This window comes from Musca domestica, unplaced genomic scaffold (assembly GCF_030504385.1).
Source record: "Musca domestica strain aabys unplaced genomic scaffold, Musca_domestica.polishedcontigs.V.1.1 8, whole genome shotgun sequence".
Taxonomy (NCBI): Eukaryota; Metazoa; Arthropoda; class Insecta; order Diptera; family Muscidae; genus Musca; species Musca domestica.
In genome coordinates, this window is record NW_026712409.1 from 20,789,059 (window position 1) to 20,909,810 (window position 120,752).

At 33.9% G+C, this 120,752-nt stretch overlaps 5 protein-coding genes and 2 long non-coding RNA genes across 9 annotated transcripts; 4 read left to right on the top strand and 3 right to left on the bottom strand.

The window, feature by feature from the left end:
- Positions 1–7,584: 7,584 nt before the first annotated feature.
- Positions 7,585–23,794, bottom strand: LOC101900012 (mitochondrial folate transporter/carrier). Its single transcript, XM_059130777.1, has 6 exons — positions 22,281–23,794; positions 13,688–13,841; positions 13,375–13,621; positions 13,190–13,303; positions 10,614–10,759; positions 7,585–8,073 (listed from the first exon to the last, which is right to left on the bottom strand). Exons 1-6 carry the CDS (start codon positions 22,468–22,470, stop codon positions 7,932–7,934), a joined length of 993 nt encoding a protein of 330 aa, XP_058986760.1. The 5' UTR covers positions 22,471–23,794; the 3' UTR covers positions 7,585–7,931.
- Positions 23,795–30,075: 6,281 nt separating this feature from the next.
- LOC131806605 (uncharacterized) lies at positions 30,076–34,931 on the bottom strand. Its single transcript, XR_009344106.1, has 2 exons — positions 33,047–34,931; positions 30,076–32,980 (listed from the first exon to the last, which is right to left on the bottom strand). It is a non-coding gene; the product is annotated as an uncharacterized LOC131806605 (long non-coding RNA).
- Positions 34,932–35,929: 998 nt separating this feature from the next.
- LOC101898796 (uncharacterized) lies at positions 35,930–43,873 on the top strand. The gene is made up of 3 exons (XM_005187875.4): positions 35,930–36,238; positions 36,292–36,463; positions 41,156–43,873. The coding sequence occupies exons 1-3, from the start codon at positions 36,095–36,097 to the stop codon at positions 41,722–41,724; spliced, it is 885 nt and encodes a 294-aa protein (XP_005187932.2). The 5' UTR covers positions 35,930–36,094; the 3' UTR covers positions 41,725–43,873.
- Positions 37,406–40,805, top strand: LOC131806632 (uncharacterized). The gene is made up of 2 exons (XM_059131097.1): positions 37,406–37,545; positions 37,691–40,805. Exon 2 carries the CDS (start codon positions 37,749–37,751, stop codon positions 40,575–40,577), a length of 2,829 nt encoding a protein of 942 aa, XP_058987080.1. The 5' UTR covers positions 37,406–37,545; positions 37,691–37,748; the 3' UTR covers positions 40,578–40,805.
- A 5,275-nt stretch (positions 43,874–49,148) lies between the features above and the next one.
- LOC101898511 (coronin-6) lies at positions 49,149–102,814 on the bottom strand. 3 transcript variants are annotated; one of them, XM_005187874.3, is made up of 7 exons: positions 102,641–102,814; positions 64,972–65,414; positions 57,125–57,391; positions 56,642–57,055; positions 56,286–56,579; positions 50,321–50,503; positions 49,149–50,249 (listed from the first exon to the last, which is right to left on the bottom strand). In XM_005187874.3, the coding sequence occupies exons 2-7, from the start codon at positions 65,167–65,169 to the stop codon at positions 49,989–49,991; spliced, it is 1,617 nt and encodes a 538-aa protein (XP_005187931.1). In that variant the 5' UTR covers positions 65,170–65,414; positions 102,641–102,814; the 3' UTR covers positions 49,149–49,988. The 3 variants fall into 3 exon arrangements, with proteins under 3 accessions (XP_005187931.1, XP_005187930.1, XP_058987081.1); XM_005187873.3 differs by having other exon boundaries at positions 50,321–50,524; XM_059131098.1 differs by lacking the exon at positions 102,641–102,814 and adding an exon at positions 102,465–102,603 and having other exon boundaries at positions 50,321–50,524.
- Positions 102,815–105,355: 2,541 nt separating this feature from the next.
- On the top strand, positions 105,356–105,909 carry LOC109613471 (uncharacterized). The gene is made up of 2 exons (XR_002194999.1): positions 105,356–105,445; positions 105,542–105,909. It is a non-coding gene; the product is annotated as an uncharacterized LOC109613471 (long non-coding RNA).
- A 4,505-nt stretch (positions 105,910–110,414) lies between these two features.
- On the top strand, positions 110,415–111,228 carry LOC101898334 (uncharacterized). The gene is made up of 3 exons (XM_005187872.4): positions 110,415–110,513; positions 110,586–110,654; positions 110,714–111,228. The coding sequence occupies exons 1-3, from the start codon at positions 110,496–110,498 to the stop codon at positions 111,119–111,121; spliced, it is 495 nt and encodes a 164-aa protein (XP_005187929.1). The 5' UTR covers positions 110,415–110,495; the 3' UTR covers positions 111,122–111,228.
- Positions 111,229–120,752: the final 9,524 nt, after the last annotated feature.

The window sequence follows — 120,752 nt, forward strand, 5'->3', positions numbered from 1 at the left end:
AAAGGACTACATTACAAATCGCAGAGAGAACAGAATAAAGAGAGAGCGTAGTGTATTGCAACTCAAGTGCATTTACAGCTGAGATGGAAATTGTGAATTTCTAAAAATTAGAAAAACGAAGAAAATGCCTAGTATCTGTTCTATGTTTACATAAAATCTGGGGAAAGACTTCTAAATATAGAAGGCTATTTTTATTAAAAACCTGTGGAAACTATGGAAAGTCTTCTATCTAAAGTTTATATGTTAAAGTCTAGTTATACCCTCCACCTTGGAAAGGAGGGAATTTTAAAATTGTCATTCCGTTTGTAATACCTCTAAATAGTCATCAAAGACCCCATAAAGTAAAATATATATTCATGATCAAAATAAAATTCTAAGTCGATTTAAAGATTTCCGTCCGTCTGTCTGTTGAAATCACGATACAGCAGTCATTATTTGACTTAGAGCTTTAAAATTTGACACCGTTGTTTGCTTTGTGTCTAGGATGGTTGGTATTGAAAATGAGATATGTCGGTCCACGTTTTGGGATGGATCCCATAAAACGGTACCTCCCGATATTCGGTATTTTTGTAGTTTTACCCACAATTTTCCACCAATTTGAAAATATGTGGGTATTTGTAGTTCGTTATGGGTTCTAGCTACTGTAGCGGAACATTGTACACATAGGGTCACGTTTTCTTATAGCCCCCGTATAACGGTACCTCCCGATATTCGGTATTTTGATGGTTTTTTTCTACGGAATTGATATTGATATTTGTAGATCGTAATGGGTGCAGTAGCAGAACATTGAATGTCTAGGTCCACGACTTCCTATAGCGCACATATAACGGTTCCATCGGATATTCCGCATTTTGACGGTTTAAACCACATTTTTTCACTGATTTGTCTAAAAATTGGTATTTGTGGGTCATAATGGTAATTTGTTTGAATTTTGGTATTTGTACTTCATTATTGGTTCTACAGTCGGCGTCAAAACATGGTCCACATTAGTCCTAGTCATCTTAGTTACATTTACCCACGAAGTTATGTAAAATTTAATATTAAAGACTCGTAATAGATAATAATTGTTTATATAGGCTCCCGTTTTAGTATGGCCCCATATAACAGCTCCAACCATTCTCTTACCGATCTTACTAGAGTTTGTATTTTGGAGCACGTTTGAATCCATATACCTTTGCTTAAACGTTTTTTCTATACCCAACGGTGCAGGCCGAACTTAATGTCTTTTTACTTGTTTTCACATTTGAGGCTCCTATGACAGAAAATTGCCCCAATTACCTCTCGACTGTGATTTAACTTTTGGTATGATGTATGTGTAGATGTACCCCTCGATATTGGTTCTCCTGATTTTCGTTATATTGACATTTTCGGGGCAATGGTACCTCCATGGTAAAATTAAGAAGGTAAAGTCATTTTAAGTAAGTATATCCATCTCTGGATTTTTTGTAATTTACTTTGTCAAATTTTACTGCATAGAAGGAGGTTTCCATCTCTGGTATTTAAAGACTTCGTCCAAATTTCCAGAGAAATCAGCTGTAATTTTACTTTTCGTATTATATTTCATTATATTTCGTATTATATTTTTCGCGATTTTAAGCTCATTTTAAAAATGAAGAAAAATATGACATAAATGAGAAACTCTTTTCCTTTAGTATGGGAGTAAGGATTTTCTTAATAAATAAACATATCTCCAAAATTAACATTTTAAAACTTTTTCTTATACGAGGCCATTCAGAGGTTGGTATGATATGGGATTTTCAAAAAATTTCACTAATTTAAATAATTTTCATTGAAAATTTAGAATTCCAAAAATGTTTTGAAGCTCATTGTACTGGCAACTGTTTTGATGCGCGTACCTATGTATATCATTTTATCATGATCGATATTCATCTTGGTAATTAAACTCCAATTGCAATGTAATATTATTGAGAATATTGTTTCTAATTATTTCAAATATGCCTTATTGAAAATAAAATCATTACATTAACAAATATTTTACATAACAAACATATATTTCCCTCTTTAAATCTAACCACACTTCCCCCCATTGAAACATAAACATTTACGATTTCTTCTGTTTCTTCATAGCAAAGACCTTGAATGTAATACCAAACCGCAATGCTTTGCAACGACAACAACAACCAGCAGCAGAAAGTAAAAGTACGGGGAAACAAGTTTCAAATTTGCATTGCTCCATGTCACGAATTTGTCAGTCAGTCTGATCAGACTAAACTAGACTTATTTGAGAGTCGAGATTTGTGTGGACAACAAACGGATGCTACATTTAAACCAAATGCCAAACTGCACAAAATAATTGTTTCAGAGTTGAGATTCCACCGACCCCTAACCGCCTTAGCAGCAATGGAATAATAGAAAAATTGGAAGGGAAAAGAGATCAAAGACAGTGGCTCAAAGATGTGATAATCGGCCATTGGAAACACTTTCGGTCTAACACATAGATGGCGCTACGAACCTACAGGACTTTTGGGTTATCGAACTTAATTATGAACATTTTTGTTCTATTCCAGAGCCTATATGAATGTTGTTTCAAAGGAATGATCGTTGGATAAATGTTCCTCGATTGAAGTGGTACTTTGTCATATTTCGTACTGGAAGATCCTAATGAGTAGCAGCCTATGGCAAAAATTTTGATATGCAGGTCCAAGTCCTCGTATAGCCCCCATATAACAGTACCTCCCTATATTCGGTATTTTGATGATTTCTGCAACTTTATTCACCGGAACCATTTCAAATTTCATACTGGAAGGTCCTAATGGGTACTATATCCTAAGACAGAAAATTGTATCTGCAGGTCCACGTCTTCGACAAAAATTTTCGTATACTCCTCATATAAAGGTTTTCATTTAAGTGGTAGTTTTCGGATTTTTTTTATAAGTTCGGCCCGGCCGAATTTACCTTTTTTTATACCCTCCACCATACTATGGAGGGTATATTAATTTTGTCATTCCGTTTGTAACTTATCGAAATAATGATCTTAAACCCAATAAAGTATATATAGTCTTGATCAGCGTAAAATTCTATGACGATTTAGACATGTCCGTCTGCCTGTCCGTTGTAATCACTTTATCTTTCGAACGAATTGAGATAGAAGGCTAAAATTTTGCACACATGTCTATATATTTCCAGTAGGCAGGTTCGTAAATGGGCCATGTAGGTTAACATTTTCATATAGCCCCCATATAAAGGTACCTCCCGATATTCGGTATTTTGATGATTTTAGCGACATTATTCACCGGAATTGTTTCAAATTAGGTATTTGAAGTTCGTAATGGATACTACAGCCTGAGACAGACAATTGTCTGTGCAAGTCCAGGACTTCCTATAGCCCCCATATAAAGGTACCTCCCTATATTCGGTATTTTGATGATTTTAGCGACATTATTTACCGGAATTGTTTCAAATTTGGTGTTTGAAGTTCGAAATGGATACTACAGGTCTTCGTATAGCTTCTATATAACGGCATCTCCCTATGTACGGTATTTTGATGATTTTGGCTACATTATTCAAAATTTATTTCAAGTTTCGAATTTGAATATGGTAATGGTTTGTGTCAAACAATGCCTTTGCACGTCGTACAGGCTCTAATATAACGGCTATATTCGGTATTTTTGAAATGTTAACAGAATTTGTGGCGAATGTTATCTTTATCGAAAATTTTCAAATTCGTTCTAAATGGTGGAGGGTATTCAAAGTTCTTACTGCTTTTTTACTTGTTAATGCCATTATCTGTCATAACTTGCGAAACAAGTCGGCGTTTCTTTACAACTTGGTATATCTGAATATTTCTTTTAACCAGAAATCTGATATGAGTATGTGATTTATCGAAATTTATGATTTCACATAAAATTGGATATAAATGTTTGATTTCCTTCAAAAATCTTGAAGATCTTAATCTTGAAATATTGAAAATCTTATCTTTGCCCACTGTAAAAACAATAAACAGCAACATTTTATTTGTATTATTCACAAGAAATAAAAACAACAACAATCTCTTGTATTGCACTTACCCTCATAGTTGTTATGTAGTGATCTTTGTATTTATGTAGTAAAACTATTTATTTATTTTTTTTTTTTTGCAGTAATTTCAAGCTTAGAAAATGGGCCAGTCGATTGTCTCTCTGACCATTGTTTACTGCAGCAATGTAAAGCAGCGATCATTTCAAAGATTTAATCGTTTATTTTTATGGGCTCTTATTTTTTCAAACATACATACATACTTACTTATATTTATAACAGCAGTTAGCAACTAGTTCCTCGGTTTGAATACAAAATTTTTAGTTTGTAAACAAGTTGGTCGAAGTTTTATTCGGAATGGGAGGAGTTATATGCCAACCCAATAAATTTTCATTTTTTGGGGTTAGATTTGTTTGAATTTAAAATAATTATTTATTTTGTTTGAAAATTACTACCTACCTATATAATTTTCGCAATGAAATTTAATTTCAGCTACCATTTTTCAGAAAATTCTTAACCTCATTAGCAAGGACAAAGTTATCTTCCTAATGAGAATAACAATTCCAAAGAAACTCGAATGCAATCTCAAGAAATGCCACAGTTTTTTTATTTTTTTGTATATTTAAAAAACGAAGCTCATATTGGCGTCTTAAATTCAAATCTTCTAACATTGAATGACCCACATATTCTGGCTTTTGCAAATGACAAGCATAATCTCCCTTTCTCTTCTTCTTGCTCTTCGTCCATTTCGAAAGCATTAAAAATTGCAAATTTATTTTGTAAAAAAAATAAAAACCAAACACAATTATTTGGAGTAAATCGAGAATGCTCGAAGAACACCAATAGATGAAGAATTTCTTATCTCGGAACAAAGAACATTAAATAAAAGAGATCACGCGAAAACAAACGTCAACAACTGGGCGACAGCGGTAACAGAGGCCAACAATAAAAAATACACTTCAATTGTTATTCTTGGTGTTGTTGTTATTGTTGTTTTCTTAAATATAGGCAAAATATACAACCGAATTCATTGACTTTTTATATTCTTATCACATGGCCAGGTATGTTTTTTTTCGGGAGAGTACGCAAATTGGGTCGCATTTCTTTAATTGTACCATCAAAAGGCGATTCCTCTCATAGGAGGCGGTTCGTTTTTAATTTAATTAATCCTAAGTATTTGTTGCGAATTTTGTTAAAATAACTTTTGGATATATGGTTAAGTTATTTTGGAGAAACATCTTAAGGGGGATAGGGCCGCCAAACGTTTGACACAATTCATCATGAGGATAAAGAAAATTCTTGAAAATAAACCTACAGAATTTTAGAAATATAACGAATTGTATTAAAATGTATGTTAAAGTTTGGGATATCTAGAGGAAAATGTCGGACGAATCATTTATGGAAGAAGTTTTACTGAAAACCGGCACTATACTGGCAACCATATATACATATACCGGAAAGTTACACAGACAATAAATCATGAAATGTGTTAAGTAATGGACGTTTTGTCAAAAAATTCGATTAAAACCTTAAAAATACAAAAAATCGGGCGGTGGTATTTATGGAGGCATACTAAAGAGTTAACATACACTGAATATTTCTTGCAAGGTGGCTACTTTCTCTCTTGGGTGGAAAAAGTATTTAACGCCTATATAATATATTTAATTGGATTGTGCGATTACAAGATTTATTTATATTTTGCGCAGTTATATCCCAAATATGTTATTTAAAAATCAACGAGTTTATCCCATTTATGAGGATGCATTAAAATCCAGTGTTACTAATTATTAATTAAACAAGTTAAAAAGTATCAGTCGGTTTTGCCGACAGATGTATATCCTCAGCCAATGTTCGATTATTTAAATATCGAACATTGGCTGAGGGTATATATAAATTGTAACCCTTTGTGGGTGTGGTACCAGAAGGAGTTCGCAGACCTTACGTTAGCAAAGATATTTGAATGTGTGAAATTTGAAGAGAGTTGGATGCCTATTTCGCCTTCATTGATCGTTTTGTTTTTCAAAATTTTGACCCCTATGTGGGGGAGTTACCAGAAGAAATGGTCCGATCTTTACCATCTTTATAACAGATCTTCTGTTGATGAAGGAACTAAATTTAGATTTCGCGTTATATCAGCTTCGTGGACACTAAAAATTTTGACCCTTTGTGGGGGAGGTACCAGAAGGAGTGGGCTGATATATTCCATCTTCACACCAGATCTTGTATTTGTAGAATTACTAGTTGTTCAAAATTTCGACCCTTTGTGTCAAGGAATGGTCCGATCTCTACCATCTTTATAACAGATCTTGTGTTGATGGAAATATTAAGTTCGAATGGAATCGGATGTTAATTTCGCGTTTTATGAGTTTTCATGGATATTCAAAATTTGCTCTGTTCCAGAACCTACAAGAATCTACTAGTTTTGAATATTCCTCATTAAGGGAAAATCGGTTATCGTAGTAAAAACTTTTACATACTTGCTTGAACAGACCATTTGTGGGGGAGGTACTTGATGGGGTAGCCGTTATTGTCCATTTTCGCACCTGACCTAACACTGATGCAAATCTAAGGATTTGCCAAGTTAGAGCAAAATCGGATTATTCTTTCTCTTTCTGTGCAATAAATTATATATTTTTTTATTTCAACCTTTTGTGGCGAAGGAGTGGACCGATATTATCCATCTCCGAACTCGGTCTAAGTTTGATAAAAATATTACCATGTACCAAGTTTGGATTCAAATCGTGCTCATCAGCCTGTCAGACGGACGGACATCTCTAGATCGACTCCAAATGTCCTAAAACAGATTTGGTCCAAAGAGACCTAGGATCTAAAACGTTTTGGCCGCTTGTGGTATCAAATTATATATATACCCTCTCTAACCATATTGCTGAGAGTATTAAAAAATACCAATTACGTCCCTGACAGTGCTTTGAAAAATATTCTATGAAAATCTACCACTATATTCGCTATAGCTCTTTGAAAAATATTCTTTTAAACTCTCTCGATTGCACTTCGTTATTTTGTGGAAAATATTTTTGAAAAATCTACGTTTCTATCACTAATTTTATTTTTTAAAAATTCTTTAAAACTCTTTCGATTGCACTTCGTTATACTGTGGAAAATATTTTTTAAAACAAAGATTTTAAACCTGAAAGTTTCCTAAAAATATTTATTTTTTAAATATTCTTAAAAAACTTCCAATAGTTCTGTTTTTTTGTTAACATATATAAATTATTTATCATTTTATTCCCATTTAATATCAATATTTTCTGGAAATACAAATTATCTGTAACGGTTTTGGAATACAATTGGCGGGGAATCCATTCCCCATGATCTTGTGACGGTGTTGAACTAAGTTTTCGATAACTTGCGGATGATATCGATAATATTTAAACAAAAATGAAGCATGCTTTTAGCCGCAAAGAAATGGAGAATGAAATAACCGAAATTGTAACATTTTTTGAGGAGGTTTATTTTAATCGCCAAAAAGTATGCAACAGTTTACATGAATTATTTACTAAATAACGCAACATGCTTACCTACCGGTCATCTTAAGAGAATTTTGCTAGACGAGTGAGTTGTTGCTGCCAATGAAATAAAACACAAGTATTTAAGCGTTTGCGATTTGATCGTTTTTAGCTGCGAATAAAACAACAATTATTTATTTCATTACATTTTGTGTGGGGGTGGGTTAGTACGGGTTAATATGGGACATATCAGCAAAAATGATATGATAATAAATATAATAAGTCACACCTTCTGCGCTTTGACCTGATGATAATCACACAACAATAACAATCTTAATTTAATATAAAAGCTTAGCTATCTATGGTTTAAGGGGTAAAGCTAATTGGTTGACAAGACGACAAATTAAAACACACTGGTAAAATATTCTTTTAAAACTAAAAATAGAGGAACGCTGTTGCCATTTTTCTTGCTTTCTTTCTTTTTGCAATTTAGGCCAGTTTCTTCTCTTTGGAACGTTGCAATAAATAATAGGAAACATTTTCATAAACCACAAAGGTGATCATTGTGGCCGGTACAACTCTGTATAGGCTCGCCTGCAAACCCTTATAAAAGCCCCGGGCACCTTCGAAACTGTAATGAAACAATAAAAAGTGAAATTTGTACATTAGCAAAATTTTGGAACAAACGGCTTACCTTGCGCTACTTGACATTTTCTTTTATTGCTATTTTTTGTTTGGCTTACTTTACTTATACGGGGAGGACAGACAACAACAAATGACAACGCTGTTTGTTACTACGTTTTCTTTTGTACTTGTTTTGTTTGCAAAAAAAAATTAATTAAAAAAGTCATTTTAGCAAAAAGAGAGCGAAAAGAAAGATTAACTTAAGCTAGAACCACGAAAAAAATATTGAAAAAAAAAAAACCCTAAAAGGAACAGAAAAAATCCACAACACTTACTCTTTAAGGCCCTTTCGTAAGCCATGACAAAAGAAAAACAAGTTAACCCTCGTCGTACAGAAATGTTTCTTTATACATACAATGTATATACAACATACATATATATAAGTAATTGAATTACACAAAAAATAGGCTCATTACGCTTATAAGAATGTTGTGTTCTATAGTTGATGTTAATAAAATTAATATTGTGGTAAAAATACTATAATTGTTGTTTGCGATATTCGTCATTACATTCTTATATTGCCATTATGTAGTAGTTGTTTTGCATCTTCTTTTACATTGTCTTTTTGCCAAAAGAGTTTTAATTAATTTTTTTATATATTTTTTCTTTTTCGTAAACTACTCTTATAGCCTATGAAAAAAGAATGCTATTGAAAGTTTACTCGGTTGAAGAGAAAAGCCATACAAATGCTTAAAAATTAAATAGTATTTTTTGTTTTTCTCTTGTGCTTATAGTCTATAGATTGTATAGAATTTTGCGTATTTTATAATTTATTTTTTGTTTTGTTTTCTCATTCATTCATTTAAAAATAAATTGATCAAGTTTTTCTTTTAACTAAACTATAAACTAAAACTTATCGACTAGTAGTAATTATAGAAATCGTAGAAAAATAAGAAATAATATCTTCAATTTTTACTTTAGAAATTTTACAAAAATTAAAAAAGAGACTATTACTGAAATTTTTAAGTGATACAGATTTCGTTTCCAAGAAACGTAGGGAGTAATATTGCCTTTGCTTTTAGAACAATTCGTACAAGTCATAGAGATGTAATTTCATTACAATTGACAATATTTCAATGGGAAGAAAATTATTCAATTTATTATTTTGGGGATGTTTTAAACTACCTATGCTCGTTTATTTTTTCCTTTCGCATCAGCATAATGTTCTATGAATTTTTCTTTTTCGTACAGTACTCCACATTTGGTCAAATGATCTAATCATCCATACACAATAATATTCCAATAAGAAAAATAAACAATTAAATTAAACGCTCAAGACGGCAAATGCCGGCTCTTATTTGACCTACAACAAAAGCTTGGGTTGGGGGAGATCTCATGGTTTAAAAAAACTAATGAAACCTGAAGATTTCACTTAAAAATTCCATTATTGCATTATCTATTAATTTTGGTGGACACTTTTCCAGTTAATGTTATAATAATTGCTTTACTCTGTTGAGTAAAAATATACCACGGTCTGGAAAGTTTGGATGCCTGAAACTATTCAGGGCCAAAAAATTTAAAAAACGGACGGATTAAAGATGTTCCATAAAAAAATATTCACAATACATTGATTTTCACCTGCGAAATTTTGTAGGTCAAGTGTTCAAGTTCTATCACAAATATTGGGGGGTGAGTGAAATCATTGTTGCTTCACATAAATTCAAATAAAGTGAAAATAACGAAACAATCTTTGACAATTCTTTCATTTCGACGTTAAAAAAAAAAATAATTCTCCACACTTTTCACTTACAAACTAGAACAATGGGAGGCTAAAAAAATTAAGTATTTGTGGTTATGATAGAGACGCTTAGCGTCTTTGTGGAATATTTAAAAAAATATATATCGACTAATTTTAAATTACAATACAAAATCTAAATCTTACATATAGGAAAAATAAACGAGATTAAAAAAACCGAAAGTAATTGAATTAGAAGAATACGTTTTGTTTAACATAAAAAAATAATAAAAATAAAAAATAAAACTATTTTTAATACATTCAACGAATTGTTGTTTTGTTTTCTTTTTCTTCATCTTCTTCGTAGTAATTTATCATTTCTAAATTTGTGGTTACATTTTAGTAAAAGAATTAAAAAAAGAAGCTGAGAGAGAGATTAAAATATAACACACTGAGCATTTTTGTTCTGTCATTTTTTGTGCTTATTTTTTCTTTGCTTGTGTTTACTTGCTAGGTCTACAAACTGTTTTCTTTTTCTTTAATTATCATTTGTTTTTTTTTTTTTTTTTTTTTTTTGTTATCAAGAAGAAAATGTTTGCTTAGATTCATGGGGATTTTTGTAATAGGTTTTTTTTTTTGTTTTGGGGTTTTATATAGGTTCTTTTGATACTCTAATATTGGAAATTGCCATGGTGTTTTGTGTGTTTTAATTGGTCAATTTCTCCCATATTAGCATAACCATACATATATTTGGTGTAACATGCACTAAATATGGCACTAGACCTTTATAAAAACCACGCATACGTTCGTACCTCCATGTTTGTTTAATACAATCCCATGTTCCCTGATAACTGTGATGATGATCCTGAAGACGGGCACGCACAACTTGATAGGGATATGTGGCGGCAGCTGCAATTAGTTTTGATATAGCTGCAAATGCTAAATATTCCGATGTTGCCTGAAATTAGAAGAAGAGGAGAAACAAAATATATGAATATTAGGTATCAATAAAAAATTGAATTTTATAGGTAGAACTCCAAATGCATTTAAATTCCCTAAAAAGATGGTCTACAGTATATTTTAAATTAAATTCCCTCAAAAGGTTTTCCTTAAATATAACTTCTTTCCTCCATACATTTAAGTCTTTATTTCATTTATCAAATAAAAGGATTCCATATTACAAAGAAGGTTTTCTATTTAAAGAAGTTCGTTAAAGATCTTCCTCATTATCAGAAGGCCTTTACAAAGATCATCAGTCGAGGAAGACTTTCAAAGGCTACTCTACTTACAGAATACAATTGGAAAGATTGCAAAATGTTTGAATAGTTAAAAATCTACATAATGTATTTTGAAGGTCTTCTATAGGCAGATAATATATATTTACAGTGTATGTGTATATTTCTGAGAGTCTAAAGCAAATATTTCAAGCGGAGTAGATTTTAACCCAAAATATCATTTGAAAACAGCAACATTTCTTTTAATTATTTTGCCTTCTTTGTTTTTATTTAAAAAATAATGCCAGAGTATTTTTAAAATAAAATCAAAAATTTCTCATTTGCCTCTAACCAATTTTTAAAATAACACAAATCGGCAAGTCATTTACAATTAATCACTATGCCGTGCGGTATTATAAAATAAACTTAAATATTATCTAAAAAAAAACATTTTGCCATCACTCAATTTATATATTATCACATACAAACTGTTGTTGTCAGAGAAAAAAACACCTAATAATCAAGAAACTTGGGCCGCGTGTGACAGCAATAAAAAAAGCAAAACAAAACATTTATTGAATTCAATTGGAGACGATAGTACTGGACTCACACATTACCTCACACTTAGGCTGTGGTAATGGTGCAATATTTGTAAATTTCCACTGACAAACAGAGCTGGTGGTAAAGGTTTATTGCACTTGTCGTCAGGGAGATGGATTACACGTGCCCATCAAATGCGAAATAACAACTAGAAGATTTGATATATAAGTTAATATTAATTGGCAATATCACTACTGATCTGCAGAGGGGGTGAGGTGAGTGGTGGTTGGTTGTGGGTGTATAATATTAAGTTGACTAAACGGAAAATGCCGCTGTTTAGTCTGTGTGTATCGCGAAAAAAACGAAATAATATTTTGCATGCCTACAATACTGTTGGATAAGTGCCAATTTGAAAATCGTGGGAAAAAATGTATGCCTCCTCAAAAGAAATATAATAGCTGGAGGATGAGAAATTTCAATTATTTCATAATGAAAATCACGAGCAATGGAGAAACAGAGATCATATGATGAAATGTAAGAAAACATTGCGTCGCAAAAATTTTTTTTTGTTTATGGGTGAAAATATGGTTGGTCATTTAAATGGTCCATATTTAACAAGTCAAAGAACGATGCCTGGAAATATGAACACCTTTTTGTTTTTGGTCCAAAATTCTACTAAAAAATTTATACGTGAAAGGAAAAAAATCAGTCCTATGATATGACCAGCGGGTATAAGAGAAGTGATGGAACTATTAGATGTATAATCGTAACGAACTTCTGAAGAATCATAGGACATATTCTCTTCTCTAAAATTGCCTAGAAACAACCATAATCATACCCTACAACATTATATGTTGGGGGTATTATAAGTTTGATTTATCCAAAAAATTTTGTAAGACCTCGAAATATTGGTCCTTGGCCCACGATGTTATTTATAGATTTTCCAATCTCGCCTAGCTGAGTCGTTCTACTAATCTTTCTATCCATACGTCTGTTCATGTCAATTTTTAGTCACAATACAGGTCGCAATTATGGCCCGATTTTAGGAAATTTAGCATCGAGTTAGGGTCAGTATATAAGCCAATTGTTGAGGGAGATTAATAAACATTTAGGGGTTGAAATGGACCATAAACAGAATAATATTTCTGATTTTCCAGTTATTCTATTTTGCATGGCAAAAGAAGCTTGGCAGGGCAATTTGCACGGTAATCAATAATTTTGGGGGTGTGAAATTGATCATAACTTTTGAATGAAATAATTGTCGGCCCGAACGACTCTAGCCTTTGCTTACTTGTTTCAAAATATTTTTAGGCGTAAAACGTGGATTTATTAGGAATAGGTTTAATAGATTCTAATGGCTATTGTCGGGTATTCGGATAAATCCGTTTTGTTACTAAATAATTCTAGAGTGTTTTTTAAAAGTATTAAAAGAGAAAATTGTAAATTTAAAAATTTAAATAATATGTTATATAGGTTATCTAAATTGAAATGTTTGCTCTGTTCCAGAACTGCAGGAAAGTAATGGCTTTTACAACGACAACCGATTTTTACTTTATGATAGAAAAAATTTCAAAACTAGTATATTCTTGAAGCAGAACAATTTTTTAATGATAACTTTCCAATTTTTCACTTACCAGTTTCGTATCGATTGGTAATTTTCGATATTCATTGTAGCAGTTTTTCATTTCTTCATATGTCATAAATTGAATGGCACCATGAGAAACGCCCAGCATGCCAGGAACAAAACCCTAAGAGAAAAAATAAAACAATTAATATATACAGTTCACATGGCAAACGTTCCTCCTCTTCCGCCCCTTACCTTATATAAGCCTCTAATGCCCTCTTCTTTGTAAATTTGCGCCAGCGCATGTACCATACCACGGTATTCTGCAGATTTGCCATCAGCTCCACCATATTGTAGACATAGGCGGGTCTTAACCACCCAAATGGGATTCGTCAGGACTAAGGTTAGTGCACCCGATTGGGCGGCAGCCAACATATGCATAGATGGACCCAATGGGAGGGTGGCATTGCCACCCTGGATGAATGTTTTGATTGTATTGTAACTAAAATAGAAAACAATTGTTGTTAATTGTTGTTTTCAAAAAAAAAAAATCCAAATGTTTACTTACAACATAAAGTACAGACCCCATGATGAACCGGAACCCCAAACATTTGGTGTTACACCCTTGTAGAGACCTCGAAAACCTTCTTGACGGAAAATGGTTGCAAACGCACTACCCAAACCACGATATTGTGGTACAGCTGCAGTACGTCCATCATTTACTGCAATGAAAAAAGAAAAGAAGAAAGAAATTAAATAATTTCCAAATAAAATGTTGACATTAGCCGGATAATAAAAGTGACGTCAGAGAACGTGTTGTCATGCGTTGGTGAAAGGTGATAAAATTTTAAAATCCAAAGAAAAAAATTCAATGTGAAATGAATGTGAATGCTTGCACAGCAAATTCTGGTTGCTAGGTAACCAGAATGCATTAATCATATCATGGAAAAATATCGAAATTTTGCGAATACTAGGAAAAAATTAAATTTTTCAAAGATTTGAAATTTGTGATCCTTGGAACCCAAGAAATTCGTTACCTTAGTTAATGGGTTTTCTAAATTTTCCATGGCCTCATATCTTCTCGTGGAATATTTTATACGAAAAGTAGTTTTTAAAAATACCTCTTGCGGAAAATCGTATCTAAAAACATATTAACACAAATGTTGATCCAAAAAATATTCCAATACCAATACATTGAAAAAAAAATAAAGAGGGCGTGTTGAGTTAATCGCTGTGCGTGAACAAATTAACATTTTTCGAAATAGTGATGTTGGCCACAGCTAAAGCAAATGTCACCGTATTTGCAAAGTTTGTTGTTTTGATAAAAACAACAAGAAAACGTGAAATGACGTGTATGGGCGATAATGAATACACGCGCCACCTTCACTCCCCCTGCCTGCCTCACTCCTCACTCAAAAACATACTCACACACACAAGCTGAAAGGCAAAATACCCGTTTCGTTTTTTGAATGGTTCGTAAAAAATTCAGAAGAAAACAAAATTCAGCCATTTGGCAAAGTAAAAAACAAGCAACACACTTTTTGGGGGCTCGTCTTACGGATCATGTGATGTTGTTTTGGACGTTGATCCACCACCAGGCCAGATAGCGCGGGACGAATTTGCATTGGTTGTCGCCGCTAACGTTAATGATGTTGTTCTAAAATAAAATAACCTTAACACAAAAAAACAATAATACTCAGAACTTGTGTGATTTTTAACACAAGTTCTCAAAAGATAGCGAGAGAACATACGAAACTTGTTGGTCATTAAATGATGCGTAAAACATATAAACTGATGGACAATGGTGTCTGTATTGATATTTCTTGTTATACACATTATTCTGGCATATGGACTAGATTATATGCGTTTCAAATGTCAGTTTCAGAATTTTTAAAGGATCGTAATGGATAAAGTTCCATATTCCCAATGGCATATGCTGTAACTTGAATGTGGATAGCCTATGGAATTAAATAATCACATGGTTTTCACTCAAAAGTTACGTTCATATAGTAAGGAAAAGTAAAAAAAAATAGGGCGGGGCCGCGACTATATGATAGTCTACACTACGCATGCATATTTAGTAGAGCTCCCATAAAAAAAAATTTCATTTGAAATAGATCATACCACCCATCAGCATTTTGGCTTTAGAGCAGTTATAGTTTGATTCTAGAGGGAACTAATATATAGGATTCATATCCAATTCTGAATCAAGTTTTACTAAATTTGACAAAGACATTTAAATCTTTAATACCAAATAACATTGCTATATAGTGCATGATATCACTTCGAGAAGAGTTATATTAAAAAATATATATCGAAGCAGAGTTCCACAAAGTGGAAACGTACGTCCCAAAATTCACTCCATTTCGTCGGATATTAGTCATTATTTGCACAATAAACCTGAAATCGGATTAAGAATATATATGGGAGCTATATCCAAATCTTAGCCGTTCTCGATAAAATTTGGCAAAGGTATTTCCGAGCTCTAAAAGCTATCTGGTACCAATATAATTGTTGTCGAATGCATATTACGCATTTGAAAGACTTAAAATCCCAAATTGAAACATAGTATATATTGGAGCTATAGCTATACCTGAACCGATTTTCACCCAATTTACTTGCTTCTAGACTTAATTCGGTGGGATTTACCAAAATTCAAGTCATTTGGACTGATATTGGCCATTCAGTGCAAATAACCCGAAATTGGTTTAAGATATATATGGGAGCTATGTCTAAATCTGATCCGATTATTGCCAATTTCAATAGGGTTCGTCCTTGGGCCAAACAAAATATTTGGAAAACTTCATCTCAATCGGATAATAAAAGCGACCTTCATTTTGTTCACAAGAATACATGGACGGATGGATGGACGGATCCTCAAAAGTAATTATGGGTCTATTTCGCTTCCTTCAGCATGTTACAAAAAAATGCACAAAGACATAATACCCTTACCACTATGTGGTGTAAGGCATAAAAAATCACAAGTCCTACTGGTCTGGAGTTTTGATTAACATCTCTCGATTTTAGGACTCCTAAGAAATAAACGGAAGACACATTATTTCCTCATTGATGATAAAACCAAAACCAAATCAGCCGAAATATGTCCCTAAAACTTGGCATTCCCAAAATTTGTTTCAAAACTGGATCTGGCATTTAACCATCAGTTGCCTAAGATATCAAGTTAATGTGTCATGTCTGTTTATGTTTCTGTCCTTTTTTTCTCTGAAGGAACGTAAAAAGCTTTCTTTTTTGGGTTTGATAAGCATATATCATGCTTGATTTCTAATAGAAGTAAATGTACGATAATGACATGATGATAGGGATGGATGACGCAGGGGAATTTGACGTGCCCTCTTATTGTCCATATCATCTGAAAACCCAAACAAGCGATTTAAATTTGAAATGAAACTGTACTTAAAAATATTATTTTTTGCTTATCTCCTTTCCATTGTTTAATAATTTGGCAAATATTCTAGAAATTTGTCTATGGCTGTACACAAAGCAAGAAGATTATTGCTTTGTACCTCCTAAAATTATTTGCAAACAACAATGTGGAATAAATTGCAGATAACGATGGTACCTATGTGGAATGAAAAATTATTAAAAACACAGCTAAGATTGCTAAATTTCATGAAGTTGTGTATATTGCCATTCGAAAATATTCACGTGAATAGTTAAAAAGACTTTTTACTTTTTAATCGCCAAACTTGTAGATTCTTGTAGGTACTGGAACAGACCACTTATTTTGCTAACACATGGAGCAATAGTTTTCCGAATTTCGATATTTTTCCAACCTTAATATGTTGTTATGCATATCTAAACATATTCGATATGTTCCAAAACGTCAAGAATGTTAAAAACTTTACTATGATTAACGATTTTTCCTTTATGATATTAAAAAGGCCAAGCTTATATTTTCTTGTGGTTATTTCTGAAACATTAACATTAAAATTATAAATTTTTAAACTAAAATAATTTTCAAGTTTAATGAAAAAATCCATATAACACAAAAATGTCTCGCACATACGGTTTATTTCCGTTTTCAGTGTCAAATTTCTACATTCAAAACTTTCAGTATAATGCCATGTTTACGTTAGAATTTTTTGTAGGGTTAACCTACTTTGAGAGGATTTATTTGAAGTAAAAGTAATGGATTTGACAATTTAAATCCAAATCCAGTGGGTTAACCCTCATATATATAAACGTACTATAAGGTATCTTGCCTTTGGTTACTTTTGAACGGCCGTTAATGAAAAAAAAAACTGAAAAAAATAAACCAACAACCTTGATAAATAAATGGAAATACTTTGCCAAGCTGGTTTTATGACACTTGCCAATGAACGAAGGAGTGAGACAAAGTTCAAGTAACTGGAAGGTATACCAGACAAAAGACAATACACTCGAGAGCTTTCAACTTCAAGAATGATTCACCATAAACAAAAAGAAAAAAACAAAACCAATTTGTATTGGACACAAATTATAGTTGAAATACAACTCAAAACAGAAAAAAACACCATATCACGCTTGTAGTACAGTCTAGTCACGTGAAATTTGAACATACCAAACGTGCATATGTTTACCAAAATATGCTGACTTGTCTTTGTTGTGGTTTTGTTTTTATTTACACGACGTTTGGGTTTAAAAAGATATTGTGAAAGGTTACATTCGGATAACAGCCAACAATAATTTGTTGAAACAGCTTTTTTGTTGTAACCGAAAATGTGAATATAACTGACGTCTGTAAAAATAAGAATTTTAATATTTCGTTTGTTTTTAAAATATTAACCCACCTTACAGTTTTGTGCGTAATCACAATTAAGCAAAAAAAAAATAAAGCTTTTTTCAAAACAAATATTTTTATTTCCGTACAGTACAGCAGAATACAAAATTCATGGTCATTTCAGAGGAAACAGTCAACTTTTAGTAATGAGTTCATGTGGTTTTAAAACAATTCTAAGTGGCAAAATGTATGATTGATTACAAATAATAAAATATTATGTCGGAAATCCAATTGATAAGAAAATTCAAATTTTATTCTTTTATTTATTTATATGTTCCAGTACCTGCAAGAATCAACTACTTCTTCGATATCATAAAGGGAAAATCGAATATCGTAGCAAAAACTTTTACATTCTTCAGGTCTGAAACAAACCATTAATCTTCTATAGAAAATATTGACTACAACATTACTTTTAATGTTGCTTCAATGCGAGATTTTGTCGATTATAAAACTTTCGATGAAAATTTTTTACGATATCATAATTTTCTTTGAAATCAAATTGTAGTAAGATCGATTCAACCCATTTCAGGTTAATTGTGGACTAAATGGCCAATATCATTTCAAATGACCTGAATTTTGGCACAGCCGAACGAATTCAGTCTAGAATCAAGTACATTAAAGTTTTAGCTCCCATATATATGTTTTATCCGATTTGGTGTTCAAGTCCCTCACATACGTAATATGCATTCGACAACAATGATATTTGGTACCAGATATCTTATATAGAGCTCGAAAATACCTTTGCCAAAATTTATCGAGATCTGTTAATATTTGGATAAAACTCTCATATATCCTTAATCCGATTTCAGATTTATTATGCAAATAATGACTAATATCAGCCCAGATGGAGTCAATTTCGGGACCTACGTTTCCATTTGGTTGAACTCGGCTTTGATATTTTTTTATATAATTCTTCTTGAAATGATATCATGGACTCTCTAGCAATGTTATTTGGTATAAAAGATTAAAATGTCTCCGTCAAATTTAGTAAAAATCGATTCAGAATTGGATATGCCTGCCATATATAAGTTCCCTCTGGAACCAAACTATAACTGCTCTAAAGCCAAATGTTGATAGGTGGTATGATCTACTTCAAATAAAATCTTTTGTAACGAGTGCTCTACTAAATATGCATAGTGGTATCATATAGTCGGCCCGGCCCCGCCCGACCTTTCCTTACTGGTTTTATTTTTAAAAATTCCAAATAGAAACAACAAAGACCAGAAATTTCTTCCAATAAAAATCTTGACTAGTAACAACAAAGAAAAAAAATAACTTTTTTTTAAACAACACCCAGGTTTTTGTTATTTGTTGTTAAGATGAACGGAAAAAATATCAACAGAATTTACCGTATTCAACGTAAACAAGTTAATAAAAATGGCAAACAGCAACAGAGTAGCAAAAACAAATCGTTTGGCAAAACACATACGTCACACATGTGGTGGTGCGACGATGGTGTTGACATTAACTTAACAATAAGAAATGGAACGTAAACCGATAACACGAAATCAGTTCCTGTTGTAAGATGTTTTTTCGCAACTTTTTGCAAAGCAGAGCTGTTAATTGTTGTTTAACAGGTAAATATTTTTGTTTACCCATAAAGGTTTTTTTCAATCTTTATAAAGTTTAAATACAATAATTGAAAAAACATACAAACTGATATTCTGTATCAGTTCATGGACTTGTGTTTTTTTTTTAAATTCTTGGAATAAAATGGCTTTGGGTTATTTTCCAAACAACTTGTAAAGGAATTTTTTATTCCTCATAGACAACGACAATCTAAAAAATTTTGTTTTCAAATAAGAGACCTTGTAATGTTTTAAAAACAGTCTCCAGTTACAGACAACCAGCCAGTTGTAATGAAACATGTTTTGACTTTGCTTAAGATTTATCTCGTTTTGTTATGGTTTTCTTTAAAATAGTAAAATTTAATATCAAATAGGGGCAAATGAAACCAGTTGTATGTCAACCAGACGAATGGCGTTTGCCGTCTTGATACACACCATAAATAAATAAAGTCGTGTTACACGTGATGGAAGCGTGTTCTTCTATATTGCCAACATTCATATCGCTTTCATTTTAGCGTCTAATAGAAAATGATAACAATCGACGCGACAACACAAGTGTTTATTATCATTTACAACAGACTGGGATCATGAAAGATATTAAACCAATATAGTTGTTATTTGATGGCTTGTAAATTCGTTCATTTTCTGGGGGCGACATAAAATTATCGATACGGTTGAAAAACCACATTTTCAAAGCAATGAACCCATTATGACATATAATACCCATAATATTGCCTATTGGAAATACCTATGCGGCTTCTTTAAAAGATACTTTGATTTTGAATTGATTAGTGTTTATTACAAATTTCAATAAATTTCCGTTGTAAATTTACTTCTGGATGTTAAAATATTGACGAAAACAGTAAAGCGTGTTTCAGAACAAATCGATATGAAGAAACCAGACCAGTATATAGGAATGTCGAGGTTTTCAAAGTTAAATTAGGAACCAAGTAGATTTAGAAGAAATCTAGTTAATCATATTTTGTTTCTGATTATTGAGATAAACTTCAACTGTCAGGATATTAGCGGTAATTTAGATCAATGGACATACTAAAAATATATATTTGCCATTTTTATCCTGTTTATTCTATTTAATTTCTTGTTTTTATCTATAGGTTGGTTTATTCAGAATATTTTCGTTTTTAATCCTTCTCCCACTCTGCTATAAATATATTTGATTCAATACTTCTAGTAGATTAATTAGAAAAGCTGTCATTAATCGGCGAACGAGCTAATTAGTATTGTTTACGTTATGCACTTCACGAGTCCATAATAGGCCTTTCCCAGCTTTACGTAAATATAAAAAAATAATAACTTAATTCTATAATGAAAACGAATTTTATAAAACGACATTATTAACCCCATGTCTGTTATCAATATTCTAAAAAATATAGAAAATCTTTAATCAGTTCTAAGCGTCATAACTTGTACCCCCAAGGGATTTAACAACAACATTGCCATAACAAAATATTTATATTATTTTCTTTTAGGAAAATAGAAATAAATCAAAGGTTATCTTCACTAAATATGTCAAGTTAGTAACAAATATTCAAGAGGAAATACTTTTTGACAGATTATTCTCAGCACAGACAGTATCTAAATTTTTAAAACCACTTGTGGCTAAGTCACACCATGACGTTTAATTTCTTATCGCTTGCAGACGACATTCAAGAAATTGTATGAGGCTAGAAACTAAAAAAATAAAAGTGTACCCTCTCCATGGTACACTTTCCACGAACCTCATCATTTGTATCGCCTTATGTGCGAAAGAAATAAACCATTGAGTTTTAAGCAAAAGGAAAAATCCAATCCTCAACAATGGAAAATACCCACAGACGATTGTAGTGTACAGATGTTTGTTGTGATGCAATTGTCGCGTCACAACAAATAAAAACAACGACGACACAACGAAGTGGGTTGCACACATGCTAGCAAAAATAAAAATAAAAAATTATAGAAGAACATGACGATATAGTACAAGTCTTATGGGGTAGGCTAAATTTGATTGCCACACTTTGCAAATCTGCCAAGGACGTTGATATTAAACAAAATGATCCTATAAAGACTTTTTGATTGGAAAAATTATACCCCATTGACATGTATTATATGTTAGATGAAGCGACTTTAGGTCTTTTAAACTGGAAATTACAATGAGTCTGTATACAAAATATATTGAAATTCTTGAAACTCCATTTTTTTAAGGTGATCAGCAAAAATAAGTATTAATGCTTGTGAAATATTCACCGGAGGTCACATATAGAATATAATTTTGATTCCCATCAACTTCCAAGTCCAACTAGCACTATATATTCTATTCTATATACCATGTATTTAATTTTGATGAGTCCCATAAGTTACAAGTTATATTTCCAACTAATTTTACTTTAAGTTCAGTTACTTTCAATGCAATCCCATATTTGTTAGCATATGTTTTCTACATTAAAGATCTAGTATCTAGAATCTATTGGTTCCTAAACTGAGCCTTCTCAAATTATTTAACAATCTATAATAAAATAAATGAAAAAATACATATTTACTCATAGTTTTACATATATAACTATTATACCCAATTCCCGTGATTTTAACGATAAGACAATCTTCTGCAGTTTAAGTTCCTACTTTGATTTTCGCACACAAATTTCGGCTGTGACTTAAGACGCTTAAAGGATAAAATATTTAATAATATTTTCCAGTTTCATGTCTTGTACCTGTTTTCATAAACTCTTAATAAATGTTAAGAAACTTATCTAAATTAAAAAAATAGAATTATTTTTAAAAGATTCAGACATTAACAACGTCTCTCTTCAACTCACCTGCAAAACGAATTTTGATCAAATCCAAGGGATGCAATATCAACGTTGAGGTCACGCCACCCGAAATTCCAGCTACTAAATGCTCGTATTTAACATGTGTTGCCAGTTTGAATTTGCCATTTGTTGATGAGGCAGTCGCAGCCGCGGCGGCACCATTAGTTGGCTTTGCAGGACTCATGGCAGCAGACATTATAAATTGTACCACTCTGTTATTCGTAGTCGTTGTTGTTATAAAAAATGTATATGTATATAAATTTAGGAACTTTTGAAGATTATTTTTTAGGAAATTTTCCAAAAAATTTTGTGTTAGCAACACTGCCTGTTTATAGCTTTTTTATTATGCTTCTCTCTTTTTTCGTTGTAGTCTCTTCTAGACTTTAGCTATACACGTCTCGTCTGTCTTCTCCTTCTACTTCTTTGTACTGTGATAAATCGTGCTTGTGTATGGATTTGTTGTTGCAGTTCTGGGGGCAAGTTGTTGCTGTGTGGTATTTTTGCTCTTCGTATTTATTATTATTTTGTTACTATGCCTGTCTGCCCGTGCTGCGCCTTTGTATACTGCTTGCACTCTTCTCACTTCTTGTGCTTCGTTTGTGGATTGGCAAATGGAAAAAACTGTATCACGTTTTTTTTATAATTTTGGATAGAAATCAATTGTGCTAAATTTTGCTTTAAACTTTAATCACTCAACTCTGCTTTTCGTCTTTGTTCTAGTAGTAGTATGCGTGTGTGTGGAGATATATTTTTGTTGATTTTTAGGATGGGGTCATTGGATTTATTTGATCTAAGTTGTTGTAACTTTTGTTTTTCTTTGTTTTCTCTAAATTAAATTATATCTTTGGTATTCTTTTTGCGATTTTTTGTTGTCTGTGCAAATCAAAGATTGTCCCTTTTTGTTGTTGTATTTAGTAGACTCAATTGGACAAGTAGAGCGTGACTGAATTTGTTAGATTCAATAGTCCTACAACTGCTTCCTTTATTGTTTCTAACTAAATCTATATTTGTTTGGAAGCTATTGAAGCACATCTTCTTGTGGGAATTTCTTGATTAGTCACTTTTTTCTATTTATTTGAATTCAGCTGATTCGTTGTCTCTACACTCAAACACTGGCTGGCTGTAGTTGCGGCTGGCTTGCAAAATATTCAGATGATGAAATTTCCACAGACAAATGTATCACGTTTTTGCTCCAAATAAAAATTCGTTGCAGTTTTTTCTCTATTTTTGACAGATTCACTTCTCTTTGTTGTGCTCCAAACCAATTGTGTAACTATTATTCTGTTACAGCATATTTTATCATGATTTTCCTTATATAATTTATTCGATTTTGCATTGACGTTGCTTCGCTGTTGTTTCTTTATCCAAAAATCACTTTTACTTTGAATTTTTAACAATTTCTATACACTTTTTCTTTATTTAATTCGAGTGAGGTGAAAAATATGGGGTACGTCGCGAAAAAGCTTCGTTTAACGAGAACACGTCTTTGCCAGTTTGATGAACAATTTTGGAATGAACAGTTTTGATGAATAGGTGTTTATAAGGTCGACTCTTGACTATGCGATTATTGTAATCGATTAAACAAGATTATGTCGATTTTCGCTAACAAGCGTTGGTCCACATTTTACAGTGGTATACGCACTATTGATTTTGATTATATTCCGCTTAAAAAGAGAGACTTTTAGGCCAAATGCCTTTTTAATAAAGAAAAGATAGTAACTTTAAAGGATTCTTTTGCATTTCTCTAATTATCCCTAAATGATATTAAAAGGGAAAGAAAATTTAAAAGAGAGCACGGCAATAACGCGCTATCGATACACCGATTCCATGTAATTGGGATATCATTTATTGGTGATTGTCCAGTGTAGCACGAATTATTTTTATAACTTATTATAGCATATTTATAATTGATACAAAATATATGCTCTATTTCAGAACCTGTAATTTATGATGTAGAAAAAGTAGAACTAAATAGTACCAATATAATAATCTGGAACAAACAGATTACAGTTTTCTGTTCAAATAACTGCAACACTCCAGCTTCATTTAAGAAGCTGTAAGAATGTAAATCTTTACCAAACATGATCGATTTCTACTTTATGAAATTCAATAAAATATTACTAATTTGTAGGTTGTGGAACACAACTTTACTTCAATAAAAGTTTAAAAATTGTTAATATATTTTTTGACTATAGAAATAACGCAAGAATGTAAAAATGCTACAACGGTAACCGATTTATCCTTTAAAATGATGAAAATATATGTATGCTCTTTTCCAGAACTTTGAGAATGTACAAGTTTTTTTTTTATTATTTTACTCACCCTTATCGCGTAACAAATTTTCCAAAAAAAATGCACCATTCCCAAAAATGCAATCATGTACTTTTTTCACAAAAGTTCACAAAAAGAAATTATTATTATACTAATTTTGGGAATGGGGATTCACAATTAACATGCGAACAAATATTCGCAATTTCTACGTGATAAGGGTGATTATAAATTATTTTTACTATGATAAACGATTGAAAAAATGAAATCATTTTTATCTTTTATACCAAATAACATTGCTATAGAGTGTAGGATATCACTTCGAGAAGGATTATATTAAAAAATATATCTAAGCAGAGTTCCACAAAGTGGAAACGTACGTCCCAAAATTCACTACATTTCGTCGGATGTTAGCCATTATTTGCACAATAAACCTGAAATCGGATTATGAATATATATGGGAGCTTTATCCAAATCTTGGCCGTTCTCAATAAAATTTGGCAAAGGTATTTCCAAACTCTATAAGATATCTTGTACCAATATAATTGTTGTCGAATGCATATTACGAATGTGAGGCACTTAAATCCCCAAATCGGATGAAACAAAGTATATATTGGGGCTATAGCTATATTTGAACCGATTTTCACCCTATTTGATTTAGTTGCTTCTAGACTAAATTCCGTGGGATTTACCAAAATTCAAGTCATTTGGACTGATATTGGCCATTTAGTGCAAAATTAGCCCGAAATCGGTTATAGATATATGTGGGAGCTATATCTAAATTTGAACCGATTCTCACCAATTTCGTCCTTGGACCAAACAAATATTGTTTGGATAAATATGATCTCAATCGGATAATAAATGCGACCTGCATTTTGTTCACAAAAATACATGGACAGACGGACGTACAGATGGACTGACATGCATAAAGCGACTCAGTGATTCTATGAAAATCCACAAAATCCTTCTCCATGTAAGAAACAAATGCACAAAGACGTGGTATGTCTGTGGTATGTATGTGGTGTAGGGTATAAAAAATCACAAGTCTACTGGTCTGGGGTTTTGATTTAACATCTCTTGATTTTAGGATTCCTAAGAAGTAAACGAAAGACACATTAATTGCTCATTGATGAAGATAAAACCAAAACCAAGTCAGCGGAAATATGTCCCTGAAACTTGGCATTCCTAAAATTTATTTCAAAACTGGATCTGTCATTTAACCACCAGTTGCCCAAGATATCAAGATGATGCGTCATGTCTGTTTATGTTTTTGTCACTCCATTTTTTCGCCTTTTTCGCTAAAGGAACGTAAAAAGCTTTCTTTTTTTGGGTTTGATAAGCATATATCATGCTTGATTTCTAATAGAAGTAAATGTACGATAATGGCATGATGATAGGGATGGATGACGCAGTGAATTTTGACGTGCCCTCTTATTGTCCATATCATGCGAAAAACCAAACAAGCGATTTGAATTTGAAATGAAACTGTACTTAAAAATATTATTTTTTGCTTATCTCCTTTCCATTGTTTAATAATTTGGCAAATATTCTAGAAATTTGTCTATGGCTGTACACAAAGCAAGAAGATTACTGCTTTGTACCTCCTAAAATTATTTGCAAACAACAATGTGGAATAAATTGCAGATAACGATGGTACCTATGTGGAATGAAAAATTATTAAAAACACAGCTAAGATTGCTAAATTTCATGAAGTTGTGTATATTGCCATTCGAAAATATTCACGTGAATAGTTAAAAAGACTTTTTACTTTTTAATCGCCAAACTTGTAGATTCTTGTAGGTACTGGAACAGACCACTTATTTTGCTAACACATGGAGCAATAGTTTTCCGAATTTCGATATTTTTCCAACCTTAATATGTTGTTATGCATATCTAAACATATTCGATATGTTCCAAAACGTCAAGAATGTTAAAAACTTTACTATGATTAACGATTTTTCCTTTATGATATTAAAAAGGCCAAGCTTATATTTTCTTGTGGTTATTTCTGAAACATTAACATTAAAATTATAAATTTTTAAACTAAAATAATTTTCAAGTTTAATGAAAAAATCCATATAACACAAAAATGTCTCGCACATACGGTTTATTTCCGTTTTCAGTGTCAAATTTCTACATTCAAAACTTTCAGTATAATGCCATGTTTACGTTAGAATTTTTTGTAGGGTTAACCTACTTTGAGAGGATTTATTTGAAGTAAAAGTAATGGATTTGACAATTTAAATCCAAATCCAGTGGGTTAACCCTCATATATATAAACGTACTATAAGGTATCTTGCCTTTGGTTACTTTTGAACGGCCGTTAATGAAAAAAAAAACTGAAAAAAATAAACCAACAACCTTGATAAATAAATGGAAATACTTTGCCAAGCTGGTTTTATGACACTTGCCAATGAACGAAGGAGTGAGACAAAGTTCAAGTAACTGGAAGGTATACCAGACAAAAGACAATACACTCGAGAGCTTTCAACTTCAAGAATGATTCACCATAAACAAAAAGAAAAAAACAAAACCAATTTGTATTGGACACAAATTATAGTTGAAATACAACTCAAAACAGAAAAAAACACCATATCACGCTTGTAGTACAGTCTAGTCACGTGAAATTTGAACATACCAAACGTGCATATGTTTACCAAAATATGCTGACTTGTCTTTGTTGTGGTTTTGTTTTTATTTACACGACGTTTGGGTTTAAAAAGATATTGTGAAAGGTTACATTCGGATAACAGCCAACAATAATTTGTTGAAACAGCTTTTTTGTTGTAACCGAAAATGTGAATATAACTGACGTCTGTAAAAATAAGAATTTTAATATTTCGTTTGTTTTTAAAATATTAACCCACCTTACAGTTTTGTGCGTAATCACAATTAAGCAAAAAAAAAATAAAGCTTTTTTCAAAACAAATATTTTTATTTCCGTACAGTACAGCAGAATACAAAATTCATGGTCATTTCAGAGGAAACAGTCAACTTTTAGTAATGAGTTCATGTGGTTTTAAAACAATTCTAAGTGGCAAAATGTATGATTGATTACAAATAATAAAATATTATGTCGGAAATCCAATTGATAAGAAAATTCAAATTTTATTCTTTTATTTATTTATATGTTCCAGTACCTGCAAGAATCAACTACTTCTTCGATATCATAAAGGGAAAATCGAATATCGTAGCAAAAACTTTTACATTCTTCAGGTCTGAAACAAACCATTAATCTTCTATAGAAAATATTGACTACAACATTACTTTTAATGTTGCTTCAATGCGAGATTTTGTCGATTATAAAACTTTCGATGAAAATTTTTTACGATATCATAATTTTCTTTGAAATCAAATTGTAGTAAGATCGATTCAACCCATTTCAGGTTAATTGTGGACTAAATGGCCAATATCATTTCAAATGACCTGAATTTTGGCACAGCCGAACGAATTCAGTCTAGAATCAAGTACATTAAAGTTTTAGCTCCCATATATATGTTTTATCCGATTTGGTGTTCAAGTCCCTCACATACGTAATATGCATTCGACAACAATGATATTTGGTACCAGATATCTTATATAGAGCTCGAAAATACCTTTGCCAAAATTTATCGAGATCTGTTAATATTTGGATAAAACTCTCATATATATCCTTAATCCGATTTCAGATTTATTATGCAAATAATGACTAATATCAGCCCAGATGGAGTCAATTTCGGGACCTACGTTTCCATTTGGTTGAACTCGGCTTTGATATTTTTTTATATAATTCTTCTTGAAATGATATCATGGACTCTCTAGCAATGTTATTTGGTATAAAAGATTAAAATGTCTCCGTCAAATTTAGTAAAAATCGATTCAGAATTGGATATGCCTGCCATATATAAGTTCCCTCTGGAACCAAACTATAACTGCTCTAAAGCCAAATGTTGATAGGTGGTATGATCTACTTCAAATAAAATCTTTTGTAACGAGTGCTCTACTAAATATGCATAGTGGTATCATATAGTCGGCCCGGCCCCGCCCGACCTTTCCTTACTGGTTTTATTTTTAAAAATTCCAAATAGAAACAACAAAGACCAGAAATTTCTTCCAATAAAAATCTTGACTAGTAACAACAAAGAAAAAAAATAACTTTTTTTTAAACAACACCCAGGTTTTTGTTATTTGTTGTTAAGATGAACGGAAAAAATATCAACAGAATTTACCGTATTCAACGTAAACAAGTTAATAAAAATGGCAAACAGCAACAGAGTAGCAAAAACAAATCGTTTGGCAAAACACATACGTCACACATGTGGTGGTGCGACGATGGTGTTGACATTAACTTAACAATAAGAAATGGAACGTAAACCGATAACACGAAATCAGTTCCTGTTGTAAGATGTTTTTTCGCAACTTTTTGCAAAGCAGAGCTGTTAATTGTTGTTTAACAGGTAAATATTTTTGTTTACCCATAAAGGTTTTTTTCAATCTTTATAAAGTTTAAATACAATAATTGAAAAAACATACAAACTGATATTCTGTATCAGTTCATGGACTTGTGTTTTTTTTTTAAATTCTTGGAATAAAATGGCTTTGGGTTATTTTCCAAACAACTTGTAAAGGAATTTTTTATTCCTCATAGACAACGACAATCTAAAAAATTTTGTTTTCAAATAAGAGACCTTGTAATGTTTTAAAAACAGTCTCCAGTTACAGACAACCAGCCAGTTGTAATGAAACATGTTTTGACTTTGCTTAAGATTTATCTCGTTTTGTTATGGTTTTCTTTAAAATAGTAAAATTTAATATCAAATAGGGGCAAATGAAACCAGTTGTATGTCAACCAGACGAATGGCGTTTGCCGTCTTGATACACACCATAAATAAATAAAGTCGTGTTACACGTGATGGAAGCGTGTTCTTCTATATTGCCAACATTCATATCGCTTTCATTTTAGCGTCTAATAGAAAATGATAACAATCGACGCGACAACACAAGTGTTTATTATCATTTACAACAGACTGGGATCATGAAAGATATTAAACCAATATAGTTGTTATTTGATGGCTTGTAAATTCGTTCATTTTCTGGGGGCGACATAAAATTATCGATACGGTTGAAAAACCACATTTTCAAAGCAATGAACCCATTATGACATATACAGGCATGTCACAGAAGTTTTACGAAATCGATTTATTTCACCTTTTCCAAATCGTTACGATTTGCTTTTGCTTCTTCAGCACTTGTACGTTTTGACTAATCCGGAAAAAAAATCATTTCACATTTTTGAAATAAAAATATGGTAACTCCATGAAAAAAAAAAGTCGTAAACAAATTATTGACAATTAAAAAAGGAGTTTAAATTGTTTTTTATAATATAAACACCAAAAGTAAAAATGCCAGGGGCTTCAATACTTGCTGTAATGGATGAAGAAATAAATCAGCGGTCTACTGAAAAAAATCGTCGCCGGCCATTGAAGAACGCATCAGATCCTTTATCTCACTCAAATTTAGAGTAAGGATCCACCAGTAATGAGTTATTTTCAAATTTATTTTAATAATAATTTATTTCTACAGATTTATAACTTATTATCGGCTAAATAAAGAAGCTTTTGTTTTAGTTTTGGAAAAAATTTCTCCCCACCTCAAACGTTCCAATATACCGGCTATTATCCAGCTTGCAACAACGCTTAGGTTTTTGGCTACGGGTGCATTTCAAGGAGTTATAGGTAGAGATATGGTGCTAAGCCTTGGGAGAAGTACAGTTTCTACAATTATGTGGAGAGTTATTAATGCAATTGAAGCTGAAATTTGTCCACATTGGATCAAATTAAGAATGTCTTCCGAAGAAAAAAGAAAGTCGAAATTGTACTTTTTTGAAAATTATGAAATTCCAGGAATTGTAGGATGCATTGACGGAACTCACGTTAGAATGGTTAAAACTTCCGAAGACGAATCCTTTTTTGACTGAAGCGCTCTGTCTCAAACCAAACAATTAATTGTTTTTTTTTTTTGTTTTTCCCCTTTCTTGCTTTTTGGTCTGTCAGTTGTACATTTCTACACCTTCTTCTTCAACACATATGGCAATAATTCAACAATACAAGTCTGCCGTTCATTTCTGCATATTTTTTTGCGTTTTCATCATGGATTAGAAAAATAATAGATTTTTGGAAAAATAAATTCCAAAAACATGTCCATTCTAAGAGAATTTGGTTAATACAATATTTTCTGTTAAATGTATGTGTCTTCTGTTTATTTTTTACGTTAAAATCACTAAACATTTCAATTTCACCCTGCTTTTTGAAAGTGATATCAAAACGCAAAATTTTTGCGTTTTCCGTTTTTTAGAGAAGCTAAAACCGTTTTCGTTTTCACTCTTGAACGATTTTACATTCTGTGACATGCCTGATAATACCCATAATATTGCCTATTGGAAATACCTATGCGGCTTCTTTAAAAGATACTTTGATTTTGAATTGATTAGTGTTTATTACAAATTTCAATAAATTTCCGTTGTAAATTTACTTCCGGATGTTAAAATATTGACGAAAACAGTAAAGCGTGTTTCAGAACAAATCGATATGAAGAAACCAGACCAGTATATAGGAATGTCGAGGTTTTCAAAGTTAAATTAGGAACCAAGTAGATTTAGAAGAAATCTAGTTAATCATATTTTGTTTCTGATTATTGAGATAAACTTCAACTGTCAGGATATTAGCGGTAATTTAGATCAATGGACATACTAAAAATATATATTTGCCATTTTTATCCTGTTTATTCTATTTAATTTCTTGTTTTTATCTATAGGTTGGTTTATTCAGAATATTTTCGTTTTTAATCCTTCTCCCACTCTGCTATAAATATATTTGATTCAATACTTCTAGTAGATTAATTAGAAAAGTTTAAATTCACTCTCTGTCATTAATCGGCGAACGAGCTAATTAGTATTGTTTACGTTATGCACTTCACGAGTCCATAATAGGCCTTTCCCAGCTTTACGTAAATATAAAAAAATAATAACTTAATTCTATAATGAAAACGAATTTTATAAAACGACATTATTAACCCCATGTCTGTTATCAATATTCTAAAAAATATAGAAAATCTTTAATCAGTTCTAAGCGTCATAACTTGTACCCCCAAGGGATTTAACAACAACATTGCCATAACAAAATATTTATATTATTTTCTTTTAGGAAAATAGAAATAAATCAAAGGTTATCTTCACTAAATATGTCAAGTTAGTAACAAATATTCAAGAGGAAATACTTTTTGACAGATTATTCTCAGCACAGACAGTATCTAAATTTTTAAAACCACTTGTGGCTAAGTCACACCATGACGTTTAATTTCTTATCGCTTGCAGACGACATTCAAGAAATTGTATGAGGCTAGAAACTAAAAAAATAAAAGTGTACCCTCTCCATGGTACACTTTCCACGAACCTCATCATTTGTATCGCCTTATGTGCGAAAGAAATAAACCATTGAGTTTTAAGCAAAAGGAAAAATCCAATCCTCAACAATGGAAAATACCCACAGACGATTGTAGTGTACAGATGTTTGTTGTGATGCAATTGTCGCGTCACAACAAATAAAAACAACGACGACACAACGAAGTGGGTTGCACACATGCTAGCAAAAATAAAAATAAAAAATTATAGAAGAACATGACGATATAGTACAAGTCTTATGGGGTAGGCTAAATTTGATTGCCACACTTTGCAAATCTGCCAAGGACGTTGATATTAAACAAAATGATCCTATAAAGACTTTTTGATTGGAAAAATTATACCCCATTGACATGTATTATATGTTAGATGAAGCGACTTTAGGTCTTTTAAACTGGAAATTACAATGAGTCTGTATACAAAATATATTGAAATTCTTGAAACTCCATTTTTTTAAGGTGATCAGCAAAAATAAGTATTAATGCTTGTGAAATATTCACCGGAGGTCACATATAGAATATAATTTTGATTCCCATCAACTTCCAAGTCCAACTAGCACTATATATTCTATTCTATATACCATGTATTTAATTTTGATGAGTCCCATAAGTTACAAGTTATATTTCCAACTAATTTTACTTTAAGTTCAGTTACTTTCAATGCAATCCCATATTTGTTAGCATATGTTTTCTACATTAAAGATCTAGTATCTAGAATCTATTGGTTCCTAAACTGAGCCTTCTCAAATTATTTAACAATCTATAATAAAATAAATGAAAAAATACATATTTACTCATAGTTTTACATATATAACTATTATACCCAATTCCCGTGATTTTAACGATAAGACAATCTTCTGCAGTTTAAGTTCCTACTTTGATTTTCGCACACAAATTTCGGCTGTGACTTAAGACGCTTAAAGGATAAAATATTTAATAATATTTTCCAGTTTCATGTCTTGTACCTGTTTTCATAAACTCTTAATAAATGTTAAGAAACTTATCTAAATTAAAAAAATAGAATTATTTTTAAAAGATTCAGACATTAACAACGTCTCTCTTCAACTCACCTGCAAAACGAATTTTGATCAAATCCAAGGGATGCAATATCAACGTTGAGGTCACGCCACCCGAAATTCCAGCTACTAAATGCTCGTATTTAACATGTGTTGCCAGTTTGAATTTGCCATTTGTTGATGAGGCAGTCGCAGCCGCGGCGGCACCATTAGTTGGCTTTGCAGGACTCATGGCAGCAGACATTATAAATTGTACCACTCTGTTATTCGTAGTCGTTGTTGTTATAAAAAATGTATATGTATATAAATTTAGGAACTTTTGAAGATTATTTTTTAGGAAATTTTCCAAAAAATTTTGTGTTAGCAACACTGCCTGTTTATAGCTTTTTTATTATGCTTCTCTCTTTTTTCGTTGTAGTCTCTTCTAGACTTTAGCTATACACGTCTCGTCTGTCTTCTCCTTCTACTTCTTTGTACTGTGATAAATCGTGCTTGTGTATGGATTTGTTGTTGCAGTTCTGGGGGCAAGTTGTTGCTGTGTGGTATTTTTGCTCTTCGTATTTATTATTATTTTGTTACTATGCCTGTCTGCCCGTGCTGCGCCTTTGTATACTGCTTGCACTCTTCTCACTTCTTGTGCTTCGTTTGTGGATTGGCAAATGGAAAAAACTGTATCACGTTTTTTTTATAATTTTGGATAGAAATCAATTGTGCTAAATTTTGCTTTAAACTTTAATCACTCAACTCTGCTTTTCGTCTTTGTTCTAGTAGTAGTATGCGTGTGTGTGGAGATATATTTTTGTTGATTTTTAGGATGGGGTCATTGGATTTATTTGATCTAAGTTGTTGTAACTTTTGTTTTTCTTTGTTTTCTCTAAATTAAATTATATCTTTGGTATTCTTTTTGCGATTTTTTGTTGTCTGTGCAAATCAAAGATTGTCCCTTTTTGTTGTTGTATTTAGTAGACTCAATTGGACAAGTAGAGCGTGACTGAATTTGTTAGATTCAATAGTCCTACAACTGCTTCCTTTATTGTTTCTAACTAAATCTATATTTGTTTGGAAGCTATTGAAGCACATCTTCTTGTGGGAATTTCTTGATTAGTCACTTTTTTCTATTTATTTGAATTCAGCTGATTCGTTGTCTCTACACTCAAACACTGGCTGGCTGTAGTTGCGGCTGGCTTGCAAAATATTCAGATGATGAAATTTCCACAGACAAATGTATCACGTTTTTGCTCCAAATAAAAATTCGTTGCAGTTTTTTCTCTATTTTTGACAGATTCACTTCTCTTTGTTGTGCTCCAAACCAATTGTGTAACTATTATTCTGTTACAGCATATTTTATCATGATTTTCCTTATATAATTTATTCGATTTTGCATTGACGTTGCTTCGCTGTTGTTTCTTTATCCAAAAATCACTTTTACTTTGAATTTTTAACAATTTCTATACACTTTTTCTTTATTTAATTCGAGTGAGGTGAAAAATATGGGGTACGTCGCGAAAAAGCTTCGTTTAACGAGAACACGTCTTTGCCAGTTTGATGAACAATTTTGGAATGAACAGTTTTGATGAATAGGTGTTTATAAGGTCGACTCTTGACTATGCGATTATTGTAATCGATTAAACAAGATTATGTCGATTTTCGCTAACAAGCGTTGGTCCACATTTTACAGTGGTATACGCACTATTGATTTTGATTATATTCCGCTTAAAAAGAGAGACTTTTAGGCCAAATGCCTTTTTAATAAAGAAAAGATAGTAACTTTAAAGGATTCTTTTGCATTTCTCTAATTATCCCTAAATGATATTAAAAGGGAAAGAAAATTTAAAAGAGAGCACGGCAATAACGCGCTATCGATACACCGATTCCATGTAATTGGGATATCATTTATTGGTGATTGTCCAGTGTAGCACGAATTATTTTTATAACTTATTATAGCATATTTATAATTGATACAAAATATATGCTCTATTTCAGAACCTGTAATTTATGATGTAGAAAAAGTAGAACTAAATAGTACCAATATAATAATCTGGAACAAACAGATTACAGTTTTCTGTTCAAATAACTGCAACACTCCAGCTTCATTTAAGAAGCTGTAAGAATGTAAATCTTTACCAAACATGATCGATTTCTACTTTATGAAATTCAATAAAATATTACTAATTTGTAGGTTGTGGAACACAACTTTACTTCAATAAAAGTTTAAAAATTGTTAATATATTTTTTGACTATAGAAATAACGCAAGAATGTAAAAATGCTACAACGGTAACCGATTTATCCTTTAAAATGATGAAAATATATGTATGCTCTTTTCCAGAACTTTGAGAATGTACAAGTTTTTTTTTATTATTTTACTCACCCTTATCGCGTAACAAATTTTCCAAAAAAAATGCACCATTCCCAAAAATGCAATCATGTACTTTTTTCACAAAAGTTCACAAAAAGAAATTATTATTATACTAATTTTGGGAATGGGGATTCACAATTAACATGCGAACAAATATTCGCAATTTCTACGTGATAAGGGTGATTATAAATTATTTTTACTATGATAAACGATTGAAAAAATGAAATCAAGTAGATTCTTGCAGTTTCTATAACAAAGGATTAGATAGTTGCAGGTTCTCGAACAGAACTTTTGTTATAAATCATCGATACAAGGAAAGAGCGCGCCAGTTTCAAAATAATCTATATACGAATACCAAGTACCTCAACTATTTAGGGATATCATTCATAAGTGATTGTTCATAGTTCTTCTTCTTATTTTCATAAAAAAATAAATTTTGCAATAGAAAAGATCCTGCGTCTTTTCGTTTATTTAAAAGTTAAGGTACGAATAACAAAGAAAATAATAAATATTACCCAATTGTAGAAATATTTTCTCGTTTTTTATCACTTCCTCAATAGTTACGTTTTAACGGAAACACTCAAAAACGTAGTTGAAATAGGTCGTACTGCCAAAGTAACCATTGACCATTGTATTATCCTATCATTTTACAACACTCATATTGTAAGATGCATTACAACATAAAACGATAGTAGACAACAAACACATAAGCAACAGAAATTCCTGAGCATAAATTAATAAAGATATGGAAAATATTTTAATGTTCAAATCAGATACAATGATGCAAACAAAAACCATACGCAATAGATCAGCTCCCATAAGGAAGTGGCAAAAGTACGAAGAAAGGACTTTGGTTGATTTCTTATTGAATAACACAAAGGATTTCGAGGTAGGTAAATGACAAATTTTAAAATCTTTCATTTTATTGTCATTCAATTATAGAAACCCACAGCCCAGACTTACTATCGGAAATTTATGGCCCAAAGTAAAATGGAAAACATTGAATGGAAACTAATACGAGCAAAAGTGCGAAATATGCGAATGGTATATGCCAAGGCTAAACGATGGAAGGACTCCGCAGAAGCCAGCAGGATGAGTGAAGCAAGCGTTAAAGGTGTGTGGTAAATTTTATTTAGCTGTCTGCATTGTTATACAAGCCTTCCCCTAAACATATATTATGCGACGTGGTATGAGTCCCATTTAAAATAGTATTGATTAATAGGGTGTTAAAGAAACGAACGGCAACAAATGCAAGCGAACAAGTAGGCCAAAATTGTGGGCTGTGATATCTGTTTATACTATATATATACTATCCAATCACCAAAATTCAAATCAGTATAAATCGTCAATTACGACAATGATTTATAGTATGGTAATACAGGGTTCAGAATAAAACCAAATACTGTATAAAAATCCCATAAATGTTATGGCAAAAATATATAAATGGACACGTATATGGCTAGATGTCTGTCTGAATTCCGTGCCAAAACTGATGCTCTGTTTGATCTTTATAATGCACAAATATCTGAGGTAAAGCGTGATGTGGTTGAGCTTAAAAAGGCCATAGTTGAGTTGAAGATGACAGTCTCTGAAGTTAAAAGTACGGCTTTGTTAGCAGAAAAGAAACTTGCTGATAGGATTTCTGAGCTTGAGTCTTTTAACAATGTGCTCCAGCGAAGGCTTAACAGAGCTGATATCATTATAAGAGGTTTGCCGGAAAATATTAAAGACCTCAGGAGCTTTGTTGTTAAAGTTGCTAATTTGTGTGGGTTGCAACTATCTCATGGCGACATGCAGCAGTGCTGTTACATATCTGAACGTAGAGCGGTTTTGGTGAAGTTTAATTCTATTCAGACAAGAGATTCCCTTATCCGCCGATTTGTTAAAAGAGGGAAGGTAACCCTAAAAGAAGTTATGGAGAATTGTCTATTGGAGTCCCGTATCTACTTAAATGATCATCTTGTTAAATCGGCATCTAGTCTTGTCTTTGCCTGCAGAGGCCTGCTCAAGAAGAAGAAGATTAAGAAATTCAGGTTGTTAAATAGTGATGAACCTCAAGTTGAGGTAATACTTGCTGATGGAAGTAAAACAATTTTTGAGCGACAAGAGCTTCTTGAATTTGCTCGTAGTTGTCCTCTGCAACCGGGTGGTGCTCCGTTGGTTGGTGATATGCTGCTGGGAGTGTAGTCATGTAATGTAAATATTAATTTTGTTTTGATCTCATTGGCAATTTAATTGTTTTCTTGATGCAAATTATTGCTTATTTGTTCTAAATAATCTTTCATATTATTATTTATTATTTATTTTTTTTATTTATATATTTATATTTTTCAATTTTTAGTATAAGATGCGAAATCGAATTTACATAATTTTGCTCCCCAGCCCCTTTATTTGGTTTGATGTCACTTGATGATAATCTGGGACCCATAATTAATGACGCTCACTTTTTTAAACCCTTATTTGAGGGTTTGTCTGGTAAACTAACGTATGGCCACTTGAACTGCCAAAGTATTCGCCCATCGAGATTCAATAATAAAATTGATGAGCTTCGATCCTTGCTGGTTGGTAGTGGTATCAGCATTTTTGGTGTCACTGAATCTTGGCTTAATTCTGCAGTCTCATCGAAATCGTTGGTTGTTCCAGGATATAAGCTGGTGCGGAGTGATCGTGTTGGTCGTGTTGGTGGTGGGGTATGTCTCTATATTGGTAGTGGCATTCCTTATAAGGTAGTTTTTCGTTCAAATAATTTTGGTGTTTGTGAGTCGGTGTGTGTTGAGTTGAATATTGGGGCATTGGTTTTGCTTGTGGCGGTAGTATATCTTCCCCATGGCGATGTTCAGTCTTTCTGTGATGTACATGAGAGTTTGTTTGATCGCTTCTCTAATATCATTGTCCTTGGCGATTTTAACTGTAATTTATTTGTGTCTTCGAACTCTGTTTCGATGAGAGGATTATGCAGATCATTGGGGCTAACTATTGTGCATAACATGAAACCTACCCATTATGATTTGGCCCATAACTCTACCTCGTTAATTGATTTTTGCCTTACTAGTGATAATTTGTCCTTGGGTTTCTCGTCTCAGGGTCGATGTCCTGGTATATCACACCATGCCTTTGTTTTTGGTTCGCTTAACCTGCCTGTATTTTCAGAGGAGAGATTTATTGAGTATCGTAACTTTGGCCGAGCGGATTGGTTGGGCATTCTAAATTTCATATCCGATTTTGACTTCAACCCCTTATATTCCACTTCTGATGTGAATTGTCAACTTTCACTATTTGATTTGTTGTTTAACGCGCTATTGTCTTTCGTTCCTGTTTCTGTTCGTAAGGTCAACCCCAGGAATGATGCATGGTTGGAATCTGATGTGGTAAAATCGGCACGGATGTTTAGAGATCTTGCGTACTTTGAGTGGCGCAAGCGACCTATGGAGGGTAATAGAATAATATATTGTATGTATAGGAATCGTTGTAAGGCTGTGATGAGGAATGAGAGGCGTAAGTACTATAATGATTTCTTTGGTCGTATGAATAATAATCAGCTGTGGAAATCTCTAAAGTCGTTTGGTGTTTTGGGTAGTGATAATGAAGCTCCACCAATTGATGTCAATGCTGCTAATCATTATTTTTCCAGTGGGAATCCTGGTTTTGTGGGTGAGCGTGGTCAGTCTCTTTATAGTGAGGGTCATGTGGGAGATGATGTTTTTCGGTTTTATTGCATATTTTATTCTGATGTTGTAAGGTCATTAAATAAAGTTAAGTCGGGAGCTGTGGGGGTTGATGGTGTGCCAGTAAAGTTTTTTAAACTTATATTTCCATACATTTCCTGTCATTTCCTGCATTTTGTTAACTCGATTTTTATGACATCTACTTTTCCTCGGGCGTGGAAGGTTGCACGAATTGTTCCTGTGCCGAAAACTGGCGAATCATTTGATTTGCCGAATCTGCGTCCCATTAGCATTCTACCTGCTATGTCAAAAGTCGTTGAGCATATTATTAAAGAAGCGATTGTTGACTTCCTTGATGATCGTAGGCTATTGAGTAGTTCTCAGTTTGGTTTTCGGCGACGATGTAGTACGACCACGCACTTATTATATCTTACTGACATGATTAGAGATGTATTTAATTCATCTGATGTTGGGTTATTATTGGGCCTTGACTTGTCAAAGGCTTTTGATTCGATAAACCATTCCCTTTTACTTGACAAGCTGAGAGTTAAGTTTGGTTTTTCATCTTCTGCGTGTCGTTTAATGGCTTCATATTTGGAAGGTAGGTCTCAGTTTGTTTTTCATTTGGGTGTTTCGTCTGAAGTTTGTAGTGTCCAATGTGGAGTCCCGCAAGGTTCTGTACTGGGACCGTTGTTATTTATTATGTTCATTAATGACATTGTGCACTCAGTGGTTGATGACAGGTGTTGTCTGTTTTTGTATGCAGATGATATTCATGTTTTCTTCAGAGAGGCTGATATTGCTGGGTTGGAAGGATTGGTTAATTCTATTGTTTTGTCTCTTTCGTCGTGGATTTCGCTAAATGGCCTTATGATTAATTGGAATAAAACTAAAGCTATGCTGTTCAATGATCATGGTAATGGTGGTTCTCTTAATATTACTGTGGGTTCTGTGTTAGTGAAATTTGTTGATGAAATGAAATGTCTTGGTATTATAATTGATCGGAAGTTGGACTTTAAGAGACACATTGATTCCTTGCTTTGTCGCATAAGGTTTCAGCTGCGGAGGCTGTATTGTCTTAATGCTTATTTGCCTTGTCATGTTAGGAAGAGAGTGGTTGTATCCTTGCTGCTATCGCAGGTAAATTATTGTCTAGAGGTAGTCTCCGGTACTACTTCTTCTCAAATGCACCGTATCCGTAGGGCGGTAAATTCGATTGTTCGTTATGTGTATGGCTTGCGTCGTGGTGATCATGTTTCTTGTTTTGTTAATGATCTCCTGGGATTGCCATTTAGCAGCTACGTTGATCTTCGTATTCTTCAATTTCATTACAGTGTTATGTGCAATTTTGACTCGCCTCTTCGTGACAACTTTGTGTTTTGTAGATCATCTCGAAATCCTCAATTGTTGTGTCCAAGGTTTTCGTCCTCCATTGGTGAGAGATCATTTGTGGTTAGGGCGGTGAGATTGTGGAATCAGCTGCCTTTGGCCTTACGTACTTTTGCCCATACCAATTATCTGTTTAGGGTTAAAGTAATTGAATACCTTCGCCTAAATATGTAGGCTATGTTTTTGTAGTGGTTGCGTCGGTTTATTATGGGTTTTTCTTTTTGCTTTTCTTTTTGTTTGGGCTGGGGAGCCACTATATTATCTTCTTAATTTTATTTGTAGGGTATAATGTGAGTTACTATTTATACTCTGTTTTGTGAGTAATAAAATAGTTATCTCTTATTTTTAGCTCGTTTCTGCTACACTTTTTCACTGCTCTACTAGACTATTGTTTAGTTGGTGATGGTGAATCGAGGTGTAGGGTTCGAGCTTCACGTGAATTATTAAGATAAATTATTAGGTTTAATATGTTATTTGTTAAGTTTGAAATAAGGTAAATAAATGAAATGAAAAAAAAAAAAAAAAAAAAAAAAAAAAAAAAAAAAAAAAAAAAAAAAAAAAAAAAAAAAAAAAAAAAAAAAAAAAAAAAAAAAAAAAAAAAAAAAAAAAAAAAAAAAAAAAAAAAAAAAAAAAAAATGACCAGGCCGTGTGTAGTTATCATCCTAGAATAACTTCTCAGGGGATCCAAAAACAAATAATCTCTATTTTTAAATGAAATTAAATTTTCTTTCTTTATCTCCTCTACTTTACAGAAAACCTTTTAAAAATGTTTTACTTTTTCGAAGAATTTGAGGAACTTTTTGATGGTACAAATAAAAGTGAGTCCTCCCTTACGGCCGATGATTCGGTCAACAGTGATTACGTGAAAGAAGAAATTTCCATTGACAATTATCATTGTGACGATGATGATTATGCCAATGAGAACAATATAATGCCTGAAGTTGAAATGACAGCCTATGAAGAAGATTCCAATCCTATAGATCCTGTATGTAACGAAAATCATATCAAACCATCTGAAATCGCAAGATATTCATTTAAGGCTCACAATGAGGATGACAAAAGCACTATGATGAAATTACAGCTGGACTATTCCAATGGACTTCGAGAAAAAGAGCTAAAGTTACAACGTGATCGACTTGAATTTGAAAGAGAAAAACTCAAACAGGAGATGTTGATACGACAAAAAGAAATCGAAAGCCAAGAACGTTTGAAAATTTTAGAATTAGAAATGAAAGAGCGAATTGCAGTGTGTGATGTAAAAATGAGAGAGAACGTAGCCCTAAAGGCTCTGGATAGACGATTTGATTGCAATGAGTTATAAGTAGTATAAATATTAGTCTATTATAATTGCTAATATATGTATATTAGCAATGAAAAAAATGCTGGATAAAAACATATGTTTTGTCGGTAATGGAACTGCAATACGCAGATGAGAAGAAAGAAATCTTAAAGAAGAGTTCCAAGAATTTCATGTTTTCCCATCCTACAAAAAGATCTCTCTAAAATTGACCATAAGAAGACTGTTGGTAAAAATATCATAAGGTCTTCTAAAGACTAAATATTCTCGAAATTTACAGAAAACCCTTTGGAGGAGTTTTCGATTTGTAAAGTATTGCATTTTTATAATTTATTTAAATTTTAATTATCAAAAATTAAGGAATTACATTTGAATGTCTTCTATAGAAGTTTTTTTCGTCTATAAAACACCCTTAGTAGATGGACAGTTCTTGAGATCATTGGATGCTGATTTATTTTATGGGAATCTTTGGAGGGCATTTTATGTCAAGATGAGTCTTACAATACCATGCACTGTTTTGATTACTATTTATTGTTTTTTTTTTATGTTAAAGATGAAACCGGTAACTGACGAAGAATATTTAAAGCGTCCCTTGTATATTATTTTTTGTAAAGAAGAACTTTTTCAATGCTTGTCCATAGAAAAGATTTAAAAAGAGGGGCACGAGTCTTGTCTTTCAACTTTTAAAATATAAACATGCAATTTAATTATATAAACAAGTAAAAAAGCAGCTAAGTTCGGTCGGACCGACCTTTTAATACACTCCACCATTTGGAAGAAACTTGAAAAACTTCGAAAAACTTCCGGAAACTACCACTTATATGAAAACTGTTATATGGAGACTATACGAAGATGTGGACCAGCTTAAAATTTTTTGTCATATGCTGTAGCACCCATTACGAACTTCAAATACGAAATTTGAAATAATTCCGGTAAATAATATCGCTAAAATCATGAAAATACCGAATATCGGAAGGTACCGTTATATAGAAGCCGTAAGAAGACGTGAACCTGCATACGAAATTATTTTCCATAGGTTGTAGTTACCATTAAGATTTCCCAATACGAATTTTGAAACGATTCCGGTGATTAATGTTGCTGAAATCATCAAAATAACGAATATGGGAGCTACCGTTACATGGGGGCTATACGAAGACGTGGACCTGCATACAAAAATATTTGTCATAGACTGTAGTACCCATTACGAACTTTAAATATGGGATTTTAAATAATTCCGGTAAATACTGTCGCTAAAATCATGAAAATACCGAATATCTGGAGGTACCGTTATTTGGGGGCTATACGAAAACGTGGACCGACATGGCCCATTTACCAACTTAACCTGCCTACTGGTAAACTATGCATGTATGCAAAATTTTAGCCTTCTCTATTCGTTCGAAAGATAGCGTGATTACAACAGACAGACGGACATCGGACATCTTAGAATTTTACGCTGATTCAGAATTTATATACTTTGTAGGGTCTATTATAAATATTTCGAGGAGTTACAAAAGGAATGACAAAGTTAATTTACTCTCCATAGAATGGTGGAGGATATAAAAATGTATTTCTATAGAATATGAAAATTAACTTAAGATACAATAAATACTAAACATATTATATTAAAATTGTTAAATGAAAGACATTTGTACACAGATTCTTTTAAGCATAAATAAATTCATTTATTTTATCTCATAACTTTATTGCCCTTAAAAAGTTTTATTACAAAAAATTTAGATATATATTTAAATATGTTATCTTAAGTTAATTATTGTTTTTGAACTATAAAATATAATTGTTGTTCTTTTATAACAGTTATACTGTTGATTTTGACATATCAAAAAATATGGTATTATTGGTAGTATAGTTATAATGCCTGATTTAAATATTTAACGGTAGTCGTAATGCTACACTTGAAGTCGAATATTTAATTGAAATTTCAAATGAACTTTTGAGAATAGTTGAGTCAAATCATTGATTAAGTTTCTCTTCCATGCAATGAAATATTAATTAGAAAAATATCGCATTTTCCGTGTGCAAACATTGAGGTGAAATCTTTTCAGGTTTTAGTAAGATGTGTTTATAATTATTATTATTATTATATTATTATAAAGCATTGTGATAATAATTCCTTGTTTAGTTTTCAGTCAAATAGATTATTAGTATGACCTGAAATTATCTTAATTTTAATTAGTTTATGTTAGTTAAAGTTTCTATAATAATTTTTGTTAGAAATATAAAACACTTATATATTTAATATAGAAAAATATTATAAATTGTTAAAAGCTTAAGACAATACAGCAGCAGCAGATAAAAAAATGGGCGGATTTACAATAGTTTTAATGGTTAATCAGTATTAGAACAAGATAGATAAATGGTTTAGTACATATATAATTACTGATATGAATAGGATAATGGGAGTGAACTTAGGGAAGAAACAAAATAATATATATATGACTTCAATGTATGAAAATAATTTTGGTTTTGAAATTGTTCTAACAATTTAGGGAAAAATACGTGAACTATGAAGATTTTCCAACTAAACATTGACAATATGTACACTCCCGATCGTCTGCATAGCTTGGTTATTTTCAATATTTATTTGCAGAATCTATTTATTTTTCGGCTTCAGAGACCTTGTTACATAAGCCATTAAAAAGTTATACTTTTAGAAGACATTCTTTAAAATTAACTCTTGATTTGCTAAAAAATTGCAGAGGTGAATAGAATAGAAAAGTCCAATATTTCATGTAGTTGGTACTAATTTGTGTGATATTTTCGAAACGATTTGCTAAAAAGGATGCTTTTATTCATATATATTTTAGACTATTAAAGGTCTTGCCAACAACTTCAAATAATTCGATATTTTGGCATTAATTGATAAAATACATCCACACCAAGGATCCAAAATAGGTCCCCTTATAAAAGCAGTACTGGACTTTTGTGGGTTTTTGTATGATTTGGAATCGAAACAAAATTTTTGTTAAACCACTATTAATTTAAATTGTAATCAAAAATAGTATTTTCTTCCGTTTATTTAAATTTAATGAAATTAAATCCCCTCGCTCTGAAGGCAATAATTGTATATTTTAACATAATTTCTGATCTACAGAGCTGTAAACGTGGATTCCTCTACCCTTTCCCATAAAATTGAGTGGTATATGTAATTGTCATTCGTCATCCTCGAAATATTTGTTGGAGACCACATAGTATATATTTATCGCGCCTATACTTCTGTTGAATTCACGATCAAGCTCGCAATATTAAAATGAAAAATGTCAGTTTAACACCTTGCAAAGAATATTTAATTTATTTATTTAAAACACAACTATCCATGACTATTAGCCCCTACTAAAGTGGTACTGTACACATTTATCAATTAATCAGTACATGGCAAAAACTGTGGCATGTTTTTAGGCGCATTTATTCTCACTTGGGATTTATGGAGCGTACAAATGGACAACTCTTGGAACTAAGACTAGTGTGTAACTTAATTGAAAAGTCATTCAGAAAAACATGTGCATTTGAAGACATTCAGGCATGTCACAGAAGTTTTACGAAATCGATTTATTTCACCTTTTCCAAATCGTTACGATTTGCTTTTGCTTCTTCAGCACTCGTACGATTTGACTAATCCGGAAAAAAAATCATTTCACATTTTTGAAATAAAAATATGGTAACTCCATGAAAAAAAAGTCGTAAACAATTTATTGACAATTAAAAAAGGAGTTTAAATTGTTTTTTTATAATATAAACACCAAAAGTAAAAATGCCAGGGGCTTCAATACTTGCGAAGAAGACGAGATACCTGTTACAAATGAGGAAAATTCTGAAAACGACCAAAATATTGTGGACATCTACCCTGAAATAAATATGTACAACGTAGCCAAACGTATTAGAAATAATAGAATTTTACAAATTTTTTCCAAGTTTTGTAAATGAGAATTTTCCTCAACTAAAAGCGCATTTAGATCTTGCTTTGAGGGAGTTCTTGCCCGGGGTCTTTTTACTGCAGGCGTGGGTTTTGCTTTTGTTAGGCTGCCCGACACTTGTCTTATTGGTGTAGATGGCGGAGAACACGATAAGCTTTTATTTCTAAGTCGTTTTTGAATAGGTGTTCGCGAACGGTTTTCTTCCAATGTTGGTGTTCTTGGATCAATTGCCAATGTAGAAACATTTTTAAAAGCAGCTGGAATGCATGATCTTGGTCTATCTTTTTAATTTAAAATCGAAGTGGTCTGCTTTGAAGTTGAGGGTGAAAAATTAAGCTCTTCGTTTTCAGATTCACTTAAAACTAATTGACTTGATTTTCGAGTTCTTGGAATATGTGTAGATGATGACGAATCAAAGTTTTCTTTTTCAGAACAACTGAGGTCTAATTCACTTACAAAATCCGCAAAGCTTACTGCACCACCAACTCCATCGACACTTTTATACAATCCGCAAATTCTGATTAAACTGTTCTCGTGTTCATTGAAAACATATTGATTGATATCACCACCACCAGTTCCTCGCAAGTCCTTTTTATTATGGCACATCTTCGCCTTAACATTTCCTTTCCAATCTGACCAAACTTTCTTCCATTCTTTACAGGTTTTACTTGGTGGACCTGAACTATTCAGCAAAGCTGTCAATTCTGTCCATAGGGAATCAACAACAACCTTATCACCTTTTACATAGCCCCTGGCAATATCGTGATGTTTATCCATAAAATTGATAAAAATGTTGTCCTGTTTAACGTTTCGGTGTTTGCCCCTAAAGTATAAAATAAATTAAATAAACAGTTTTTGACGAAAATTTAGAAATATGTATGTAAATACTTACATTTTTGCCCGATTGACTGAAGCGCTCTGTCTCAAACCAAACAATTAATTGTTTTTTTTTTTTTGTTTTTCCCCTTCTTGCTTTTTGGTCTGTCAGTTGTACATTTCTACACCTTCTTCTTTAACACATATGACAATAATTCAACAATACAAGTCTGCCGTTCATTTCGGCATATTTTTTTGCGTTTTCATCATGGATTAGAAAAATAATAGATTTTTTGTAAAATAAATTCCAAAAACATGCTCATTCTAAGAGAATTTGGTTAATACAATATTTTCTGTTAAATGTATGTGTCTTCTGTTTATTTTTTACGTTAAAATCACTAAACATTTCAATTTCACCCTGCTTTTTGAAAGTGATATCAAAACGCAAAATTTTTGCGTTTTCCGTTTTTTAGAGAAGCTAAAACCGTTTTCGTTTTCACTCTTGAACGATTTTACATTCTGTGACATGCCTGATTGTGTGTGTTATAATATAAATAATAACTGCAAATTTCCGACTGGCTTAAAAAAGAAAACTATTCAAATGCAAGTCTGAATCGATACTTGGTTGCCAATAAACCATCTAAACGGCTCTGTTAAAAAAATTAATTTCTTTTTATACCCTCCACCATAGTATGGAGTGTATATTAAGTCTGTCATTCCATTTGTAACACCTCGAAACATATATTTTTGACCCCACAAAGTATATATTTTCTTGATCAGCATAAAATTCTATGTCGATTTAGCGATGTCCGTCCGTCTGTGGGAATCACTCTAGCTTCCAAACGAAATCAAGTAGATTGATAAAATTTTACTCAAATGTATATTATGTCTGCAGGACTTTTGGTATTGAAAATGGGACATGTAGGTCCACGTCTTTGTATAGCCCCCATACAACGGTATCTCCCGATATTCGATATTTTAGCGACATTATTCACCGGAATTGTTTCAAATTTGGTATTTGAAGTTCTTAATGGATACTACAGCCTAAGACAGAAAATTGTCTGTGCAGGTCTACGTCTTTGTAAAGCCCCCATATAACGACACCTCCCGATATTCGGTATTTTGATATTTTAAGCGAAATTATTCACAGGAATTTTTTCAAATTTGGTATTTGAAGCTCGTAACGAATTCTATGACAGAAAATTATTTGTGGGGGTCCACGTTTTGACATAGCACCCATATGTTGGTACCTCTCTATATTCGGTATTTTGATGATTTTAGCGATATTATTCACCGCAATTGTTTCAAATTTGGTATTTGATGTTCGTAATGAATGCTATGACAGGAGATTGTCTGTTCAGTTCCACGTCTTCGTATAGCCTCATATAACGGTACCTCCCGATATTCGGTATTTTGATGATTTTAGCTACACTATTCACCGATTTTTTTTAAGTTTCGCATTTGAATATTGTAATGGCTTATGACAAAAGTTACCTATACAGTCCCATGTCGTCGTATAGACCCTAATATAACAGCTACATTTAGTATTTTTAAGATTTTAACAGAATTTTTATTTGATGTTTTTAATTATTTTTATGGCCTCGCAATATGGTTACAGAGAGCATGTATGATTTATACGGCCCAGACGTAATTCATCAATAATTGTTTTAGACCCCTCCAACAAAATTCCTTGCAGCTCATTTGGAGTTGATCCAGTGGTGTCCGTTCGTTCGTCCGATTCGCACGATAACTGTCGAAGGGAGAATCCGATTTCGTCCATTGATACATACATTATTATCAAACTTAAATCGAGTTCGGAGATCGACACGTTCTAGTGTCTCCCTCACAAAAGAAAAGAAATTAAGAAAAATTTTTTTAAACCTTTGGAAATCCCAGTATCACTGATAGGCCAGGTGCGAAAATAGACAATATCGGCCAATCCTTTGAATACATCACCCACAAAGTGTCACTAATCACAGAGCTTATAAAATGTTAAGGAAGAGTCCGATTATATTAATATCTTAAAATTTTTACTAACTCTATATATATTTAGTGAAGCTATCATCGGTATAGAAAGCTATCGGCTAATTTTGTCGATGTTACGTTTTGGAATGATCATCCAGGTATTTCATTCCCATTTCACCTTATAAACAGCATGTTTTTGTAAAAAAAAGTTGCTTTCACTCGAATCGTTCGTGTTCAAATGTATTAGCTTTAAATTCGGTTTTTATAAATATTTTGGAAGTGTTTCCATAACCATTATTTTTTTTTTTTTAAACCCAAACCCAAAATGTATTTTCTTTTGATAAAACTCCAAACGAAAGGAAAAAATAATGTTACAAAAAACAGGCTGTAACTCATTTTAAATCCTATGTTATTTTGAAGAATTCTTACAGATAGCAGACATAGCCTCTGGGCAGTTTTTCAGTAGTTTTAAAAAACAATTTTGGAAATATAAAATTCCATTTTTTGTATTTTTAAAAATTAACAGTACATTTAGAATAGGTGCTTTTTTCTTTTCGGCATTGTGAAACCGTTAATGTTTCTGGATTTTCTCGATCCCCAAGTACAGTAGTTTAAGTATGGAATTAGAAAATACAAATCTAAATTAATGCAAAAAAAAATGGTACGAAAACACAAAAAATGTTAATATTTCAAAACCCTCTCTCTGCAATCAGAACAATAAATAAACAAAATTAATCTTTTTTTAGTTTCTGTTTTTTTTTCTTTGTGATTAACATTTAGGTTTTCTTTGTTGTTGTTGGTTGCTTTTTTTTTGTTTTCTTGCTGTTTTGTTTTTAATAATTAAAATTAATTTATAGAATTAATTAAAAAAAGAATACAAACACGAGAACTACAATTAAATAAAATAAACAATTTTTTTATAGAAAATTTTTTAAAAATTACATTGATAAAAAAGGAGAATAGGCGATTAGGCGGTGGCGGCAGATCAGGTTTTAGTTTTTTCTTTTTCTTGTAAATAGAAGAATAAATATTTATATAAAGTAAATAAAAAAAGAATTGAAATATAAAATAATACGAAAAAGCAATAATAATACAAACAATAGAGAAATATAATTATAAAATAAAAAAAAAAAATACAAAAAAATACATGAAATTATAAAAAATGATAATAATACGTTAAAAATTAAAATAATAATAATTTTATTTTGTTTTTATTCCATTCTTTGTTTTGCGTGACATTGTTGTGATTGTTTCTTTTTTTTTTTGTTTGTTTTATAATAATTATAATTATATGTTTATATATAAAAGATAAGAGGGGGCGGGCGGGAGAGTATGGTGTGGTGGTTCTGTGTTGTGTTTTTTTTTTTTTGGTGGTAAATGGTGGCACGAATGATCACGCGTGCGTTTCGTATTAAAATGATGAAGTAGTTTGTGTTTCTTTCCTTTCTTCGTTTGAAAACAAATTGTAGATTGTTTTTGACAGATTGTTAGATAGAGAGACAGACCGAGAGAATAAGAAAAATGTTGTTGTAGAAGGATGCAAATATGTTGTCCTGCTGTTGTTCTGTTGTGATTTTACACATCGTCTGACGCTGTTCCAGCTGCTGTTGTTGTACCAGCCGAGCCATTGGCATCTTCTTTAGTGCTATTGCTTTCGGCGGCATTGGCTTTGGTGTCATTGCTGCTGCTGGTGTTATTCGATTTGGCTGCAACACTATCGGTATTGTCCTCCTGTTCTCGTATCGTAGCCTCCAAGGCCCGTATACGATTCTCGTGCTTGACAATGATAGCCTTTAGTTTGCGTATTTCATCGGTTATGTCACGTAAGTCCTTTTCCTGGGATTTTCAGAGAGAAAAAAAAAAAAATTTGTAAAACATTTTCAAAATTGTATAGCATTGTTACTTACAGTTATTCCGCTAACCGGCGCCGAGCCACCAGAGCTGTTGTTGGCTGCACTACTGCCACCACCGCTGGATCCCAGTGTCGCACTGCTGGCACTCTTTGAGGTACCCACGGCCGCCTTATTCAGGATATTAGCCTTCTTTGATACGGACAGCGATTTGTTGGCCGATTGTGAGACATAGCCACCCTGTACAATAGAAACACGATCCTATTTAGATTTTTTAGTAATTCTGTTCCTAAAGGCGTTGCAGAACAAGCAAGCAACACAAAACACAACTAGCAATGAAGTAGACGACAAGGCGCTATCACACCACAGCACGGCACGGCACAGTACGTCACGTTACAATATGATGTTTTTCGTTTTAGTTTCGTTTTTAATTTCTGTCACCACAGGAGTTGAATGTTGAATGACAATGGATGGCAATGATCGTATGATATAATGGAATTGAAGGAGTGAGTAGTAAATGATAAAGCCATGTAGTTGTGTCCTTTTTTTGGGGGGTTATAAAGTGCAAAAAGATGGTATGCCATGAAAACAAATCGCAAAGCCTGACAAACAGCGAATGAAGTGCTCCAAACGAAAAAAGAAATTCATTTTCAAACGAGAAACTCATTCGCAAAAAACAACGATAACATCTTTGGTGATATAGTTTTTTTTTATAATTAGTTGTATTATTGGTTAATCAAATGAATGTTGCAGAAACATGAATAAATAAATAGAACAACATTGCCAAAAAAAAAAGAACGCAAGCATTTAACGAAGGGGAAATCATAGTTTCCCAAAATTAAAAATATTGGAATACATTGGAAAGCGGCCCTAATCTTGTTTTTTTTTTTAATATCTAAGTTACTAAGGGCCTGATTTTATATAACTTTTCTGCTAGGACTTTGATAAGAAGTTTTTTTTAATAGAAAATAACTGTTGGCTTCTTTAGCATGTAATTTTCCAGAAAAGAGTTATAGACGGCGTGAGTTTAGCATGTCGTTTCCTGTCGGCCATTAAAAAAAATTTTACATCATATATAAATTTTCGGCGTATTGTTTAAAAAAAATATTACGATATAAAAAATATTTGCTTTAAAAACCACGAAATAAAACCTTTTGATACGAAAACAAGACCATTTTTGGGGCGGCAAGGTTAAAGCGTTTAGATCTCCGAGTATTTTCGATTTACAGAAACAATTCTTCTGAATTGAGAATGCGAAAAAAATAATACAAAACTGGTTTATTCTCCATATATTATGCACGCCACTTTACGATAGAGGCTATATTAACTTTGTCATTCTGTTTGCTATTTCTCGAAACATTCATTGGAGACCCCATCATCCTTATTTGTGATCATCATACAATTCCGTCTATTATTCAATATTATCTTCTATATCTATAAAAGAGGAAAATGTTTGTATGTTTGTTTGTTTGTTTGTAATTTATGGACTCGAAAACCGCTGAATAGATTTTCCTGAAAATTTCCATATATACTGCAACATCGCCTGAAAGTAACATAGGCTATATACATTTTTGAATTTCCACTTGGAACTGGAGATATAGCATCAGAATCGGAGGTACCTCCCAAAAATTTAGATTTTATATGCACATATATATTGATTGGTTGAAGATACAGTCTCCAAATTTGGAATACGTAACGGAATTCGGAACAAAAATAAGTTTGCCAAATTATATTGTAATCGGTTCAGATTTGGATATAGCTTCCATATATATTTTCGACCGATTTCGTTCATTTGATGTCTCAAACACAATATGAAGGTTCGATTCCAATGAAACTTGGAATGTGTGACGGGATTTAATCCGAAAATAAATTTGTCAAATTATATTGAAATCGGTTCAGATTTGGATATAGCTCCCATATATATTTTCGGCCGATTTCAAGCATTTGATGCACCAAACACGCTATGTATCCCCAATTTCAATGAAATTTGAAACGTGTGATAGATTTTATCTAAAAAATTGATTTCCTAAATTATATTGAAATCGGTTCAGATTTGGATATAGCTCCCATATACATTTTCGGCCGATTTCATGTATTTGGTGGACCAAACACGGTATGTATTTCCAATTGTAATGAAATTTAAAATAAGTAACGGAATCGGGAGCCAAAATGAATTTGTCAAATTAAATTGAAATCGGTTCAGATTTGGATATAGCTCCCATATATATTTTCGACCGATTTCATGTATTTGATGCACCAAACGCGCTATGTATCTCTAATTTCAATGAAATTTGGAAGTTGTAGCGGAAATTAAAACAAATATACATTTGTCAAATTATATTAAAATCGGTTTAGATTTGGATATAGCTCTCATATATATTTTCGACCGATTTCATGTATTTTATGCACCAAACACGATATGTATGTTCGATTCCAAAGAAATTTGGAATATGTAACCGGATTTTGATTAGAAAATAAATTAGTCAAATTATATTAAAATCGGTTCAGATTTGGATATGAGTGGCTAAATTTGCATGAGTGGCTAAATTTGGTACAAAAATAAATTTGACAAATTATATTCAAATACGCTCAGATTTGATTATAGCTCCCATATATATACTAAGCCGATTTCACATATTTGATGCACCCAAAGCGAGAGAGACAAAATCCCGTTACATATTCCAAATTATATTGAAATCAGTTGAGGTTTGGATATAGCTAACATATATATTTCGGCCGATTTCATACATGTTATGCACCAAACATGATATATACGACCGATACCAATGAAATTCAGAATGTGTGACGGAATTTGACTACAATAATAAATGTGACAAATTAATTGGAAATTAGTTAAGATTTGGATAAAGCTCCCATATATATATATATTATCGGCCGATTTCACATATTTGACGCACCAATTTCAATGAAATATGAAAGGTGTGGCGGAGTTTGGTGTAAAAGTAATTTTTTTAAATTATATTTAAATCGGATCAGATTGGGATATGATTTTAATAACAACCATTGACCCACAACGCCTTAGGCTAACACTAAAAAACAACACAACAATTGATTTGAAATACGCTTATTACGGCGAAGTATGTTGCTATCTCGAATTCACTAATTGCAATAGTAATGCCACTCAACTTCAAAAGATTGCAGTTACATAAATAAATAAATCCGAAGGACAAACCCTTCGTGTATGTATGTCATGTTACTGCTTTTCTAATGGTTTTGGTTATTTACGCATAAAAGTAGTGCAATAATTTTTTCTTTAATTTTGAAATTTGTTTTTTTTTAACCAACATATATTCGTAAATAAAATTTTGAATGCATATAAAATTAAAAGGGGTAGCGAAGCGCACCGGGTTCAGCTAGTATAAGATAAATTAATGCAATTTGACATGACAGTATGTTTGGTATTGAAAATGAGCTATCATTTAGTCATTTTTATTTAATTTTCAATACCTTAAAATAATCTCCTTGGCAAAAGAAGAATCCTAGACTGAGATAACATTTTCTAACTGAACTTTAAAGCAAACCGCTGGCCGACACTTAATATGATACATAATATCAAACTTTTGGAAATGTTGGTCCAGTTTCAGGTGTCGGTTAGGCTTAAAACCGGATCACTTTGTGAAATAATGACAAGGATACCGACATCCCTCCCATTTTCGACTTTTGCACGGATGTTATGATCGTTCCAGAAATGACCTTGGCCTTGGAGGCTTTAGTATTAAGTATGAATTAAATAAAGAAAGAAAGAATAAATGAAATGTGGTTGTCGGACAGACCACATAGTCTTTCCATCTGCACGATGTCTCAAAGATGCAGGAGGGGGCATAGGCTGATGTGTTCTTCGTGTAGTTGGATCTTAGACCCTTGTATTAGCTTATTCCAAATTGAAATAGTTTGTTGAGTGACAAAAGGTGGGCCTTTAACTGACCACAAGTAATGTATTCCGAGGCCATTTCTAAAAAAATACCATTTCGCTGACTTGGGCGGTGAATCTGTCTTCAAAACAATTGTTGGACTTGCTGAGAAGATTACAATACCACGCGCAAAGAGTCTAGTAAGTTCATGGTTTTGACATTTTAATTGGACATTTTGAGAGTCATTTAACTGAGAGCCAGAAAATTTTGGATCAATCGGTTGGAGCATTTTATGACAAGAAATATAAAATATTAAATAAGTAGGGGCCCAAATCCAATTCAACCCCTAACGATCCTACCATGTAAGCGATTGTGCTGGTGTATGCTGCCCAATCATTAAAAGCTGAGATAAGTTCAATGGTAATCGTAGCGTTTGTCAGGCGGAAATTCTTGCAATTAAAAAGGCAGCCGAAATGGTAAGAGAGCTATGTAGTAGCATAACAGGACCATATAGATCGATAGAAAAGTGGTCCTCAAATCTATCAAGTGCCATTAAATCGAGAGCTGTTCTTGACTGCACGAAAGACCTCATTGAAAAACGTGAATTCATTCTGCTTCGTTGGGTTTCAAGACATCTCAACATAATGGTGTTTCAAATGAATTAGTTCGAGCTGGTTTACTGTCGATAGGTCTTGTGATTGATAGAAGAGTCAACCACGGATATGCTATTATGTCAGCTGCTTCAAAAAGTCTCTCATCGACGAAGCTTGTAAAAATGCCACTTGGAAACTGGTTGCAATGTATCTGGGCCTTCTGGGTGGTTATCTAAGAAAATGTGGTAGGCATATTGTCTGGCCACAGTAGTATCAGATATCCGATCTCAAAATGGGATAAAAGTGTTCCTGACCTTCTGGGTGGTTATCTAAAAAAACGTGGTAGGCATACTGTCTGGCCACAGTAGTATCAGATATCTGATCTCAAAATGGGATAAAAGTGTTCCTGACCTTCTGGGTGGTTAATTAAAAAAACGTGGTAGGCATACTGTCTGGCCACAGTAGTATCAGATATCTGATCTCAAAATGGGATAAAAGTGTTCCTGACCTTCTGGGTGGTTATCTAAGAAAACGTGGTAGGCATACTGTCTGGCCACAGTAGTATCAAATATCTGAACTCAAAAAGGGATAAAAGTGTTCCTGACTACTGAAGACCATGTCTCTTTTCATTCTCGTTTTGATCTCTTTTCTATCACCACTAAATGTTTTCTTTCTAGGATGAATACATAGAACCAAGGTCTTCCGAATAGCTCGAATCTCTCATCCAACTAACCATGGCAAAGTCATTCAAAATATCTAAAAGAAATCCTCTAAATGTCCCAAAAATATACTTTCCGACTTATTATGGGTTGTGTATTGTTAAGAGACCAGGGCACCGTCTGTCAGAGGGAGAAGGCGAAATTTTTTGATTGAATTCGTAATTCGTTGCATCTGCAATCCCAGACACAAAATCATATAGTAAAATTTGGCTTCTGTGCTCTAACTGATATTTTTTTAAAACTCTTTTCTAGGAAGGCTCAAGAGTATTGAATATTCACTCGAATAATTTAATTATACCCGGTCGAAATTAACACATCTTTTTAAGAGAGCAGTGATTTGTTGATCAACATCTGAACAGTCAATTGCGACACAAAAGATTGCAAATGTGTTTCGTAAACTTAATCAATATTAGAAAATGAAGAGAAATCTAAATTTTACATGACATGAAAAAAATCATGAAAAATGTAACCATTTAAGATTTTTAAAATTTAAAAATGAACCACAATTGCTACGGAATAGATTCTACTGATTTCATTCTAACGTCGAGAGATATAGTGGTGTTTTTCGGGTAAAAAAAAAAAAAAAAAGATATAGCCACATCTCCGGAACTTTCTCTATATCAACATCAAAGAGAAAAAGCCCCACATTGAAGAGATGATTTGAGCTTATATCTTTCCCACGATTGCTTGATAATGTGCACCCAGATTTTCAGTGGCGTTCATGGCCATATCATAGTGGTAGAGTCGTATGATGCCATGATTAATTTCTACGCCCTGGGTACTGTATTCCAATATTTGGGTAGCAATCATTGGCGGCATGTGACATTGGTAGACTTACTTTAAGCGAAAATGTTATGGGATCGGCATCTTCACCCATTATCCATTTTTCCGCAGTAATGGCAGCATCTTCGGCTAATGTGTCGGGATACAGATCCTCTTGGAAGAGATCCGATTTGCGGGGAACGGTCATTGAGATGACTTGGCACAGGCCGTTATTGTTGAGACGATAAAATTTGGCAATTTCACAGGTTGTGACGTCGCAGCCACGTTTTGGCATCATACCAATACCACGCTGGGGATCGGGTGTTTGGAAGGTGTTAATATAGTGGACAAATGGTGGTTCGGGGGTTACCTAAAAAAGAGAGAATTTTGGTTAGGAAGAGTATTTAAATTGTGGTAATTCCAGCTACTCACTTCAAAGTATCTGATCACAGAATCACCTTTACCGCACAGGTAAATTAAATTCGTATCGGGATCGTAGAGTGGGAACATTACACCGTTTGATGTATCCAATTCAACCATGACAATAGGATCGCTGAGGGCATCGGGGGCACGCAATGAATATTGACGTTCGGAGGAACGATTGAAACCGGTGGTAAAGATTAAACCGTGACGCAGGAATATGGCCCGTGTGGCCTTTGAGCCTTCATGGCAGACGGCCTCACTTTCCACCTCACCTGTGCGTGGATCGTAGATGCGAATCTTTTTATCTTTGCAGGTGGTAACCAGTTTGGAGCCATCCCAGTTGAAGCAGGCACTGTAGACAATGTCGGGGTGTGAGTCAATGTGTACCAAAATTTCACCGGTACCCACGTTCCAAATGACAACCTTAAAGCAGAGAGGGGAAGGAGGAAAAGAGTTTATATAAAGTTTAGGAATTTTATTTCACTGGCTTACCTGATTATCTGAACCTGCGGTCAGCAGAACATTTAGGGCGGAGGGATGCCACACGACTAAGCCAACACGACGTTGATGGAATACCAAATCTACAACGGGTTCAGTTAGGGTCCTCGACAAGCCTCCATCGGGAATTTGCCATACCTTGACAACACAATCTTCAGAGCCGGAGGCAATGACATTGTCATTGTGGGGACACCAGGCAATATCCAAGACGGGACCTTTGTGGCCACCTACCAATGGATGGTCGGCAGCAATGCGTCCCACCTAAAATGGAAAACAACAAAAAGAGAAAATTAATATATTTTTCAATGAAAAACACCCCCACAAAAACATGTCGCTGCTGCTGTGGGGGGACTTTTGCCAAATGTTTTGTGACATAAATAATTATTTCGGCTCGAGGATATTTTTAACACCGTCGCCGCAGCCGCCGCCAATGGAGGCGGCATCAAAAACATTGAGGTTGCCATTTTAAGAGCATCATAAATCTCAAAAGTGGAATAATTAAAAATAATTGTTTTGGCGATTTATAAGTCATCACAGCCGTATTTTATGTGTGCCGACTGACGACGACGACGACTTACTAGCCCAAAACGCCATTCATCCATCCTAATGGCCAAAATAAAATTTGAAAATAAAAAAATAATCGTTTCAATTGATTTGCTTATTATTTCATCTCATTCCATTTGACATCAAATTGCAAATGACATTCGCCAAGTTTTTGTTTGAATTCTGTTTTTTTTTTTTGCATTTTAAGATAATTTGTGACAGACGTTGTGAGTTATACACTTCGATATGCACATACATACATAATATATCCGCCGGATGTTTTAAAACATTTGGTCACAAAGTATATCGCCGAACGACGTAAGCGTGCGGTGTTGTGTAGCAATTGGAACAGGTGTTAGACCAAATAAAATAATAAAATTTGACAGCTTTTCGCTTGGCCATAGATTTGCAATTTAATGCATATTCGAACGAAATACTGGTTTGGACGTTTGACCAAAATGATGCAAGAAATGATTAAAAAAAACACTACAACAAAATCTAGCCACGATTTGAAGATAGGAAAATTGTAGTTTGTGGATTTTGGAAGGGCAAGCTAAGTTATGGGATAGTCAGAATGGAAATATCACATTCAAAGGCCGCCTGTGGGAGATCTATATTCTTAAAACGGTGTCTCTCATAAAATTTACCATTTTCGGTGCAATGAAGACTGCATCAACTAGGACACTTGAAATTAAGACTGCATAAGGAGGCCAACATTTCAGCAATGTTTTCCCTTTGTATTTAGCAAACTGGTAATTGTAGAACTCTGAAATTAGGGTCTATGGGTAAGAATGGAGTTCACTGTTGGCGTGGAGTGCAATAAGGCCGAACGGAAAGGTATTTAATATTATGTCAATATTAAATGCAATTCCGAAATTCAAAATTTGGATCACGGTTTATGTGTTTCGGGAGCTATAAGTATTGATTCTTCTACTTCAAGTATAAAATGATACTAAATGCTGTGTCATTATAGTTAGAGAACGTATAGAGCTGACATTTAAAATGGTTGTTGTTGTAACAGTGAAATGTATGTTCTGTTTTTAATAGACAGTTAATCCCATTCTTCTTCTATGTCTAAGTTTAGGAATACTGCTACCTTTATTGGCTGTAGCCAAAGATCCTCGGGACGGAGTTGGATATGCTTAGCTCGACAATTGAATAGATGCGGGCCTGTATCGCACGCTGGGCAGGCGTTCCGCACATCTTCGTCAATTCGTGCCCACTATGAATTTCGACGGCTGCACCGTCCTGAACGTAGTTGGACCAAAACTACCCTGATTTGCCAAGGCAGCCGACGTTCTTCAGCTGCAATGGATGGGAGTGGCTCCGAGGATGTCATTCATACTGTAATTGCTAACTACGTCTGCGACTGCATCAGTATGAATGCTATTAAAAACCGCTTGATAGGCCTCATGATCTAGAGGCTCTATCTCATACCGCTGGACCTCTCCCTCTCTGTCTCTAGATCATGCAGGTCCTTCCTGACACGCCTGGGTGGGGGAGCTCTGTCCACCATATGGTGGTTAGGAGGACTCCAACGATAACAAGCAAGTACTGCAACGAAAGCATATGATTATGCTGACGTAAGGGAAGAATCTTCGTCATCTCATCTAAATGGCAAGTTGTAAGTAATCGCTGACTTGTTTCGCATGTTATGACAAGATAAAAGTATTGAAAATTGTGACCATTTGTGGGTGAGGGACCGGAAGGGGTTCGCCGATATATATCATCTCCAGAACAGATCTTATGTTAACAGAAATGTGTGTATATGTGAAATTTGCAGAGAGTTGGATGCATATTTCGCTTTCTTTGAGCGTTTGGTTTTTCAAAATCTTGAACCCTGTGTGGGGAGGTACCAGAAGCAATCCGAAAAGAAGTCCGATCTGTCCCATATTTATAACAGATCTGGTGTTGATGGAAATATTGAGTTGTACAAAGTCTGAATGGAATCGGATGTTAATTTCGCATTTTATGAGCGCAATTGATATCCCAAATTTTGATTCTTTGTGGGGGATGTACCAGAAGGAATGTTTCGATCTCTACCATCTTTATAGCAGATCTTGTGTTGATAGAGATAGTGACATATGTCAAGTTCGAAGGGAATCGGATGTTCATTTCTCGTTTTATGAGCTTCATGAGTATTCAAAATGTTAGCCATTGTGGGGGAGGTACCAGAGGAAATGGACCGATATATCCCATCTTCACAGCCTATCTTGTGTTAGTAGAAATAATGAAATGTGTGAAATATGAAGAGAACCGGATGCTTACTTCGGATTTTATAATCGTTTTGTTTATTCAAAATATTGACCCTTTGTGAGGAAGGTAACTGAGGGAGTGGACCGATGTATTCCATCTTTACATCAGACCTTGGGTTAATAAAACTATTGTCATGTGTTTAATCGGACTCTTACATCACATTTTATAAGAGTTAAAATTATTAAAAAATTTTGAGCATGTTTGGGGTAGGTACTTGATGGAGTGGATTTTCTCACCTGACCTAGCACTGGTGCAAATATTAGTATTTGTAAATTTGGAGCAAAGTCTGATTATCCTTTCTTGCGGATATATATATATATATATATATATATATTTTTTTTTTTTTTTTTTTTTTTTTTTTCTCAACCAGGAACCTGAGATGATTTCGTATAAAATTGGATATCGATTTTCTTGTAATTTTGCCATACCAATATTTGTATCTATATTAGGTGAAGTATGAACATGGAATACCTTTGTCCTGGGGTCTCGAAAGAATTTTTTGTCTTTAAAAAAAAAGTTGAGCGAGGAAAAAATCGAGCCAAGGTGTCGACTGATTTTTTCTATAGAAAAGTCGAGCCAGTTGTCGACCGAATTTCTTCTATAGAAAAAATGTCAAGCCAGGGTCTTGAGTATTTTTTTATAGGAAATAATCAGATCCAGGTCCTTTGCGAATTTTTTTTCTTCCAGGGTCTTGGCGAATTTTTTTCTATAGCAAAATATCAGACTCAGGGTCTTAACGATTTTTTTCTACAGAAAAAAATCGACCTCGCGTTCTCTACCGAATTTTTTCTATAGAAAAAAATTTGAACAAGGTCTCGACCTAATTTTTTTCTATAGAGAAAAATCGACCCAGGTTCCCGGTTCTCGACGAATTTTTTGCTATAGACCAAAATTTTGAAGCCATTGTATATTTGGAAAACTTTGCAGGGGCCTTCTAGAGCTAAAAGACCTTCAAACTGTCTTCCATAGCAAGAAGACATAAAAAAGCTGTTCTATGGTTAGAAAACCTGAGTAAAATATCCTATGAATTTATTTTTTAAGTTTTTCTATAGTTTAAAGATCATCCAACGGGGATCTTTATTTAAGGGACCTATTGCGAACTAGACAGTCCAGAGAATTCTTCCTAATAAGTCATTTGTGACTAAATGACTTTCAACAGGTTTTTCATATTTGAATGTCCTTCTAGATATCTCCATATTTATTCTATGTGTACACTTTTTAGAGATCGTCCTCGGACTGACGACCTTATGTGGGTTCTCCGAAGTAGGCTCGATATTTTCTATAGATTTTTTTAGATTATCCGAAGTAGGAATAGCATTTTCGGTGTCCTAGGTTTTTTTTAAATATCTATATCTGGTACCTCAAGCACATTTTAATATTTTCAAAAAATTATCACATATCTCAAATAAAGTGAAAGAAATGCCAATATAGTCTAAACCTGGCACGCATCAATATTTATATCATATTTATTTATGTCCGATACGAAATGGGCAACATTGGCCCATTCCTTCGAAACCTACTCCATAGGGAGTCAACAATTTGAATAATCCTAACACAAGACAAAGTATATTTAAATAATCGAACATTGGCTGAGGGTACACATCTGTCGGCTAAACCGACTGATACTTTTTAAACTGTTTTTGGCTAATTTTACAGCTCCACACATAATTTGTTTTATAGACATACAATAAAACAAGCCAAAACTGTTCTATGACATACGATAACTCGAGAATTATTTGAAATTCAAAATTGAAATTCAAATATTGATTATTAGGTTTTTTTTGGCATAAATCGAATAAACCATGAAATTAAACCAATTGAGAATGGAAAAATAAATATAAGTCCTTTTAGGGCCTTTCTTGATCTTGAATACCATTAAAACATGTTCTGTTGCCAGGAAACCTTTCAATGGTTTATATAGGCAAAGTATCTACAGATATTTTATACATAGAACATCTTTGCATGCCTTCTACATGATCGTTAGAATATTGAAATTCATTACCTCCCCTCATTTACCTTTTTTGCCTCTACTGATTTAATTTCGAAAATAAACTGCCAATTACAATTTTCCAAAAATTTCCAAAATAAATTTGCAAAACTATATTAAAAACATGTACTTGGAAAAGAATTAGCATGTGTGTACGTTTTTATATTCATATTCGCCATAAGTTATATAAATGTTTACATTGATTCCAAAAAAAAAAAACAAACAAATATTTTATTTTATCGGAATAGGCAGATAGCCTGTTCCGAACAACAATTTTTTTTTTTTGATAATAAACAATGCGAAAAAAAGTTTCCGTTATAATTTTTCCCAAACATTTGGTATGAATTTCGTTTTTCATCGCATTCGGCGGTTTTTCACTTGTACGATGATCTCAGCTACAGCTACAAGAAGTAAAAGAAGAAGAAAAAGTGTGAAATAAATGTTCGCTCATTTTCATTTTTCAGTTTTTCAATTTTTTTGCGCGCGTTACCCCATTTTATTGGCCATTTGCCAGCGGAGAAAAGAAGAACACGGCAGCAAATAAAAAAAAGTATCCTCAAAATATACACATATATTTTATAACAAACGTATAAAACGACGTTTTTTTTGCTTCTCTTCACTTGACTATTTATAGATCATTTCTGTTTCATTTCCCAAAATAGTCACTAAACCGACAACGAACACTACGACTGCGAAGACGATGAACGGCTTCTTTTTTTCTTTCGATTTCAATTTTTTTCCTTCCTCTGCAGCAAGAGGAAAAAATAATGTAATTTTTGTTTTGGATACTTTCTGAGTGGGTTTGATTTTTGTTACGAAGGAGGTGTTGGGACTCTGACAATTTGGTGTGTGTGCGTGGAAATATTTGGAACATCAATATTTATTTATGTTTGTATTTTTTGGAATTATTTTTTTTTCAAATTTTCAGATTTGTGTTTAAAACAATTTTAGGATTGATTTTTTTCTAAAGAAATATTTTTCAAACGTTGTCATGGTTTCAAAATAGAATAGAGATTTCAATTTTACACTATTTGCCATTACATTTGCATCACCTTGAAATATTTGTCTGAGATCCTAACTTCTATAACCATAAAAGCGTAGTGAAATAACTGACTGATTGAGAATCAATGCTCAGATCAAACAACTGAAGCTAGAATCTTGAAATTTTCTACGAGAGTTAATCCCGGTGCGTAGGTTGGGTTATTGAAAATTCGTACTAAAAGAGTACGAAAAGTACTAAAATGTGCCAAAAAGTGTGTAGTTTGTAATTGACAAACGGAATGAACTAGACAATGAGAGTCACTGATGCAGGATAAATGTAGAAAAGGATTTTCGGCAATTCGAACTTTAAGGTTATGAAATGTTCTGAAATGGTACTCAAATAAAATGGACCATTTGGTATTATTTGAACGGATAGAGCTAAAAGCTTGAAATTCGGTATGGGAATCAATGTTGAAAAGTAAATTTGATGTATGTAGGTGGTTTTGGAAATGTGTGCCAATTGTACTAAATGGTACTAAATTTGAAACAGTTTGGTTTAGGGTGAAAATATGAAGCTGGAAATTTGAAATTTGGTATCCTGTTGGTGGCAGGTTTGTGATAAAGAGGAGGTTTTGGAAATGTATACTACAAGTGTACGAAAAGTACTAAATAGTACTATGTATGGTACAATTTGGTATTAGGTAAACAAACAAACTGCTTTAAATCTGAAATTTGGTATCAGGGTCGATGTTCATGTATATCCTGGACATATGGAGGTTGCTTCCGAAGTGTGTACTATATTTGTCGAAAAGTACTAAATGGTACTAAATTGGGTATTGGGTGAAAAGGTGGAGAAAAAATCGGAAATTTGATATTTAAATTACTGACTGAAAATGTGAAAACAGATAAAGCGGGAATTTTGAAATTTTTTATTGGGGTTCCTGTTGGTGCTTGGTTTATAAAAAAGGGGTGGTTTTGGTATTACGTGAAGGATTAGAGCTAAAGTCCTGAAATTTGATATTAAGGTTTCTTTCTGTTGGTATCTGAGGTTTGGCGGTGGTTTTGGAAAAATGTACTATAATTTTACGAAAAGTACTAATTGGTACTAAATTTGGTCTTGGTTAATAGGATAGAGTAAAAATTCTGAAATTCTTTACTTAGATAACTGTTGGTATCGGAGGTTGAGATTTGGAGGAGGTTTGAAAATGCTTATATTATATTGGTACGAAAAGTAGCAAATGGAACTATATTTGGTATTGGGTGAAGGGATAGAGTTGAAGTCCTGAAATATGATATTGAGGTCTCTGTTGGTATCTGACATTGAGATATGGAGGTGGTTTTGGAAAAATGTACTAAATTTTAAGAAAAGTATGAAATGGTACTAAATTTGGTATTGTTTAAAGGGATAGAGACAAAATTATGAAATTTAATGTTTGGATATCTGTTGGTATATGAGATGGAGATTTAGGAGGTGGGTTTGGAAATGCGTCTTATATTTGTACGAAATGTACTAAATGGTACTATATTTGGAATTTGGTGATGGAATCCTCTAATATATGGGATCAGGAATTGAGATATGGAGGTGATTTTGGAAATGTGTACTATAATTGTACGAAAAGTTTTAAATGGTACTAAATGCGGATTTGGGTGAAGGGATATATATACAATTTTGAATTTTTTTGTTTGGTAGAAGGTCCACCTTTATATAAAAGAGTTACAAGTAGTATGCTCGTTTCTGAAGCATTGTAACAACTATTGCATCCATAAATGCCCAACTCAACAACTCTCTTCAATCAATTGTTAGCCAGCAACTGAAAAACAACAAATCTTGGTAATAAATTTTGTTGGAGTACAATAACTTTCCGTTAACCAAAACAAAAACAAACCAACAACTAGGCATAGGCCAAAACACACAAGAATTAGAAAAAATAATTGTGACTTGAATAATTAATTTGGAAAATTTTCAAAAAAATAATTAAAAATAAAAAATTTCTTTCCATTAGAGAAAGGAACTTCTTTTACTTCGTGGACAACCATGGTGACATATGGTCGGTTGGAACGATTTACGACTTACCTTACTGTGTGGCAAAACGATGAAGGCACCGCCACCTGCTGACTCCACAATGATGGCCAAAAATTTCGGATTCACCGCACAGAAGGTGGAATCCCAACTGCTCTTGGAGACACGTATATTGTCGTAGCATTGTTCACGTTTCAAAGCCTGACCGTAGACGTGACGAAATTTTGAACTTCTGACAACGCGAAAAGACATTTTGTTTCCTAGTGTTCTTCTTCTTCTCTTTTACAGTTCGGCGGCTATTATCGCGCTTGTTGGTGTGACGACGACGACGATGATGATGTTAAAGGCGGCTGGTTGCTGATGGACGGTATTTGTGTAATTCTTCTTGTTTCTTGAGCGTCCGATTGAATTTTGAGTTGATTTGTTTTTTGTATTGTTTTTGTACTCAACAACAACAAAAATTAATAACAATTAAAATAGTAAAAATAATATGGTAACTGAAACGTGAAACGAAATAAGATTATTTTATTTATTTTCTTTAGAAAAAAAAGTATTAAAAGAGAAGAGAGAGAGAGTTACATAAAGTAAGAAAAGGAGTTAAGAGTGTGCTCTTTGAGATGTTAAATAGAAAAAGTGCCTGCTCATCGGGAAGAGAAATTAAAAAAGGCTGTTTGATAGCGCGTTTTCAAAGTGATTGCGATTTAATAAATTATGATTTCAACGGTAACATTTATTTTGAGGATGGAATCGCCAATCTGCAAAGAAAAAGAAAAAAATATATAAGTATGGATTGGTAAAAAATAACACATTTTTACTAAGAATTTAATCAAATAAATAGTAAAATAAAATGTATTTTATGAGGATTATACTAAAAAGAGGTTTCCCGTATGTAAAACTGAACAAATGAGTGGATATTTGCTTCATCAGCTCCCAGAAGTAACGGTCAATGACTAGCAGACCTTAAAAGTGGAATTTTAAGGATTCTTTCAAGGTCCAGCAGACTTCTAAACATGGAATTTTTAAGAAAAAACGGTCATGATGTGCTGACTACACAACTTCGATTTTTGATTAATTATTTCAAGCACTAGGATTTTTGAAGACTTCAAATTCTGCTGGTGGCGTAGACTTTTGAAGAAAAAATTTTCAAAGACCGACAGCAGCTGAAAACGTTAGTTTTTAAGGATTATTATTTTATTGGGTCAGAAGCCGTGTAACTTAAATGTTATGAGTAAATGTTTTTTAGACGACATAAAAAGGGAGATTTAAAAAACTCTAATTGTTAATTTTTAAGGAATATATTCTAAACGAGCAACAAAGAAAAAAGCCCAGATTTTAAAAATGTTCTTTAATTATGACACTTGATATTTTAATGCAAAATTTTGAAGGACCACCAGACGAAACGGTAACGATGAAACGGTAAAGATTTTTTTCAAGAGCCAGCAGATCTCTTATCTTGGAATTGGATTTAATATTGGCTGTGTTTTTCAAGAAATAATTTTTTAAAACAACATAAGATTTCTAAACGTGATTTAAAAAAAAAAATATTTTTCAAGGAGCATCAGGTGATTAAAACGTGGATTTCAAACAAAATATTTTTTTTGTAAAAAATATTTTTTTTTCAAGGAACACCAAGCGATCAAAAGGTGGATTTAAAAAATATATTTTTTAAAGGAACACCGGAAGATCAAAACGTGAATTTTTTTAAAAATATTTTTTGAGGACCACCAGGAGCTCAAAACGTGTATTAAAAAAATTCAGGAAAATACGGAGGTCAAAACGTTGATATAAAAAAATCAAGGACCACCAAAATGATGAATTTAAAAAAAAAATTTTCAAGGATTTTTGAGGACTTAAAAAAATTTTTCTATGACCACCAGGAGCTCAAAAAGTGGATTTAAAAATATATATTTTTTTTCAAGGATCACCAAAAACGTCGAATTTCATTTTTTAAGGACCACCATAACGTAAATTTGCTAAAAAATATATTTTTTCCAGGACCACTGGCAACTCAAAACGTGGATTTTTAAATTAAAAAAAAAATATTTTCCAAAATTTAAATTTATAAAAAATATTTTTCCAAAAATTATCTATTACCACAAGGAAAACGTGAATTTTTTATTTTTAAGAAATGCCAAAGCGTATTTTTCTTTAAACACATATTTTTTAAAGTCATAACACATATTTTTTAAAGAATTAAAAAAAATATATATATATTTTGAGGACAAATTAGTTAAAAATGGGTTTTTTAGTTAATAATTAATCACAGGTCTACAGACGTGACTCTTGCAAGGACTTGCAGGAGCTCAAAACTTGGAACACACGAAAATAATTTTTCATATTTTCTTAATTGTTCTTTCTTAAGTTCCAGTACAATTCAAAAGGTATTGCAAAATATATTAGGTTTTCATAAGAATTGAAGAGTATTTTATTCAAGGAAGATCTGTTGTGGATCTTTCTTTTAAGACGCTAGAACACCTACCTCTAGATCACCTTCCATCTATCGAGGGTATGAAAAAGTGTTCTTCTTATAGTGTATGTGTGAAATTTCTTCTGTCTATAACAAATCTGTGGAATGTAGTCTATTGAAGAAAGTATTGCTGAAGGTATCTATATAGAGGAAGACATAGGGAAGTTTTTATTTTGTCTTTAGAAGAGCTATGGAGGCCGTTGAGATATTGTCGATAATGTCGTTACGGATAACATATGTATGCTTGGCCAGAATTTAATTACTGTCTCCACAGCCGCCATCTCTCAATTTGTATGCGCTGTCAGTTTATTTTATTGCTGTCACCTAACAATTGTTCTAGTTTCGATTTGATTCAGCTCTTGTGGCTTTCCAAAAAAAAAAAAAAAACTGAAAAAAGTATAAATAAACCAAAAAAACAACATTTAAACGCAAAAAACACACACGCTTTACTTTTTTTGTTGATGTTATGAGAGAACTACTTATGAGTAACGCACATACATAGTGGCGGTGTTGATGAGAATTGCTCACAACCCACATTTAAATATGGACGTACAAGCTGGTAAATAGATTATATTGGCCAACGCAGTGTTTTATTTTCGTCTTCAAACTCGATGTGGAATTTCCATAAAGTGTGGCATTATATTTTAGACTTTGAATCTTCGAAAAATTGAAAAACTAAGGAAGAATAGTAAAGCGATAATTTCCCAAACAGTCCTACAAAAGGTTTGATGTATTAACAAATTAAAAAAAAAATATTCCTCCAGAATTCAAGTATAGAGGTTTGGTAGCTCTTGAAAAAAAATATTTTTAAAAAATACCTACATTAAATTTAGCTGGTTTTTATTTTACTGAACCCATGATGATTTGGAGGTCTGCTAGTCCTTCAAAATTATTTCCTCCGTTAATACTTTTAGAAGAGTATTTTATTCCAGATATGTTCCATCTATAGGCCAGTAAGGAAAAGTCAAAAGTCAAAAGTCGGGCGGGCCGACTATATGATACCCTACACCACTATGCATATTTATTAGAGCTCCCGTAAAAAAATAATTTATTTAAGGTAGATCATACCACCTATTAACATTTGGCTTTAGAGCAGTTATAGATTGGTTCCAGAGGGAACTAATATATGGAAGGCATATTCAATTCAGAATCGATTTTCTCTAAATTTGACGGAGACATTTTTTATCTTTTATACCAAATAACATTGCTGTAGAGTGATATAGATATCTGGTACCAAATATCATTGTTGTCGAATGCATATTACGAATGTGAGGGACTTAACGACCAAATCGGATGAAACATATATATGGGAGCTATATCTATATCTAAACCGATTTTCTCCAAATTTGATGTTCTTGCTTCTAGACTTAATTCGGTTGGATGTACCAAAATGCAGGTCATTTGGACCAATATTGGTCATTTAGTGCAAAAAACTGAAATCGGATAAAGATATGTATGGGTGCTATAGCTATATCTGAACCGATTTTCCCCAAATTTGATGTACTTTCTTCTAGACTGAATTCGGTCGAACGTGCCAACCGGAAATCAGTTGAAGATATTTAAGGGAGCTATATCCAAACCTGAACCGATCTTGATACAATTTGACAGAGGTATTGTTGGGATGTATCAGATATCTGGTACCAAATGATTCTTCTTGTGGGGTGTATAATACGAATGAGCGGGTCTTAAACACCAAATCGGATGAAACATATATATGGGAGCTATAGGTATATCTGAATCGATTTTCACAAAATTTAATGTAATTGCTTCTAGACTGAATTCGGTCGGATGTGCCAAAATTTTGGACAGATATTGGCCATTTAGTGCTCAAATAACCCGAAATCGGTAGAAGATATATATGGGATCTATATCCAATTTGAACCGATTCTCACCAATTTCAATAGGATTCGTTCTTGGGCCAAACAAATATTGTTTGGAAAATTTCATCTCAATCGGATAGTAAATGCGATTGGCATTTTATTCACTAGAATACATGGAAAGACGGACTGCATAAATTAAGATCCTCAAAAGTAACTAAAGCTCTACCCTCGCTTCCTTCTCCATGTTACAAACAAATGCTCAAAGACATAATACTCATACCACTACATGGTGTAGGTATTAAACACACTCTATTTATAGAAGTGCTATCAATGGACGCCGTATACTAGGACTCCATCCAATCGAAATTGGCATTGGGTATTTTTCCTACAGAATATCATGAAATAACTTTTTCAGAAGAGATTTCTTTTCGATCGGTTTAATGGATTTTTTAAGTTTTTTTTAGATTTTCTTCTGAAAATTTAATAGTTCTCTTCACACAATATGATTATTATGTATGTCATTCTGAAAATGACTCACATTCAGTTATTCAATTTTGCAATATTTGTATCTCCCTCCACACACGTCCCCATGTATTTCACATGTAATTCCAGTGCGCCTTGCATAAAGATCTTATTTCCATTATGTATTTCATAAATCATTGAACATTTGATGCATTTGAATAATAATTCGGAACACAAAAATATCGTTAATTGCATCTAAACGGACCGGGGGGAGGAGGTGTGGGTTTGTATTGAATTTAATCGGTACTGCCACGACGACGATGTCGCTGACGATGACGAGGATGGTAGTGTGGTTATGCTTCAATTATTCGATCGTTAATTAAATTTCATTAATAAATGTTGCGGTTTCTTAATAATAGCCATGGTGTAGTAGGAGGAGGAGGAGACCGTCAGGAAGGTATCTCATTCCGAATAGTCATCACCAGCAAATAGTTGTAATGTGTAATGATTTATTTGCGTGTTATATTTCAAATGGATTGCAAAAAAAAAAAAAAAAAAAAACAAACCTTGCACGGTGTAGGGGTTGCTTGTGACTCAGGAGGGAGGGGGTGGTTAACAATTCATCTCAATATCATTTAACAATTTGTCTTATGTCAGAAATGTCAACGATTGTTGAGCAAAACTAAGCACACATGTCAAATAAATTATCGTTACAAATTGTTTTGAAATTATTTGATTTCTTGTCATTAGGGGGTTTGATGTCTGTTGGGGGGTGAAGGGAGGAAATTAATTAAAAAAAAAAAATAATAAAAATCTTATAGATCAATCAAGATATTCAGACTTTTTACCGGTCTTCTGTTGATAGAAGACCTTCCATAGGTCCTCCAGGGATAGAAGATTTTACGCAAATCTATTGTGGATAGATATTCCACCACTGGACTTTAAAATTAAGTCTTTCCCCAGGACTTCTATGGACATTTCCCAAATATATAGAATAATTTCCTTTTATGGAAAAAAAAACGTTTTAAGCCCTGCTGGTCCAAGACTTTAGCTTTGCTGGTTTTTATTAAAAATATTCCAAAATTCAAGTTTAGTCGTCTGTTGGTACTTAAAAAATGTATTCAAAGAATGTAAATAACATACCAGGTTTTTGGTCCTTCAAAAAGTATATTCAAATGTTCAAATTGATGTCTGTTGGATCTTGAAAAAAAAAAAAAAAAATCTTGTAAAAATCCACGTTTGATCTCGTGTTAACCCTTGACAAAAATAGTTTTAAAAATTAACGTTTTGAAAGTTACAGGTCCTGGGAAATAATTTCTTAAAAACCTAAACCAGGTTTTATGACCGTTGAAAAGAATAATCTTCAAAAATACACGTTTTGACCTCATGTAGTTCCTAAAAATAAAAATCCAATCTTAAAGGTTTTCATTCGTAAATTTTTAAAAATTATTTTATTCAAGGACCATCACGAGGACCCCCAGAACATACATTTTTGAAGGTCTTAAATCCAAGTTTAAGCTTCTGCTATTCTTTAAAATTCAGGTTTTTGAAGTCTGCTGGTCTTCGACACAAATACTCTTTAAAAATCTAATAATGGTATTTGTAGTTCGTAAAGGGTCCCAGAACATTGTACATATAGGTCGACGTTTTTGTAAAGCTCCCGTTTAACGTACCTCCCAGTATTCGGTATTTTTCCACGGATTTGTCTAAAAATTGTATTTGTAGTCCGTAATGGGTTCTAGCTCAGGTGGCGGAACATTGTATATATAGGTCCACGTTTTTGAATACCACCATATAATGTTACCTCTCGATATTCGTTATTTTCATGACTATTCGTTATGAAGCTATTAAAATTTCGGCTTAGCCGAACTTAATGTTTTTTACTAGCTTCCCTTTTAAATTTTTCTTTGAAAAAAAAAAAAATAATAATTTAACTTCTAAAATGTTAACCTTGCTGGCCCTTAATGCATGCATAGACTTCGGCTGATTAGAGGTATTTGATCAAAAAAATATTCTTTAAAAATCATGTTTGGCGGTCTCCAGATCCTTAAAAAATAATCCTACAAAAATTAACGTTCAGACAAAGCTGGAACTTGAAAAAAAATCTTCCAAAATCAAAATTTTTTTCCCCGCTGGTCCTTGAATAATTATTCTTTAAAAACCCAAGTTCCCACGACTTTTGGAAATACAAATGTTTTAATCCAGGTTTAGAGGACTGCTGATCCTTGAAAAAAAATTTCTGTTTTGAGTTAGAGGCGTATTAACAAATTATCCAACATTTTTTCAAGGTCAGACACTGATCATCAATCTAAATTTTTTTCGGTTCTAGAGGATTGATAAAAGAATTTTTTTTTAAGAATTTTCTTTCAACCTCTATGAATTTTTGGTTTATGAGAAGATTTTTTGTTTTCGGAAACCGATAAAGGTGGATTTTGAAGAATGTTTTTTCAAGTATGTTTCATAAAGGAGTTTTTAAAAGACTATCAGATCCATTAATGGGCTGTGGATTTCCTAAGAAATTTCTTTGGACGGCCTATCAGAGTCATTAATTAGGCTTATTTAAAAGACTTTTCAAAAATTTGAATATTTGAAAAAAAAAAAAAAAAAAAAATTTTAGGCCTGTCAGAGCCATACATTTGAACTTTTCCTTTCCGAGGACTGTCTGAACCTTCAACTGGATTTTATTAAGAAGACTTGTTCTTTTTTTCCAAGCCTATCTGGACCAGTTTGCATTTGCCATTGGACGTTTCAAACATTATTTAAGCTGTACATTTTTTAGATGAGAGAATAGTTCTTCAAGGGCCTTAAAAAGTGGATTTTCAAGAGTAGCTTTTAAAGGAACAACAAACCTCAACATGTATTTTTAAAGAATTGTTTTTTTTTTTTTTAAGGATCAGCAAATTCAAAACATGGAATTTTTATGAACGTTTTTTTTTTTTAAATCAAGCAGACCTGAAAATTCGGATTTTTATACCCTCAGCCATATGGCTACAGAGGGTATATATCATTTGATACGGCCAAAACGTGCCTAGTCGAAATAACGGTTTTAGACCCTAGGTCTCTTTGGACCAAATCCGTTTCAGAACATTTGGAGTCGATCTAGCGATATCCGTCCGTCCGTCCGTCTGTCTGTCTGGATGGCTGGCTGGCTGGTGCGCACGATAACTCTCGAAGGGAGTATCCGATTTGGTCCAAATTGGGTACATCGTAATATTTTTGTTAAACTTAGATCGAGTTCGGAGATGGACAATATCGGTCCATTCCTTCTGGTACCTCCCCCACAAAAGGTCGAAATTTTCAAAAAAAATATATATATTTTGCACAGAATGAGAAAGGATAATCCGAATTTGCTCCAATTTTGCAAATCCTAATATTTGCGTCAGTGCTAGGTCAGGTGTGAAAATGGACAATATCGGTCCACTCCATCAAGTACCTCCCCCACAAATGGTCAAAATTTTGAATAATTACAACTCTCATAAAATGTGATGTAAAAGTCCGATTGTCTTAAAATTTCACACATCCCAATATTTGTATTAACCCATGGTCTAGTACATCCACCACAAAATATTGAAATTTTGAGTACCCATGAAGCTCATAAAAGACCAAATTAACATCCGAATCCATTTAGACTTGGCACATCTGTCGCAATATTTATATCATATTTTTGGGTCCGATAGGAAATGGGCAATATTGGCCCATTCCTTCAGGACCTGCTCCATAGAGGGTCAAATGTTTGAATAATCTTAACACTAGCCAAAATATATTTAAATAATTGAACATAGGCTGAGGGTATATATCTGGCGGCAATAGCGACTGATACTTTTTAACTTGTTTAAGTATATTTTCTCAAGAATTAGCTGGAGCTCAAAACCAAGAAATTTGAGAAAATTTTATCCACGTCATGATTTTTAAAAATATTTTAAGGTGTCTTCCGAAAATTAAGACCGTTTACAGGTCGTTAAATATATATGACTTCGACAAGAGGACCTATGAACGTTTTTTCTATTTTTTTGCACTTATGTGACCTTTACTGTCTTCTTCACAATTTCTTTATTTATAGTTATATGACATCATACAAACAAACAAACTAAAAAAAACTTAAAAAAACCTAACTGAATTGTTAACAGAGTTTAACTAACCCAGGAAGACTAAAAACATTTTGACATAACAGTTTTTTGTTTCAATTGTTTTTTTTTCTAAGAGATAAGATTAAGGGGTAAGAAAAAAAAGTAGGCAAACAAAAATGAGTAAATTAAAAAAGTTTAATTTCCTCAAAAAAAAAATCTAGTAATAAAAACACGACAAAAAGATAAATTGTTTGAATATCATTCACTTAGTCGCGGTGTCAGTCAGTGGTTTGTTTCTCAGCCATTCATTGGCAAGTTGAGGCCTATTGTTATTGGCCTCACTCCCCCTCCCCCTACTCATAGTTTTCATCGCTTTGTTATTTAAATACCTGGCAGCAGCAACGTGCTTTGGGGCAAAAACAAAACAACAAATACAAGAATAACAAAAATTATTTGTTTATTTATTGTTTATAATCTATTTGAACAACTCTGATAATGATGAGAGAGTACCACCACCACCACCATCATGGGCCAGGTAGGTTGGCCGCAAAATTTTGTGGAAATACATAAATAAATACATGTGTTCTTCACAATATGTACATATAAACAAATGAATGAATGAACTTTAAATTGAGGTGTCTATTTACATAAGGAATGTATGCAACATGAGTGTGTGTAAAATTCGTATTGTTTTGTTGAGCCTATATTTGTATTAAGGTGGGTCCTTTAGGTGACCTCAAAGCTAAAAGTGGGTCATTTTCAGGAACCGAAAACATGGAGCGATAATTAGTGGCATACAAGCAAACCCCTTGGCCCCTTATTGAGACCATTTCCAATCCCAGGATAAATTTTGAAAAAAAAATCCCCATAGTAATTTTAATATCCACCATGACTAGCCCTACCGTACAGTAATACATACCGACAAACAATCAAAGAAAGTTCAATGCCGCCCCTTTTGAAATGAAGGCAAAAGCAAGAGGGAAATCAAAAGTGAAAAAAATTAACAACTTGTTGCTGATACTACACAGGGCCGGAGGAGAATGCGATCCTGATGTATGCTATGTATATTTCTTTTTATTTTATTGCATGTCTCACTCCATGACCTCATCAATTGGCTGGAGATTATGGCAGACATGGTGAATAGTCATCGTCGTCTGTCAGTCAGTCAGAGACACAGCCTTGTGATAACAAAAAAAAAATGTAAATATTTAAAACAGAGGGTAAGAAACTATGCCATGGAAGATATGAAACAAACAAAAACAAAACATAAAACGTGTGCGAAAAGATAAAGGAAATATGTATTTCCCTGTTGAGGTCATACTAAATAAACATCCGAGGGAACTCAAGGAAACTTAGGAAAAAATTAAGATAATAAAAAAAGGATTTGAATTTAAAAAAGTCTATTTTTCAATCAGCTATAGATCTTTGACTAAGGATTCTTAACAAAATATTTGAAAGGATTAGAAATATCAAAACGTGGATTTTTGAAAAATTCAATTTTTCAAGGGCCAACAGACATTTAAGTGTTTTTTTTTCAGAAATATTTTTTTCAAGACCAGCTGAAATCTAAACGTGGATTTTAAAGATAATTTTTTCAAGGACAAGTCAATATTTAAACTTTAATTTTTTAAAAAATATAAATTTCGGGACCACCAAAACTTGGATTTGTAACAAATATTTTTTCAAGGACCAGCAATTATCTGAAACTGGTATTTTAATAACATATTTTCAAGAGCCAGAATTGTTTTTTTTATCTTATAGGAAAAAATTTACGAGGACCATCAGATCTCCAAACTTGATTCTTTAAATATTATTTATTAAAGAAACAGACCCCCCTTAAAACTTGAATATTAAAAAAAAAATAATTCAGAATCTTTATTTATGTATATAAAAGAGAAATAACTGCCCCAGACGAAGTAGGCTGAAGCTAGAGTCTAGGGGTAGGGGTTTTGGCTAGGTTTTTGGAAATTCGCACTAAAAGGGTACGAAAGGTACTAAAAATTAAATACTTTGTATTGGGAAAATTGAAAATAAGAGTGTGAAAATTGAAACGAGTATCAATAATGGAGTGCAGGATAGATGTACCATTTTGGTACATCTATCGGTTTTTAAGGAAGTTCGATCTTTAAGGTTACGAAAAGTTCTAAAATGGTACTAAACTTCTAAAATGGTAACATTTTTATGAGGTGAACGGATAGTGATAAAAATTTAAGATTTGATTCTCTTACCAGGTTGGAAGGTAAGTTTGATATATGAGGGTGGGTGGTTTTGGAAATGTGCACTAAGTTGGCGAACTTTCCTCAATGGCACTAGATTTGATTTAGGGTAAACCGATGAAGTTGGAATTTTCAAATTTTGTATGGGAGCCCCTGTTGGTTTTAGGTTTGTGATAAAGAAGTCGTTTTGGAAATGTTTGCTACAAGTGCATGAGTACTAAATAGTACTTTATTTGGTACAATTTGGCATTGGGTGAACAGAAAGTGCTTGAAATCTGAAGTTCGGTATTAGGGTCGCTGTTCATGTGTATTCTGGACATATGGAGGTGGTTTCGAAAATGTGTACTATAATTGTACGAAATGTACTAAATAGTACTAAATTTGATATTGAGTGAAGGGATAAAATAAAATAAAAAATAAAATAAAATTCTGAAATATGATATTTCGATTACTTGTGGTTTTTGTGTTTGAGATTTTGCTGTGGTTTTTAAAGGCGCCCTATATTTGTACGAAAAGTACTAAATGGTACTAAATTTGGTATTGTATAAAGGGATAGAACTTTTATACTCAAATTTGATATTGGGGTCTCTGTTGGTAAATGAATGGAGATGGTGGTTTTGGAAATGTGTACCATAATTGTTCGAAAAGTGCAAAGTGGTGCTAAATTGTGTATAGAGTGATGGGATAGAGCTGAAATCCACAAATTAAATATTAAGGTTTCTGTTGGTGGTTTTTGCAAATGCGCGCTGTAATTGTTCAAAAAGTTCTAAATGGTAGAAATTTCAGATCACTGTTAGTGTGATGTAGATTGTTTTGGTATTGGGATGGAGCTGAAATCCTGAAATTTGATATTAAGGTGACTGTTGGTTTCTAGGGTTTATATGTGTCGACGTTGGCATAGTTTTGGACAGAATAATTGGAATATGATTTTACTAATAGTCTCCTTGGTGAAAAGTAAACAATTTCATATTAATCTTTTCAAAAAAGGAAAAACTTGTATAAAATATAAAACATTGAAAGTCTGAAAATTTAGATCGATGTATGAAGTTATGATTTTAAAATTTTGTCAAACTGAACAAATTGTGTATTTTGAGTACTAAAAAGACCTACACGAACTGTTGGAACGAATCTAAAATTTTAAGGTGTACTTTTTGTTGACGAAGGATCAACACACAAAACCCGCATTTGTAAAGATCATTGAAAGCATTATTTATATTTTTTTAAAAGAACGTCCTCTTAACGAGGAATATTAAAGATTGTTTAAGGATCAGCCGTTCTTACGTGTTTTTAAAAGAACATTTTTAAGGACCTCCAAATGTATTTTTAAGAATATTTTAAGAAAGACCTCCAAACGTTCATTTTTAAAGGATATTTTTTGCCAGGACCTTAAAACATTTTTAAGAATATTTTATTAGGGACCCCAAAATATGACTTTTTTAAATTAAATTTTCAAGGACCTACAAAAGTGGATGTCTAAAAAATACTATTTTCAGGGGCCAGCAGACCACCAAGTGTTGATTTGAAAAAAAATAGTTTTCCAAGGACCTAAAACGTGTATTTTCAAGAGTTGCTTTTAAGACCAACAAAACGTAAATATTTTTTTTTAAATCAAGCAGACCTCAATATGAGGATCTTTAAAATATACTTTTTCAAGGATCAGCTGGAGCTCAAAATGTGGATTTTTAAAAAGATCAATTTTTAAAGACTAGTAGGATCACAGGCGTGAATTTTTCATCAATATTTTTCAAATATCTGCAGACCTCAAAAACGTGAATTTTAAAAAATATCTTTTGAGAATCAAAAAACTAAGATTTTTTTTTTAAATTGATTGATTGATTTTTAATGATTTTTTTAGCAAAATTGGATTTTTTTCAATATTATCAATTTATAAACATGGAATTTTATAGAGTATCTTTTTAAAAAAGAAGATTTGTAAAATACATATTTTTTTTTTTAAATCGTGGATTTTTAAAGAATATTTTCGAGGCGCAGCAGCAGTCATCAAAATGTGTATTTTTTAAAAATACTTTCTACAGATTAATATAAATATTTTCAAATAACCAGCAGAGTTATAAACATAGATATTTATTAAAAGATTATTTCTAGGACCAGCGGAGCTATTATTTCAATTTCAATTAAATCCTTGCCTTCTTTTTACTTCCGCATTATTCCAAATTAGGAAACTCTCCTCTTGAAACCCGAATACTAAAGAAAATAAAATAACAACAATAACAATAATATAAAACAATAACTATTAACTCAAAAAGAGAAGTGGGTACTTGATTTTTCTTATCACTTTCAGTGGTAATTTTTCCACTTCCATTTTATTATCATTTTTCTTCTTCTCATTATTATGCAAGTCTCGGGCAGGCCAACGAAAGGCAATGGGTCGGCCGGCAAAAGGAAAATAACCAACCAACAGCCATTCATATCCATCCATGTACATGGCGCGTTTTCAAATGGTGGATGGCCGTCATTTCACTTGTTGTTCATTGTTGTAGTCGTCATTATCGTCATCACCATCATCGACAACCGTCGACTGGCTGACTGACTGCATTTGAGTGCAGGCAGCAACACTTTTCTTTTGAATGGTTTTATGACTCCATGCCTTAGAAAGGAGTGTAATATTATTTTTCATAAACATTTGTTTTCATATTTGTTGTTTAAGATTTTTCTTTCTTGTTACACTGAGAGAGATTGTGGCGGGATTTGGATATTAATTCAATAGTTTATGAAAAATTTCAATGTGCGGGAAGATAAATTGTACTTTTTTGGGAGAGTTAAATTTTATTGTTTTATAGCAGACCACTGTTAACAAATTAACAGTATTGAAAAAATAAGTAATTTTAAAAATGTTAAATAATTTTTTTATAAAAAATTATAAAAATAAATAATATGGACGAAAAATGTAAGCGTTATAAGACCAATACAATAAAACTTTTAAACTACCATCAGCAGCCTCGACTATGTATATATCAATATTATTAATTACTGGGGATAAGGTACTGTCACCTAGTGAAAGGTCTCCCTAGGGGCTTTCAAAATATAAAATTTTCATATTCCAAATCAATGTCCGATATCGAAAATTTTGAAATTTTTTGAAAATTTAAATTGTGTGCTGTGCGAAAACTATTATATCTAGGGTAAAGGGGATAGGGTAATACCGCCACCCAATAAAAGATTTCCCTAAGGGCTTCCAAAATATAAAAAGAACATGTTCCAAATGACTTTCCTATATCGAAAAATTTAAACCAAGAAGAGTGTTCTGTTCTTTACAAAACATTTAAAGCTACAAAGCGTAGATTGATTGATTTTTGGACTGGCAATTGATTATAAAAAAACAGAATCGTGAATTATTTGAAAATTTTTCAAAAATCCTTCAAAAGTTAGAAATGAATTTTTATCTAGCAATGTCCGTTCGTCTGTTTGGCTGATCCGATTTGCTCTAAACGTGGTGCATTGTAATATTATTATCAAACATATAAATAAATAAATAAATAAATATATATATATATATATATATATATATATATATATATATATATATATATATTTATATATATTTTACTGCGCAGAAAGAGAAAGGATGATCCGATTTTGCTCAAACTTTGCAACTCATAATATTTCCATCAGTGTTTCGTTAGGTGCGAAAATGAAGAATATCCTTTCACTCCATCAAGTGCCTCCCCCACATAAGGTCAACATTTTGAAGAACTGAAACTCTTATAAAATGTCATGTAAGCTTCCGATTGTCTTAAAATTACACATATCACAATATTTTTATTTACCCAAGGTCTGGTGTGAAGATGGAATATATCAGTCCACTACATCTGGTACCTCACCCACAAATGGTCAACGTTTTGAATAACCAAAACAATTATACAATTATAAAATCTGAAATAAGCATCGGGTTCTCTCCATATTTCACACATGACAACATCTATCGGTTTACTCCTTCTGGTACCTCCCCCACAAAGGGTCATTTGGTACATCTCAATATTTCCGTCAACACAATATTTGGTATAAAGCTGGTAGATATCCGACCATTTCTTCTGGTACCTCCCCCACAAAAGGTCTAAATTTTGAATAATTACATCTCTCATAAATTGTGAAATATGCATCTGACTCTCTTAAAATTCCACATATTCAAATATTTCTACTTAAGCAAGATCTGGTACGCAGATAGTAGATATCGGACCACTACTTCTGGTACCTACCCCACAAAGGGTCAAGATTTTCAATAATTATAACGTCTCTTAAATTCTAACTAAGAGTCTGATTATCTTCAAATTTCGCAACATTTCAATATTTCTACTAATACAAGATCAGGTATGAAGTACGGAATGAACGGACCACTCCTACTACCTCCCTCACAAAGCATCAAAATTTAGAATAACCATTAAGCACATAAAACGCGAAATAAGCATCCAATTACTTTCAAACTCGGCACAACCCAATACTTCTACAAAAACAAAACGTGTTGTAAAGATGGACAAAATCGGACTAATCCTTCTGGTACCTCCCACACAACGAGATTTTAAATAATTATAAAGAAATCATAAAAAGCGAACTTTTCGCAATATGTTGAAAAATCGATATAAAATCCAGATATGATATGTTTTAATATTTTTATCAGATTTATGTCAGATACGAAATGGAAAATATTGGCTCACTCCTTCGGACAACAATTATGCAAATCGTAGCAGAAGTCGAAATATATTTAAATAATCGAACATCTGTCGGCAAAACCGTCTGCTACTTTCTAACTTACTTTATTACTTAACATAGTTAATCAGAGGTATCAGGGGCCAATTTCAGACATCGGATACGGAACAAATTTCGAACGAAATGTGTTTGTGTAGTCGCATCTTGGGTTGATGAAAATGAAAATTTTTACTAGAAACACTTGGGGTTAAAATTTCGCATTCGCTATCACTCGCCCATGCCAAATTTTTCAATTTAATCAAGTTAAGGTTTTGATCGGTTTTTTTTTTTTTTTTTCAATATCATTTGATCATTTCAATATCTTTGATCGAATTTTTTTCGATATCGAATGCGGTAACTTGACTGCCAGAATTTGTTAGGGACCAAAAGCTTGGATGGCATTTGCAGCCATGGAGCCCTTTGTTTTGAGCTTTCGGTCTATTATTTCGATTCTTTGGGGAAAAAATTCAATCCCCCTCATTTTTCTCGCGGTGTACAAAAAAGAAATGCAAAACTTGTTGGTCTGACTTGTTAACTGACAGCAAAACTATGTTATAATCGCAAATATTTTATGTTGTTTTGTGGCAGTTTTAAGCGCTTTGCTGATTTTTAATAGTTTGCATTTGATGGCATTCAGACAAGAATAATAGCAACACCAACAACGGCAACAATAAAGCGGGAAATTGAAATTCAAATAAGACAACAAAGGTAACAGCAGCAGCAGCAGCTAAACAAAACAAAAACTACTTCATTATGACAGGCAGACAACAAAATGCAATAGCAAAAACAAGACAAGTACAACAAAGCAGTGAATCAAGTAAAAAAACAGTAAGTTCGGCCGGGTCGAATTTTGTATACCCTCCACCATTTGGAACTAATTTGGAAAATTTCCAAAAATAAAATCTGTTAAAAATTCTGTCAAAATCTTAAAAACATATTGGGGTCTATACGACGTGGGCCTACATAGGCATTGTTTGTCATAAGCCATTACCATGTTCAAATTCGAAACTTGAAATAAATACGACATTTCAAACAATTTCGGTGATTATTATACCTAAAGTCGTCAAAATATCGAATAAGAGGTACTGATATATGGGGCCTATACGAATACCTAGACCTGCATAGGCAATTTTCAGACTGAATTTTCATAGACTGTAGTTCCCATTACGAATTCTAATGCGTAATTTGAAACTACTCCGGTAAATAATGACGATAAAATCATCAAAATACCGAATATTGGGAGGTACCGTTATATGGGGGCTATACGAAGATGTGGACCTGCACTGACAATTTTCTGTCATAGGCTGTAGTATCCATTTCAAACTTCTAATACCAAATTTGAAACAATTTCGGTGAATAATGTTGCTAAAATCATCAAAATACCGAATATAAATAAATACCGAATCGGGAGGTACAGTTACATGGGGGTTATACGAAAACGTGGACATACATGGCCCATTTACGAACTTAACCTGCCTTAGAATTCGTCCATCGTCTTAGAATTTTACGCTGATCAAAAATATATATACTTTGTTGGTTCTGACATGAGTATTTCGAGGAGTTACAAACGGAATGACAAAATTAATATACCCTCCATAGTATGGTGGAGGGTATAAAAATAACTTGTTTCATTCAATGGGAATGGGATAAGAGCTGCCACGGGTCGGTCGGTATGTCTAGCCCTACTAGCTAAAAACATATTTCAATGCCTTGCTGTGTATCTGTCCACCCATTCGAACCGCCTGCGTCTTGGGTCCCCCCAGAATTTGACTGGTATTTTGAGTATGAAGTTTCCACTGAGTTGTGATGGTGGCTTTTGTTTTCCTAGTTTTGTTTTGTTTCGTTTTTTTTGTGATATTCAAATGTCATCGCGAGTAGTTTTCTTTTGTTGTTTTGTTATCACAACAAACAACAATAAACGCAGCGTTAGCAGCAGCAGCAACGCCACAGCTACTGCAACTGAGTGACGACGAGATATCTTCAGTTAGAAAAAAATTGTTATCGCATATTGTCGCCGCCGTCTCTTCGTCGTCACCACTTGGCTTGTTATCGTTGCAATGCTATCGCTCTGGAAGGAGGAGGAGGCTGCTGTGTAGTGGCGGTGGCGGCGTCGCTGTTAAATCATAGCGTAAAAATAGATTTGTGTTCTTTGATTTGTAGTTTGAGTAGTTCCATCACTCTGCTGGTATTGCTCCCCCACTTTCGCTTGATTACGAACGAAAAAAGAAATATATATGAAATGAATTGTTTAGAATTAGAAATTTGGTTGTGGAATTTTAGAAAAAAAATTTTGCTGGAGGTCATAGGAGAGGATAAAATAACAGAGAAGCCAAAAGTGTTGAACAAATCAAACATTTTTGCTGAATGAGCATTCAGATAATCAAAAAGATAGATAATCTTTTGAGTGGGACAACTTTTACGGAATTTTATACCAGCCGTGTTTTTGTTCCGAATGGGGTCAAATTTTAAATAAAATCAAACATGAATCAAAATTGAATATTGCAAATAAAGTGGACACTTGCAAATCTAATGCAAAATGAAGAAGTTCTACATAGGCCCAAATATAAATATTAATAAAAAAAATACCCTCCCCATCACCTGGATAAAATTTGGCAATTTTCAAAAAAATAAATCCATTAAAAATTCGGTTCTATACAACGACGTGGACCTGCATAGGCAACTTTCGTCATAAGCCATTACAATATTCAAATGCGAAACTTGAACAAGTAAAAAAACATTACGAACTTTTAATACCCTCCACCTTAGGGCAATGGAAACATTAGAACCAATTATGACCCAAAAATACCAATTTTTAGGAATATTCGTGGGAAACTGTTGCAAAAATCATCAAAATACCGAATATCGGGAAGTACCGCTTATATACAAAAACGTAGACCTACACATACAATTTTTCGCCAACGGAGCTAGAACCTATTATTATCAACAAATTCAAATTTTTAGATAAATCCGTGAAAAAATGTAAAAAAAAAACTATCAAAATGTCGAATATCCGGAGATACCGTTATATGGGGGCTATACCAAAGCGTGGACCTATACACACAATGCTTCGCCACACGAACTAGGACCCATTATGACCTAGAAATACCAAGTTTCAGAAAAATCCATGAAAAAGTGTAGCAAAAATCATCAAAATACCGAACATCGGGAGGTACCGTTATATGTGGGCTATACCAAAGTGTGGACGTTCAAATACCGAATTTAAAACAATTCTGGTGAATAATGTCGCTAAAATCGTCAAAATACCGAACATAGGGAAGTACCATTATATGGGGCCTATACGAAGACGTGGACATGCACAGACAATTTTCTGTCTAAGGTTGTAGTATCCTTTGCGAACTTAAAATACCAAATTTGAAACAATTCCGGTGAATAATTTCGCTTAAATCACCATAATACCGAAAATAGGGACGTATCATTATATGGGGCTATACCAAAACGTGGACTTACATGGCCCATTTTCAATACCAAAAGTCCTGCAGACAAAATATACATTTAAGTCAAATTTTATCCACCTACTTCATTTCGTTCGAAAGCTAGAGTGATTTCCACAGACAGATAGACGGACGGACATCGCTAAATCGCTGATCAAGAATATTTATACTTTGTGGGGTACAAAATGTATGTTTCGAGGGGTTACAAACGGAATGAAAAACTTGATATACTCTCCATACAATGTCGATTTATCAATGTCCGCCCGTTTGTGGAAATCACTCTTGCTTCCGAACGAAATGAAGTAAGTCGATAAAAATTTACTCAAATGTGTATTATGTTTGCAGGACTTTTGGTATTGAAAATGGGCTATGTAGGCCCACGTCTTCGTATAGCCCCCATATAACTGTACCCTCCGATATTCGATATTTTGAAGATCTAAGCGACATTATTTACCGGAATTGTTTAAAATTTGGTATTTAAAGTTCGTAATGGATACTACAGCCTAAGGCAGAAAATGAACCATGTGGGTCCACGTCTTCGTATAGCCCCCATATAACTGTACCACCCGATATTCGGTATTTTGATGATTTTAGCGACATTATTTACCGGAATTGTTTCAAATTTGGTATTTGAAATTCGAAATGGATACTACAGCCTATGCCAGAAAATTGTCTGTGCAGGTCCACGTATGGTACCCCCGATATTAGGTATTTTATTTTATTTTAGCTACATTATAAACAGATTTTTTTCAAGTTAAGCATTTGAATATTATAATAGCTTATGACAAAAGTTGCCTATGCAGGTCCACGTCGTCGTGTAGAACCTAATATACGGCTACATTTAATATTTTTAATAGAATTTTTAATGGATTTTATTTTTTTTATAATTGCCAAATTTGTACCATATGGTGGAGGGTATTCAAAGTTCGGCCCGGCCGAACTTACAACTTTTTAGATGTTTTTTTTTTTTTTTCATTTCATGTTCCTTCCAAATGGTGGAGGATATTAAAAGAAGGGCCCGGTTGATCTTAGGCGCTTTTTTACATGTTTGAATATTATATTAATCCATGTTACTAAACATGGTATTTAAAAAAAGGTTTTCGAAAATGTTTAAATATTTGAAAGTAGGTCCCCGATTTGAGTAGGAATTAAATACTTGCTTCACTTTGACGTATAATAAAAGGCAACGTCTTTTGCCCCACATATTCAGTTGTGTTATAGAGGTCGGAATATTCCGGGCTAACAAAATAATTCCAAATTATTCCAATATCAAATTTCTTTAAAAAGAATACGCATTTGTGCTTGCTTTCAAAACAAAACAACAACATTTCCATACGAGTATATTCTTTTGATTTCCCAATAAAACTGGTATTCAAAATTCTAAATTTCAGTGGTCTTTATGAAAATCTACTCCAATGTCACTTTATCAGTCAAAACTTTCAATGAACACTTTGGGTGTTTCATATCTGTTTTTTTTTAATTTTTTCGTCTTATATGACTTTGTCAAGTTTCGCCCACATGCTGTCGTTTTTTAATTTTTTTTTGTCCACAATGTTTGAAAATAAATACAACTTGATTTTTTTGGCCTCCAAAAAAAAAACTAATAAAGTAAAATAAAGCAAAACATAATTTGAACGAGATCTGAACAAAACAAACAAATTCACCACAGATAGCCATAATAATATAGGCAGGTTAGGTGGACAGACAGACGGACAGACATGAAGACATAATAAGAGGCCGACAAATTGAATGGCGTCAAATGGCAGGCAGGCAGTATGGTAAAGTGGCGTTCTGCTTAGCATGTTGAATGCTGTTTGGTTCTTTGGAGGTGGCACAGTTTGTTGTAAGAAAAATATGTATTATGATATAATTTATATTATCTGTGATCTGTCTGCCTCCAGAAGTCCAGCAAGAGTTTTTTCAACGATTAAAGGCCCTGCATTCACAGAAGGTTTACAAAAATATTATTATTTTGGCTTAATTCTAGTTTAGTGCAAATGTTCGAACTTTTTTTCCAGAGAAAGGTATTTATAACCTGATTCCGGAAAAGTATTTTTTCTGGGGCGACTGACCCGGATACGCGGATATTTGACCTTAATGTCCGGCTTTCAGACCCAGGTTAGAAGCGGACCTACTAAACCGATAGGATTTGAAAAAGATCTTCTACTAGGAATGTTAATTAATGGAATTAGGCATTGAAAAGTTGAATATGACTTAAGTTTGTGTTAACAATCGACTTTTCGTAACCGATTTTAAGCTAGAAGCTTTAAAATAGACTTCCCATTCTACATACATAAGTCCACTTTTGATCAAACAATTAATTGAACTTTGCTATTTAAAAGCCTAAATGTAGATTTGTGGTTGAGGTACCGGAGGGGGTTCGCAGATATACAGGGTGAGATGAAAAAACTACAACCCAATTCAGACTGCTATCATTTCTAAGCCACTCGTCCGACAGCTGTTAAGATTATTCCAGTGACAGCCATTATATTGAATTTTAATTGGCTGGAAAACCACAAGTGGCTATCGTTAGAGCACTCCAGCATTCAAATCTGAATAAATCTTTTGTGTCTCGTATCATCGCTCGTTTCCGTGATACTGGTAGCGTAGCCCGACGTCAAGGAAGTGGACGAAAGAAAACAGCAACATCAGCGGAAATGGTTCGAAAAGAAGCGACTTGATCGAAACCCGCGTCGCAATGGCCGACAAATGGCTCGTGAGCTGAACATATCGCAATATTCCATTCGGCAAATATTGAAAAAAGAGCTCGGGGTAAAGCCATTGAAATTCCAAAATGTGCAAGAACTTACACCGCAACAGAAAGAACATAGACTCAAAAGAGCTAAAGAGTTGCTTCGCTTGGCCGAAAGTGGTGTACAGACGAATATGGTTTTCTCCGATGAGAAAATATTCGCTGTCATTGCCAAAGAGGTCAGCTGGAAATGTGCACCTTCGGTTGGCCCCTAGAACTCAAGCGCCGGCCATGGTGATGGTGTGTGCCGCCATAACAGCCGATGTTCGCTCTCCGCTTGTATTAATCGACCGTGGCATAAGAAGAAATGCCGAATATTATCGAGAAAATATTCTGAAGGGTGTATTAAAGCCTTGGGCACGCAATCATTTTGGCCGCAGACCTTGGACATTCCACATCGCACTCAGGACTCACCACCGCCATCTCACTCAGCACGCGCCTCCCAAGAATGGTGACAAAATGAGGTTCCACTAAAATCTCCGGATACCAATCCGTTGGACTATTGTGTCTGGAGTATTTTGGAAAGCAAGGTTGGCACTAAAAAATACCAATAGCCGGGAATGGGCGAAAATACCACAGAGCAACATTGGGGCAGCGTGTGACGGTTTCATTGGCCGTTTGAAGGCCATAATTCGTGCCGAAGGTGACCAATTCGAACAAATCTAAACATATTCTAAAATTTGATGCCGACAATTTTTGCTTTCCTTCAATAAAATTTAAAAAAATGTAAATATTATGGCGTTTGACTTTGTTGCAGTGTTTTTATCTCACCCTGTATATTATCTTCACAAAAGATTTTGAGTTTGCAAAAAAGTTTGGATGTGTGAAATTTGAAGAGAGACGGATGCTTATTTTGCTGGACGGGATTGTTTTTCAAAACTTTGACCCTTTGTGGGGGAGGTGATTGATGAAGTGGACTGATATTGTCCATTTTCGTACCTGACCTAGAACCGATGCAAACATTGGAGCGGATTATTCTCTCTCATTCTGAGCAGTAAAACATTTTTTTTGATTTTTTGTTTTGAATTTTGGACATTTCATTGGTGAGGCACCAGAAGGAGTGGACCGATATTGCCCATCTCCGAACTCGATCTGAGTTTGATAATAATATTACGATGTACCAAGTTTGGACAAAATTGGATACTCCCTACGTCCAGCCAGACAGACGGACGTACATCGCCAGATCGACTCCAAATGCCCTGAAATGGATTTGGTTCAAAGAGACCCAAGGTCTAAGACCGTTATTACGATAAGGCACGTTTTGGCCGCATCTAATTATATATACCCTCTCCAGCCATATGGCTGAGGGTATAATTATGGCCTAAATGTCCATATGTTAACAACTCATGGGCGGCGTTTTTTTTTTTTAAACATATCAAGAAACATTTTGACGTAGTTTTGCACCAATTCTATTCTACAAAAAGAAATGTTGACGCAAAGAGAGCTGCCTAACTAGTCTTTTGAAATTTTGTTTAAAAATACAAAAATAAAATTGTGATGTGCGAAAAATTGGTTCACATACCGAATTTGTGTTCAAAAAAATTGTTTTGTGTTGGCGTGTGTCTATTCAATTACTGATGTGTTCTGCTACACCTCCCTCGCCCACACCTCGCCTCGTGAGTTGGCATCATTGTTTTTTGGTTTAGCCAAAAATAAATAGAAAACAGGTGAAATCTAACAAGAGATCTTAATTCTCGAACAGAATAACATAGATTTGTTGATACAAACTATTTTATTTGAAAAAAAAAAAAAATAGAAGAAAACTAGAAAATAGCAACCAAATTGAAATGCCAAAACACTTTGCAAGAATTTGTGCTAAAACAAATTTATTATTTAACAGAATCAAAAAACAAAAAACATTTTCTTACCAAAACAAGCAAAAAGGCAAATAGTTGTTATATTTTTCAAAGAAGATGCCATAAATTTTTATGGGATTCTGTTCTCTTAACATTTGGAACATTTGTTTAAAGTATTCAAGGTTGTTTGTTTATTTACTTTACAAACTACATATCTTTCCTACCTCTTGGCCGGATTTGTTGTTCCTTCCCTGCCTTCAAAGTCAAAAACTCTCGCCACATGTACCATCACCGCCACCACCTCAAACATGACCTTCAAATTGAAAATATTGGAAATAACTCAACACGTCAGAATTTATTTTCAAATTTAAATATCATAGCCATTATTTGTTTTCCTTTACTTCTTATTTTCAATTTTTTTTTCTCTATACGTTATTTAAAATTCAAATTTGTTTTCAAAAAAAAAAAGTACAAATTTCTAGGTGATGACTAGAAAGAATGAGTACTATTATTTGCCCACAAATTGTGTATTTGCTTTATTGAAATTTTAAAAATAAATATGTCCTAAAATGACGCATCAAAATTGACATATTTGTGGGGAGGAAAATGAAAGTGGCCCAAATAAAATTGTCAGGGGAATGTGTTGGAAGGAATACTCGGTATTTAAAAAACAAGTAAAAAAACATTAAGTTCGGCCGGGCCAAACTTTTAATACCCTTCACCTTAGGGTAAAAGAACATTAGAAGAAATGTGGCAAAAACCATTAAAATGCCGAATATCGGGAGGTACGGTACGGAAAAAATGTGGCATAAATTATCAAAATACCGAATATCGGGAGGTACCGTTATATGGGGGCTATACCAAAACGTGGACCTATACATGCAATGTTTTGCCACACGTACAGGGACCCGTTGTGACCTACAAATACCCATTTTCAGATAAATGCGTGAAAAAATATGGCATAAATCATCAAAATACCGAATATCGGGAGGTACCGTTTTATGGGGACTATACCAGAACGTGGACCTATACATGCAATGTTTTGCCATACGCTCAGAGACCCGTTATGACCTACAAATACCAATTTTCAGATAAATCCGTGAAAAAATGTGGCATAAATCATCAAAATACCGAATAGCGGGAGGTACCGTTATATGAGGACTATACCAGAACGTGGACCTATACATGCAATGTTTTGCCACACGCTCAGGGACCCGTTGTGACCTATAAATACCAATTTTCAGACAAGTCCGTGAAAAAATGTGGCATAAATCATCAAAATACCGAATATCGGGAGGTACCGTTATATGGGGACTATACCAAAACGTGGACCTTTACATGCAATGTTTTGCCACACGCTCAGGGACCCGTTATGACCTACAAATACCAATTTTCAGATAAATCCGTGAAAAAATGTGGCATAAATCATCAAAATACCGAATATCGGGAGGTACCGTTATATGGGGACTATACCAGAACGTGGACCGATATATCTCATTTTCAATACCAACCATCCTAGACACAATACAAATTTTTCTGCCAAATTTTGACGCTCTACGTCAAATAATGTGAGCGGTATCGTGATTTCAACAGACAGACAGGCGGACAGACAGGCGGACAGACGGACATGGTTAAATCGACTTAGAATTTTATGCTGATTATGAATATATGTACTTTGTGGGGTCTACGACGAATGTTTAGGGATGTTACAAAGGTGGAGGGTATAAAAATAATAATAATAATAAATAAATAAATAAATAATTATTCACATTGTAAAAACAATTTTTATTGTTTATATCCTCAGCCATATGGCCATATCATTTGATACGGCGAAAAAGTGCCTCATTTGGACCCTTTGGACCAAATTTGTTTCAGGGTATTTGGAGTCGATATAAACAAGTCCGTCCGTACGTCTGTCTGTCTGGTTGGCTGATGCGCATGATAACTCTCGAAGGGAGTATCTGATTTGATCCAAACTAGGTACAACGTAATTATACCCTCCGCCATATAGATAGAGAGGGTATATATCATTTGATACGGCCAAAATGTGCCTCATCGAAATAAGGGTCATACATTCTAGGTCTTTTTGGACCAAATCGGTTTCAGGACATTTGGAGTCGATCTAGCGATGTCCGTCTGTTTGCCTGCTGGTTGGTGCGCACGATAACTCTCGAAGGGAGGTTGCGATTTGGTCCAAACTTGGTACATCGCAATATTATTATTAAGCTTAGATCGAGTCAGGAGTTGGGCAATATTGGTCAACTACAAAACACCCCACCAACCAACAAAGGTCGAAATTTAAAAAAAAGTTGTAATTTACAGAAAGAGAAAGGTTAATGCGATTTTGCTCCAACATTGCAAATCCTAATATTTGCATCAGTGCTAGGTCAGGTGTGGAAATGGATAATATAGGTCCACTCCAACAAGTACCTCCACCACAAAGGGTCAAAATTTTGAATAATTATAACTCCTATAAAATGTGATGTAAGAATCAAATTTGCTTCAAATTACATACATCACAATATTTTTATGAATTCAAGGTCTGTTGTTAAGATGGAATATATCGGTCCAATCTTTCTGGCACCTCCCCCACAAGGGGTCAAAATTTTGAATATCCATGAAGCTCATAAAACACGAAATTAACATCCGATTTCATTCAGACTTGGTACATCTCAATATTTCTATCAGAACAAGTTCTGTTATAAAGTTGGTAGAGATCGGACCATTTCTTCTAGTACCTCCCCCACAAAGGGTCAACGTTTTGAATAACTAAAACGATTATAAAATCCGAAATAAGCATCCGATTCTCTTTATATTTCACACATTCCATTGTTTCTATTAACACAAGATGTGTTGTGAAGATGGGATATAACGGTCCAATGTTCCTGGTACCTCCCCCACAAGGGGTAAACATTTTGAATATCCATGAAGCTCCTAAAACGCGAAATTAACATTCGATTCCATTTAGACTTGGTACACCTCAATATTTCCATCAACACAAAATCTATTATAAAGATGGTACATATCGGATCATTTCTTCTGGTACCTCCTCCACATAGGGTTGAAAATTTTGAAAAACCAAACGCTTAAAGAAAGCGAAATAAGCATCCAACTCTCTTCGAATTTCACACATACAAACCTTTTTGGCTAACACAAGATCTGTTTGAAGATGTTATATATCTGCGAACCACCTCAGGTAGCTCACCCACAAAGGGTTACAATACTTTAATCTGTCATAACTAAGCGATTCTTTACAACTTGTGATATCTTAATATTTCTCTTAACCAGAAATCTGATAAGAATATTGAATTTATCGGAATTTATGATTTCGCATGAAATTTGATAAAAAAAAATGTTTAATTTTCTTATAATGACAACGGATACTTCGGTCGATTATACCTACACCTCACGCACATTTCAACATTTTTTAAAAATTATCACATATCTGAAATAAATTGAGGGATGTAACCAATATTGTCCAAACCTGGCACGTCGCAATATGTATATCATATTTATTTATGTCCGATACGAAATGAACAATATTGATCCATTCCTCCGGTAACTACTCCATAAATAGTCAACAGTTTGATAGCAGGAGTAAAAATATATTTAAGTATCGAACATTGGTTGAGGATATGCATCTGTCGGTAAGACCGACTTATACTTTTTAACTTGTAAGTACGAAATTTGAAATAATTCCGGTATATAATATCGCTAAAATCATTAAAATATCGAATATTGGCACGTACCGTTATGTGGGGGCTATAGGAAGACGTGGGCCTTCATAAATATATATATTTTTTGTCATAGGTTGTAGTACCCATTAGGACCTTCAAATGCGAAGTTAGAAACAATTCCGGTCTATACTGTCGCTAAAATCATTAAAATACTGATTATTGGGAGGTACCGTTATACGGCGGATATACGAAAATATGGACCGACATGGTCTATTTGCAAACTTAACCTGCCTACTGGCAGGCTAAGTTTTCTATCTCAATTCTTCTTAATTCAGAGTCAACATCATCGGCCCCAAAAGTAAATTCTAAAATCATTTTCTAAAAAATAACAACTCATACGTCTTTCCAAACTAAAATCTGAAAGCAAAAAAAAAGTTTCCCACAAAACGTTTCCCTTACATTTCCCAACTATTTTTAGGCCCAAATGTATCAGTGTTACAAAAATATCTTTCACATTTCAAACAGCATACCGTCCATCATCCCTAGGACATTGTAAATTTAGAAAACTTCATCATCTTTCGAAGAGAGAGAGAGAAAAAAAGAGAGAACAAATGACGAAAACGAAAACATTGCTGCAATGCAAATCATCAACGCCCAGCAGAAGAGGAAGATGGACCAGAAATATGATTATGGTGTGGTGATTGACTCACCACTGCTGTTTCTGCTGCTGACGACAAATATTAGAGGCGAAAAAAAGCACAAGACATTAACGCCGAATCGGGAGAAATAGGGAAGAGAGGAAGATAGGGACAAGAGATCGATGAAAATGCTGGGCTGCATTGGCCACCTTTTTTTAGAATTCAAAACAGGCAGCAGCAGCAAAACGATTCCGCTGTCGTTGTCACAAGTCATGCCCCAACCAACCAAACCAAAACCGATCCCGACAACAATGTCCCCCAATACGGAACGGAACACCACCATGGAAAGACACATTTTTTTCGTTTCGAACAATTGTGGAATACAAAAACGAAGAGAATCGTATTCCTCATCGTTAAGTAACCCAATGAATGTCCAAAGTCAGCAAGTGAGTGATAGTATCTGATATCCACCAAGTGAAGAGGAGGTGCGAGGGGCAAATGTTGGCAGAGAAGGAAATTACTGAAAAACCATTTATGAATCATACCTACAAATGCAATAAAACCAAGTATTCGACAATAAAATCATCGCACATAAAAAATACATGATTATTATGGGAATACGTATTTTGTGGTTGTTGTTTTTGTGTTTTTTTTACAGCGATACGAAATATCACTTGTACAACAAACAAAAAACACAGAAGTATTGTGGGGAGACAGGTGGCGGGAAACAAGTGGAACGAGAGGTTTGAGTACTCATCGTCTTAGAATCCCAGTAAAAGTTGAAAATCAAATTTCTGGACCGGCTGATCTAATTTGAAGACATATTTTTTAATCTTCTAGGGGATTCTCGAATTTTTTTCTCATCTTTGGTGAATCCTCCGATCGGAAAAATTTCAGAAAATAAATTCTGAGGCTCCAGAACTTCTTTTTTTCGGAATAAAGCCTTGGAAATCTTTAAAACGAGTTAAAAAGTATTAATCGGGTTTGCCGACAGATGTATACCCTCAGCCAGTGTTCCATTATTTAAATATATTTTGACTTCTGTTATGATTATTCAAATTGTTGACCCTCTATGGAGTAGGTTACGAATCGGACATAAGTAAATATGATATCAATATTTCGACGTGCCAGGTTTGGACTTCCTTCACTTTACATGATATATGTGATAACTTTTAGAAAATGTTCAAATGTGCGTCAGGTACCAGATATAGTCAATTGAAGTATTTTATTTCCATACTTCATTGGATACATATAAATATATTGGTATGGGCACAATTACAAGAAAATCGAACATTTATATCCAATTTTATGCGAAATCATAAATTCCATATTCATCTCAGGATTCTGGTTGAGAGAAGTATTTAGATGTTATACTTATAGAATGTTGTAAAGAATCGCCGACTTGTTTCGCAAATTATGACAGAAGTATTGAAAATGGTTACCCTTTGTAGGTGAGATACCAGAAGGGGCTGGCAGATATATATCATCTTCACAACAGATATTGTGTTACCAAAAATGTTTGTGTTTGTGAAATTTGAAGAGAGTTGGATGCTTATTTCTACCCTATGTGGGAGAGGTATTAGAAGGAATGGTCCGATCTCTACCATCTTTATAACAGATTCTGTGTCGATGGAAATATTGAGATGTACTAAGTTCGACTGGAATCGGGTGTTAATTTCGCGTTTTATGAGCTTCATGGATATTCAATATGTTGACCCTTTGTGTGGGAGGTACTAGGAGGAGTGGACCGATATACCCCATCTTCACAGCAGATCTTGTGTTAGTAGAAATAATGGGATGACTCCATACATGAAAAGGATCGGATGCTTATTTTGGATTTTATAATCGTTTTAGTTATTCAAAACTTTGACCCTTTGTGCGGAAGGTACCAGAAGGAATGATCCGATCTCGACCATCTATGAGAGTACTTGGAGGGAAGTACAAGATGGAGTGAACCGATATTGTCCATTTTCGCACCTGAACTAGCACTGTTGCAATTAGGATTTGCAGAGTTGGAGCAAAATTGGATCATCCCTTCTCACCCAGTGCAGAAAAATATTTTCTTATTTTCGGGCTTTTATGGGGGAAGATACTTTGATGTTACCAAATTTGGACCAAATCGGATACTCCCTTCGAGAGTTATTGTGCGCACCAACCAGTCAAACAGACGAATGGACATCGCAAGATCGGCTCTAATTGACCTGAAACGGATTTGTTCCAAAGAGACCTAGGGTCTAAAATCGTTATTTCGATAAGGCACGTTTTGGTCGTCTCAAATGATATATAACCTTTCTAGCCATATGACTGAAGGTATAAAGGGGTTCTCCGAATTTTTTCATTTTGATGTTTACCGAGTAGGATAATAGTAAAACAATTGCACACATTGGACTCACATCCAATTTCTCTGCTCAAAACAATTTCAAGGTCTATACATTCACTCTATATCAAATTCAGTAACACTTAGTACTTTTCGTATAATGTTAGTACTAATTTGCTTAACCGTTTCCTATCTCAATCCGAGGGACCAACAGTTGTCGCAATTGAAATACAATGACCTCAATATCAAATTTGGGGATTCCAGCCCTATTCATTCGCCCAATGTAAAATTTAGTACTTTTCATACAAATATAGGGCTCATTTCCAAACCACCGCAAAATCTCAACACAGATACAATCAGTTATCTAAATATCAAATTTCAGAATTTTATCTCCATCCCTTTACCCAATACTAAGTATATTAACATTCAGTACTTTTTGTACAATTATAGTACACATTTCCTAAACCACCTTCATATTTCAAGCGTACTTTTCAATCTTGATTCTCATAACAATTTCCGTTTACAAAATACCAAGTGGTACCATTGTAGAACTTTTCATAACCTTAAAGTTTGAATTTTCAAAAACCCTTTGGTACATCTTGATACTCATTCCAAATTTGAGAATTCTAGCGTATTCCCTTTTCCTAAACAAAGTATTCAACTACTTAACTACTTTCAAAATTGTGTAACTAAAAAATCAACGGATTTTAATAAAATCGTGTTTCAAGACATATAACGAACTTTTATTTTCATTTCGAATTGGAATTCAAATCCACCTGCCAAATAAAGGTACCATTCAAAAACCCCACGTTTTGACCTACTTACAAATATGGGAAAAATTCAAATATTTGAATATGCCAAATTTACAACCATTTAGCGGCGATTATCCATAATTTTTGATAGTCCAAATTTGTTTGGAAAACCAAAGCAACGAAATTCAAATATTTCATTTTCACTTTTGCAATTCTTTTTCTTTCTTTCCTCCGAGTATTTTTCTTTTTATTTTTTTTTATTTTTTGGTTTATTGTCACCCAATAAAGAACCCCACGCATTGTTATCCCCTGCCAAATATGGTATGAAAACCATTTAAAGGCGGCTGCTGCTGCCAGCGACAATGACGACAACTGCGCCGGCTAGACACCGCCACAGAATGAAGGCAATACCCGGGGTCCGTCAGACAGACAGACTGACAATAGACTTGTTACAGACACCACCACTTTGCAGGAGCATAAAATCAACAAGGCAGACAAATAGAGACAAGTATTTTTTTAAACATATTTAAATTAAAAAAATATTTACGTGTGTGTGTTTGCGCAGTATGGTGCGTATCATAATATCCAAGTGACGGCCTGTGTGCCGGGCAACCGCCTCCCAATATAGTTGGATATTCATACATTTTTAGCCAGTTTTTTGTTGGCTCTCCTTGGTGGTTATTTTTTTAGTTAATAGTCGGACAATATTTTTTTAATTTATTTAAAAAAAGTGATTCAAATCTCTTTTTTTGTTTTGTTTTATTTTCATGTTTTTTTTTTTTTTTTTTGTTATTGTTGTCGTTTCAATTAACTACAAATTTGTTGTCACAAACCACTGAACCACTTTCACTTGACGCACATGTGTGTACATACATACATATGTGCAACATCTGAAAAACTCTGACAGATACACACATGCGAAGGCGATGATTTTAATTTTGATATGTTAGAGGTATGAAGGTATGGGTGATGAGCATAGCTGCAAAGTAAACACCCTACTTCAGAATCCCAAAGTTTTTCAATAGAGAACACAACCCACACCTTATATTAAAAAAATCCTTCAAAAAATCTCCTTTCCCAAAAGTCTTCTATGAAATACCTCCAAACATTTTCTGTAGTAAAGCGACCCCTTAAAAATTGCCTCTCTTATGGTCTTCTATGAATTACAGCCCTCGTTACGAAATAGCCCTCAGGAGTCCGTGTATATTATATCATACCTTCCATTTGTCTGGCAATTTGTCTGTTCTGTGAACACCATCCCGGGATCTTTCTTTGGATATATATCTGCAGAAGCCCTTAAGATTACATGCAGCTCTTCTATGGTTAGAAGACCTTCTGCAGCTCTTCTATGGTCAGAAGACCTTCGGCAGCTCTTCTATGGTCAGAAGACCTTCTGCAGCTCTTCTATGGTTAGAAGACCTTCTGCAGCTCTTCTATGGTTAGAAGACCTTCTGCAGCTCTTCTATGGTTAGAAGACCTTCTCCAGCTCTTCTATGGTTAGAAGACCTTCTGAAGCTCTTTTATGGTTAGAAGACCTTTGGAAGCTCTTCTATAGATAAAAGACCTTCTGAAGCTCTTCTATGGTTAGAAGACCTTCTGAAGCTCTTCTATGGTTATTATATTTGTTCAATAGAAGCTGTATGTAAATGCAAAATTTTTGATGAATTCAATTATTTTTTAATCTCATTTCCACCAAATCTCATTTGCCAAACACACAATTCCTCTGGAATAATACTCCAATATTTCGCATATGCAGTATCTTCGACATGAGCATTAAACCAATTTTTAATTGTTGTTGTTTAACTGCCTGCCTGGATATATCGTCGAATCATCTCATTGTTTGCTTATGTGTCTCTTTGGCGAAGAGTCATAAATTCATGCTGCGCGTAACACAAAATCTAACACCCATCATTTATTTTGTGCGACTGAATCAGTCATTCCCCCCTGGACAAGTCGAGTTTTAAGATACCGATGATCAGTCGTTCGACGGGGTAAATGTGCGTAGCGGCAGAGAGAAAGAGCGGCAGCACCCAAATGGGAGAGCACGTATGGATGGATGGTTGGTTGTTGGGCGAAAATGGAATTTAGAGCGGCATCATACCCCCTGCCTTTTTTGAGATATGATGTGTTGTTGTTTGGCAGCTTGTTCCTCTCGTTTTTAATTTGCGCGAAAAGAAAAGTAAAATAAGTAGTTAGTTCGTTTTTCTTCTGATTACCAGCAAAGATACCATATGGGAGGATGAAGAAATTGAAGTTTCAATAATATTTGGGCCTGCTGTTTCTCGCAAATGTTTGTCATCGTGTAGAGCCCAACGAGACACTTCTTCAATTTTGCTATTTTGGCGTCCCTCTGTCTAATGAGATGTTGAAATATGAAAATTTTATTTTTACATTTAAACGACATCGGAATATTCACCTATCCAAAAATTCATTTTCTTCAAAGTTTTTTGTTGCTAAACAGTTGACGCTGCATGAGTAGCGCGACAGCTGATGTGTTCTTCGTGTGTCTGTTTTTAGACAGAAGATTCATTTCAATTTCTAATTGTTTTTTCTATTTGCTTTCTTTTTTTTTGGCACCATATCACCCAATTGTGACAATGTTAATACTCACTACGCTCAGTATTTGCGGTGAGCATTAGAAGTCGGATAAACATTTTAGTCATTTTCTAATTATAAATTATAACCATAGTTTTTTTTTTTTTTTGGTCTTACTTTCCCACAAATGTTTTGCGATCAACCCAATACGATTTAGTAAATTATCCTCGAAAAGCCGGGTCCACATTTTTTTCAAATTTGATGTTTTGTATGACTAATGGTTCACCATCGTCCTTTTAATTAAGGCAAATGGAGAGGATTTTTCTTGAATACCCTTGTGACTTCAGTCGGTGTCTTTAAAATAACATATGGAAATTATTTATAAATATTAAATAGCGAAATCATAATTAGGTTCCATTTCTTTTATGTCAAATAGCCGGCCTCACCAAATGTAATCCAATTGCTGTTGTTTAATGATTCGTTAATATGTGTCATATTGCAGTGCTCTCCATTCTCAATCCATCATACATAATCGTCTTGTCTCTCCTCGCTCTTGTTTAGTCATTGTTTTTCTTAAACAGTGATGCCAACGACTTTAGTGTTGTGTTTAATTTAGCGTTTTTTTATGAAAGCCGTGGTTGGCCAATTTACACACAAGTAATTTCATGAAATTATGAGTTTATAGGCTTCGAATTTGAATAAAAATAGCAACGCGAAACATTTATTTTCGTAATTTGACAAAAATACAAATTATAACGAAAAATGTGGAGTATTACTTTTTTTTGTCAACTTTATTTGTTTATGTGTGAAAAAAATTGTTCAGAAAATATTCAAATTTGGATGTTTTCAAAATGCTTATTGCAATGTATGCATCGAAAAAATCTACAGGTTTTGTAGCGAAATAAACCTTTCGAGATAGAATATGATTTTGAAAAGAAATTTTGACCTTTCGCAGTTTTTAATTATTTATTAAAAATCAATGCAACAAGTTGTTTGTTTTTTTTTTTTTTTTTTTTTTTTTGATTATTTTGATAGTAAATCTGACATTGCAAGATAAACAGGCAGACCTATATACATGCAATTTTTTTCAAAATAAGCCTACATTGTCTTCATTGCACCATGATTATATGTACGCTAATAGATATTTACGCTTTATTCTGTCAATTTGGCATCTAATGTCATAATTTCTTTATATAATTGAACTTGAACAATTATAACAGACGTCAAAATACAGGGTGAGATGAAAAAACTGCAATCAACTTCAGACTGCTGTCATTTCTAAGCCAATCGTCCGAGAACTGTTAAAATTATTCCACCGACAACTCATTATATTGTTTACAAGCGTACAAAAGCATTTTGGTGAGAATTTTGCAGAAAAAAAGTTATTCCTGATGGAATTCAAGCGTAATAATGTAATTTCTTTATATTTGGCTGGAAAACCACAAGTGGCTATCGTTAGAGCACTACAGCATTTAAATGTTAATATATCTTTTGTGTCTCGTACCTCGTCTCGTTACCGTGATACTGGTAGCGTAGCCCGACGTCAAGGAAGTGGACGGAGAAAACAGCAACATCAGTAGAAATGGTTCAAAAAGTAAAGCGATTTTATCGAATCCTGAGTCGCAGTGGGGTAAAGTCATTGAAATTCCAAAAAGTGCAAGATCTTACACCGCAACAGAAAGAAAATTGACTCAAAAGAGCTAAAACTTGGCCAAAAGTGGTGAACTGCCGAATTTGGTTTTCTCCGAAGATAAAACATTCGTTGTCCAGCAGTTTGTAAACAAACAAAATGATCGTGTTTACTTGCTAAAGGTCAGCTGAGTTCGGTTGGCCACTAGAACTCAAGCGCCGGCCATGGTGATGGTGTGGGCCGCCACAACAGCTGATGGTCGCTCTTCGCGAAAATATTCTGGACTGTGCCTTGGGCACGCAAACATTTTGGGCACAGACCTTGGACATTCCAACATGGCTTAGCACCATCGAAGCATGCGCCACCCAATGGTTACAAAATAAAGTTCCTCGCATTATTTTCATTATATTAATTCGTTAGACTATTGTGTCTGGAGTATTTTGGAAAGCAAGGTTGGCACTAACAAATACCAAAATGTCGATCACCTCAAGCAAGCACTTCGGCGGAAATCGGCCAAAATACCTCAGAGCAACATTCGGGCAGCGTGTAATGCCTTCATTGGCCGTTTGAAGGCCATAATTTGTGACCAATTTGAACAAACCTAACCTTATTCTGAAATTTGATGCTATTTCCGACATTTTTGCTTTCATTCAATTAAATTAAAACAAAATTTAAAAAGTATGGCGTTTGACTTTGTTGCATTTTATTATCTCACCCTGTATATTTAAATAATCGAACATTGGATAAGGGTACACATCTGTCGACAAAACCGACTTTGTAACTTGTTGAAATTATTATTTTTTTTTTTTTTTTGGCAAATTTCAAATTTACTTTCCGTTCTACACGATATATTCTATTTTTTAAGAATCCAGCTGTTTTCCCTAAATTGGTGTGTTGGCATCATTGTTTTTCACTTCCTACTTCATTTGGGTGAGAGAGTGAGAAACTCTCTTATCAAATGACAACTTGTTGCATTACTCAACGGAAAAAGTTGAGATATGCCACAACACAAAAAAAAAGTCAAAAAGCTGGGGCAAATAGAAAAAAAAAAACAATTCATAAAACATTTATTCGAATCTAACCAAATGGGTCATAAAAGATGGCAACAACAACAACATAAATTGTGCATTACATTGCAAGTTATTTTCATTTTAACACAGATTTATTTTGTTTCTATTTGACATTTTTTTCAACCAGCCCCATTTGACTAAGAACAACAACAAAATATCAGTAATTATTGAGCGGCAAAGATACCACACTGAAAAAAAGAGAGAAAACAAAAAACACGGCACCCAGCTTTGAACGGTACAAGAATAAAATAAAACAAAACAAAAAGAACTATCCAAAAAAAAAAACAGACCAACACTGAGAGCCGTACACCGCTGCCACGAGAGACAGAGAGCCCCAGTGAAAGAGGTGAGCTCCAACAACAATTTACGTGAGGAAGTAATGGCAAAAAACAAATTTTTATTCCCTTTTTTGGGGTGTTGGATTCATATAACATTACCGAACAGCCGACACACACGCACACACATCCAAACACACTCAGTCTCACTCTTTATGTTATGTTCGCTCTCAATCTCAAAGAGCCGCATATTTGTTTCTATTCATTCGTTCTTCAACACACATTCACAATTTGCACCGGCAATTCGTATAGAAAGAGATAAACGCTGTGTATGTGATTTGTCATTTCATTATAGTTGGGCTACTTACTCTGCTTGCTTGGGTGGGGGCAAAGAAAAATCTTTGCAAATATTTTTGTAGTTTTTTGTTTTCTCGCGCAAACCAAAAGAAAAAAAGAAATATTGTCGGAAAATAAACCACAATACTCTTTTTCTGTTTTTTCTTTGCGTTTATTTTGTGTCGCTGTCACTTTTTTCTTTTTATTGTTTCTTCCACCGCTGCTGCTGTTGCTTCTTCTTGTTTGCCTTCTTTATCTTGTGGTACGTGTGTGTTGTGCGCTGAGATTTTGTAACTTTAGAGGAGGATTTTGTTTTTCATTAAAAATTGGCCATAAATGCGTGCAATTTCCATCAACGTCGCCGAAGAAACCATAAAAACACTCATCATCATCATAATTGAATAGAATATTTTTTTGGTTGTAGTAGTAGTTGTTGTTTTATTAATCACAAAAGAAAACGCTTACAAAACAATCAGAGAATCTGCCACCAAAAACCAAGTGGGGGACAAATAATTTTATTTTTTTTTTCTTATTCTTTGAGAATTTCTTTTTTTAAACTGTTGCACCACTCACTAACTCACATTTCTTTCTTTATTTCTTTGCGTGGAATGAGGAAAAGGGGACACTTTTAAACTCTATTTTTGTTCGTTTTTTTTTTGTTATTTGACAACTCCCCTATCTCTCTTCTTTTCGAGGGAACAAAAACCATTAACAGATTTTATTTTTAATTAGAATTATTTTTGTTTTCTTTTATTACCACTTTTATTGTTTTATTTCAGAAATTACTTAGAAGTTAACTAGAAGTTTCAAAAAGATTTATAAAAAATTTCAACCCGAGAACGCTCGCTTTATGCGGAGAATTAAGAGAGAGAAAATCGTCCGCTAACCGCGAAAACACGTCCAATCAACGTCAAAATCAAAATTCAAATAAAACATTTTCCATTGTTGCTGCTTTGCTTGATTTTATGTTTTGGTTGTTGTTGTCTTTGGTCAAAGAGAAAGTGGATAGTGTGTTTTGGAAAGAGAGAGAGAGAGAGAGAGGAGAAATGAGTGTGTGTGGAACGTAATCAGAGATGGTAAATCTTGTGGTGCAATAATTCCAATAGCGATGTGTAACTCGACTTTTGGTAGTGAATCGAATTGGAGTCGAATCTTTCATTTGCTGGAAAAGCAGCGGATCCAAAAAATTAGAAATCGATTGTTTTCGTCTAAGATTGGGAAAAATAAACCACAGTCGACTTCAACTAATTAAGAAGACAGACCGAAATGTAGATATTTATACCCCCATCATCGTATGGAGCATGGTAGCAAGGTAGCAGGTAGATGCATCAACGCTTTAGAACATAAATATGTCAAAATTTTTGAAACGTTTTGTCAAAAATAAGTAGATTTTTATATGTTTTCTTATACGACGCTAATCGGAGGTTATAACATGTATTTCTCAACAATTTTTAGAAATTTTAATAATTTTTCATTCAGTGTGCCCGTCTGAGGAAATCACTCTATCTTCCGAGTGAATTGAAGTAGGTTGATAAAAGTTTACTCAAATGTGCTACATAGGGCTATATAGGTCCACGTTTAGTTATGGCCCCCATATAACTGTAGCTCCCTATATTCGGTATTTTGATAATTTAAGTGACATTGTTCACCGGAATCGTTTCAAATTTCGTAATGCGTACTGCAGCTTGTGAAAAAAATTTGAAGTTCGAAATGGATACTACAGCCCATGGTAGAATCAAGAAGGTAAAGTCATTTCAAACAAGTAAGCAAAGGCTACAGTCGAGCGGGGCCGACCGTTGAATACCCTACAACACTACAATAAACGATACAGTTTATATAGGCGAGATACTCGAAAGAATTCCACAAGATATTGTGACAAATAATAAAAGAAAACCATCAGGTTTCGTTCTCTAATTTTCGAATAATAACAACTTTAACTAATTTGCTCATTTCCAATTTATTGGTAGATGTTGCATTTAAATGGTCTTCCTAGATCTATAACCAATATTTCCCAAAGACCTATAATCTCTCAGAAGTGGCAAAAGATTAACATTTATTATTGGTTTTTGACCGAAACGCATCTATATGAGATACAGACATTTGACTATATTCTTCAACGAAATCAGCGTTAACGAAATAGTCAGAAGTGCGTCTTTCCTGTATTTGTGAATTCTCCAAAAAGTCACTGGAATGGACATTTTCGTATTTTGTCTACAAAAGTTGGCAAACTGCTTTACACATTGAATATTTTTGGATGGCCATCCAAAACTGCTTGGCTTTTGTAATGTCCGGTAACCCCCATTCAAATGTGCGTGAGGACCGGGCGATAATTACGACCTGCTGACAATTTTGCAGTTTTGTTGGTCCATTTCAACCCCTAAATATATGGCGATCATCTCCAAAAAGAATAGGCTTTTATTCTGACCCTCATCTTATCTCCATACAAAATTTCGTAAGGATCGGGCCATAAATGCGATCTGTATATGATATACTGATATCCTAACTACTTAGTTTTGTTAGCTGTAGAAATATTACCTAATGTTTAATTCAAAATGAAAATATGCCAAAAATATGACAAAATTGAAAAAATATGAGAAAATTTTACAAAATCCATATTTTCATCTTTAGAGAGATATTTTTATGCGATTTTTTTAGACGTTTTTTCTTTCCTGCCAAAAGGCCATTCTGAATTAATGAGAACTGTCGAAATCAGTTCAGGCGTTTCGACATATAAGAGATTTTTCAAGCATATCTTCTTTGATAAACATATATATCGCACATATTTTGCTATATATCCGTTTTGTTGGATGTTAACATCAATGTAAAGATCAGAAGTAACCTTGCCATGGCTTGGTGATTTCGCCGGGATTTAAAATATTCGCAGTTTAATGAAAAACTTTTAATTTTTTCAACACAAAAGATATGGTCTATTTTACCCGCTAAATATTATCCGATGATCACCCAAATTGGTATGCTTCTTCCCCGCCCTAAACTCTAGCTACATGCGCAATTCCGCGTCCATTGGTCTATAATTGCGAACTGTAGAGCAACTGCAAAATCAGGAATTTTTTCAGTTTTTGGTCCATTTCAACCCCTAAATATTATGCGATCATCACCAAAAGAAATAGGGTTCTATTCTGACCCTAGCCCCACCTCCATTTTAAATTTCGTGAAGATCGGACCATAATTGCGACCTGTAGAGTGATTACAAATTAACATGGACAGACGGACAGACGGACGGACGGACATACATAGCTAGATCGACTCAGCTCGTCGAGGTAGGAAGATCCATATATACTTTCCTATGTGGGAAATCAATATTTCGTGGTGTTACATAATTTTTGGCCCAATCAAACTTATAATACCCCCAACACATAGTGTTGTAGGGTATAAAAAGCATTCCCATCTCTGCATTTTCTGTAACTGAGCTTGTCAAATACTATATTTCATATGAACTGTCACAACAAAACAAGAGTTGTTTATTTACATTTATAAACCATCCAAATATGCAATTAATTTTGTGAAATTAAATGTTTGTGGCAAATATTCAGTGTGGTTAAAGGTATTACGTAGTCGGCCTAATATGTGTCCCATAAATTAAGCATTTTCACCGAAGGTCGGCCTTTTTATAATGACTTAAACAACATACATTTTTTAGGGAGAAACCCGTACTTCCCGTGAAATGGGGTCCGGAAGATTCCCAAATTGCAGTCTTTTCTTCATTATTTCTAAACTTTGATTCGCGTAGCCTGATTTGAACATGTCGTAGCGGAAAAAAACTCAAGGACAGAAAGGAAGCAACCTAAACGATTATTATGTAAAAAAAACTTATGTTCGCGAAGGGATTGTTCGCAAATTCCAGAGGAGAAGATTTCAAGTTCCATTCGAAGGCCGGCTACTTAAAAAGAGTATATTGGTTGCATAGATTGATATATATTGATTAACTGTTTCAAAATAAATTCTAATATTTGCGCCAATTCTCGGTCAGATGTGAAAAGGGACAATATCCATTCAATTCTTTCAGTACCTCCAATTGTCTTTAAATTTCGTACATCCCAATGTTTCTACTAACACAATATCGGCCAAGCGAAGCAAATCTTTAGCTCTTTTTTGGTTCTATTTTCTTTCTGTTGCCGTGTAAGTGCTTGCACTTTTTGGAATTTCAATGACTTTACCCCGAGCTCATTTTTTAATATTTGCCGAATGGAATACTGCGATATGTTCAGCTGGCGAGCCATTTTTCGGCATTGTGCGAGGCGGGTTTCGATTAAGTCGCTTCATTACTTTTTGAATCATTTCTGCTGATTTTGCTGTTTTCTTCCGTCCACTTCCTTGACGTCGGGCTACGCTACCGGTTTCAGGGCAACGAGCGATGGTACAAGACACAAAAGACTTTTTCACATCAAAATGCTGGAGTGCTCTAACGATAACCAGCCAAATATAAAAAAATCACACTATCACGCTTGAATTTCATCACACATATTTTTTTCTGGAAATCCTCACCAAAATGCTTTTGTACGCTTGCGAACAATATAATGAGCTGTCACTGGAATAATTTTAACAGCTGTCGGACGAGTGGCTTTGAAATGACAGCGGTCTGAAGTTGGTTGCAGTTTTTTCATCTCACCCTGTAATCATCAAAATACCGAATAGAGGGATGTACCGTTATATGGGGGATATACGTTATCGTGGGCCATACCCTTCCAAAGGGGCAAAGTACTCAGAAGGAACTACTTTAGCGGATTTTTAGATAATTTAATTGAAAATTATCATCAAAATACCGAATGTTGGGAGGTACCATTATATGGGGGCTATACGATATTGTGGACTGATATAGCCCAGCTTTGTACTTGACCTGCCTGCAGACAATAGACTGATCTTTCAATCTTTATTCGTTTGGACTCTAGCGTGATTACAACAGACGGACGGATGGACAGAGCAAAATCGTCTTAGAATTTTACCCTGATGACGAATACATATTCTAAAATTATTACTTTCACAAGTTACAAACGATATAACGAACTTATTATACCCCCCATACTATTTGTGGTGGAGGGTATTAAAATAATTTGAAATTTACAATACTCTATGAAAAATTGTATTTTTCAAATTTATTCAACCTGCCCCAACTTGTATATTATTGTATTATGCCCACTCTTTAATCTACACAGACTTTGTCCCACGAAGTTGCGACAATGCGGAACCTACTGTCTTTACTTTATTTACTGTCGGAAAGATAGCAATGATATCTACATTTGATGCCATGTTTCTTTCAAAACATTTCTACAGCGACATCTCTATGTCAAAAACGTTAACTCATTATAGGCAACAAATATATAGTATATGCTATGTAACACTAGATGGCGTTTCACATTTAGATAATCGACAATAAAAAACTATCTAATGAACGATTTAATTTGATAAAAGAAGAAGTAAAAGAAAGTCAAAAGTCGGACGGGACCGATATTAGTAGAGCTCCCGTAGGAAAAAAAAAATAAATAAATAAATAAATAAAATAAAAATATGTGAAGTACTTCATACCAACTATGATTTTCAAAAAAATTGACAGAGGCTTTTGTATCTCTAGCACCAAATAACATATGACTTCGATAAGGATTATATTAAAAAATATTTATTGGAGCAATACAATACCGGAACGAGTTTCACCGAATGTTAAAATTCGATTGAATTCGAAAAAAATCTATTCAATTTGGGCTGATATTACAGATATGGCGAGCAATAGCCGTAAAATCGGATGAAGATGTATATCGAAGCTATATAAAAATCTGAAACAATCTTAATAAAATTGGGAAGAGGTATTTTCCAGCAGTATCTGATGCCCGGTATAAAATATCATTGTTGTGGAGTACATATTACACATGTGAGGGACTTTAACACCGAATGGGATGAAACACTATGTGTTGGGTGTATTATAAGTTTGATTGGGCCAAAAATTATGTAACACCTCGAAATATTGATTTCCTACATGGGAAAGTATATATGGATCTTCCTATCTCGCCGAGCTGAGTCGATCTAGCTATGTATGTCCGTCCGTCCGCCTGCCATGTTAATTTGTAATCACTCTACAGGTCGCAATTATGGTCCGATCTTCACGAAATTTAGAATGTAGGTGGGGTTAGGGTCAGAATAGAACCCTATTTTTTTTTTGGAGATGATCGCATAATATTTAGGGGTTGAAATGGACCAAACACTGAAAAATATCCTGAATTTGCAGTTGCTCTACAGGTCGCAATTATGGACCAATCGACGCGGAAGTTAGCATGAGGCTATAGCTTAGGGCTGGGCAGAAACCTTACAATTTTGATGGTAATCTGGTAATATTTAGTGGGTGAAATAGACCATAGCATTTGTGATAAATAAAAGCCAAATTTTCCATTAAACCGCGATGCCGACGAAACCACAAATAGACGAACAGGTCAATCCTGACCGTTACGTAGATGCCTATAGTAAATATATCGGATATATATAGCGAAATATATACAATACATATATACAAAGGAAGGGGATGTTAGCTAGAATGCTTATATCTCCAGAATGGCTGGAGCGATTTTGACAAATTTTGTCAATTTAGAATGTCCTTTTGGCATAAAAGTATAAAATCTAAAGAAATCGCATAAAAAGATGCCAATAACGAGGTTCATACAGACTTTGTAGTATTTTGTGACATTTTTTTATTTTTTATCGCATGCGATTTTTTCAATTTGACTTATAATATTGAAGTGAACATTTTATAATATTTTTTCACCTTACAACACAGGTTGGAGGTTTTATATACAGATTGAAATTATCGTCCGATCCTTACGAAAATTTTCATAAGGGTAGGGTTAGGCTTAGAAGGGCTAGGCCTATTGTTTTCAAAGATGTTCGCAATATATTTAGGGGTTGAAATTGATCAACAACTAAAAATGTTCCTGATTTTTCAGCCGTTATAAAGGTCACAAATAGAAACCAAAGGACACGAAATCTCGCATAAAGTTAGAGTTTAGGACAGCGCGTAGAATGGACCACTACTTTTGTGTGAAAAAATACCAACATTACTTACAGGCGATATCCGAAATACACAAAAGGCGAACTTCTGACTATTTTATTCTGATTTCGTTGACGAATATTGCCAAATATCGTAGATAAACAAATCATATACATGAGTCTAAAGTTGCAGATACAGAGGGTGTCTTGCTGTTGGAGATGATTGCAAAATATTTAGGGGTTCAAATGAACCAAAAACAGAAAAAATGTCCTGATCACACAATTGAAGCCAATCGACACGCCTGAGAACATAGTTAGGCACAGGTAAGAATTATGGCATTTTGGATGACCATTGGATTATATTTAGCCGTAAAATGGGCCACAAAAACCAACAGCACGACGGAGTGCGTAAATATTGGGAAAATGTCCCTGGACAAAATGCTAAGGGTAATATCTGGGCAGTGCTCCGTGACTTAATTTCAAAAGCTAAATCTTCCAAAATGGATTTGGGCATAAGGGAGCTTCTAACATATTGAAGTGTTGTAGGGTATCACATGATCGGTCCCGCACGACTATAGCCTGTGCTTACTTGTTTTAACTATATCCGAACCGATTCTTACCAAATTTGAAGTACTTGTTTCTAGGATAAATTCAGCCGTAATTGCTAAAATTCAGTCCATTTATATAAGGGAGCTATATCCTTTTCTGATCCGATTTCGATAAAATTTGACAGAGGTATTTCTGGGCTGTATCCGATATTTGGTACCAAATATCATTCTTGTGGAGTGAATGTTACGCACGTGGAGAACTTAAGACCCCAAATCGAATGAAACATATATATGGGAGCTATAGTTATATCTGAACCGATTTCCTTCAAATTTGATGTATTTGCTTTTGGACTGATTTCGGTCCGATTTGCAAATAATTCAGGTTATTTGGACAGATATTGGTCATTTGGTGCACAATAACCCGAAATCGGTTGAAGATATATATGGGAGCTATATCTGAATTTAAACCGATTATCGCCAATTTCAATAGGGTTTGGTCTTGGGCCAAACAAATATTGTTTGGAAAATTTCATCTCAATCGGGTAATAAATACGACCTGCGTTTCCTTCTTAAACTACCTTCAATTGCAGAAGATAATTCTTTTGGCATAAAAGCTATTGGTCCCTACTTACTCGGAAGGTTTTCAATAAATAAAAATCTATTGATCTTTTGTGGCAAAAATTCTTGACTATTTGTATCGGCTGTGCATATCATTTCAAAACCCCCTTCATTATTTATCATGCAGCTATTAATGCGGATTGAAATCTTTGATGACATATGGAAATGTAATCAAATATTTCTTGAATAAGTTTCATTCATGATTTCCAAATGGGAAGTAATGATCTTAATGCACTTGCCATGTGGTTCTCTTGACCTCCATTGAAGGGATGTGGAGATTTCAGTGTCTGATCGCTTTTTCACACCTTCATTGGGCGCCAAATGCATTTAAAAAATGGAAATTGCTATAAAACCTGGCACTCGAGTAGCAATGGACATCAGACTTGCATTTGGTTCTGGCAAAGAAGAATCGTACCCTCGAAAGCAAAGTGAAAAAAGTGCTAATTTTCCTGCAAAGAAATGTTCACTATGAAACAGGTAAGAATGTGGAAAATAAGGTTTTGAAACCAAACTATGTACCCACCTCTCTTTTGTTTTCCTCTTCTGCAGTTTGTGTTGGTTTTTGGTTTTCTTGCCTTGCTTTGCCTACATGAGGCCAGGGGAGGACCTGTAGAAGCGGTAAGTTTTCTCTCTTTAAAATATATAATTTTAAATAATTTAATTTTTTTAATTTCCAGGACAAATCACCATCATCTTCAGCATCATCCTCGGACACGGATGACGATATGAAAACTTCGGAGACCTATGGTTATGGTTATTACCAACCCGGTTTGTATGCACATCCACAAGCTTTGTACACAGCTCCCCATCCCGCACCATTGACAACCGTGGCCAGTTATCATCCGGCTCAATTTTCAAGTGTCTCCACATATCCTGTGGCTCCTGCTCTCACCACAACCACATCGCTGTTGTCATCCACATCGGCTGGTGCTGCCCGTTCCGCTTCGGGTTACGGCTATGGTAGTGGTTATAAATATGGTCATGGTTATGGTTTTGGAAATCGTTATGGATACGGCAGCAATGCCCGCACCGCTACCACAAATGAATACTATCGTCGTCAACCGGTTTATGTTGCCTGGGGTTAATATTCAATCCTGAAATTCCGATCCTGAAAATTTGATAATGAAATTGACAACAAAAGTGTAAAAGAATTTGGAAAAATTATTGAATAAATTACCGTTATTAGCAAATATTTGTCAGAGTGTCATATTTAAGAGGTTCGAAAATGAGAAGACCCCAAGAACTTCCATGAAAAGACCTCTACGTCTGCTGAGAGAAGACCTCCAGGACTTCTTCCGTGAGAAGATCTCCATGTCTTCTTGGAGAAGACCTGGAGGATTTCTGGATAAGTCCTCCAGGTCTTCTGTGATAAGACCTCCAAGTCCTCTGCGAAAAGACTTCCAGGTCTTCAGATAGATGTTTTTTGCTCTCTTCTGAGATTACCTACAGGTATTCTGCAAGAAAACATTCAGGTCTTCTGCCAGAGGACCCCATGGTCTTCTGAGATAGGTATTCTGTGAGAAAACTACAAGATTTTTCATGAGACTTCCAGGTCTTTTCTGAGAAGACCCCATCAGGTCTTTTATGAAAAAGATTTCTTCTGTGGATAAGACCTTAAGCTCTTCTGTGGATAAGACCTTAAGCTCTTCTATGGATAAGACCTTAAGCTCTTCTATGGATAAGACCTTAAGCTCTTCTATGGAGAAGACCTCTGAAGCTCTTCTATGGAGAAGACCACTGAAGCTCTTCTACGGAGAAGACCTCTGAAGCTCTTCCATGGAGAAGACCTCTGAAGCTCTTCCATGGAGAAGACCTCTGAAGCTCTTCCATGGAGAAGACCTCTGAAGATCTTCCATGGAGAAGACCTCTGAAGCTCTTCTATGGAGAAGACCTCTGAAGCTCTTCTATGGAGAAGACCTCTGAAGCTCTTCTATGGAGAAGACCTCTGAAACTCTTCTATGGAGAAGACCTCTGAAGCTCTTCTACGGAGAAGACCTCTTAAGCTCTTCTATGAAGAAGACCTCAGGCTCTTCTATGAAGAAGACCTCAGGCTCTTCTAGGGAGAAGACCTCAGGCTCTTCTAGGGAGAAGACCTCCGGCTCTTCTAGGGAGGAGACCTCCGGTTCTTCTATGAAAGAAGACCTCCGGCTCTTCTATGAAAGAAGACCTCCGGCTCTTCTAGGGAGAAGACCTCAGGCTCTTCTAGGGAGAAGACCTCAGGCTCTTCTAGGGAGAAGACCTTAAGCTCTTCTGTGAAGAATACCTTAAGCTCTTCTGTGAAGAATACCTTAAGCTCTTCTGTGAAGAAGACCTTAAGCTCTTCTGTGAAGAAGACCTTAAGCTCTTCTGTGAAGAAGACCTTAAGCTCTTCTGTGAAGAAGACCTTAAGCTCTTCTGTGAAGAAGACCTTCAGCTCTTCTGAGGAGAAGACCTCCAGCTCTTCTGTGGAGAAAACCTCCAGCTCTTCTGTGGAGAAGACCTCCAGCTCTTCTGTGGAGAAGACCTCCAGCTCTTCTGTGGAGAAGACCTCCAGCTCTTCTGTGGAGAAGACCTCCAGCTCTTCTGTGGAGAAGACCTCCAGCTCTTCTGTGGAGAAGACCTCCAGCTCTTCTGTGGAGAAGACCTCCAGCTCTTCTGTGAAGAAGACCTCCAGCTCTTTTGTGAAAAAGACCTCCAGCTTTCTATGAAGAAAATCTCCACATCTTCTATGAAGAAAATCTCCAGATCTTCTAGTTATGAGGTCTTCAATTTAAGAAAAGACCCTGCTCTTAGATATAGTATTATTCTCTTCTTAGAGAGCCAACCCCATTGACCCCTTGAACAATTGAATTACCCAAATCTGGCCCCTTTCACATCGACCGTTAAAACAACAACAACACAATTTTAAAGTACGAATGTTAATTTTTAATTATGCTGTTGATCTCCACTTCTGTGGCAATGTTTGACAGCGTTATTGTCCGAATGGCTGTGGACGCTTGCCTTGTAGGTTGGCTGGCTGGTCTTTCAAAATCAAGACAATGCCAGTGGTCATTATCACGATGCGGCTTCTTTGCAATGCTCCAGTACAAAGTGTAACAGCAACAACAACAGCAACTCCGGGTAGCAGAACGACGAAGCGTTTTATATTATTTCATTTTTTCTGGAAGCCATAAAAACTCACGAGTTTTTTTTTTGCCGGTCATCATTAAAATGGTCGCAGAGAGAGAGAGAGAAAATGAAAAAACAACTGTCTATAGTTTTTTCTTCTGCTCAGATTTTATTTCATTATCATCCACATCCACATCATCGTCATCAGTCACTTGCACACATCTGTGCGATATGTGAGCTGGTTGGTAAGCGAGCGAGTAGTGAGTGAGTGCGTCTGTCCAAATGCTGGTTAGCCTTTCAATTGCGAGAAGTACACTTTGTCCGAACATTAAAACCAAGTACATATGTGTTTACATAGGTACATACAACCGTACATATGTACATTTGTACATCAACCGGGGTTTTCGAGTATTTGCTTTGGCTGCTTTTTTTATTATTTCCCTAGACTTTAAACGAAGTGAAACAAAAACAAAAACAAAAACAACAGCAACATCTGAAATGATAATGGATATAGTCCGGATCATGATGATGACGAAGTTGATACTGATTGCGATCATTGCAAAAAATTATTGTTGCCTTGGGGAGTGGAAACTCAGGCGTATATGATATATGCCTCCAAGAAATACGGATTTGCTTGTGGCGGAATGCAGGGCCGGATGACATGACTGATGGTAAAATGGAAGACATTTATAGACGAGAAATAGGAGTTCTCGTAGAAGAACCGGAGGCTTTTGAATTGAAAATACCAGTTGGTCTTCTTAGATCACTAAGTCTCATGAAATACAATAGGACCTCCTAGAGATCTCCTTATATAAAAACCGCCATACTATATGTAGGAGAGGTACCAGAAGAAATGGTCCGATCTCTACCAGCAGATCTTGTGTTAATGGAAATATATAGAGATGCACCCAGTCTGAATGGAATCGGATGTTAATTTCGTGTTTTTTGAGCTTTAGGATTTTCAAAATGTTGATCTTTGTGTGGGAGGTACCAGAAGTAGTGGGCTGATACATCCCATCTTTACAGCAGAGAGTATGTTAGCAGAAATAATGGTTTGTGTGAAATATGAAAAGAATCGGATGCTTATTTCGGATTTTTTAATCGTTTTGGTTATTCAAAACTTTGACCCTTTGTGGGGGATGTACCAGAAGGAGTGGTTCGATCTCTACCATCTTCATAACAGATCTGGCGTTGGTAGAAATATTAAAATGTGCCAAATCTGAATGAAATCGGATATTAATTTAGCGTTTTATCAGCTTCATGGATTTTCAATATTTTGACCCTTTGTGGGGGAGGTGCCAGAAGGAGTATGCTGATATATTCCATCTTAACACCACACCTTGTATTAAATATTGGGGTGTATGGAATTTGAAGACAATTTTATAAGAGTTATAATTATTCAAAATGTTGACCCTTTGTGGGGGAGGTACTTGATGGAGTGGACCGATATTGTCCTTTTCGCACCTGACCAAGCTCTGATGCAAACATTAGGATTTGCAAAGTTGGAGCAAAATCGGATTATACTTTCTCTTTCTGTGCAATAAAATATTTTTTGTTTTGTACCAAAAGGAGAGGACCAATATTGCCCATCTCTGAACTTGATCTAAGTTTGAGGATAGTATTACAATGTTCCAAGTTTGCATCAAATCGGAGAGTTATCGTGCTCCATAGAGGCGGACGGACGGACATCGCTAGATCGACTTCAAATGTCCTGAAACGTATTTGGTCCAAAGAGACCTAGGGTCGAAAACCGTTACTTCGATGAGGCACGTTTTGGCCGTATCAAATGGGTGAGATGAAACAACTGGAACCAACTTCAGATTGCTGTCATTTCTAAGCCACTCGTCCGACAGCTGTTAAAATTATTCCAGTGACAGCTCTTTATATTGTTTACAAGCGCACCAAAGCATTTTGGTGAGAATTTTCTAGAACAAAAATTTATTCGTGATGCAATTCAAGCGTGATAGTGTGATTACTTTATATTTGGCTGGAAAACCACAAGTGGCTATCGTTAGAGCACTCCAGCATTTAAATGTGAATAAATCTTCTGTGTCTCGTACCATCGCTCGTTACCATGATACTGGTAGTGTAGCCCGACGTCGAGAAAGTGAGCGGAAGAAAACAGCAACATCAGCAGAAATGGTTCGAAAAATAAAAGAAGCAACTTGATCGAAACCCGCGTGGCAGTGGCCGAAAAATGGCTCATGAGCTTAACATATCGCAATATTCCATTCGGCAAATATTGAAAGAAGAGCTCGGGGTGAAGCCATTAAAATTCCAAAAAGTTCAAGAACTTACACCGCAACAGAAAGAAAATAAACTCAAAAAAGCTAAAGATTTGCTTCGCTTGGCGAAAAGTGTCGAATTTGGGTTTCTCCGATGAGGAAACATTCGTTGTCCAGCAGTTCGTAAACAAACAAAATCATCCGCTCGTGTGTACTTGCCAAAGAGGTCAACTGAAAATGTGCACATTCGATTGGCAACCACAACTCAAGCGCCAGCCATGGAGATGGTGTAGACCGCCATAACAGCCGATGGTCGTTCTCCGCTCGTATTAATCGACCGTGGCATCAGAATAAATGTCGAATATTATCGCGAAAATATTCTGGAGGATGTTTTAAAGACTTGGGCACGCAAAAAGTTTGGCCGCAGCAAGGTTGGCACTAAAAAACATCAAGGTGTCGATCACCTCAAGCAAGCGCTTCGCCGGGAATGGGCCAAAATATCGAAGAGCAACATTCGGGCAGCATGTGGCGGTTTCATTGGCCGTTTGAAGGCCGTAATTCGTGCCAAAGGAGAACAATTCGAACAAATCTGAACTTATCCCAAAATTTGATGCTATTTCCGACATTTTTTGCTTTCATTCAATAAAATTTAAAAAAAAATGTACAAATTATGGCGTTTGACTTTGTTGCCGTTTTTTCATTTCACCCTGTATACCCTCTCTAGCCATTTGGCTGGGGGTACACAAAAATCTAGAGTTGTTCCGGAATTTTTTTTCTGTTGGCGCATATGCACAGTTACTAAGTCGATCACATAACTCTTGAAAAATACTTGCGTCCCATCCTTCAATCCCTCCCTGCCATTTTTTTATACCCTCCACCATACTATGGAGGGTATATTAATTTTGTCATTCCGTTTGTAACTCCTCGAAATACTCACGTCAGACCCAACAAAGTATATATATTCTTGATCAGCGTAAAATTCTAAGACGATTTAGCCATGTCCGTCTGTCTGTCTGTCTGTGTGTCTGTCTGTCTGTCTGTCCGTCTGTCTGTTGTAATCACGCTATCTTTCGAACAAATTGAGATAGAAGGCTAAAATTTTGCACACATGTATATTCTGCCAGTAGGCAGGTTAAGTTCGTAAATGGGTCATGTAGGTCCAAGTTTTCATATAGCCCCCATATAACGGTACCTCTCGATATTCGGTATTTTGATGATTTTAGCGACATTATTCACCGGAATTGTTTCAAATTTGGCATTTGAAGTTCGTAATGGATACTACAGCCTAAGACAGAAAATTATCTGTGCAGGTCCACGTCTTCGTATAGCCCCCATATAACGGTACCCCCCGATATTCGGTATTTTGATGATTTTAGCGACATTATTTAACGGAACCGTTCCAAATTTCGCATTTGAAGTTCGTAATGGATACTGCAGCAGAAAACAGAAAATGGGCTATGTAGGTCCACGTCTTCGTATAGCCCCCATATACCGTACCCCCCGATATTCGGTATTTTGATGATTTTAGCGACATTATTTACCGGGATTGTTTTGAATTTCGCATTTGAAGTTCGTAATGGATACTTCAGCCCATGCCAGAAAATTGTCTGTGCACGTCCACGTCTTCGTATAGCCCTATATTCGGTATTTTGATGAATTTAGCTACATTGTAAACAAATTTTTCTTCAAGTTTCGCATTTAAATGTTGTAATAACTTATGACAAAAGTTGCCTATGCAGGTATACGTCGTCGTATAGACATTCGGTATTTTTAAGATTTAAACAGAATTTTTAAAGGATTTTTTATTTTATTTATTTATTTATTTCTTTTATTTTTTTTTGGAAATCGCCAAATTTGTACCAAATGGTGGAAGGTATTAAAAGTTCGGCCCGGCCGAACTTACAGCTTTTTTACTTGTTGTTATTATCATCATCGTCTGTTTGCACTTTTACCATTTACCTTGTAGGGGTCAGATTAATTGATTTAATGTAATTTTGAGACAAAAAAACAATAACAACTCCAACTAATTTTTTCCAACCTAATGTGGAGTCGACTAAAGCTGGAAGTTCATTTGGATGATGGGCTAACCATTGGCTAAATGGAGTTTAGTTGAGGTGGTGGTGTAACCACACAATAGTTACTTAATCATCAACATCATCATCATCAACGCATTAACAACCAAGTTCAAACACACATGCACGCATACGCACACACACATTTACTAGAAACTCAACAATTACTACAATACTAACAACAACAGGGAAAATATCGTCATAAGTGGCCATAATTGCAAACTTGAGTTAAATTGTATTTGCCCAAAGATTAAAAAAATATTATTATTTGGAAATCCAATATTTAATGTAGGTACAAAGTTTCAAAACAAAAGAAAAAAAATTAAAAAAATGAAAACATCAACGATAAACAATAACAACCACAACAAGTGAAAGACAATAACAAATTTATGGCCTGATTTAATAGATTATCCGTTCCGTCTTCGAAATTTTCCCTTTTGGAAATTTGTCCTGAAAGTGAGACCTTATATAAATGAGGGGTTTTCATAGTTCTACAAATATTCAATTTTACAATTTGTATAAGAAGCAGTGATCCAAAATTAGTATTTTTTAGTACTTTTTGAACAAATATGGTACGCATTTGCAAAATCACCACCACATCCCAACACCAGATATCAATAGAGGCCTTAATATCAAATTTCGGAATTAAAGCTCTATATATACGCAATACCAAACTTAGTAACATTTAGTCCTTTTCGTACAATTATGGTACATATTTTCAAAACCATCTCCATATCTTAATCACAGACATCAACATTGATATCTTTATCAAATTTGAGAATTCCAGCCCTATCCGTTCTTTAGTACCATTTGGTACTTTAGTACCATTTGGTACTTTTCGTACAAATAAAGCACGTATTTCCAAACCATCGCCAAATCTCAAAAAAATATATCACCAATAATCCGAATATCACATTTTAATATATTATCTCTATCCCATTATCTCTATCCCTAAGAACAAATTTAGTACCATTTTGTACTTTTCGTACAATTATAATTCACACTTTCACAACTACCTCCATATGTACAGGCTACACATGAACAGCGACCCCAATACTAAATTTCAGATTTCAAACATTAACTGTTCAGTCAATACCAAATTGTATCAAGTATAGTACTATTTAGTACTTTTCGCGCACTTATAGTATACCTTTTCAAAACCACCTATTAATCACAAAGCTACCATCAACAGCGACCTCAAAATTTTAATATTTCAGCTTTTAGTACAGTACGCACACTTAGTACAAATATCGAAAACCACCTTCATATATTAAACTTACCTTCCAGCCTATACTTTTACATAATACCAAATGGTACCATTTTAGAAGTTTAGTACCATTTTTGAACTTTTCTTAACCTTAAAGATGGAACTTCTAAAAACCCTTTGGTATATCTATTCTGTAGTTCATTAGTGACTTTCCTTTCAAATTTCAGAATTCTAGCTCATTCTGTTTGTCCCATACAAAGTATTCGATTTTTAGTACATTTTATTTCTTTTCATATCCATTTTAAATATGTCTACAAGAAATGTGGATTTTTTAAAATATATTTTTTTAGAGACCATAAATAAACGTGGATTTTTCAAAATAATTTTGAAGAACTATAAATAAACGTGCATTTTTCAAGGGCCAGCAATAAACGTGGATTTTTCTAAGGTCTATGAATAAACGCAGTTTTTTTTAAAGTCTATAAAAAAAGTCTATAAAAAAAAGTCTATAAAAAAAAGTCTATAAAAAAGTCTATAAAAGTCTATAAATTAACGTGGATTTTTCCAAGATCTATAAATAAACGTAGATTTACAAAAAAAATTCAAGGACCAGCTATAAAAGTGGACTTTTAAAAATTTTGTTTCAAGGACCAGTTATAAACTTTAATTTTTTAAAATTTTTAAAAATATTTTTTCAAGGTCCCAATATTTTCAAACGTGGATTTTTTAAAGGTGTTTTTTTAATATTTTTTTAGTGTCTCAACTTTTTTAAACATGGATTTCAAGAACCAGCAACAAACATGGATTTTTGAAAAATATTTTTTCAAGTCCAGCAATAAACATGGATTTTTTGAAATATTTTTTCAAGTCAAGCAACAAACGTGGATTTTGAAAAATATTTTTTCAAGTCCAGCAACAAACGTGGATTTTTTAAAAATATTTTTTCAAGTCCACCATAAACGCGATTTTTTTTAAATATTTTTTCAAGTCCAGCAATAAACTTTAATTTTTTTAATATTTTTTTCAAGTCCAGCAATAAACGTGGATTTTTTTAAAATTCTTTAAATAAAGTCATAAATAAACTAATATTTTTTTAAATCATAAATAAACGTCGATTTTTTTTTAAAAATCATAAATATACGTAGATCTTTTCAATGTCTATAAATTAACGTGGATTTTTTAAAAAAAGTATTTTTTTGGACGAACAATAAACGTGGATTTTCCAAGGTCTATAAATAAACGAGAATTTGTTTTAAAAAATCCAAGGTCTAAATTTTTTTAAACTTATTTTTTTTAAATGTGGATTTAAAAAATGTTCGAATGAGGACTTTTTAAAAATATACGTTCAACGTCTCAATTTTTCCAAAGGTGGATTTTCTAAAAATATTTTTTCAAGGTCTCAATTTTTTCCCAAAATGGATTTTTTGAAAATATTTTATTCAGGGTCTCAATTTTGTCAAACGTGGATTTTTTAAAAATATTTTTTCAAGGACCAGCTGTAAACGCGGATTTTTCAAAGATATTTTAAAACCTTGGACTTGGATGTTTTAAAAATTGTAAAAAAAAATTTCAAGGACCAGCTATAAACGTGGATTTTTCCAAGGTTTTTAAATGCACGTGGATGTTTTAAAAATATTTTTTCAAGGACCAGCTGTAAACGCGGATTTTTCCAAGATATTTTAAAGCTTGGACTTGGATGTTTTAAAAATTGTAAAAAAAATTTTCAAGGACCAGCTATAAACGTTGATTTTTCCAAGGTTTTTAAATGCACGTGGATGTTTTAAAAATATTTTTTAAGCTCTGATTTTTTTATGATTTGTGACCTCATCGGGGGTTTGAATAATATTAATGAAATAAATTTTCGCGGATCTATGGAATTAGATCTACAATTGTAACCTGTACAGCAGGTGCAAAATCAATGAATTTTTCAGCTCAAAGGCTTCTATTCTGACCCTAACTCTGTAGCGTGATTACAAATTAAGATGGACAGATAGACGGTCACATATAGCTAGATCAACTTAGATCGGCTAGACAGGAAGATCTATGCTTACCATCGTGGGTCTTGGACCAATTTTTCGAGGTTTTGCATTTTTTTTTTAAACCAGTCGAACCTATAGTACCCCCA

Excerpts from the sequence above, each read along its gene's own strand:
- LOC101900012 (XM_059130777.1), bottom strand. The coding sequence starts at position 22,470 with ATGTCTGCTGCCATGAGTCCTGCAAAGCCAACTAATGGTGCCGCCGCG. Across the intron at positions 13,842-22,280 it reads GATCAAAATTCGTTTTGCAG|TAAATGATGGACGTACTGCA; the intron begins GTGAGTTGAAGA and ends TTTTCATTGCAG. Across the intron at positions 13,304-13,374 it reads GCATTAGAGGCTTATATAAG|GGTTTTGTTCCTGGCATGCT; the intron begins GTAAGGGGCGGA and ends TTTTTCTCTTAG.
- LOC101898511 (XM_005187873.3), bottom strand. The coding sequence starts at position 65,169 with ATGTCTTTTCGCGTTGTCAGAAGTTCAAAATTTCGTCACGTCTACGGT. Across the intron at positions 50,525-56,285 it reads CCATAACATTTTCGCTTAAA|GATCGTGTTTCTATTGTACA; the intron begins GTAAGTCTACCA and ends AAATCTAAATAG. Across the intron at positions 50,250-50,320 it reads CGCCGGTTAGCGGAATAACT|GAAAAGGACTTACGTGACAT; the intron begins GTAAGTAACAAT and ends TGAAAATCCCAG.
- LOC101898334 (XM_005187872.4), top strand. Across the intron at positions 110,655-110,713 it reads GGGGAGGACCTGTAGAAGCG|GACAAATCACCATCATCTTC; the intron begins GTAAGTTTTCTC and ends TTTAATTTCCAG.
- LOC131806632 (XM_059131097.1), top strand. The coding sequence starts at position 37,749 with ATGTCACTTGATGATAATCTGGGACCCATAATTAATGACGCTCACTTT.
- LOC101898796 (XM_005187875.4), top strand. The coding sequence starts at position 36,095 with ATGGAAAATATTTTAATGTTCAAATCAGATACAATGATGCAAACAAAA. Across the intron at positions 36,239-36,291 it reads ATAACACAAAGGATTTCGAG|AAACCCACAGCCCAGACTTA; the intron begins GTAGGTAAATGA and ends ATTCAATTATAG. Across the intron at positions 36,464-41,155 it reads GAGTGAAGCAAGCGTTAAAG|AAAACCTTTTAAAAATGTTT; the intron begins GTGTGTGGTAAA and ends TCTACTTTACAG.